Raw genomic sequence first — 138,367 nt, forward strand, 5'->3', positions numbered from 1 at the left:
AGTTCATTGCATTCTGTAAATCATGTATGCATGTTGTAATTGAGAACAGTGATGCTTGTAGGCTGTCAATCAACCACATACCCGTCTATCTCCTTGTTGTTCTGGATGGGTTTAAAGGATATGCAGCATATCATTTGGTTTTGAAGTAACACATCGTCCCTTTAATTCCTTTATTTCCCTCCCTCCCTGGTTAATATTGCCCCCTGCTGGAAAACAACTGGCATCTTTTAGCGCAGGACTTTGAATACTGTGGTTTCATCTAAATCCGGGGCCGTATCAAACTATCAGGTAATCTGAACTTTGTTTGGTCCAAAAGAACTGCTCATCGCCATTTGCCAGACTCCAGGGGACATCATCAACAAGCTTATTTTGCTCTATTTATTAACATATAAAAAATACATTATCAATATATTCACGTGTAGCAGGAGAAATTGTTACATTTTGACTTTAAAAAGATGTTCATTGTACTTTCCCTTTCAAACAGCTTTCAGGTTTGGATGAAGATTAAAGGAAGAAGTCACAAAGATAAATGAGAAGTCAGCTTCTGATCAATTTAATGGGAGATTCAAAATCCACCTCTTTTAACTCTGGCAGCTTTGTATTATTTATTTCAAGGCACCAGAGTTAAAGTTCATGTGCCATTGTCACATTTACCAACTCAGTCAAATAGGAAGCTCTTCTCATTGTCAAAAGTGTTGATCAAATCATTTGCACCCTGCAAGTTGAAGTACGTAAGTATCCAGAGCACAAAGTACAACTTTAACAGGACTGATGCAGAAAAAAATGCATAAGAACAGTATTTTAGAAGTATACACTTCATCAATTAAATTTTAAAAACTGTATCCACTATATCCACTATAAGAGCAGCTGAACCTTTATGTTCTTTCTTGTTCTCACTGTTAAGTTGTTGTTGGAAGCGTGAACCAACAATTTATTTAATCTGAAAAGTGACCATTTAAGCTGTGAAGTGAACGTATGTGGTTACATATACAAGTTTTGGCTCTACAATGTTGTGCAGTAGAAATGTGAAGGAGCATTTGCATCATTTCCAGCATCAGTGTATCTGTCAGGAAAAAAGCTTTACTAAGGTCTAGCTTCTCCTTCTGCCCCGGACTATGGAACCGAGCCCAGACCACCCCGGCTAAGAAAGGAAAAGAGGATGCAACGCACCTCTCGTCATTCATGTTTTCTGCTGTTTAAAATGTCCTCAGTACCACTGTCATGGCATAGACAGTATGTCTGAGAAGGGAAAAAGCAATGGTGCCAGCAAATGAAAGTCTTGGGTGTGCATAAACCGCAGGGCTTTATTATTAAAGTGCTGAATATTCATTCCCCAGGACGCAGCGTGAGCAAATTAAAAGCGCTGACCTCCTCTGGTGGATTGATTGATATCTGTCAAAAGTGTGAAAGCAGCGGATGGAGCCGAGATTCACCTGACGATGTTTAAAGCACAAACCTCTGGAACGTCGACATACATTCAGTGTTATGACTTTTTAGGATATATTTTGTCACTTTGACACAATTTCCAGCTTTGGTTTGAAAAAGTAAAGTTTCTAATGTTACAACTCTGTGTTGAACAAAGGCTGAGAATCCTGACCTAGATGTGTGTTAGTGCATGATTTGTGTTATAATTGAAAGCTGGTTAGGGATGCATTAATTAGTCAAGGGTTCTTTCCTCCTCTGCCATTTGCAGCCATTATGAGCAGTGCCTACACAAAGCTCTCCATGTAATTGATATTGTGAACAAAGATCATAAAATCTAGCTAAATCAAATAAAAAATAGTTAATTGGCCGACTTATTACATTCCAGAGTCCATTATGAAGAATTATATTATATCCCTTTTCTCAGGGAGGTAATTGAATTTCTAATAGAACATTTAGTTTTTGAAATGACCTTTTTCAATTAAAGCTCTTTAATTGAAACTGTATCTTTTCAATCACTGGATGCCATTTAATTAAACTATATGAAATTTATACAGAGGACGCTCTGCTTCTCAAAGTGTATTTTGACAATTTTAGAATACTTGTGCCTCTGGCAAACTTACATGTGACAAAATAATATTCACATCCAACTCGTCATTAAATTGGTAATTGCAGTACAATAGGGATGTTACAGTAAATCTCTACATCTCAATATATTTATTTATACAGTGATTCTATTGTAGGTCTATCAAACATGTAGACTTTATCAGAAGATTAAAGGCAGGAAGAATTTTGCTTGGGTTTATGAAGATGTGAACGTCATCTCTTTTGAATCTGAAGCTAAGGGGAAGACGGAAGTGACCTGAAGCAACAATAACAGTTGCAATATAAATGATGTTGAACACTAATTAACTGAACCATAATATAAAAGGATGAAATAATGAGTCTGTCAGACAACAGGACGAGAATCCAAAGGGCACAAAAAGCACAGAGCAGTTAAACAACACAGTTTAAGAAGTGATTGTTAAAAAGTCTGCAGTGAAATGATTTTGTGATGAGTAGTCAGGGATCATTGATAACCAACACACCAAAACAGTAGTCCAATTAAAGGCATGCACTACTTTCTTATTTTCCAGCTGTTCAGACATGTCCTTGGCTGAAAGACGTATGTTTCTACCACACTGGACACAGTCAAATATCACAGCCATATGGTGAGAAATGTTTGGATGGTTTATGAAAGGAAGACAAACAAAACCCGTGTTTTTCATGAATAGATTCAATATGGTTCATCTACAATAATCCTTTGCCTTTAGCCTAATATTTGGCGTTTGGTTGTCAACACAATAGGCGTTAACATATTTGTGTGAGATGAACAAGGGAGGGAGAAATCCATCAATCACATCATCGGACTGTGCACACACTGTTGCCCTGAAATGCTTTTGTGTCACCTTTTGGGGCTCGCACTGAGACGCTCCGTCCCTGTCTGCTCTCTTTCCTGCAGCAGCTGCCAACCCCCACCTGCACTCCCCCACCCCCCCACCCCCCTCGCCTTCCCTCCTCCTTCTCGCTTTTTTCCCCAACCCCCTCAAAATCACCTTTTCTTTTCGAATCAAGTTCAACATCTGGAGGAGGAACAAGTCCCCGAAACTGCTTTTGTTCTCTGCGTCACATAGGATTCCAGACGGGCTGAGGCAGGACCAAGGGCAGCTGCAGTGATTCGTCCTAAATAGGGTGCATTCAGTTGCAGTGACTTTTACAGCTTCTCTCTCTCTCAGGATTATCTACATTCACATCGAATTCCGAGCCGTTGGATGTATTGTGTTTTGGAATCTTTGTCATCTCATTAAATCATTTTGGTCCACACTCCCCTGACAAATACAGCAAATGCCTAACTAAAAGGAGAAATTTGGACAGCATAGAGTTCCTAATGATGTAGGTGCCGTATTCCAGAGGCACGTACAAACCCCCAATAAAAACCACAACAGTCGGGCCCACATTGGATGATGTCAACTTGAGGCCTCAAGTCAGCTGTGAGCCGTGCAGATCTGTGACAGTATCTGACCAAAAGGGACCAATAACTACGAGAGGAAAAGCCATCAGGGTGGCTGACTGGGGTTGTTTGTTCCCAGTGTGTATCACCCCTCAGAACGGAGGATGCCTTTACATGCAATGTGACAAGACTTCCTCTATTCTTAACTTCTGCCTGTGTGGCTGCTGGGGGGGGGGGGGAGCAGGGTTGGGGCACGGCGGGGAGGAGGGGTGGGGGGGGGTGCCTGACGGAGGTTCGTCTGACACAGCCTCAGCCTCTCCGCTCCATGACCATGTGCCTGCAAGACAGCACACAGCCATCTGCTGGATCCCCTCCCTCCCCCCACCATCACCTCACCCCAGACCCCCCCCCCCAGAGCCCCATCCGGATGCTGCTCAAACCACTGACAGACGCAACAAGCTAATTAACAGATTGACTGTGCTGATTACACATGCATAGAAGTGTGGCGGGAGATTTCTATTTGGGGCTCTGCGCACCACTTCCTCTCCATTAAAGGCAAATGTAGCATGTAAAGCTGTGTGATCTTCTTTTACACCCCTCCGTGACGCTGATCCACAATGACACTCGACAGACAGCTGGAATGGCTGAGGGCCGTGCGACTTCCGAGGGTCTGCGAGAAAGAGACACGCCGCGAGCCCCTGCAAGCCGAGTGAGAAATGAGTTGTGCGGGGCGCCGGGGGGGGGGGGGGGGGATGCTACACTGTAGATAACACCCACGATCCATAACATGTGGGTCTACTTTCTCGGTCAATTATGAGATGAGCAGCAATAGGACTACAAAGGCAACAACAAGCCTTCGGTATGGAACGCCCGCACAGCACAGCCCAGATTTCCCTTTGATACCAAAGTCAGGTGCACAACGGCGCTTTTCAAAAGTTGCATTGAGCCCCAGAGGAGGAACACAACGGTTATCAAATATATTCTCCTGAAACTAAAATGGCAGTGTTATTTTGAGAAATCTTCCCCAGCATTTTGCACATTTACTTCAAACCCTCAAGGGGAACAAACCAGTGTGGGTTTTATATTGCTAAACTATAAAATGCATCATGTTGAACTGCACCTCCTAAAATAGCTTCCAAAAGCAATCACAAGCTACATGCACTACAACTGCAAACTTACAGTTTCTACAAAACTGCACATTTTGGCAGAGTTGTGCAACTTGTAAACACAACAATGGCCACTTAGGCCATGGTCGATGTTGCGGTTGGTCACATGGACGTGCTAACGCCCCGAGCAGACCCACAGCAACACTAGCATTCATTAGGAATCAGGTTTCCGTTTTTTTATTTATCCTAATTGAATTGGTTTATACAGGAAGCTGGAGCAATGTAGCTTCGGAGCAGGGGTAAGCAGGGGATTCTTTTTTCCGCTTTTCTCCAAACTTTGTGATAACGTCAAGCTTACTAACTCCAATGCAGATTTACATTGGCAGACTTGAGAGTGGGGTACATTTTCACACAAAAGCTTCAGAAGGGAGACTTCTATTTGAACGTGGTGCAGTCAGGATGATCCTGAGTATCTTTCCCGTGCAGTAAGTGTACCACTAACCAGACTACAGATTCAGTCCTGCAGTACCAACACGCTGCCTGTGTTTTCTCAGCTAATGAATGCAAACGCTTAGCAGAGCAGCAGAAAACATCTGCGGGGGTAATATTAATGTACTTGTCTTACGGGAATAGCAGGAGCGTCTCCTTTCCTTTTTCTCTGCTTTATTATGTTTGTTTAATTAAAAAGAGTGTGTTTGGGAAATGAGCTGCGGTGGACCCCCTCTGAGGTGGATCCCACCAGGAAGTGATGGGCTGGTGATATTTAGAAGCAGAAGCTGGCTGAGATGGTTTAGTCGTCATTGGGTTTTTTTTTTAAATCTCTGTACACAAGAATATTCTGTACTGTCCCATCCAACGATTTAATTCTATAACTACAGTTTGACTTTCCTTTACTTTTTCCGACATTCTATACTAAGACCTTTTAAACGAAGAAGGTTTCATTTTTCCTTTTTTTGTTGCACTACACTATCATATTTTATGGACATTTTTCTAATGACTTTTTCCTTCATAATTTACATATATGTTTTTTCAATCTGTTATAATATAACTTTTTTGCACACACTGCACAAAACAGATGTTGAACCAAATGAGCTAATTTGACACACACATGCCTTTGTAGTAATTGACTTACTCAACTTTGCAATAATAAATATATAATTTATACAACACTATTTCTGTATATTTGTAAGTATGATGATCCCTATAGTGGGTAGTGTCCACAGAAGGCTTACGCATGAAATCCACCAACTTCCCCCATAGGTTACTAGTTCGAACCATGTGATAAGCGGTCATTTGGTTTCATTTATTGAGTTGAATTATGTGCAGCTCAACAGATTCATGATCTGTTTGGAGACCGAAAACAAGGAAAACTAATTATGAACAATAATCACTTCACTTCAGTTTATAAAGGTCACATGTTACCTATTTGCCTGCACATAACTGCTTGCTTTAAACACAAGCCGACTCAAACACAAAAGAATTGTACAATACCAAACAATACAATAAAACAGTAACAAGAATCACCGAAGATTACAACACAAGCATAAACCATATGTTTTTTATATTGTTGTGGGTTCTAAAATTGATATTTACAGCTGTGTGTGACCAGTATGCAGTTTTTCCTTCTCAATTCATCGGACAAAGGATAAACAACAAAAGAAATGAAAACTTTCCTTTTATTCTAAAACAAAAAAAGAAACACAGCTCTTTTTTCAGATTGTTTTCATGAAAAAATTGGAATGCTCTTGTTATTTTCCTTGAAATTTAAAATCAATACTGAATATTTGACATTTGACCCAGACACTCCCTAAACAATAAGTGTACTACTCTTGAATCACACAAAGCGATGAGAACGGACCAAGGGATTTATGTAAAAAAAAAAGGTTTAATAACACATTTTCAACATGACAACATGCTGCTTTAAAATAATCCTGCAGTAACTGGAGGATGTGTGGAGGAGAAGGAGTGCGGCTGCATTAGAACATCGCCCGAGGCACATTTTAAATTCATGCCTCACAGTCCTTCATCATTAATAGGAGCGAGGTATCAGATAAGCTCATCTCCTCCCTAACAATAACATGAGTAAACAGGACTTCCTTTGGCAAGAATCAGCTTCTAGTTTCTACATACTCTAGGCTTTCAGAATCCAATTCTCTCCAATGCTCGACATAATTGAGCAGATAGTGGACATGGAGCGTTTTTAAAATTTTCAGTATATTCCAGTGACGGGTTTGTAGAACACGAGCACACTTGAATCGCTGTTCTAATTGCTTTTCAACAGCGGTAACAAAGGAGTCATTTAGACCACATACAATAGCATTCTCTGCTGGCCTGCCCTAGTTCCTCCAGAAAGAAACTTTTAATTCAAAGTGCTGTGTAGATTAATTTTCTGATATGTTAAACATTGTTCTGCATACTAATTGACACCATTTTTTATTGTGCAAAGTCTTTTCACGGAGGCGTAATTAAAAGGGTTGGCGGGGCTTTTATGGAACATGTTAGAACAGAAATTAGCCAATTACCATTTCTGTTTGAGGGGTGAAATGACCGTCACTGTGCTTGGCACTCCTTTATGTGGCCCACTTAATGGTTTATATATTTAGTATTCCAAGCCAATAGAGAGAACCAGAGAGCGAATTTAAGAGGCAATATATTGGTCCTCAAAAGAGAATTTATGTCAAATACAACTGCACAAACTATTATTTTCAGAGGGCAGCATTTGTTTCTCTGTGTGCTGTAGAGGAAATAAAATCCATGACCGTATTCATTATTTAATCATCACCAATATCTTTAAATAGACTGTGGACTCTTGGTGGAGTGACTTCGCCCCCTTGTGGTGAAGGTTCATACAGCATGTGGAGGGAGCCGTCCTTTTCCTCATGTCCAGACTCAATTCATACAGAGAACTGGGAAAATCCTGAATGAATAGACGTTCTCAAGTGTTTTGGAATCACTATTGAAACGTCAAATGTCACCCTCTAATGATTAGACTGAAGTCACACTGCGTTTTATTGTTTGTTGTTGGCTTTGTTCCAATGGAAAGCAAGATGTTGTAAGGCTCTGAAGAACCTTTATATCACAATAAGGAACCAGTTTCTTCACACAGGCAAAAAATAGTTCATTTAGTTGTTTTGATTTCAATATATATTTTTTGGAATCACTCAAAAAAATAAAAAAAGCCAAGAAGGGGGGGGGGGGGGGGGGAACCCTGCATACATCAGTACAGAACATACAGATGGCTTAAATACACAGGGGATGTGATTGGACACAGGTGGAAACAATCATGGACACTGCAGACAATCACAGGGGAAGACAGGCCAAGGCAGGAAGTGAAGTTAACCCAGGAACACGAGAGACATGAAACTACAAAATAAAACAGGAAGTAAACCCAAACCGTGAAAATCATTTACTGTACATTACTGCAGTGTTTTCATCCCACTGATTCAAAGGAGGCAGAATACAATACCTTTATCTGAACAACGTGGTTCTACATCAAGGTCTCTGCCTTCCAGGCCTGTAACTAATGTTCAAGATCATGTCAGTCACGTGACAGATGTTATTCGGTATGGTGGGTTTGTTTCGTGCTGAGAGAACAAAACAATGTGCGATATTTCAAACAGACCGACACCAGACAAAGATCCCGTGGCTCATCACTTGAATAACAACAGAAGAAATGACAAGTTATTGCTAAATTAAACTGGAAGCCGAGCATCAAAATATGTACACGTTTCAGGGTCCAGTGCACAATATTGCATCCAATAACAAGCTGGTATCTATCAGAGGTGTGGACTCGAGTCAGACTCGAGTCATGAATTTGATGACTTGAGACTCGACTCGACAAAACGTACAAAGACTTGCAACTCGACTTGGACTTGAACACCGATGACTCGTGACTTGACTTGGACTCGAGCCTTTTGACTCGAGAAGACTTGCTACTTCCCATGAAAACTGGGGGAAAACATTTTCACACCACCGCGCCGCATCTGCATCTGTCAAAGAAATGTGCGCCACCTGTATGCAGAGAGCGCTGCCTGCACGACATCCAATCACTGCAGTCCATTTGACCGTATCAACGAGACAGCTCGTTCATGGTTACAGAAATCGGGTAGCCTATGCAACTATTTATTATATATAAAACATTAGATGGACAATTCTTCAAATAAAACATCTAGCAAAGTTCTGACTTCAGAACACCATATGACTGCACGCCTCTCTTCATCAGATCTCACAATGTGTGTTTCAAAATATTAAAAGTCTGTCCATCAACATGCTCCATAACATTTGCACCTGCTTACATTTTTGTCCTACACATCTCACACTAATGAAGACCCAATAACTGAGGAGACAGGCATTCCCCGAGTAAACCAGAACAAGTAGAACAATTTCTCCTGCAACCCTACTACAAATCAGCCACTAGATGTCCCCGTAGGACCTCAAATCTACGTTTCACCGGCATCATCAGCATTCTGCATATGGATGCGTTTAGTTTTACATAGGATGTATCTGTGGATACAGCTCTGTGAAGAGCATGTGATCCGTAGCGTCTGTGTTTCCATGCTGATCCGAGCCCGCAGTAGGCCGTGTCCCTCGGGGACTTCAGGCTCTTTAGGCCTGAACCCAGACCCACCACTGCTTGAGTTGGATCAAACTCACAGACATTGACCCCTTTGGAACAATGTCTGTGAAACGCTACGGGAGCTCCTGCAAAAGGGTCAGCAGCTGCAGCGAGGCCTCGGATCAACAACAAAAACAAAAAGCCAAGGACACAACACGGCTTGCTGTGGGTCTGCGTCTCCCTGTGAGTGTTTTTCCTGTGACTAAAAGATGTGGCCGACAGAAAGTGGGTGTTTATTCCAGGTGTCACTTGATCTGCAGCTCATTCCTTGCTGTTTTTCCTGTACACATGCAGTTATTATGGGGGGGGGGGGGCTTTCCCAGGTACAGTCATTGCCTCGGTGCCTTTGAGCCTGAGACTGTCTCCCTCTATGTGAGCTGCCCCCACTCAGCAAAGCGCCATGGCACACCGACTCCACTACACCAGGGCCGACCGGGGAGAGGCCACGCAGACATGTTGTTAATAGAAAGCGTCGAGGTGTCAGCATGACTGCTGTGTTATGCTGATCATGCATTTACATCTATGAATTCACTCAGAGTCCAGCTGTTCTAATGGACAAACGTGCAGGTATTGAACGCTGCAGAACTTTCTTTTTTTTTTCTTTGAAGGTTGTGATTCCTTCGGGCCTGTTTTCTGGTACTTTTACACAACCTAATGTAATGGGATAATCTTACGGGCCTCACACTGGCGTACTGGAGTGCTTTTAGTTTACAGGCTGTTGGGCGTCGGCGCGTCTTGCTTTTATGAGGAGGTCTCTTTCCTTCACTGCGTGCATGTTTCATTCCACAGCAAAAGGGATGCGTACATTTGTTGGGTGGTTTATTCTGGAGACATGTAATGTCAAAGTAATGAGAGAAATAGGAGGATGGCCTTGTAAAGAGAGGCTTTAATAATTATATCACAAGCAACCTCATTTTGAATTTTTTACATAAATATATACATTTTTGTTGTTTTAGGACCACTGCTACTGAACTGTAATATTTGTCTCTGACCATATCTAAATGTATATCCTTTATAGCCTCCTCTTTGAAAATATTATATAAAGATATACGTTTGGGAGATTTCAAAGAGGGAAGTCAAATTGAAAAGTAAAATATCCAATGAATTCAGTGGTGTTTACATTCCAAGTATTTAGTAGTGGTAAAGTTTTATAATCATAACTCAGTTGAATTACAAAGGCCTTGTGTTGTTCTCAGACATTTGATTCACTATTGTGTTGCTGTACAGAGTCACGAGACATACCTTGAAGATCATTTGCTTTTGATAAAGACTTTCTGCTGCCATGACGATGAATCCAACCCAAGGCTCATTGTTGTTCAACCAGATCCAAACGGACAGACTTGTTTCAGCAGAGCAGCTAATCGGCTTAGTGTCACGAAGGACCAGATCTCAGCCAAGTTTTCCTGAGTTTATGTTACAGCAAATATCTGATCTTGTTACTAAACCGAAATGAACTGTACATTTACTCTACTCTGAGGTACATGTACTTTAAGTATTTTTGTTCTATCATATTTAAAAAGTATAGTTTATTTTATTATATTAAATACAAAGACAATGATCAATTTATGATGCATTATTGCGGGATTCGAGAACTTAATCTGAGTAGGTTACTCCATTAATGTAATCCAATACTCATCCGCTTAATATTTGAAATGTTACATTGAATAAGTAGTTGAGTGTTTTACTCAATTTTTCTACCTGTCTGCCAGTGGAACTCATCTGTAACTTTTGAGGATAAATTGTTCTGATAAGACTTGTGCGTAACTTGATCATCGGTGATGTTTAATCACTGTAATCCGCTTTGATTTCCAGTTATTGATTACATCAGCTTTTACCACACTTTACATAATGTTGATGAAAAGCCAAGCGAGATCTAAAAGATTCTCTGCCTCCTGCCTTTCTTATTCGCTGCAGTGATTGAGCGACTCGCGTATCTGCGCGTCAGGCCCCCGTCACGTGCCGGCTTCAGCCAATCAGGGGCGGCGCAGCAGCAGCAGCAGCAGCAGTATAAATCAGACGTGGAAGCGGAGGTGAAGCAGGAATGAAAGACAATAGAAACCTTCACAAAGAAGACGCTTCCAGAGGCTTTTATAGTTTTTTGATATTTTCCTTTACTTAACAGACAAGGTAAGAGCTTTTCAACGGTTCAACATGTGCGGACATCCTGCTTCTGGATTTGGTCTTAGAAGGATAATTGATTTCTTCATGAGTGCTGCTTTTACTTTCCTTTCGTTTCTCCATCTTATGCCATCGCTTCGGTTGTTGACTTTACACTAATATTAAACGTATATAATGAAACGTTGTGTCAATGTTGTTTAATAGTTTGTTTAGTGACTTTTAGTAGCTTAAATAGAAGGTCGCAGATCATTAGAAGAGTTGTGGCTATTTCACTGATGGTGCTGTTGTTGAGTGATTCATGTTCCCTTTCCCGTGTCAGCAAAAAATAAGTTGAACCTTTACTTTGTCCGGTTGTGCACATTTTCCCAATGTATGAATCGTATAGTGCATCCACTGTGGGAGGCTCACAATCTGTCCTCTGTCCCTCGGCAGGTTTTGGTCAGCAAAATGGCCACCTCAACCAGTTCTAAACTGAACAAAGCTGTTAAGCAACAGTACATGGAGCTCCCTCAGGGGGATAAGGTCCAAGCCATGTACATCTGGATCGACGGATCTGGAGAGGGACTGCGCTGCAAGACCAGAACTTTGGATTCTGAACCCAAGACAATTGAGGGTAAGATCCACAGGTCCACGTGCGCCCCGTGCGCTGAAACGTGGTGTTTTTCAGACTTTGGAGTACATGATTGATTCCAGGTGTTGTTTTTGTTGTTGTTATTTGATCTGCGACAGAGCTTCCTGAGTGGAACTTTGATGGCTCCAGCACGTACCAGTCCGAGGGCTCCAACAGCGACATGTACCTGATCCCTGCCGCCATGTTCAGGGACCCGTTCAGAAAAGACCCCAACAAGCTGGTGCTCTGTGAGGTGCTCAAGTACAACCACAAGCCTGCAGGTAAAGCCGATATAAGCCGGTTCGGAAAGTGGTCCCAAGTTAAGCCGGCTTGAATTTCAGCAAGTCCCTGCCGTCATTCCAACAGAGACCAATCTGCGGCACACCTGTAAACAGATCATGAGCCTGGTGGAGAAAAACCACCCGTGGTTCGGCATGGAGCAGGAGTACACCATCCTGGGCACGGATGGACATCCCTTCGGCTGGCCCTGCAACGGCTTCCCTGGTCCACAAGGTGAACGCCGGCTCTCTAGTTTGTCTTGTAGTGCCTCGTTAAGGCCATGTGACTTTTAATATTCTGTTTTCCTCCGCCTGATTAGGGCCTTATTACTGCGGCGTTGGAGCGGACAAGGCGTACGGACGCGACATCGTGGAGGCCCATTACCGGGCTTGCATGTACGCGGGGGTTGACATCTGTGGCACCAATGCGGAAGTCATGCCAGCTCAGGTATTGCCCCCTTTGTCTTATTTGTTGTCTGGTTGTGTAGAACCAATTCAGGAGCAGTCGATAACGCAGTCTCTGTTGGGTTTCAGTGGGAGTTCCAGGTCGGGCCAAGTGAAGGTATCCACATGGGGGATCATCTGTGGGTTGCTCGCTTCATCCTCCACAGAGTGTGTGAGGATTTCGGCGTGGTGGTCTCCTTTGACCCCAAACCGATCACTGGGAACTGGAACGGCGCGGGCTGCCACACAAACTTCAGCACCAAGGAGATGCGAGAGGAAGGCGGACTGAAGTAAAAATCATTTTCCATCTGCTTCAGGGTTATGAAACAGGGTCATGTGGTACAGGGTCATGAGAGTCTTACTTCCTTCACAGAATCATTGAGGAGTCGATCGAGAGGCTGGCCAAGAGACACATGTACCACATCCGGGCCTACGACCCCAAAGGCGGGCTGGACAACGCCAGGCGCCTCACCGGCCGCCACGAGACCTCCAGCATCGACGAGTTCTCGGCTGGCGTGGCCAATCGGGGCGCCAGCATTCGGATCCCTCGCTCGGTAGGGCAGGACAAGAAGGGCTACTTCGAGGACCGCCGACCAGCCGCCAACTGCGACCCTTACAGCGTCACAGAGGCTCTGGTGCGCACGTGTTTACTCAAAGAACAGGGGGAGGAGCCCACAGGTCCGGGCAACTGACCAGTTCTATAGTATCATTTCCAGTACTGTATCTAGCCATGTGTCTTTTTACCAGACTCTATGGAGGGATGTTTATCTGTCTCAATGTTTGACTTGGCAGGTGAAATAATAATCAGGTATACCTGCATTCAGATGTATGCAGCAAGTCTTAATCTCTAACACAAAAACTGCCAAAAGGTTTTGTTGTAGCCGAGATCATAGAATGACACAACTGTAATGTGAGCTAATGAAACCTTGTCTTTAAATGCAGGAGGGATTTTCTGCAGATCTTGTAACTCTGACCAAAAAGATCCTATTGGCATTTTAATGCTTTTTAGCAGTCTTCTGTCATAATGGTGGTTATATCATGTTGTGTAATGTCAAAATTAAGCTAATCTACTTTTCTATGGTTTTAAAAGTATAATCCAAATACCTATTTTCATGTGTCATTGTTAAAAGAAATTATTGACTAATCCTGCTTGTATCCTTTTTAGCCTCATTTTTAATTCAACACGCCGCCACATGCTGACTGTCAGCTGATTTAAATCTCAGAAATGTGACCAGCGTTAAGGGAAAATGTGCAACAAACAAACAAACAGTGATTAGTTGTGCGTGGGAACATTTGCATCTTCCCTTTTATGCTAAAGCGACCAGTGGAAACCTTCATTACAAAAAGTCAATATGACGTCGCAGCTTTTCAAAAGGGTTGACGGGATCATCGTGAGCTGTGACGGTGTTGACAACCTGCAGCGAGCGTAAAGACTTTGGTTGTCTGTCGCAAGTCAACGCAGACATAATGGGTGAGCTGTCCCTCTGCTCTCACGTTTTGTCACAAACCTCAATAACATACACACCAGTTCTTAAAATATACCACGAAAGTAAAGACAGGGAGGAGAGGTCCTCTGCCTGAACACCTGGAAAACTGCATCTTATTTGCTCCTACTTTTTGTTACAAAGAAAATGATAATATAAAGCAATATGAACTAGATCATTAATACTTGAATTAAATGCTAATATGTAATTTTATGATTGATTTGTGTTTTTTGACTAAATGTAAAGGTGCTACATTTGCAATACAAAGTAATAATATAGCAAGAACTTTTTGCAATGTCTCAAGTCACTCTCCCAATGCGTGTGTTGTAGTCGCAGTTAGAACGGTCCCCAACTCTCACAGCTGTGGTCTCATATTCATCAGTAAACATTAACAGTATCACGTGTATTACGTTGTGTATGAAGAGACAAACTAAATCTGATGAGTGACCAACACAAGAGCAGCGCTCATTTTTTTATCAATAAAATACACTATCATTCTAGTGTAAAAACTCAAAAGTATTCAAACTAAAGCTTGTTGAAGTTGGACTCAAATCTCTCTTGACTGGGATTATTAGAAGATCAATACTGAATGTAAATCTATCGATCAGTCACAATGTACGATTACATTGAATCATAAAAGACACTATATAGTGTAGTAGTTCTAGGAAGAGCGCTAGGTTTTCTTCTTGAATTCGCGTGGAAGCCTCGAAACTGGAGTCAGCTGCGTGCAGCGCCATTTTCCACAGGAATGTACTGTATATGGCAGCATTCTGAGAACTCACCTAATTCGATTTGTCTCGCAGTCTACTGCCAAATGAAAACATGCTTAAGCCACAGTGCGTTGGCCTCCTTCAATCCCGTACACAAGCTCAGTTCAGAAAATGTTACAACCCACGAGGGCCTCTTGGAAACATGGGACATTCAGTCAGGGGCTCAACAGTCTCTTTCAGTACAAAGTAAGATGTGGAGTCACTTTTACTGTTAACAAACTATTGATTGAGCCCATCAGACTGCAGTGAAACCTGGGGAGGTTGACATTCTGCATGGGAAGCCTTTTCTTACGTGTGCTTGTTTTGTGTTGGACATTCACTGTTGCACAACCTATTGACATGTTGCCATTGTATTAGAAATGGAGCCCCTCTTCAGTGCATCCCACGTTATCCAGCCCCATTGTGTGCTGTCTGTGTACTGATATACCTTTATATTTCAGATAAGATAACCTAGGGTGATTTAAACAAACACATCATCCTGTGAAAAAAGCCATTATGCCCGTGGCCTCGTTTCCATGGCAGCTGCGGCCTAACTCAATTTTGTGAGGAGAAGAGAGGTGGGGGTGGGGCTCCATACCAGGCTATTGCATAACAACAGGCAGTTCAAGAGTATGTAAAGTACACAGAACAAAAAGACACAAACTGCCACCGTTGGCTCTTTTTAAAGCCGGTAAGACAATTATCTATTCTCACTTGACCCTTTTCATCACACAACACAGAACACAAGAGGCACCTGAACTGCAATTCAATCAGAGACTCAAGACTTAATTTGGTATCTTAAGTCCAAACAGCAAATGAAGCACCATTAGATTAGCTCTAATCTCGTCACATGTATGCAGTCTCTTTGGAGGCCATACAGCCCCATGGCTATCACTGACCCCTCCCCCTAACCCTCCCACTCAGCCTTTGCTTTGCGGCGATGGGTTTCATGACAGCAGTGAAAACTGGCGCAGCCGAGTTGACCCGATGATCGTAAACTTGAGCAGCTGTGAAAGCAGAGCGGCACAGTGAGACGCAGGGATTAGAGGGCCCTGGACGCAGCGGTTCAACTGGCACAAGGCACAAGTCTGATTAGAGCAGCGCCGACTGTCATTATTAAATCTGACCTCCAAGATCGTATCTGTGACTATTATCATTGAATGCAGTTACTGTATCTTTGGACGGATAATGGGACCGAACAATGTTCAGTTTGGGTTACATCCAAATTCAGCACAGAAAACCTCAGTGGTGCTGGGACAAGGAGCTTCCTTGTGTGCCTGTGTGCGTGTCCTATTATGGCCGGCATCCACCACAGCTGACCCGGTGAAAAGAAGCACGTGAGTGTGCGACAGGCCTGATTACAAGCCCAGTGCTACAGAGTACGCTCAACTCCACTGAACACCGTTGCTCCCGAAAGAAGTCGTAGACATGGGTCAAAGATTCACCTGCTCTTTTACGACCTGACACTTCTGAAAACCCTGACTGTTTTTTTTGTCTCTCATCCAGTTTTTGTGACCTCTCCGGTGTCAGGTTCTCTTCTTTTTTTCATGTGTTGCAACATGTGTCTGCTACTCAAGAGCAGTTTTTTCTGGTAGGTTTCAAGGCGCATTTTTTCATGATTTCATCACAAACAGGTTTTTGACGTGCGTGACCAAATAAAGCAGTGACCTCCTCTCATAAGCATTGGTCTCTCTTCCTCAGTTTATCTAGAAGTAACAACACAAAATCCATTCACAAACGCCATTGTGTACAATTGTTTGGTTTTAAGCAAAAAGTTACCCTCGGCGAGTTGTTTTGAGGATCTATTTGGACTTTCATTCTGGAGCGTTTCTTTCACCAGTCCTCTCGTTGTGAGTCCTCCTCCCCCGCTGCCTTGGCCTTCGGGAACCGTAAAGGCAGCACCCCCCATTCTCCAGCTACAGAGATAATGGCATTTCACAAAGGTCACACCAGTAAGCAAAGGGTGAGCAGGTTCTAGACATGGACATGGGCCAGATGTGTGTAGGCTACCATCAGCAGTTCTGGGAAGATGTGCCTTTTGAAGTTCTTTGAAGGAAGAAAACAACGTTTGTGTGAGGCTCTACACATTGTCCCAAGAGAAAACAAGCCTGGGACAAAAGGACAAAGGAGACTCATTTTTGGCTTAAAACCAACCAAGATTCACTGAAGACGGAATAACTGGAGGCTTCTTTTGGTTTTACAGACATTTGGCAGTTTGGATGTAGTCCAGTTGTAAGGGTTGTATGTTTGTAATGCTAGTTAACGGCCCTCGTTTTCCACTTTCCAAAACGTAGGAGACCTATTAGAATAAAAGGCGTAGTGAGAATGAAACACAGACAGATTATAAAAGACCCTGGTTACACCCTGCGCTTTGTGTGATCCAATCACAAGTGGACAGTGCTAAGTGAATCAGGAGGATGCATCATGAGGGACCATAGGGAACTGTTGGCTACACCCCAGGAGACGGCTAGCACAGCTTAGCATAGGGGGTTCATAGAGGTATTTTGAGTGGGGGGAGAAACGGTCACCTTGGTTCAAATTGATCAAACTCCACCTTCTCATCTGACCAAGAGAGCAAATCAGAGGTGTGTTCCTTTAAAGTTGCCCTTCCTCCTTTTATCTGTTGGGTGTTATGGCACCATTTCCCCCTCTAGGTTTGTTAGACATGAGTGCTCTGCAACTTACTGTAAGCCTTTAATGATACCATATCCAATGCTTCAACTGTTACCATCAAGTACTTTTCCAATGCCAGATTGAAGAAACAAGTGGAAATATTGTCTCATGCGTGTTCATACTTGCCCCTAGTGCTATTGGCCTGAATCTAAACACAGTTTAGCACAGTTACAATAGAGCCGAGGAGAAAACCTTAAGGTGTCCAACAGCCTTTTTAAAACACAAATGGTGGGTGAATTTAATAGCCTCAAGTTGCACTGAATTTACAATCACCATTGTGACGATCTATGTCATGGACTTTGTAGAATCAGAATCTACAGCCATTATTTCTTGATCTTCCACAGTTTAGGAAAGAAGGAAAGACAGAAGTTATAAGAGAAAGCAACAAGGGGGCGCTTTATATCCATCGACTAGTGTTCTAAAACACTGACAACCTCCCAGAGAGAAAAATATAAAACATCACTGATCTGATACTTTTTTTTACTGGCATAATCTTCTGCAGTGCTTTGGGAAGCGTCTTATACTTATTCTTTTAGATAAATGCATTTAGTGCATAGCTTGTTTTACATATCATATGATATACAGAGCAAGTCATTATTGACACACAAAGGAAATCAATCCATGAGCAATTATATTTGTGCAATGATACAAAATAAACAAAATACGTAATTAAAAAGTCCAAAAGGAAAGATGAGCTAAAAAACAAATCTATATAGAAGAATGTAGTGTGCAACAACAGCATTGAGGTGGGTTGTGTATATGGTACTACTTATGCAACTGGAATCATAGCAAAGCAAAACCAACCATTTCCAGAGCCAGAAAGCGTGGGTTCTGTGGAACAAATCCGGTATGTTCTCAATAAAGGAGCGCTCCTCCATCCCAGCGTGAAATCCAAGAACCCCCTCCTCCAGCATGACTGTGCACTTTTTCTGTGCAGTGTGCCAGTGGGTTGAGTCCTGTATATGGCAGTGTAAAATTAATCCATGTCCAACTTTGTAGCAAAACGTATTTAAACTACTCAGACGTCTCAGATTGAAATCAAGGAATACGAGTATTTTTGTTATCCCCCAGTAACCACACAACCATCAAATGAGGAATGACCCCAATACAAAGATCACAGTGAGTCATTTTAAAGACCAATGGCAGCAGGGAAAATAGTTCCCACAGATTAGATTAGTCCTACTCAGTCAGTCAGGATGAACAGAAATACTATATTTTCAAATCAATGGACAGTATTTGTTTAAAGCTTAGACCTCAAATTCAGCCTAAGAAAGCATGTGTTTGTCCTCCTTTAATGTTCTTTGAAGCCACCATCGCGGAAAACAAGAAGAAACACAAACACCGAGTAAACCAACAAACCACAATCTTTTTAATCCCAGCAGGGAGTTCCTGGGTGATGCTCCTCATGCTGCTTGTTGGTACAGCTTCAGCATCCGGGCTCATTCACTGCGTCACTAAAAAACACACTTGCGTAACATCCATCGCAGCTTTGTTGTGACAGCTTCCAGTTGACGATCACAAAGACGCAGGAGTCATGTGCATTTCAACTCCCTCTGACCAACTTCATTTCACTTATTGTCCTTTTGGTTCTGCACTAAAAGGTAGGCTACCAAGTGGATTTAGATGTGTGGATGTGAAACTCTTGGCACGTTGCATTGTAAACACACATGCACGATAGCACAGTCATGTGACAAATAAAGTATGAAAGAATTATTAAGGTGTTAACTAACTGTATTACAAAGCTCAGTGTAAATTTCACAAACTTACAACTGTGCTGTTTGTTTTTCCTTTTTGGACATATTTCAGAACACAGCCATGAACTAACCTGAAGGACGATGTTGAATACTCCTGAAAGCATGGAGGATATATCGGTGGATGGTGTTATTGTGTGGGAAAGTACGCAGGAGGGAGTATGCAGAGATTAAAACTTGATATGTGTGGACGAATAAGGTGCATCACGGCTTTGTGAAGGTTATTTGGTAAGTGTCAAATTTCAGTCTGCTCTCCTGGGAAAATACACGAGGACCAGCACAGTCCAACTAATCATGACAAGTCTCACGAGAACCGCTCAATTACTTAAGACATGCGAGCTGCCCGTGTGTCTCTACAGGGCCTGTCTGATTGGAACACAAGGGACTTACGGACATGGGCGAACCGGTGATCAACTGTGGAATTCAGGGAAGGAAACATTAGTAGGAAACCTATAAGGAAGCAAAGACTTCTGAAAACTGATGACACATAACAACAACAATAGTTGCACTTAAGGCAAGGCGAGGCACCTTTATTTGGATAGCACATTTCAACAACAAGGCAATTCAAGGTGCTTCACATAAAACTAATGAAACCAATAAAACAAAAGGCAAAAGGCAAATAAATTCAAGAGCATTGATTGAAACCCCAAAAACTGACATTAAAACAATAAAGAAGCTTAAAAAAGAATGAAAGTTTCAGTGCAGTGTATGAATCCCTAAATCTGATTAATTTAAAGGCGGCCGCAAATAGAAAAGTCTTCAGTGTTAATTTGAAGCAGCTGAGTCTCAGCAGACTTAATATTGATAAGTGCATGCCGAGTAACTGCATGCTCCTCGCCCAAAGAAACATTTTGTCAGTTTTTGTCAAAGATGCTGTCAGTTATCTACTGACAAAATAACAACTATTTATCATCTTGAGAGCTGAACACGTCGAACCAAATTATAACCGTTTCCCCGCTTTTCTTCAAAATCATAAATTGGACACATAATAAAACAGAGAAAGAGGGGAACGGTTCCCGGTACACATCCACCTTCTTCTTTTCAAATGCTAAATTAAGAACATTCTGTTCCATGCAATCAGTACACATTGCTACAATGAAGAAAACGCTGTCTTAATATGAGGATTTTGTTTTGCGTGGAGCCTGTGATTTTCCACAGTGTGGCTCGTGCGTTCGTTGAACAGCAGGCAAACAGCGCCACGCGCAGGCGACCGCGGGGAAGCGCGTCGGCTTAAAATAAGAACGAGCGCGTGGTGAAAAGCTGTCATACTGAATTTCAGATTCTCTGAAAATGTAAACGAAGACGGTAAACGCGAGTGGCAAATGTAGTAATGTAATATATGTTGCATACATGATATGTGTTTCAATTGGCTCAAATTAATGAAGGCACGCGAGACCTTGTATCTCAATAGCTCATTAAAAGATCAAAGCGTCCTCAACCGACTACGGCGACTAAAGGGAAACTTATTCTGCTGCATTTTAGGAAAATGCAATGTAAAGTGTCCTAAAAGTGAACCAAAGTTCGGTGTGCGTATCTCCGCGAGTCCTTCCCCACAGGCTATGCGCAGAGAGGCGCCAAACCCAGTCCGTGGACGGTAAGCTGAGCTGGAGACATGGCTGCTGTTGCTGACCAGCAGGAAAGATGCTGACCAAGTCCCAGAGACGGCTGCTGCCAAAGCTCCGCCCGTTAACACCAGCGCCCGAACATCCTGACCCGGGTCTAAGATATCCTCGTGGCATCTCCTCAGCCGGACCTGCTCGGAAGGAGACGGAGTAGAATGCCTTCAAATATTGAGGACGACTTTCTGAGGGAATATAATGGAGTTGATGGAGAAACATATGTTAGAAGTTTGTCAATACTGTGAGATGTAAGGCCATGTGAAGGATTTACCCAAGACCATCTGCAGCCGCAGAGTAAGTAGCAAGAAGGCCAGTGTGGTAATAGCTATTCTATGAAGGAAGCTTTGATGTGATCATTTATTTAAGAAAAGTAAATGATGATGAAGCTCTGAAGGTTTGGATGAGGATAGTGAGAACCTGCTCTGTGTATTTGATTTTCCAGGTCTTTCTAAGGAGGCTTTTTGTCCAAAACTCCCCAAATCATGGAGATGGTTTAATGGCATGATTTATAGTGACCATGGCAGACGAAATCTCCCCACTGATGCTCGACAGGCCAGTTGTTGAGAAGAGAAGTAATAGAAAACTCCAAGAAAGGACTTCTGTCACTTCTTCTCTCCCGGAGGGACAGCTCTTAATGAATCCTCAGCATGCGAAGGCTGACTCTTCATTTGGCGGTATTTGTGGTACGAACTCACTTCCAGAGAGCTGTGAAGCTGGAATCCTTTATGTATATCCTCAGACACCAAACTGGTCTCTAGTGGAGAAGTTTGCTGAACTTTCACCGACAGAATTAACAGGATTCGAAGATGAGATCGACAGCAGTCGAGGATCGTCACAATGCACCAAACATATTGAGATCAATAAAGTGCGCCGAGCTAATGAGGCACTCTTGGATGCTGTGCAAAAAAAGGAAAGTAACTGCCTCAAGAGCCATACGACACAAAGCAATGCCACGGTCAAACAGAGGGCATCAAAACTCAAGGAGCTCAATGTTGAGGAATATTCTCCGGGTGGTGTCGGGAATAATGCCAAAAAGAAGGAGGTGCCCAGTCTTTTTGTCAAAAAATTACATAAACAGCGCCAAGATGACAAAATCCCTCGACTTTTGGTCGCGATGAAAAAACGCAATGAAGTCGACAAAGAGCACCGGCCCTTCAAGTGCACCCACTGCAACTGGGCTTTTAAGAAGCTCTGCAACCTGCAAAGTCACCTGCAAACGCACACCGGCCTCAAGCCACACGTGTGCGACATATGTGGCAAGGCTTACTCCCATCAGGGCACACTGCAGCAGCACAAACGCCTCCACACGGGAGAAAGACCGTACCACTGCCCTTTCTGCGTCAAGACCTACATCTGGTCCTCGGATTACCGCAAGCATATCCGCACACACACAGGTGAAAAGCCCTACGCCTGTGACACCTGTGGGAAGGAATTCATCCGCTCCTCTGACCTGCGGAAGCATGAGCGGAACATGCACACCAATGACAAGCCCTTCCCATGCACGCACTGTGGCAAGACCTTCAATAAGCCCCTCTCCCTGAAGCGCCATGAGAGGAAGCACCTGGGAGAGAGGCCTTTCTCCTGCCCTGACTGTGGCAAAACCTTCGCTCTGGCCAGCCGAATGGCCGAGCACCAGAAGGTCCACGCTGGGGTTCGTCCGTACGTCTGCCCGGTGTGCTCCAAGCGCTTCACCAAGTCGTCCAACTTGACCGAGCACGAGGCCATTCACAGCGGCGCGCGGCCCCACAAGTGCGCGGAGTGCGGCGTGGCGTTTGCCATGGCATCTCGCCTCGTGCGTCACCAGTACGTCCACAGTAAGGCGAAACCCCACAATTGCACGGGATGCAGCAAGAACTTTAGTCATCTTGCCACATTGAAGCTCCACCAGGAGCAAACGTGTGCTGGAAGGATCTTTGTCTGCGTGGAGTGTGACAAGTCTTTCCAATGTGCCACAAAGCTTGCACAGCACGTGCTGAGCCACAGGGACACCGATGTCTGAGTCAGTTTAAAGACAAGTACACTACTCACCAACTGGAACCATTCAAAGGGACAGGGCACCAGTTTTATTTATGTCATGGTATGCTTTGTGAGTTGGTCACTCGCACACACTCTGACCCCATGGTGCTGGGTTCCCATGGGAACGTTCTGACATGAATATTGCCACCAGCATCGACACTGGAGCTGTCAGCATGGTGTGACATGAAAGTGGTTACTGGGATATCAGACCCTTTGTAGAGTGAGCATATCATTGTCGATAGTTATTAATAATTAGTTCATACTAATCTCACAACATTTCCCATTTGGATGTAGAAAATGCAGGAAGTGTGATGTGATAAATGGTGCTTGTGCCATGGTAGCATGACTGTGTCATTCTGAATCTTGTTGCTAAGGTGGGACATGCTGACTAAATTCAAGTAAGGGTGGAACTGAGTGTTGCTTTTCACTCCCTCATGTGGATATTATGGACACACAGAGATTCATATACCATATTCATATCCTTTAGTAACATGCTCGAACCATCAGTGCCATTCACAGACAAAAGCTTCATCAATATTTACTTATTCTCAAGTGCAGGCTGTTTTTATTGCCTGGTGAGTAGCAGGTTCTTTGGACTAACGCGGCCATAAGGCGGTCCTACCTCCTGGGACACATAGGTGTGAGCACATTGATGCGTTTTAATGGTTAAGGGAAGTTCTGTACAATCAGTCAGTACATAATATCGTCAGGGTGTTGTATTTATTAGTTGGTTTGGGAGTATAGCTAGTTCCATGATGAGCTTTACATGTGTGTAGTATACATTTTAGTGTGCATGGAGTGCCAGGTAAAGCAATGGCTCTTTTGATCATATTGCCGTGCGCAACATGTTGGTCTTTTAACCTTGAGCATATAGGAGCTCTATATCTAAAAAAAAAAAGAAGCATTTCACACTTAATTAAGTTATTTGGAAAGATTCATCTTAATCAACGGTTTATTATTATTAATCATTTCAAAATAATTTCATTAACTTTTATTTTTTACTAATAATAATGTTGCCCTCTGGAAGTCAAGGGATTTATGCCACAATAAAGTTAACACATATTGGAAAATGACTGGACCGGTAATGGAACTTTCTGCAACAAGCCGGTGACTCTAGTCAGGGTTGCACTTTGCACAGACATTTTGTGGATGCCACTGGGTAAGGATCTTTCATAAAGCTATCCATTCTAAATGCGTTTATGGTCTGACACACTATTTGGCAGGCGGTGAGCGTCACCTTGCCACTGTGCCCCAGCCACGCTGGGCCACATGCACACTGATCGTAAAAGAAGACCGCACCTGCCGTGTAGTTACTTGCTCTACATTAAGTGAGAGGCCCAGTTTGTAATCCCAGATATTTCTTGGCAAGATATTTTTATTTAATGTGGCAGGCAAAAATTGCTCTGTAATTAATTCATTGCTTGTGCTGGACAGAGGTACGAAAAGGCAAAGACAAATACTGTAATACATTAAGCACAAAGCCATGTGACAGAAGTTAAAAAGTGACGGTAATAATAGCAAATTACTGTGTTTTATATACATTCAAAGAAGCCTACAATAGCTTTGTCATCATACAGCGATTTATAAAATAGAGCTATTAATAAAGCTTGTTTTCAAATGAAGGCATATTAACAGTTTAAATCCAATAAGTGAATCCTGGCTGGCTGTGTCAGGGGTCTAGGCCATGTTAGGGGCTGGCCTGGAGGTCTTTCCAAATCCGCCCATCCACCTCGCACCACGTGGTATCAAACCTTCTCGGCAGCATCACCACTCAAAGTTATACACAGTTTAAAGAGGGTTAACATAATTTGATAACGTTCAGACTACCAGCATTGACCTGCCTTGCAAAATCAGGCTTAATCTGTTTGGATGGCTCCAGTGAAGCTAATAAACAACCTCGCCGTCGGATTACATCTCAGTTCACACCTCACTTATGTCTAAATGTGTTTATAATTGTTGAATAATTCTGTACCGTGGATGTACATGTGATCATAAAAAGATGATGGATGGATGGATTTACACTGCTAAATATAACTTGGATTTGGCAAATTCCCCTGCAGCACGTAGCCTGGCAGTCCTGGTCAAATCTCTTGTACATAAATGGTTATTGGGGTCAATTAGGATATCCCGTCCCCCGATTATGTCCGGCATCTACTGGTAATTTCCCCGCTGTCAGCTTTTAGAGAGGACAGTTGCAATATGAGTTACCATGCCGGTCCATCCAGAGTATTTCTGTATTTAATATGCAACATGATGGTGAGCAAAGCTGTGGGGGGTTGAAAGGACATCCTTTAAAAATAAATGTGCACGGGTTTATATAATGGATATTATTGATCTTCATCCAAGCTCAGCTGAAGCTCTCATTGGACACAAAGGCACTGTGAATGACAGCTGGTCCGACATCCCCAAATCCTACAAGTACAAAAGGTTTCAAAATGACTATGTGAGTACTTAAATACGGTGCAGATAAATAGATCTTTAAGTAACTTAATTGACCTCAGATTGAAGTTACTGGTGTGGACAAGGCTGCTACCCCAGCTGCTGGCCTAGGAAGGAGATATATATATATTTATAACTCATTTGCATAGCTCAATGTAGGTAAATGTCATACATATAAGGATTGTATTTTGTCTAAACACTGATCATTTTGTAAGTCACCTGCTTTTCTTGAGAAGGGGTTGATCCCAGCGGAGGGCGGCTGAGATGAAAACATGGCAGGCGGGGGAGGAGGAGAGAAGCCAGTAGTTGGTGGTAGCTCCTGACGAAACATGCACAAATATACATCTAAGATCTCCAATTGAAACTGAGCAGCATAAGGTTTGTCTATTCGACTCTCACCATCGGAGCCGGGCTCCTCTGCTCTGAACTCTCCTCTGGAACATCTCTGGGCTTCGACTTGAACCAGCCGCTGAACCATCCTGCTTTGGTGCTCTGCAGTGAACCCAGACAGAGTGAGACCCATGTCCAATAAAAGTCTCACTGACTCTTTAAAAACTCTGACCCACCTGTTGAGGAGGCTCGCTGGTCGGCTCGGATCCTTCGAAACCTTGCTGCTCGCTCTGCTGGCATTGCCCCTGCTGACTGATGTTCACCTCAAGCATCTGAACCCCCATCTTCAGAGGAGATACGGACGGTCATCTAGGTAACTTTTTGGAAACAATTTAACAATACTCTCCACGTTTTAAAATAATGTCACAACATTGACATAAATCCAGGAAAGGATCGCATTTGTAACAGCAAACCAGGAGGGGGGGCCATCTTTGTGTTACAGGCTTTTTCCTCTCTAAGGATACTAAAATGATGACTCACTGTGCCTGCGCCAGAGGACGGCCCAGCACCTGCAGAAGAAATTAAATCCAAACATATCAAAAAGGCAATTTAGCATACATACGAATGGAAAAAGTAGTGATGCCACATTTAGATTCTCACCCTGTGCTACTGATGGCTGATTACTTAGAGGACAATGTGGCGGGGCGGCTCTGACTTCAGCACTATCTGTGTTATGATAACTGAAGGCCTGGCACGCAGTCACTGTGGGTGCTGGGGGGGAATAAACCAGCGGCACTGGCATTGGAGAATTGGCGTGTGGCCTAGACAAGCAACAGGGAGAGGACAGTGACATAATGGTCTGTCAGCAATGGATAAAAGTTTTGCTCGACGTCGCTGATAGACGTGCATAAAGACAAGGCTTCACATTTGGCTCCAGTCCTCAGCTCTGCCATCGTTCCACGACAACACGTTCATTTCCTCAGTGATTCCTTCAACTAGATGCTCAGGGCTCGCTCGATCCCCAGGGCCACTGTAGTATAGGAGTTCTGGCTCTGGACTCTGGATGTCACGGTTCAGGGCATCCAATTGCGATTCTGTGGAGTAATCGAAATCAACATTTTGAAATGTCATTTGAGTATTAGCAAATATACAAGACATCAAGTGCAACAAATATGCTCTGTCATAGACACATAGCGGCATCATTTGAAGTAATGAGGGGGAATAATTACCTAAGGACATTGCGTTATGCTCAGGGGCCAAAGCACTTCCCTCAGGAGGGGACTGTGATGTTTCAGCACAGTCGTAACTCCCGGTCTGGGAAAACAATGAAAGAAAATGATCACATGGTTTTACTGTCGACAAGACAAATGAGAGTTAGCCACAAAAAAGCTTTGAGAAAAACAACACTAGCATACTAGCATGCTAACAATGACACAGCTTACATGCTGATGTTTAGCAGGTATAATGCTTGCCGCGCACCAGGCACTGGCAGAGTACATGTAGCATTAGGCAAAGGCATCTTGTGAACACCACATATATGTGTCTTAAAGTGCCAACCATGACCCCCCTCTCCTGAATTGTTGTTATTCCATCCCTCTAGTTTGCATGTACAAGCAATGTGCTGAAATTAAAAGCTGTGAGGTCAAAAGAAAAGAATTGATTTCAAATGATATGCCCTAAATACGTATCAACTAGCCCCAGGTCAATTCCTGGTTAAACTGGGCAGGAGGAAGCTCACCTGTAAAGCGTGGTGCCTGGCACGCAGCTGTGTCAGCCAGTCGGGTTCCTGCCCGGCTCCGCTGAGGCCTGCTTCACTGAACTGACCCTCGGAGTGTCTCAGCCTGTCTGACAGCTGCAGGAGAACCAACACATTCACCTCCATGTACAACTCAATTGATGCACATTGATTCTATTTGATTGAAGAACTCAAATGTATGAGCCATAATGTGTGGGAATGTTTAGGAGGATGTGAGAATACCTTGATGACCTCTCCAGTGAGCACAAGGAAAGGTTCCCTCTGCCTGAGGATCGCCTGTCCCACCACCTCGCAGTAATGAAAGGCCTGCGATGCAAGGCCGCAGTCCAGCAGTCGACTCGCATACAGGAACTTATACACCTGACCACAATGCCGTAATGCTCAACATCATATTTGAATAAATCCTACCACAAATAAGAATTGAATTATTAATTTTAAAAAAACAATGAGATCTGGTGTAGATGGGAATTACCTGAAAGGATGGCAGCAAAAAGCATTTGCCCCCAAGTGTCTGGCAGTATTCATACAATTCAGTGCATTGAATGGCAAGGTTCGTGGCAAAGTACTCAAAGGATTGCCTGAAGGAGAGGAGACGAGATGACACAGCCGACACCATCTCAGCAAACACATTAGTTTAACAAAAACATAAGAAGACTAAACTAGGAGCATTGAAAGACTTGCTGACAGATAATGAATGAAGAAATGACAGGTAAATGTCCTATGGGAGCAGCTCACCTGTGGCTGCTGCCCAGAAGCACCAGTCTATCCGCCTTCTGCATGAAGCCCCCGAACGGCACGCCGGCTGTCAGGTAGCACACATGGGCGGCATGTACGAGGCCTTTGGAGGCTGCGCGGGGAAGAGCAACACAAAGCAACAGGCTCGTATATCTGAGCAGAGACGACATTAGAACTTGTCAGGTGGTCGGTCCGTACCGAGTGTGTCCCCCATGGTGACGATGGCCCTCTGTTGGATGGCAGGATCTCCTGTTTCGTTGGAAAGCATGACAGCCAGATGAGGCCTCCAGTTTCCCCACTTTTCATTTCCACAGCTCTAAGCACAGAGCACATTGCACATGGCTCTTGTCAGCTAAATCAGCGACTGATGTCTTGCGAGTACAATAACCGCAACTGTGACAATGTGCTCAGAGGTAATGGCCTGGATGTTTTACCATGGATACCACAGGGATTCTCCCAGTCAGCAGTTGGAAGAGGGTTTGGAGGGGATCACTGGCCGTTAGCTGGCCTGTAAACCTGCCAAAAGAGCCGTTTGTCTCAATGCACACCTTCACAAATGTTATGGGTTCGAGAGCATTGCTGCTTCTGCTCTGCGCCGAAGTGACACACCATGCTGATGTCAATCACAAACAGAAAATCTGCCCGCCCCCAGGCATTCCTCTAGGCATTCCTCTAGTGTTGTTGTAAGGCATTCTGCGGTTACCAAAATAGTTGGTAAAACTGGATTGGGTTACTTGAGAAATAGTTCACAGAAAGCTTAAGTTTACTGGTAAAGGTCAATGATTTCTTCTTAATGTCAATGTCAATCACGATTAATCATGTCTGGATGATGAATGGAGTTTCCACCTGTTACCTGATCTACAAATGCAAGTGAGAAATAGCACTGAAAAACCAACTTAAGGTCATAATAAGGTCTCTTACAAAAACCGGTAATTACCCTTCACCGATTCTAAATAAAGGGAATTATTTTTGGACGCAGGGGTGTGAAAAGCCATGGGACGTGTTGTACACAGCTGGTATGTCCTGACATGCCTATGTTTAGCTGGTATGATGTTTGCCGTGTTTTAGTTAGCTTTTGCTAATCAGCGCTAAAAGCAAAGTGCAATTGAGTAACACAGAGATGTCCGTTTTTTTGTTTTTGGACATAAACCTGATCCGGATGTAAAGTCAAGGGGTCACCAAAGTTTTTACAATTCCTCTTGAAGGAAACACAAATGCCTCTATCGCATTTCAGGGCAATACATCAAGAGCTGTTTAGACATAAAACAACAAATGTCAACTTCACGGTGGCTTGACTTGAAAAAGTCAAGGGGCTACCAAAATAATAATGACTCATCCGATGGGGACTATAAATGCAGAGAAATTGCATATTGTTTTACGGCACCCTTGTTTTAAAAATGATCTGATAACTTTTTGAAAGTAATGGGACCAAATGGATCAAATTCTGATTCGAGTAACAAGAAGTTGACTGTTTTTACAGGTGCTTAATTTCCATTGTGTATGGGAAAAAGAAAGTGTGCGTCATGTGACAAGGAAATTAGAATCCTCTGTTCGACACCTTTGGCAAAATGCTTCACGGCAGAGCTGTGTTTGGAGGCTTGGCATAAAAACACAGTAAACTACATCAGACAGAAAACCATGTAACTGCAGCACACTCAACCTGTTTGAAGCAGATCATAATTATGTAGTCGGACGGAGCATTTCTTCACCAATCAGCGCTTGAGTAGAGTTGGACACACATTTCTTGTAGCTGTCGTGGCTCAGTTGACTTTGCTTTCTCACCTGTTCAGCACGTTGGTGTAGGACCTGTTGTCCATTTTGCTGGCGAGGAAGAGGGCGTGCCCCCACAGGCCGCTGCTCATAGCTGACTCCAAGGCCTCCTGCAAACCACATTGTCACAAATAAAGGGGCAACACTTTATAACACAGTAGGACATCTAAGGCAACGTTGTATGAAGGAGAAATGCAAAGCTTTTGGACAAATCAGATACAGTGTGTTTCCTGTCTGATCAGCATTTCCAGCATTGCACACAGAAATTAAGGGCTCACCCTCCAGTTTCATCCAGGAAATCTCTGTTAGCCCTGTGAGGTAACCGCTGTTTACACATTTAATGCTGATTGCACATGAAAAACTGCTTTCACATGTAACGCGGTTTGCACCATTAGCTGCGGGCTACCTGCTAAGCTGTCCCCATTTACGGAGAAACAGAGAGATCCTCCTTGCGGCACTGGCAAGCAATGGCAACTAAGTGGCACCATGTGGCACCTAGTGGCACGCAGTGGCACGTCAGTCGCAAAACAAGGCAAGCGAGTGGCAATTGCCAGTAATTCATTGGCAAGTCCGGAGCGAGCGTCTCAAAAACGGGCGTTGACGTTAATACGTTTTTTTAATTAATTTTTATTTATTTGAGACAAGTGAGCGCTCGTTTTTCTAGAGATGGGGCTATTTTTAGCTCTGTGGCAACTCTGTGGCTTTTGTGGCAAAGCAGTGGCTTTTGTGAGAGCCAGTTTGTAGACAATAGATATGCTCTGAATTATGTAGTTATTACCTTTAATCTGTGTGGATTGTTATTGAGGCTCCGTTAAGAACCTGAATTTTATCGGAGTGGAACGTTATTACATTGTGGTATTTGCATTGTTACTTAAGGGAAGGAATTAAATAAGTAACATTTGATAAATAACCTTCTTCCTCCCAGCCAGCAGCAGTTGAGTGTAGCTCTGCAGGGCCTTCCCAGAGTTCTCGGAGCTGAAGTTGCTCCAGCTTCCCGTGAGCAGGTCATCTCCTGTGCGAGGCGGCGCTGCAGCACTTGCTCCCTCACTGAAGTCGATGAGCGTGGGAGCGTCTGACTCCCAGCTTCCATCTGAATGTGAGCCTTGCATCAGCAGCTCTGCGATATCCGAGCCGACTATTTGCTGAAACAATGTAAATTGTAAAAAAAAGACACAGAGATTTGTTGTTTTGATGTTAAGACAAATATGTCCACATACATCAACAAGTCATGATCCACGTACTCCATTCTGTCTGCAGAGTAGGATGAGTAGATTCCACAGGAGGGCAGCAGAGCTTTTATCGTGCAGCGTGTCGCCGCTCATGCAGGCGCCTGCCCTCTGGTGGGCAAACTCCAGAGCATCCACTTTGTGCAGATCCTCCCTGCAAACACATGCGACAGACAAACATTACACTTTAAATCTAATCTCTTAATCTCTCACAAAAAGACAAAATAATATATTTTAGATGGGACTTTGTGAAAAATATATTGTAATGGCGATACCTGGTTAAGGGCCCCGGGAAGTTTCTCATCTCCTGCTGATCCTGTGTCTCACCCAGAATTACCTGTGCAGGCAAGAAGACCAGAAAAGCTCTTCTTCGAGAATACCGAGCTAGGGGTAAACAAAAGACAATTTAAAAAATGTTTGTACCAAATGCTGGTGTTGCACCTACTTCCAGACTGTGGATTTCCAGCTGGCTGATGTTCTCCTGTGTGGACAAGCCCGGAGTGACCCGAATCAGCTGGCCTGCTGGGCCGAAGCTCACAACCACGTGAGGAATGGAGTACTTGAGAGGAGCAGACATCTGGTGCATCGGCCCGTGCTCTGGGGAGATGTGAAGCACAGGAGAACATGCGTCACGTCGGACCCTGAGTGGAGTGGGGGAAGGGGGGGATGGGGGGCGGGGGAACTGCACGCTCACCTGCTTCAGGTGTGTGGACTGAGTCGCTGTGCTCAGCTCCGTTGATGTACTGACTCAGCTCGCAGCTGCTGGAGGACAGCCCTGAGTTTTTGGAACTTTCTAATGTCCCCGGGTAGTGCGAGGACACCTCTTCATTGTCTCTGGAGGGAGTCTCCTCGTAAGGGTTCAGGTAAGGCTGGGAGTTGCCTCGGCCTTGGTTGTACCTGAAAGAATGAAGGCAACAGGTTTAGAAGGAAACGTTTCTTCAGTTTTCTACTTTCAATCGCTACTCAGCTGCACAGACATTTTAAATTCACGTTTAAATTCTTGTTACTAACACTAAGTAGCAGCTCTTTGTTTGAAGGATAAAAAAACGTCTAGCAGTCAGATAGACTCTGGATGGTTGTTTTTTCCGCGGATTCACATGAAGCTGTCGCTGCTTTTTTGTAATTTAGTTTAAATTCCACCCATGAATTTTAAGGCAAGAAAGGCCCCAAATCAATTGCTCATTTGTTGACTTTTGTTGCACAATATCTTGCTCCCTGCAGGTATCGGGACCCTCTGAGCAGCGTCGAACGGGGGTGGGGGTGGGGGGGTTGCAGATCGTAACAGACAGAGATCTCCTGTGGGTTTTGGCCCTTTTAGGCTACTCGTTCTGACGTAATAAAAAAACACAAAAGCGTCTATTTAAAGGTGCTTATACACTAAAATCAATAGATTGCTCTAAATGCAACACACTGCCCGCGAAAATAAAAAGCATTGTATACTTACTCTATATACTATACTCTACTACCATTGCAAACCTGGATTTGTTTTTCCCTCCTTGTGTATTTTTTTATATACAATATTGATCGTAAAATCTGCTACTTTGTTGAGAAAAATAACATACAAAACAAGTATTATTAATTTTGATTGATATAACATTATAATATAAGTAATTGTATAACTGACAACGTATGGATAGAACAAACTTAGTTGTGGTGCAAAAAAGAACAGCAATGGTTTGAAATAAACCAAATTCACTAACTTTTTCCTAGCAGTTAAAGTGAAAGAAAGGGAGTCTTTGAGCTCACCTGTGCTCGTCAGTGTAGGAGCTCCCTGAGTGCTCATGGCCGTATGTAACGTCGGGATAAGGGGTTGTTCTGGAGGAGTCCTGGGGCCCCCACAGTCCAGCATCTTAGTGAGAACAAGTACCATCTCATTTGTTTTAGCCGAGCCATGAGAGTGCTGCTAATGAGAACTTGACCTCCCACAGAGTTGTATCACTGTACCTTGTCGTCCACGTTGTCCTCTATAGTAGTCATGGTCATAGTAACTGTAGTTAGGGTCTCTGTAGTCCCAGTGGCTGTACGGCGGATAGTCATACCCATGCCTAGAAATAAGGAGCCTCTGGTTTCATCAGTGCGACCATTCATTTTCTCTCTAAAGAGAGAGTGACATTCTGCTAACACAGATCTACAGAGCTTCCTTCTGACTTCCTGTAACTAGTCTCATGGTGACAGGTGAGTATCACAGCATGCACTAAACAACAAGAAGGAAAGCGTGCCCTCAACCCAATGAATGATGCAACATAGATTTCTGCACCACCCCACTCTTGCAAATGAAATTTTCCTCATAGGCACAGTTAATTTGTTTGTTATAGCCAAATCCATATAACAGAAATCTGTGTGAGATGGCATCATGCCCATTTATATATGCACTTTAATTCAACCAATTTTATTGAGCTGCATGCACAGTTCCGTAATTGTGCCTACCTGGACTGAGGTCTCTGGGGCTCCGGGCGGCCGTAGCCATAAGGATACTGCTGTGCGTTGTGAGGGTACTGCTCCGGTCTGGCCGGAGGACTGGTGAAGTGAGCCCTGTACCGGGCATCCACTTGAGCCCAGTGCCTGTCCCCCTCTCTGGGGTTCAGCTGTGGGTATCTCTGGTCCCTGTCCTGCTGAGAATACCTGTAGTCCTCTCTCTCTTTATTCCTGTAAGGGTCGGGCCGGGGCTGACCTCTGTGATCCATGATGACCCCTTCACACAAGTTCCGCCTCCCTCGACACCTGCGAGTGAATAAAAGTAAAACCCACACAGTGAGAAGTTGTGTTTAGGCGCTCACTGCTCACACACACGCCAGATGAAGTCAAAGTACATCCACCACTGCCACATCATTTCACAGGAAACTCTCGGCATGATAAACAGGTCTGCATGATAACGAGGGGATAAAGTTCACCCACTGCACGGTGCTGTGACTGCACCGGAAAGAGTGCTCAGGATGATGGTCCAATGGGAGAGGGTTCAAACTTACCAATGGACCCTTCAGAATCATACCATCCAGGACAAGAATGGTGCTTCATCCCCGCTCCACATGCTTTGTGAGTGTGTTCGGGGAGCTGAGAGTGAACAGTGGAGAACACCCTGAGCCCTTTGACAGCTGCAGCCCCGCAGGGTTGGAAAAGAGGAAGTCACGTCCATCTCCAGGATGAGTCCAACAAAAGACAATGATTTCAGTCCATTCTGTGTAACGTCCCACAGACTACGCGTGTCCTCGGATTGGGGAAGAAGGGGGGGGGGGGGGGGGGGGGGGGTACCGTGGAACTTTGAAGCGGGTGAGTGCTGCCACGTTGCCGGTAGAGAAAATGCAGCGTACCGCCGAAGACGGTTACTTGGGGTTGGGATTGAGCTGGTCTCCGGTCAGTTTTAGAGATTACTTTCCGGTTTTGTGCGCACCATGAAACTGACTTCTGGTCAGCGCGTAGTGTTTCGTAGCTGGACGTTTATACCAGATTCCCACCAGAGGCGCTGTGACCCCTTGCTGCAGTCATCCGCTGTCCCTTTATTGATGTCCGTTTTTTCAAACTGTGAATAAACAGATGTGCACTATTCTATTATTGTACTGTAACTACAGTACAGACAAAGAAAGAAGCCTGAAATGCATTTGAATGTATAAGCCATACATAGAGATCCGGCACATTCTGTTCGTCACGCTGCTCTGTGCTACTTTACTCTGGATCACATTTCAAATTGTCACAAGATCTCTGGAAATAAAAGTAACGTTGTGAATCATTTTTTTAAAAAGTGCATTCAATATGAAAATGCAAAACCAGAAGGCCACGTAACTTGTAAAAGCTCCCTTGTGGTGTCTTTGTGTGTGCTGTTGGATTAGAGACATCAAATGTAATCTGTTTGAAATCAGAGCTACTTTCCTCAGTGAAGCAGTTTACGGTCACGGCCACAAGGCGTCGCTCCGTTCACAAAGGGGTCTGTCCACGTGACCACCGGGACTGGTTTATGCAGATGAGCAGCGGGGATAGTGGACCTCAGTACTAGAGGCGCGCCACTCAGTCGCCGGGCTCACAGTCTCTGCACGCACTACGAGTCGCTCGCGCTTTGCTCTGGATATTATACAGCACCCACCCGCTCGGATGTGCAATATGACTTTTGAAGAAACCAGTGGCGATAATTCATCAGAAAGGTCAGCTCCCGTTGGTTTAACCTCTCGCACTCTTTTTTGCGTTCCCATCGCTTTCCCCTTGGTTCCGTCTTTTTTTTTCTCATGTGAACCTCATCTCACGGACACATTGTCTTTTACCGGGACAGTTTAAGTGAGGTTTCTCTCACACGGACACCGGGACTGTCCCGGTAACGTTGTCGTTTCTTACCTTCAAAGTGATGCTATGCTAACGCTCGCGCTCACGTTATCTCCGCGTTAAACCCGCACCTTGTTCTTATATGTCTCTGCGCGTGTTCATCAATGCGTAACCCGGCACAGTCCGTTCTGTTCAAGCTTTAACGTTCCGTGTCTGCCTCCTCCTCAGGATGGAGTCGGTGGCTGAAGCCCTGGAGGAGGTCCTGAGCTCCGCGGTGCCTCAGGGTTGCACCACAGTCGGCGTCTACGAGGCTGCAAAGTCCCTGAATGCGTGAGTTACGAACGGGACGCGGTTGGTTAAGTCATCCCACGTGCGACTTGTTTTCTCACAACTCTTTTCTCTTTGTCCTGTTTTTCAGGGACCCAGACAATGTGGTTTTGTGTCTGCTGGCCACGGACGATGAGGAGGACGTGGCTCTGCAGATTCATTTCACCTTGATCCAGGCTTTCTGCTGCGAGAATGACATCAACATCCTGCGGGTGAGCAACATGCAGCGTCTGGCAGAGATACTGGGAGGAGGAAAAGCTGGAGGGGAGCCCATGGACCTGCATTGTGTCCTAGTTACCGTAAGTGTCTCACTCATGTCCGCTCCCCTGCTGTGTGCATCACAATGGGGAAAAGGCAGAGCTGCTTTGACCTTGCTGCGTTATATTTTTAGCACGTAGTTCAGTGTCAGTGCTGCCCGGGAACTGTTGCAATGTTTTTGCAACTTAGAATTATTTCAGTCTGTTTGCACATTACTGCAGTCTGCAGACGTTAACACGCTTTGTCCCTTTCTTGTGCAGAACCCCCAGTCGTCGCTGTTGAAGGACCCGGCGCTGAGCAAAGTGACCAGATTCTGCAGAGAAAGCCGCTGTCTGGATCAGTGGGTGCCCGTCATCAACCTGCCCGACCGATGAAACTGCTTGGATTATTAATGTACTGTGTGCAATGGGGAAAAGGCAACTGCACAAGGCCTGTGTTAGTGTCTGTGTTGGACTCCTTTTGGAAATGCGAGAAAGACAGAAAGACGGGAGGGGCAGGGGGGGAAAAAAAGGACTCAAGGAAGCAAAACGTTACAACAAGTCAGGGTGAACTTGTGGGCCAAGGAAGAGTGACTCAGCATTCTGGGCTGCAGGATTTCCAACTTATGACTGCACCCTTTTCTGCGGAGAAAGAATCCTTTCCGGGAAACTGAATCTTGTGAGCAGACACGCACACGTGCTGGTGAGCACAGGCGCAGGACTGGGAGTCTCAGCTGACAAGACTCCCCAAAGATCAGACCATGCTGGAGCGGACCGGTCGCTCATGAAAATTTGACCAAATCCAAGCATTTCTTAAAAAGCACATTTATTTAATTATATTTAAGACGGGTCACTTTGATATATCAAAAGGGAAAGTTTTTTCACAGTTAACTATTATTATTTTAAGGGCAACGCAATGTTTAGACTTGTCCACTAACTTATGTTGTTGTGAATCATTCATTTAATGAATTATATTTATTGTTCATGGAATTCTGCCTTGTTACGTTGAATGAAATAAACAACAGTTCACAGGGTGGTTATGCTTCCATGATTTCCATGTACTTTAGATTTAGTGTGCTTGCAGGAAGTCACAGGGTGTCCTGGGGAACACTGTGTGCCTCTTGCGTGTACAGCTTGCTCTTATACGCGCTGCCCCAGTCTGCGTCAATTTGTGTCCTGCAAAGTATTTACTCTGCACATTACACACCCTTTCTGCATTTTTCATCTTTTGAACCAAGAGGGAGGTCATGTTTTGGTTGATTGTACATACAGTTCTGTGCTGCAGTCAATGGTGGAAGAAGTGCTCAGTCTTTTTAATTGGCTTCATTATTAATGAGTTACACCACACATTACAACACATAATTCTATATGCAGCAATGTGCACACATACACATATTAATTTGATACACTCAAACCTAAGTTGTAGTAGTGGAACAAAAAGGGGAGTATTTGCCTCTGAGATGTAGTGAAGTAGAGGTATAATGTATCCCAAAAGTATTATAGTAATTGAGTTAATGTATTTCGATTCTGAGAACTTGCAGTAGGGAGGAGATTTTTTTAAATCAGCTTTGCTCCTGCTGGGAAACTGGTGAAATTTGACCTTTTGCATATATTAACGATGTAGTTACATTGAGGGGGGGTGAATCCCTATTGTAGTAGGAATCTGAGCGGGATTTGGCTCATTATAACTGCTCATTCTTCACAGCCTTCTGCAGCTTTGCAATGTGAGCCACATTTTCTGCTGAGCGGATTAAAAATAGCAGAGGCAAGAAGGAAAAATCAAACATATCGGAGACCCGTTTCACACAGTGCATGAAGAGAAAACCAGAAATTCTTGTGCACAGAGTAGGGAGGGACAAAGCCTTCTACACAGTGGAGTAACAAAACAATGCATGCATGAGTCAGGGCTATTCAGGTCTCCATTGCTAGAGCTGTACAGTGCTTTAGCTTCACGGCAAAAATAGCCCCTGTGAATAGAGGCCTTCCCCCTGACCACTGACAATAGTGGCACTTGTAATTATGAGGCAGCATGCGCAGAGAGGCCGACCTGACGCAGAGGTGTCAGCTCGGGTATAGTAAGAGCACAACCATTGTCTCTGGCGGACTGCACATGGGGAGTTTGTCAAATGCAAGACTGAGCGGCCCGAGGGCTGGTGTTAAATTGACCGAGGCTGCAGTTTGCAAATGTGATCAAATGTGCACAGCCGACCAACCGGCTGATCTGCAACCCACTGCATTAATAAGAGTCCCAGAGTCTGTGGCGGAACTGATTTCTTTCAATGACACTGACGTTTTGCTGCTGTCTTCCTTTAAGGAAGTTGGAGACCAGCCAAACTGGAACAAGCTTAAGCGTGGCATTTAAATTTTCTCCTTGGAACATGAAAGAATAATACCATAAATACAAAAGCAGGGTGTGTCTGAGTGCAAATGATGATTGCAAGAAAGAATTTCTTCCTGTCACAGTAGAAGGGGGGGGGGCACTAAAAGTAGGTGAGATGCATGAGATACTGAGTTTAACAGCTTTTCCCGGAGCTCCTGCGCTGCACAGGTAACACAATCTCTGCTACAAAGCCATCGCTATCCAGCATCTGACCCCAGCAAAGGGTAACGTCAATGTGGGCCAACAAATATGGCCTGACCTAATTGTGGGTGTAACATCACACCTGAGGACACTGGTGAAGGGAAGCGAGGGCTGCTGTGAGCTGTTATTGCACAACAGACTGCACAGGGCTAGAACCTTCACTGAGAAATTAGAGCAAACGAGAATGTTTTTGTGCTCCTGACCTGATATTGGGGACACTCGTCCTGTTTGAACATGGCAACCTGTAAATCCAACAAAGGAGGGGAAAAGACTATTCAACGACCAGCGCAAATCATTTCCAAGTAGTTATAGCTGAATAGGTATTGGAGTTGTGATGAACTTCAGATTGTCGGTGGACTTTTAGCTCTGTTTTGGTCTCCACCCAAGATACACAAATGCTACAATGCTAGCCAGCTAGTCGCTAATTTGAGCATGTTGTGCACAGTCATTTTTTTAAAGCTGTTTAAGAAATGGAGCACAGGGCGGTAAGAGTGAACCAAATAAAGAGAGTTGTGTCTCTCAAAAAGGAAGAGAACTTCACCGCTTAGAACTTTATGGATTTGTCACTACAAGTGACCACTTTCAAGGTATACATATAGGTTTACTATTGTTGAAACATTTAAAAATATTGATTTGTGATAGGAAAAATGGCTATTTACCAATCAAAAATAATACATGCATACAGTACTTGGTACACAAAATACACTTTTTTAAGACCTAAAGCCACTAGTTCATAGTCACAAGCAAAAATCATCTGATCATTAGTCAAATTTCTTTTTAAAGTTTAGTTTTTAAAAAAAAAATAACATTTCATAACAGCAAGTCAAGGCTGAGGTTTGACGGAATGACTACAATTCTATCAAGTATACATTAAACAGCTAAAGCAAGCACATACCGTGGTTCATAGACATATTGCGTAACAATATATATGGTTAAAGTTAATTAACCTTCTTAGTTAATTTATCCTAGATTCTGGATGTACACTTTAAGTGAACTCTTTGTCCCAGCATGGCAAAAGCAATCCTCAATATCATAAAAATAACAATCCAATTGACGTTTTAAGTGAATGGTTTGTCTCTGGAAAGTTTGAATTTGTAAGGACAATTTGATTGCTCTGTCTGTGTTTACAGGATGAATGAGAACAAAGTAATGGCCAATTTTGAATAACTAGCATGGTTGTGACTAGATGACAAAAATAAAGCAGGAGCTGTTCATCAGAGGACCTCCGCTCTTTCCTCTTTGCTTTCATGTGACGGACGGCTCGGTTTGAGCGTCCGCCGACAGGATATCATTACCTCGGGTACTCGTTATCAGCAGCACATAACCTACAACATCTCTTTCAGGAAGCAAGCCTGATGTAACTAAGACGTGACAGCTTAAAGCCTCAATCTGATTGGACCAATGGTTGAGGGGGTTTGTTTGTGTGCGCTGTAAAAATGGGGGAGTCTGGAATCCATGGCACAGATCCTCTCAGGCTTCAGATTCAAAGTCCTGCTTGTTCTTTGGTGTAACTGCCTTTTTTTGCCAGGAACAAATCTTGGAATTGTAGGTTTCTGTAAACCACTGAATACGTCGAATGTCCCATTTATTTTGCATGTGTTTGGGCGTTGTTCTATTTGTAAAAAGTCAGCTGGAGATAGTTCACACAGTAGTTTTGTTACAGTTGTTACATGACGTTGTTTTGTTATAATTTCAAAACAAACCATGATTTTTTTATTTAACCATAAAAAAGTAGTTTTGTTTATGCTAAACAATCATGTCACAATGTTGACCATGTGGCATCGTGCGTTTTCTGCGAGCGGCATTCAAGGTTGACATTCATTTTTTTTACTTCAGAAATGTTGACTCGTATTCCTGTGGTTTGCATGAAAGTACAATTCCTCAAAGAATTCTGCTGACAGGGTTGGTAACACTGGCCTTTAGATGAGTATTACTTCTATGTATTTTCCACATGAGAATCGAAAAGAAAAGGAGGCAAGAGTTGAGGTGTGGCTCTACAAAACCGTGCATGGCTTCTTGTCCTTGAAAGGGTTTTCAGAGGCGCCGAGGCCCATGAGCAGCGGGTCGTTCTTGGCATGTTCCCCGCAGTAGCGCATCAGGTCCGATGAAGCCTTGGACACCTACGGAAAAAAAAAGTGTACCACACACTCAGAAGTAGGAGCAGGGCGCCGAGAGCAGCGTGAGTGACTGTGAATATAAAGGCACCTTTATCCTCTCGATGCCGGCCTCGATCCTCAGCTGCTGCACCATCCGCCTGGCGTGAGCTATGCGACTGGCATTGTGCATTTTAGAGGGCATTGCAGCCTTTGGACAGCTCGGACCTGTGCTAGAACAACATCAAAACGACACAGTTACTCTACATGCATGAATTAGTGTATTGAGGTGCAGTGTAATTAATGTATTCAAATGAATATATCACCAAAATGTCCCCTTTGGATGAAAGAAGCACAAAGGTCATGCAACTGAGACTGTCACTGTCTTTACACAAAAAGGCATCTGCACCTAAGTTATCTTACCAACAGTGGATTTTCTTGTTGGTTTCTTATTGGCTACTAATTACCCCATTAGGATATAAAAATCTGTTTTTACCAGTTGGGCCTAGGTCAATGGCACACATAGGAGATCTGGGTAAAGTTATAATTGGAACATGCCTGACAGTAACAAGATATTTATGTCCATCGGACTGTGAACTTTGTGAAAAGTGTTGTCAGGGATAATGTTCAGCTCCCGCTGAACAGCTTGAATAAGAGCCTTGGTTGATTTGGAAGAGTTGTGTAATGTAAATAGTTATGGGCCCAAGAATGCACCCCTGTGGAACTCCATAACCGATAGCAAAGGAGCGGAATTTAGCCATACCGGCCTCAGTTTCATACTGTTTGGGACATGAAACCTATAGACTGCAGTTTGGTAAAAAGTATCTTATGTTTGACATCATCCAAAGTTTTTAAGAGATCAATCACAGACGCACAATTGTTATTCAGTGATGAGACGTAAACTGCAGGCAAAAACCAAATTTCTACAGCTGATGATATATTCATTGAGTAGATAAGAGCACATGGTTATGAGTTATAGTTCATTTTTTTCTAACCCCTCTAACCCTGCGTAAGGATAAAACTGTGGCACTTTTCAACAGAATTCTTTCATCTATATTTGCTAGTTAAATGTATAACAACATAAGAGTCCATACAGCCATGTTAGAAGTTTTGGGATGGATTTTTGCACACTTTGAGCTAAATACTAACATCCGCATGCAAACATGCTTACAGTGACAATAATACCATGTTGATTTATGGCAAATAAAGTTTACCATTGTCACCAAATAATTAAAAGAATACTCGCTTATTATCCCTGAAGACAAAGTAAAGCTGACCATACGAATATTGGTATTGGAAACCAATTGCACTAACAAAATTTGAAATGATCGTAGGAGATGAAAAGTTAGAGCATCACCAAATTCCTGTGAGGGACACTTTGTACCAATTATTTTGAAATTTAACAGTGTAAGTGAAAACTTGAGCAACTGGCGATGCTAGAGGAAAAGTAAGGAAATCACTTACATCCATCAGGATTCATCCTCTGGGAGTCGTATATCTGATCAACATTTCCAGGCTTGATCTAAATGTTGAACTGACTGACCGACGGACATTGCCACTAAAAGGAATCACAGCTGTTTCTTCAATGATTGAGCAACTTTGCACAATGTTGCAAAGATGATAGGCAGAGATGTTTCCTTTTCCTGCACAGATGTCTATGGATGTGCAACTTACCAGAAGCGTCAGACAGTTGACTTTATCTGTGATTAACTCATTGTGCGTAAAAGCTGTATGGCTCAACCTACTATTGTTTCACAATTCTAACTTCCAGCAAACAATGGTTTGCTTTCAATGGCTCCTTACATCACTCCCTGAACCACTTGAATTGGAAGCTGTTCTGTTGCAAATGTCACCCTTTATGCAAGCTGTTGTGCAAAACAAGAAAGCAGCTAAAACCGTCTGTTTCTTTTCATATTTCTGCAAAAATATAATTTAATAAAAGAAACTAGGACACAGGAACTGATTCTAATGCAAGAAGAACACTATGTGTTCAATATAAAGTGGAACACAGTACATAATGCTGTTAAGCAATAAAGCAGAAGTTCTCTTTGTACCCAGCAATTGCTCAGGGATGATAACTTGTTCCTGGAATAAGAGAATTAACAAAGCAAAGCAGAAAGTGGCTCTGTGGGACAGAAAAACCCAATATTTGAGATGTCGTGTGTCCATGTGAAACGGACTGCAGATGAAACATGGACTACAGAGGGGAGACGGGACCATGCACCCCCCCTCCCCCTCCCACCATCCTACCCACTCCTTTCCGCTTCCTGCACAGGAAGCAGTATCGCCAGATACCCTCTAAAGTATAAATGATTGAATATGGGGAGGAGGCCTTAAAAATAGAAGCTACACACAGGGGCCTGTAATAAAAAGAATGGCTGCCGGGGGACTGTTAAAGCTTTCCGAAAGAACACATGACATTGAAACCTCAATTGTACTCTTGGTCTATGCAAGCTGAGTCCATTGTTTTGTCTTTCTTGACCTGTGCACTCATTGTTCCAGGGGACCTGACGCTCTAAGTCCTGGCTCTCTTGTCAACACAGCTGTAGTTTTCATATTCGAGCCCCTCAGCTGCAGTGGCGAGGCGTTGTTCGACACAAGGAATGGGAGAGCAGGGAGCTGCTCCCCCCGCCTCTCCCCCATGTCTGCAGGGCTTGGTGTGACGCCAGAGCCTACTTCAGAGCACTAAGCATTTCTTGGTAGCTGTAAAAAACGTCAACGACTGTTCTGTTGAACTGCTTCAGGATTTTTTTGTTGTACTATTGCATTGAAAGTGACACTAATGCATACTTAAACTTCGACATTGTCTTTGATTTCTATGTCTTTATTTTCAAGTGTCCTTCTTCAACTTGTCACTTTGTTTGCATACAATATATATACATAAGCAAACAGAGCGATAGAGCGGGTATGGCTGTGTACACAATACAACTGCATTGCATATGAGGAAAGTCACGCAATATTAGAGCAAGTGTGGCTTTTTACCAGTGAAATAATGCTGTCCTAAATTGGCATGTACATGTGTGTGTGTGTGTGTGTGTGTGTGTGTGTGTGCAAATTTCACAAGAATTGATGGACGCAAATAGTACAGAAAGGTGAACAATAGAAATAAAGATGACTATGTGGTGACAACTGTGTCGCACAACATCTACAAGACAAAGTCAACACAATGTCATTTGAAATGATGACCTCAATGCCATTTTATTTTACATTGGAATCTATACCTCAGTGAAACTGATGCATGAGTGAAACAAGTCCTGGATGGAATGTACTACTTTAGGGTATGTAAATATTTGTATCGTGAGTCTTTAAATTCCTCCAAGCAAAAGAATGTCTGCAATGTTTTAGCTGTTTCTGTGCACGTCTGCCTCCAGCGTGTATGTGTGGTAAATGTAAGCACGTGGCACACTCACAGCTTTTTGGAAAATGTGTTGCAACTGCTCCCGCAATAATTATACAGTACCAGAATAACATATGGACACAGTTTCTCATTCAATTCAATGTTCAAACTTTTGACTGGGACTGTACTGCCTCAAATCAGACTAAAACCAACAGCAAGACACGACTAAATGTGCATTTGTGTAATGAACAGTGGGAGAGTCCTCAAACGCATGCAAAGCTGAGGGGTATTTGTACGCGTAGTTTTCTATTCCTCTGGAAATAAAAAAAATGAAATAATTGAGCGAAATCAGTGGATTGACAGAAAACGTTTGTGCGACTAAAGGTACAATCTCAAAGATCTCCTTTTGGTTCCCTTTGGCAGCCATGGCAACAGCAGAGAGAGGCTTTGGATATCACTTCATCGCTTTCAACAGATGGTCACAAAGGATGGTGGAATTGGTCCATCCACTGCAGAACCTCATATAAGCTTTGGCTTAACAATAGAATGTATTTTGTACGGAGCCAGGACTGAGCAGGAAACAATCCAGCGAAAAAACATTGAAAAGTACATGTGGGCTTTATAGTAAGGTTTTACAGCTGACTGGAAAAAAGTCAGTGTGTTCTACTATTATTACCTTTCCTATCTCCCTAAATAGAAACATAAACTTGAACAATTCTTTGCATTATCTACATTTTTCTGTGTCATAAAGCGGAATACAAACCAACGTAGGTGCGTTCCGCTCACAGATTACAGAGGTGTTATTCGGTGTCTGATAAACAGAAGGCAGCCAGAGCGCTGCGGCCTAAATGATTAGCTATCAGCTGTCCGGTTCCAAAAATGTTGGTCCATGGGATACTGAGCAGCTCCATTATCTGCCTGTTACACGGCTAAACTGCCTGGCAACAACACCGGCAGGGCTCCACGGCCCGCGCCTCTGCATTAAGCCCAGAGGCTTCAGCACATGTCGGAGGCACGGTGACAATGCAGACAGGGGATCAAGTGTTGTGCCCCACTCACCGCGGCCCTTTGGCATCCAGGGGAACTCAGTGCAGAGCTTTCACAAGTTTAACTGCGCCCTCATGAGCGCTAATCTCAGACAGCCCGATGCTATCTGGGAGCCAGACTGCCCAGCCAGGCGTGCACAGGAAAGAGACAGAGGCCTCCCCAAAAGAGAAACAAACAGGCGGAGACAACTGTGTGATTCACGCTACGCACACATTCCAATCTGCAGGGAACATCGATTATCGAGGCGTCGCGGGTGCCGTTCGACAGGCTTTGAAGGTCTGCTGAGTGAAGACGCCCGACTGGAAAAGCCACCCGGGAGACGTGGGTGTTTGCGCCGCCGACCCAACCAGGAGACGAGGGTTCCAAGGCGTTGAGTCACAGGCTTTGAGTTTCCCCCTGCACGCTGCCGCGGCACGCAACACCTTCCGCCGAGGGTGAGGTCAGCCGGGGGGGGGCAACAGATCCTCACTCCGGGTTTCTGTCGCCCTGTCTTTCCCGCCCACCTTGGCCCCATGTGCGGGGAAACAGGTTCCTTCGGGCGCCTGTTAGTGTGTGTGTGTGAGTGTGTGTTTGTATGTGTTTGGTGGTAAATCCTGCAGACAGAGGCAGCCGTTTGAAAAGTTCAAAGGTCTGAGCAGTTTGCTTCAGATTCCCTGAGAAATATCTTCATATATCTTCACACAAACGCACGCACACACACACCCTGCAGAGCGGTACAGTGAATAGGAGCCATGGATTAGGGTCCTCTTTGAAGTTTTCCTCTAATGTGTTTGAAAGTCAATGGAAGACAAGTAGTCAAAACGCCCTGATCCAGGTGCACTCTCTTCTACCACACGTCACATCATGCATGTGCACACGGTTCTGCTTTGATCGCTTTCCAAAAGCTGCAGACTGCAGCGAGGAGAAGTAAAAAGATGACAAACAAATAAAACACCCCACAATGTCTGGAGCTAAATGTGGACGGGCCAATGCACGGCAACATGCACACCTACAGCTGCTGTTATTTAACAGAGAGGCGCTGTCACACACATGCATGTGGTTGGTGTTAACATGCAAACCTGTGGCGTGCAGAATACTCACTTTGAAATGTCACAACAAAGAATTGGATGCCAGACATGAAATGTGTAACACAGACTCATGTAGAAGGATTTGAGACTGTTCCTTTTGCTCTTTGCTTCAGGATTAAAGGCTAGGCTTCATAACCATAGCATAGTGCCAGGTGTGTTTAGAAAAAAACACAAAATAAGGTGGATTAAGATTACATTTAAGTTTTGGAATTCAAGCAGAGTATTCTGTCCAGCAAAATCTATTAATATCTCAGTGAGATCACCGTGTAAACTTCACTCACTCGTGAAGCCGTTGTACACAACGCCACGCTGCTGGATTTCCACTGCACAGTTATAGACTCAACTGATTTGTTGTTGCCATGTAGTTTTGTCAATTCTTTATGGCACAGCAGACGGTGGGCCCTCAGCACAGGTGGGGTTCTACCTGCGCGGAGGGTGTCATAGTTGTAGAGCAGTCGGACACCCTGCTGTACTACTGTGGTCCGGTCATAGAGCAGGAGGGGAAGCAGGGTGATGGTTATGAATTGTTAGCTAGAACCAGGATGGGCACCTTGCCTGATGGTGGACATCAGTGTGTGAATGGGGGGGGGGGGGGGTGAGGACTTGTAGTTTTAAAGCGCTTTTGAGTGTTAGGACTGGACTGGAACACAAGTAAAGATCCATTTGCCATTTCACATCGTGGAAGTGACGTCATATTAAATAGCCTCGACATCATCTTCAACGCAAAGAAATGTGTGTTCTCTTGCTGGATCCTTTTAATCAGCCTGCAGACGGAGGAGCATCTCTACCTACCTGATTACTGTAAACTAAGCTCTGCATGCTTTTGCGGGCTTCCAATCATTTTACATCTGAGTTCAGGGAATTTTTAAAAAATTGTGGCCACTATTGATTGTAGTCTATTTTGTGCAGGATGTTGCACAATAATACTAACAAAATTAGCTCCAAACTAGCTGGTTTAAAGGGATTTCGGCATGTATAAGGTCCTTTACAGGTGAACAATTGAGCTATTTGTAGACCCTCGGTCAACATATATATCTCAGCCTTTTTCAATTGCAGTTATCCTCACTCAGGTTTTAGAAACCCCTAATATCTGCTGTCAGCGCTATAAATCCTCTGAAGACAAAAAAAACATCTCAGCCCCAGTGGAACGGCGCACCCGGCACCCAGAAAGGGGCCCGGGGGTACAGCTGAGTGCAGCAGTTAATGGACCTTTAGTCAGCCCTGTCTGCTCACTGATGCGACGCCGTGCGAGCCGCCTGTCTTCACCTTATCTTTGTGTCCGCAGTCTCTCAGAGACAATAGAGCCACACACAGCGGCTGCACGGACGGAGAGCTCCAGACTTTTGTGGTTTGGTGAAAAAGTCGCAAACTTGATCCTGCATTGTGTCTGCTACAAGGTGAGGGATTGTGTGTTGCAGTGTGCGATATCTTTATGTGCACGGTGGGCCAAACCTCTATTTCCTGTTGAGTGGGAGATTTTCTATGCCGTTGGTATCTCTGCACAAATGCACCGAGCTGTCTCCACCCTGACATGGGAGAAAAACTCCCACCAACAGTAAAAAATTCCCGCTCTGTGCATTCGCTGAAATCCCCCGAGGAGGGGGAGGAAAAGAGCCCACACTCTTCCACCAATACTTCCTGCAGCCCGGGCCAGTCCTGGATCTGCACGGGTCTCCCCGACAACTGAGCTTTGTCTAGACAGAAACCAATGCTCCACTCACCAGATAGGAATTCAGTAAAACCCACAGCTCTCCATTCTCACACCACCTTTAGCCTGCCGCTCTCACATGGCACCAAACAACAAGGCACGGCTCTTATTGTGTCAATAATCCAACATTTACCCTCCAGCACCAGCCTGCTATTCGTGAAAGTAAGAGATATTGGTGCATTTTGCCAAACAAAGTGTGATGTGTGCATTATAATCGGCCCTTTTTTTTACTTCTTAATGTGAATGTCAAACAAAGGGTGTCGAAACTGGCTTTAACTGCTACACAAGCTGATCAAGTTCAGCTTGCCTAATATCAAGTTTCAAAACTTGCAATGTGGGATGCAAAGCCTGCGAGGTGAAGGGCATGAGCTGAAGGTAAAGTCAGGCAAAGGTTGTTTTCGTCACGTTTTGGTCATCGCACCAGCAGCTCTTCCTCACAAGTGTTAAGGTTGCACACAGAGCTACTATCACCTTTCCCCCACTTCCCCACGAGCCTAACACACAAACACACACACATACACACACAGGCATCATTTTACATGCGTGCTAAGGTTTCTTTGAGTTCCGTCTTTTATGGATTCTGCCTGTCTGGGAAGGTTTATTCATCAAGGTATACTGTATTTGGTGTAAAATATTTGCAATGTTTGGTAACTTCTCAGTGCCAAAACACTGTTTTAAAGGCATATTATTCTTCATGCAAGGCTGTAGTAGGTGTGATGACAACTATACCCGTACTAATCTATGGCGACTTATACTTTGAGTAAAGTATTCTTGCAAGGTCTTTGCCTAAATCTGAGGAGTTATTCCATTTTCTATCCTTATTTCTAGAAAAAGAAAGAAAAAAAACCATAAACCATCTAACGTGTGACTGGATAAAAGAATGAATGAACTTTCTCGGCGCTTGGGAAGAATCCGATGTATCACGTGGGGCGCTGCATTCCAGTGTCTATATTTAGATTAGTTGAACGCTTGCAAGACTCTTATATAACAAACATGAATTGAATTGAGTGAAAAGCATCCACAGCTGGTGCACGGCAGATCGACTGGAGGAGCAAATGCTGCAACGACACCCAGTGAGACGTGGAATCTATGGATAAGGAAAGTGCTCTTGCACATGCCCCACGCTGAGGGACGGTGCTGGTAGGTGATAGGCAGGCCTCGTCACTGCTGCCTGCTGATTGCTTATCATGATGGACAAAAGACGGAGAGAGAAGCAGAATAAGGGGAGGGCTGGGAAAAGAAAAATACAGCCTCTTGACCTCAGTAATTGGAATGAGTTTCCCACCTCCCACCCTCTCCTTGCTGTGAACTTTGGAGCACCCCAGAGCTGAGTGAGCAATATGCTGCACATAATGAGCCGCCACCGGGGAGGCGCAGGACAGGGGTAAAGGACGTAAGGGCTGCCGCGGTGGACACCGAGCACCGAGTGTCCTTTTAGGGAGTCTCCACGTGTGGTCTCTTGTGATCTCCCGTTTGGGAGGCCACCCTTTCATGAGCATGCAGTCTGCAGGCGTATTCGTAAATCTGCCCTTTGTACCTACACGTTAGTCACAGAGAGTTTGCATAGAAAGTGAGATGCAGGCAAATGAAACAGGTATTATTAACAGGGAAAGAATGCCAAACATCCACCTCACCCGGCTCTGCACAAGGTTCACTGCAGGCAGAGTTCACGTTTTCATAGCGTGCACGTGGGAAAGGTTCACGTGTTCTCCGATTGCTTTGAGATGGTATTTGGAAAATGCCTGCGTTTCACAATTGCAGCAGGTATGAAGTTTTGCAGCATCCCAACTGTGATTTAGTTTGTTTGCATTTTGCTGTAATTTGCATTTTAAACTTATCTTAGCTGTGATCGTATCTCACTGGAAGTTTGTCTACCAAAAAATGTAATAAATACTTTAATGCGGGGTCAATAAATTGAGTTGGGCACTTCCCTATCTCTCATCTGTCCAATGAGGAAAAGAAATGCACCGGCTTATAACCATGTAGTATTTGCATATGATGTTGTTGGTTTAGTGAAGGAAAATTTTGAATGCGAGTCATACATTGAACGAGTTCCCATAGCATTATTTTTTAACAGCTGAGGCAAATAGATTGTTGACCTGCTGTATGCACCACCTTGTTCACCAGCTAGTCATTCTATTTTTCTTCCGCCGGGAGGAAAACAGGCTGGTGAGAGTCAACCTTAACCGAATAGTTGCTGCAAGCTCCATAAAGCCTACATTTGGGGGATAATTCTCTGTAGAATAATCACATCATTGTCCGATTGTTTCCATATTGCAACTTGATAGGTTGTTGTATAAATACAGTACAGTAGATAGATATGTGTGAATGTTTTCAAAGAGAGAAGAGAACCTCAAACTACATCGTTCCATGGTCATAGGGACCAGATGGAGTATGGAGTAAGTTTTCTCGAGGCATTTGTGCGTGTGTGCTCAGTGTTGACCACTGTGCACAGACTGATTCCATCTTTAACCGGGTGTGGCATCGTGGCTGGCTAAAAGCTAAGTGTATTTATCGTCTAGTGCAGACGCTCAACAAGTGAGGCCCAACAAAGTGGAACAGAAATGTGCTTGTCTTATAAAAAGGACTGCAGGCAAAACAGCAATCACGAGAGCAGGGTTTAACAATGAAAACCAAACAGACCCCCTTTTGAATGGGCTCCGTCACGTTACAGCCAATCATTGAGTGCGTGGGAACATTTACGCCGTCATGAGGTCACAAAGATCTACCCTGGTCTGCTCCCTAAAACAGCACCCCTGTGTTGTTTGGAATGTTAACCTGCTCATTAGCCGAGATGAGCAACTCCTCTTCCAAAGCCCGGGTTGCATCACCTGAGTCGATGGTGACCTACGCGACATCACTTTGACCCTCCTCTGGTGCAGAGAGTTCAAATGACGACAGAGCCAATTCCAGCCGTGCGTTTTGGAGCTTCATAACGCCGTATTCATTCAAAGCAGCGAGCCAGGATCTCACAGGGAAAGTATGCAAGCGCCGGTTGCGGTGGTTTGTTTTCAGAACAGAGTAACTCCAATGGAACGCGGGCTGCAATGGCCAGCAGTGCACCGCCCCGCTTCGCCCCCTAATGAACATCAATCAAAGGCGCATTCTCACAGCGGCACAGACCTCCGAGTGTATACTTTCATGGCAACGCAATTAAAAACAACTTATTTCTGGACTGGAAAATATTTCCTTTGCCACTGTCTGGTGGAGGAAAATGTCTGGGAGGAGAAAAAAAAAAATCAAAGCAGGAAAGAGCGGCTTGTGGAAAAGAATCCCAGGCATGTGACTGGTGGCTGGGCAGATTTTCAGTGCAGGGTGACATCCCGGACTGCTGCATGGTCGTCCTCTCCAAACTGCCAGGCCCTGGTGTTTGTTAACTGGAATCCAACATTCCCTGCACGGCTCCCGCGGCAAACATCACAGTGGCTGGGATGTTTTGTCTTGCAGACACGTGGGCCATAGCACAGGAGCGTCTGGACGTGGACACAGCGGCAGATAAAGCAGCCAGTGTTTATTGTCTAGACCCTGCAGCCACGAGCGCAGAGGGCGGTGGGAGGGAGACATGCTGTCGCTGTGCAGAAGTGCACTTTCCTCCAGAGGGACCTACAATGCATCGACATGTAGAATGACAGGCACCAGGGCGATGTAGGATCGCAGATAGAAAAGAGCCAATGGTATTTGGAATTGTAGAAAAAAGGTTCTGTGCCCTTGTTAATGGCTTTTGAAGCGTGAATGCATTTGGCAAAAAGAGGACATCAGACATCAGTTTGGCTATAAACAGACAGCCTTAAACGTTTTGTAGTCTTATTTAAACATGTGTCGCAAAGACGTTCCTTCAAAATGATTTACAGAAGTATTTTAAAGACACTATGCATGTAATGAGCCGACGTTGTGACACACTCAATGGCACGTGCCAATCTCTCGCTAAAGTCATGGTGAGGAAATGCATTGAGCAGGCAGTTGTGTGGAACCTATCCACGCACGAGGGATCTGCAGTGTCCTGGATGTCGAGCGGGCTGATAACATGTCAAAAGGAGGGAAAAGAAGGGAAAACAGGGAAAAGGAAGGGGGGGGGGTGGTAATTACACATTTAACCCTGCAGCAATAATTCATTCACACTAATGGTTTTGTGGAGGCACAATGCTGACCGGGGGTGGACTCTGATTTCTTCACACGGGAAATGTTCCTGTGCTAATAAACTACATAATACTGCCTTTTTTCAAAGTATTAATCCAAAGCATATGGTTTACACTGTAAATATTTTTCACGGTGAACAAGGGAAGGAGTGTAATTCGGGGGCTGCTGGTGCTGCACACGGGTAGAACTTGTCCTTCTTAGAAGCCGACATGTGTCCGCATTACAGCTGTGGAGATATGGACGCTAATCTCAAGAGCTATCCACATGCATCCAGGGCACTTCAGAGGCCACCCACGGCACACCGTGGAATTAGAGGTGCACATACATAAATAACATTAAGGACGTAAACCTCTGGAAGTCTGAGATTTATTTTTACAAGCAACAAAGGGTACATGGCAGACCCTGAGAACAGAAGAAAGCGTCTCAGGACAGCACACACGGTAGGAAAAACACACTCGGTTCTGTTTCTTGCAGATCAAAGAGGGCTTTTTTTTCTTCTTCCCTTTCTTCCGCTCCCTTGAAAGAATTGAAGCGGGACATGTGTGGCATGAGGGAAACAATCAGTTTCACGTGCAGACTTATGAGCTGTTTCCATCCATCAGTACAGAGCCCACCAGCTGGCTCGCCGGTCAGGGATGCAAGTCATCAGACTCAGTTGATCAAATGAGCATTAACCGCACTGCTTCCTGCACGGGGAAGAGCCACTCCCGCCTCTGCCTTCAGCTAACCAACATGTGTAGGAGTGTGTATATGCCCGGGGGGACGGAGAGGGGGGCTGTTGAGGAAGCGGATGAGGTGCAACCGAGCAGAAGGAAAGACGATGCCCATATATGAGCAGATGCTTATGAAACAGGATGGAGTGCATGCCTCAAAGAGGCCTGGGACCTCCCTTGGGTGCGACAATGGGGCAGTAAATTTGTAAACCTCCTCCTACTCGAATAAACACACACCCCCGAAAGCTCAAGTTTCACCAAGCCCAAAACTTTGATTCAACCTGCGACTTAAGCACACATCCTCCCCCGAGCGGTTATTGTCACGATGAGGAACAGTCAGGTGTCGGGAAGATGAACTCTGGGCTACTGACAGGTGAGCGCAGAGCGGGTTTCGGTTTCTGCCAGCAGATGTCTGACAGCCAATCAGCACACAGACATTCAGCAAGTCTCACGTTACATCATAATAGATGCAAACAAGTATACCTTGTTCTAATTCCAAAAGGTGTCTCTGGGCAGATTATTTTTTTATTGACCTCAGATTGTTTTAAACATTTTTCCATATCCCAACATTGAGTTAAGTAACTGACTGACTAACATGTGGCATATTCGCATGATAATTCCTACCATCATAGATCTACCATCCGGTAATGGCAGAATGTCCCTATTAATGGCATGGCACGCTATTAATCAGCACATGTACAGTTGTTTAAAACCCAATGCAGCATCGGGCCGTTGTGCTTTAAGCAAACATGTGAGGAGCGTACATGCGATGGCTCTTCACAAGAGTTGGATTACTCATTTATCTGCAGTGCTCTGACCAGAAATGGACAAGGAAGGACCTTTTGGATGAAACGTCAAAGTTTGAGCAAACGGCTTTGGTAAAGGGTCATCCTAAACCCTGGGGAGTGGAGGCTGATACTGCCACCGTGTGGAGGAAACGTATGATCACAGAACACTGGAGGGGGAGTGACCTTTGAACCTTATAGACCAATAGGAAGGATCATTTAAAAAAATAGTTGAAGACAATAACTATTGGATAACTTCTTGTAGGTTAACATTAAAAAGGAAAAGGTCCTTTCTAAGGCATTATCTAAAGCCACTCTATGCGAGAACTCCACTTCCATATAATTGGGGGATAAATGTGATACGAACTGGAACAATAAAATTGAATGCAGCAAAGAGATTTTTTATCCAGCGCAGCAATCCAGGGAAACACATTTACACATTTACTACCTGATAAATACCCACAACCTCCAAATGTAACACCTGGAGGGCCTTTTAATATTGTATCTACCATTCTGGGGTGGACTTTAAATCCAAACTCCATTTATTTTTACTTCAACTCTGCTTAATGCTTCATTATCTATTACATGAAAGCTGCTTGACATCCTCCTGGATCAATTCTCTTCAAATGTGTTTAAATACATTTCACCTCTCATCTCATTTACAGCGGGGCAACTCTTAAATACTCAAATATACATACATTTCATGTCACTAGTTTTTCATTTGTTGTGTCCACACACAAATATATCCCTGCTTTTTTCTCTCTTATCCACATAGATGTTTTTAGATGCTTTACAGATTATAAAGCCTCAAATTTGTCATATTGGGATGTAAATATATTTTTTGAAATGACTGAACATGCCATGAAAACAGCCACCCTCCTCCAATACACCGGATGTATTTACCTTCCAGTGTTACTGAGAGCACTTGCAATGTCAAGAATCTAAAAAGGCTGCTCACTCTCATTTGCAACGTCTGCTGTTGACCACCAGAGGGGCAGGTGCTGCCTCGCTGACTGGACACATTAATAATGGAGGGAGTGGTGTAGCAATGTTTGTAACCTGAGGCCTCCCAGCTGCAGTGAAGGCCGGGGGACGCTGGGGGGAAACCGTCAGGTCAAACGGGTGCTGCTCCACTGACGGAGACACTGACCTGTGTGGGGAAAGATCTCAGGTGACACGTGTTGGGGGGTTCCAGCATAAATCTGCAACGAAAAGAGCATGCTAAAATTACTAAACTCATCAGAAAGACTTCTTGTATAAAATATGCACTATGGTGAACACCAATAGATATATTTCTCTATATATAGATACATATCTATACTATTGATCTATCATCGATGTATATAACACAGGGAGTAACTGTTGACCCATTAAACGAACAGTCAGCAGTTTGTTATTGTACAATGCTGACACCAAGGATGTGATACTACACGCTTTGTTACCCGTTGCTAAGCAACCTCTCAGTTCCTTCTCGAGTGTATGATTTGCTGTCCACTTTCAGTGCAGCGTGGGGGAGAGAAAAATAGAAGGCGACATGAAAGGCTTACTTAACAAATCTTTGCTGTGCGACACGCACACTTCCCACGACTTCACCAATGAAACTAATAATAACTAAGAATAAAGGTTTATATACATTTATTTATGTTTAAATTCAATTTTACAGTATCCGGTTGAAAAAATACGTAAGCATCCAGTTAATGACAACAAACATTTTCATCCTGCACTACCCGGACTCATATGTGTAGCTTATCATAAAGTAAAGATCATTTTATTTTATGACTGGGGAGGAGCAACAGCAGCTTTTTCTGACACCCTGTCAAAAAATGTAATGCCTAACTTTAGAATCCATACGGTTAATGTTCACTTAATCACAAAGGGAGTGATTCTGAAATCATTACTGTCGAACAAATATCTGCCAAACCCCATTACCACCTGTGGAGTACACCTGGTAAGGTATAATAGCAATAAAGCAAAACTAATGAAGCTAGATCAAACAACATAATGTCTGATAAACTGAGATACGCTGTGTTTTAAAAAATGGGACCAATGCTTATGCACAAGGCAATATGCAGTTCTCAAGTAAGTAACACAAATATCTCACTTAATATGCTGTCGGTTGAAGGAGTCACGAGTGAAATCTCTGATCAGAGTAACTCTTATGACTCTTACTCAATCTGGGCTCCCTTTTATTGCCACTGACTTAAAAGAATCGAGATGTTTTTTATTTAATGATCTGATATTGGTGACTCACTCATGGGGAGGACTTCACTGGGTCTGTACGGGCCTAAAGGTACAATGACTGGGAATTGTACCTTTTTGTTGAACCCTAAATGCGGATTAAAGACACAACTGGGACACAGGGTCATAGGGTTCATGATGAAACCCTGAAAAAAGCAGTTACTGCATTGTGTAAATGTCCACTTCCACCCCCCCATCACGGTGACGCAGGCCGGCTGGTGTCAGGGCCGGAGGCTCCGCTGTGCTGACTCCACGCGCCGGGCCGAAGCTCTTTGTGACCACAGCGGTGACGCACAGACGAGCTCCCCGGAGGCCGAGCGTGGAATTTGAGTAGAGGGACACGAGTGTGTGTGTGTGTGTGTGTGAGAGAGAGAGAGAGAGAGAGAGAGAGAGAGAGAGAGAGAGAGAGGAGCACTTTCATGAGATTACACTGGCGCTAAGGTCCACACACCAGTGGCTGTGGTGTAACCAGGCAACACAGCCCCCCCCCCCAAAAAAAAACACGTCAGCATCACAAACCCACTCAAGTGGAATCCCACTTAACCACCTGAAGCCCTGTGCCACTGAGAAGTCAAATAATGCAAATAATAAAGCGCTCAAACAGCAGCTGTCACAGATAGAACACCTTTGGGGGGTGTAGAATAGTTTAGTAGTTTTGTAATAGGCGTTCACATGTTTTAGTTTGCCCTCTGAGAAATGAATGCTCTCTAAATGTTATGGTAGGTTTATTTTAATAGTGAGAGACAGAATATCTCAAATGGAAACCCGGAAAACCAAATCCTATAAAAGTTGTGAAGTGAGTTGTATTTGATTGAGTGAACTACGTATTTAATGCTTTAGAAAAACCCAACTTAGTGGTAGAGATTGGGTTGGCGAGCAGAGGTTGGCCATTTCTTGTAGCTGGTCACCAGCTTTGGCTCATCTCACAGAGGGTTTTGCTCCACTACTCGATGCATATCCTCTCCAAATCCTTCAGTTTTTGAGGCTGTTGCTTGGCAACTCGAAGCGTCGGCTCCCTCCACAGATTTCCGGTGGTATTAAGTCCTGGAGTCTGACTTTGCGAATCCACGACCTTAGTGGTCCCTTCTGTCTCCAGATCATTAACCAGTTCTGGGCTGATCCCTCACCTTTCCCATGACGATTGATAATTATCAGTAGCGATTGTAGGTCATTTCAGATTTCTTACATTTCCAAATAATGGCACCAACAGTTGCCTCCTTCTCACCAAGCTGAGGTTCTGTGGACGGGTGTCTTGCGATTGAGTACTTTCTTAAAATCACAGTTACAAATCCATCCTGGCGTCTGGGGGATTAAATGCGTTATTCACACAATGAAATGCAAATCAAGTTATTGTGGTTTTTCAGTGGGTAAACTAGAAAATTCGACAAGGGATCAAATAATAATAAATAATAAAATTTCCTCCAGTTTGCCTGCAGACATAGTTTCTAGGAAGTGTTTCCATGCAAGACATTTACTGAATAAAATGTTAAAATAAGAAACTTACAGTGAACAGTGTGACCAAGTGTCCAAGTGTGACTTAAACGATTGACCCCCTCCAGATTTGACATGGGGACATTGAAGTTCAAGGAAGGAAGCTTTTCAATGTGGTGAATAACCCATTTGTGTTTTTTTATATTTAATTATTTGACTTTATATGCGCACCTGTCACTTCATCTGCATGAAAAACGCCAGATGAGCAACCGGTGATTGAACGGATTATGACATGCCCAACATTTAAATCTGAAATACTCTCCACATCCCATCTTTACGGTGCTGACACTCACCTGGCCTCTCGGGTGCGCTTTCGGTAGGTGTTTTGTTAGGGTTTTCAAACACGAGCCATGAAGCAATGCGAGTGGAGCTCCTTTTATTATTTAGATTTAAAAACAAAAAGAAATCCCTCGAGTTGTGTCAAGTTGAATGTTTCACGAACGGAAGATGGACATGTTTCGCCGTCGGTGACAGGAGAAAAGGAGAGCCATCTGCTGCCGCCTTGTTTGTCTGGGACGCGTCTCTCCTGAAGGAGACGTAACAGCGCCCCCTGCTGCTGCCTCTGGTTACTGGTGCCTACCACCGCACACGTGCCTGCACACAACTGCACATCTGGTTCATTTTACTAAGGGAATATCAGTATAATCATATTTAAAAATGAGGTATTCTATGGTTTGCATATGAACATGAATTGCATTGTAAATTGGTGTGCTAGCACAACATGTTGTACAAAGTCTGTATCAATGTAGTCATGTGATAGAAAATGAGTTAACAGTATGAATCAGGAACATTTATTACCAAAATATGTTAGACATACAAGGAATTTGACATGGCAGTTGGTGCATAATATTGGACAGTAAGACAATGGGCAACAAAACAATTAACAGTGCATGAAAAATAGCATCTTCAATGTACAGATTTGAACTCGACAGTATAAAATCAAGGCTACGGACACAAAGGATAAAAAGGAGATTGAATTAAAAATAAAAAGTGCCCTAGCAAACAGATAAGTGTATGTGAAAGTAACTTGCTCCTCTAATAATCTAATCTAAAAACATCTGCCATCCTAGAAGTTTAACTTTCCCTACAAACTACGTTTAAGATGTTTTACTGCTACTTATCCAAGACGTGTCTACAGTATAGTCCTAAACGTTGCAGATGCAACGACAGTAGTCACATGAAATGAAGGAGTTGTTTTTCGGTGGTTATTGCTGCGCCACCTTCCCAGTGATCCTGTAGGCCTCCGTCGGCCCCTGCTCTCCGCAGGTCGGCTCGGCCTCGTGGCTGTCTGGCTTCTCCAGCACATCTGGGAATAGTAAAGCTTTGAGCATCGCATATGACTACTGAGTAAATGTCTTGTTTCTTCATTAGAGAACTACGGAAGCCATAGAAGTCAAATCAGAAAAGATATTGAACCATTATTAAATGATGTAAATAGTTAATGACTTAATGGGTGAAATAAAAGACAAATATTGCCATTATAATTGCTTAAAGTTTCTTAAATAAAAAAGAATATATACAGTAAGAGTCAAAGGTTTGGACACATGTGTCCGAACCTTTGACTGGTCCTGTGATGTGTAGCAGGGTGGTTCGGGGCGTGTTGTTGTTGTAATACTCATCCCGGCCACAGGTGGTTAAGGTGCCCGACTCCCTGCGTGTCAAACAGGACTACAATACCTCACGGTTTATCCAGGTACGCTTTTCCATGCACAAAATGTTCATAGACTATGTACTGGTAAAGAATGTCTTAATACTTTTGGCTGTGTATTTTAGCGCGAATCTGCCATTTTGGGAATATTAGTCCTATTATAACATAAAGTAGCAGTGTATGTTAAAATATAAGCCAGAAAAACATGAAAGGAAACCATTTAGAACAGACATCTGAAAAATAAAAGAAAATCTCTATATTGGTTTTGCTAAGTTGCCTCTCTGGGCTTCCGTATCATTCCACCCACAAAGTTAAAATGTTACAAACCTGTTTGTTGACTATCGCCTGACTTTTCTCTGCTGCGCTTGTGGGAGGGCGCATAGAGGAAGATGATGGTGAAAACATACAGGTTCCACATGCCATAGATCCCTGTGAGAAAAGCACTGTGGACTTCAAACGTGTAGTTTCCCCAGTGCCAGTGACCCTCACTGACCTGGTGAAGAACATGTGGAATAATTGTTAATAAAAAAATAAGTTATAGACCTGTGTTGCTTATTAGAGGGTTGAGACTTACTTGATTTAATATAAAGAAGATGACCGTCATGGCAGCACACGTTAGAGTCACCAGCATCAAAAACTTGAACCTGAAGATTATTCCCTGCCAGAACCGGTGAGAGATGGAAAACCTTCCACAACATTATTTGGTTTATTGTGATTCAAATGGGATTTTGTATTTAAATCCAAACAAACCTTATAACGCAATTTCCGGGCCTTTGGCATCGCAGGAAGCTGCTGCATTTTCCCTCCGATGTTCCTGAACACGCAACGCACCATGCCACACAGGGACAGGAAGTACAGGCAGAGAGAAAGCCCTGCCACCACAATGAAGGTAATCTGAGAGGACAGTCAAGGAAACAAGGCCTAGGTTCTAATCAAGCAGAACTCTTCTGAAGCCCCGCTGGTACCTGAAGGATACGGCCAGCTTCATCCCACTTTCAGATGCCCAGACACTGTAGAAAGGGTTGGTCAAATGAACCCCCCTTTTCAAAGAAATAAAGCACATTAATATCTGGGGTGAGAACACAATAAAGCTCATCAAAAGCAGCCCCGTGCCTACCTGTCACTCAGGTCAAATACGAGGAGAAGAGCGGAGCCGAAAATCACCAGTCCGACCTGCCACCAGTACGCCGAGAGACGGTTCCTCCGGGTTTGGTCCTACGGGATTTGGTGTTGAAATAAAAAAAAAAAATGTGCACAACTGGAAATGGAAGCGCGGTGGAAGTACAGCAGAGAGAAAGGAGAAGGCGCTGACCATGAGGTGTTCGCCGCAGAAGATGACCCAGAAACAGAAGAGCGTGGAGTAGAAGACGCCCTGCTGGGCATCTTCCAAGAGCAGCATCCACGTCCACTCAAAGGCCAGGGAGAGCCACTCAGCCGGCACGTTCAGGATCGTCATGGCGATGCCCAGAGCAAAAATAACCCTGTACCACACAGACGCATGCTATGACGGCTCGCATCCTTCCGCGGGCGGAGTATTGACCCGGTTCTGCCAGGCCGAACATGCACTTAAGAACGAGCACTTTTCTTTTCCCACCGCAGGTCGAGTGCAGCCGAGTCTGCACTCAGAGTTCTTAGAAGCGACTCATCAGATAAGTACATAAATTGTTCATTTAAGAATATAGCTTCACATTTATACTCACGTTATTCAAATGATTTAAGTAAAAAAAAAAACATAAAATAAAAAAAACACTTCCAATTTATTCCTTCCTTTTACGCTCAAATATAAATTCTATTCCCGTCACAGTAGTTTGGATGAGAAATACAATCACCCTCTTTTTTTTTTTGGGCTCTTACTTTTCCAAAAGCACTGGCGGCCTCGCCATGAGGCTGATCCTGTGCCAGTACCAAGCGGTCGCCACAAGTATCCAGGGACTGAACACAGTCTTCATGCTGATCCACACTTTGGTGAAGCCCCCATTCTGGTGGATGCCCTGAGAGAAGAGGAACACTAAAAAGTGCTTGAATGATTCGCACTCAAATGGAAACGCGCCATGGAAGCTGAAGCGGACGAATCAAACTCACCACTATGTGGATGTCCTTGATTTCTCCGATCCCCACATTCACCGTGTCATTCACCGGCAGGCGGAGGTTGAACAGAAAATACTTGTGGGCCACACTTCCCAGTTCCATGAATGGAATGGGGTCGCAGTGATAAAAGCGGCCCTCGTTTTCATAGGTCTGCAAGAGCAGGCACTGTTACAGGTCACCGGGCGGGGACGTTCACATTCCCACTAAACGTATTCAAACGCAGTCATGCGTGTTTACCTTCGCGACCGCAAGCGTGCACCTGAGGGGCCTCCGCTCCACCGCGTGAAACTTGGCGCTCCACTCGGACGTCAGGTCGTCCCTGTAGGCCAAGCCGACGTCGATGGTGATGACGACGCCGTCTTCTGCGCGGGCGAAGATTCAGCGGGTCAGAAACGCGCAGCGAGAGCTCGTTGGGAACGCGAGAGTAACGCACTGCTCTCACCGATCGGGTTGATCATCTTGAAGGCGACGTCGACCTGCAGCACGGCCAGCATGTATTGAAACCAGGGGCTCATCTCCGCGTGCGGGAGAGGCACGTGCACGGCGAAAACAATGTCGTTGGCATCCAGCGTTTTGGCCAGAGGCTCGTCGAAGCTGTGGATCTGCTGGCACCGGTTCGATCCCCACGGCGCCAGCCAGCCACGCGTCCGTTGGCGGTTAATGCACTTGGTGGCTAAGTAGCGAACGGCACTGGTGGGACTGGGAGCTACGGCAAAAGAGGGACACTCTTGTCAAGAGACGCGTGGCTGGAGTTACGTCCCGTTGAGGGCGGACGGACAAAAGCTTCAACATATTTAGTCGGGCAGCTCGGGGGCAGGCGGCTGGTACCAAAGGATCGCTGCTGAGCTTACAGCACACATTGCTTTCTAGAAACAGTAGTTATATAAATATGGTAAAAAAAAAATAGATATCTGCGTACTTACCAATCAGCGCTCCGACCATGATGGCAACAACTTGCAAAACAAGAACGAATAAAACCAAGACAACCAATTTCTTAGTGCTCATGTTCTCTATGATTGCTCCTGACATTTTCAGAGGATCTGAGGAAAAGAGACTTGCCCGAGTTCCCGATCGGCCCGGAGCTCCCACACATCTGCCTCTCCCAAGAGACACAAATCATCTTCCAGCTAGTGTAGGGAGGAGGGGGGCGGAGGGGGCTGGGGGAGTAACAGTCATGTGTCTGGATACAGACCAATACAACTTTAAGATGGTTTCTAATGACATCACAAAAAGACATCACAGTGGTCTATAAAATATGATTCCTTTATTGCTTAAAGAATACAACTTCGCAGCATGGGCGAGTGAATGTGTGCATCACCACTGAGGATTGACCACAGTCACGATGCGAATGTTGGATACTTCACCCGCAGAGAGGGGATTCAACAAATTCAGTCTGGATATCAAAGCATCTTACAAAGTCGAATAATCCTTAATGTTGTTTAGACTGACACTGAGTCAGCGACGAGAATCACCTCAGCACCTAAAAAAACACCAACTCTGGGCTGTTAGTCGCTCCTCTATCTTTGGTTCTATGAGACAAAAATATAGTTATCTGAAACGTGTGTCTAATTAGCAATACTGCGGGTGGCTGAAGATGGAAACAAAATGCAACGTAAATCATTTGAATGAGCTAAAATTAACCAAAATGTCCAATTTTTTTTCTACTTAACAAAAAATATTCCTATATTCACAAGCCCTCAAATTATTCTCTGTTGAACAAATGCATCAAGTGAGGGGTAGAGAAAATCCTTTCTGTAAAAGTGACCATCAAACCACGAGAAAAGAGAAATGCACTGCTCTGAAAATATCCTAAAGCAGTTCTCCTAAACCACCAATGAGTGATCGAGTACAACGGACTACGCTATCTGGTGCCGTACTTGTTGCAATATTCAAAACTCACTGACATATCCCGGGCAATGGCTGCCCTCAGTCTCCACAACACATCCAGCAATCTAAAAATCACTCACAACACACTATGAAGCCATAACAGGAGAGCATCTGGGAAACCTCTGCAGCATATCAAGCCAAATCATGCTCAGGTTCTGATGCCTGAACAAGAGGCTGTCTTCAAGTCCCCAGTCAGGGTCTCTTATCAGTGTCCATTCCAATGTACATGATGCCAGGATACACTGATGTCTACGGGTGCTCAAACACGCCTCATGTCTCTGCCGATGACCGCACTGAGGGATTTGTGTGCAAGCGCTGTCCCAGGGGCAGGGGGAGGGCAGGTGGGGTCAGGACGAGGGAAGTTTGCGTCCTATGCATCACATGTCTTCCTCTTCGTCTTCATCCTGAGAGGAACCAGCCTGCTGGGCGGCGCTGGCGGATGCAGCTGCCATCTGTGCCTGTTGGGCGGCCTGCTGCATCTGTAGCCACTCTTGCTGGGCGAGCTCCGCCTGCTGCTGCCGCGCCTGCAGGGGCACGGTCAAACCAGAACAGAGACGTGACATGTGAGAACGCGGATAGAAGGCTCCTTAGCCACATTACGAAGGGTCGGGATTGCAAGATCGGGTGTGGGCTTAGAGCATGGGGTGATATATCAGTATTTTTGACTCAAAGATGTTCAGACATGAGGAAAAGTGATTACAATGAGGATTTTAGCAATTACTGAGGCTGAAATACACAATGCATTAGACGTCTTGGACTAGACGGATGTATTGATGATAAAAGAACCACTGCAAGTTCACAAGAGCAGTTGTAGAGATAGTGGTGCATTAATAACATGCATATTACATTTATATCACAGCAAGATTAAAAGGATTAATATGTCATTGCCATATTTCTCCATATTTGCAGCAAAATAGAGGGAAACCACTACAGACTTTGTGCAATAACGAGAAGATAGAGTTCACTGGAAAGTTTTTAAGCTGCGCTATGCATAAATGTGTAAACAAAACAATGTTCAAATCAGTAAACAGATATTCCACTTCTCACAAACCATATACGCAGACAAAGCCAGGCACCCAGACACAGCATCAGCACACACAATTGTAAGATTCGTATTTTGGGATCATACCTTGGCAAATAATTCCTGTTGTTGCCTGAGGAGCTCTTCTTCTGGGATGCCCAGGTTCTCCAGGCGAGAGCTGGCCTTCCTCCTCTTCAGAGCGACCGTTTTACACTCCTGCAGGACGTCTTTCACCTCCGTGATGTACGACGCGAACCCCAGGCTCTCGAGAGCTGCGCCGTGAAAAACACAAAGAGGCGAACGCGAAATAATTACACGGGTGGGTCAAACGTGTCATCGTCAAACACAGCTGGCTGCAGTGCGGGGACGGAGCCCCACGCGGGGCCCGGACTCACCGTTGATGACATGCTCGGGAGATATGGTCTTCTTGTCGGACTTGTTGCATATTTCATTGGCTTCGGAGGATATGAGGTGGATGAACTCCGTGCAGCAGTTCACCACCAGCTCCCTGGCGTCGTTCGCCACTCGCACGTTGGGGAGAGTCTCTTTGATCATCTTGTTGATGGCTGCTCTGGGGATGGTGAGGTCGTCGTCGTTTCCAGAGGAAGAAGCCATCGTGGCAGGCGAATGGTCACGAGAAGGAAAGCTCCGGCTCTTGGCTGGGTGGTGAAACACGTTAGCGAACGATGAGCGAACCTACTTCGAGTGATTTAAATGTCATCAAGAAATAAGACGTTTCCTCAAACTAAAGCCGGTTGGGCAACTCGCTCCGTATGCTAATAGCGCATTCTACGTGTCCAAACAAACTGGGCTGTTATGTTTAGACCTCCGCTGTTACACAGACTTACAGAAAATCAAAAAGGTAAAAAAACAAAAATACAATAAGGATAGAAACACGTTAATACCGGGGATGAAATGTGCTTAGCTGGCTAGCTACCAAGCTAGCTTAGTAGCCGTGGTCCCTGTCGCAAGTAAGCCACAACCCAGAAGACAAGTGAAAGCGGAGTCTGGGAGCATGGCTAAAGCTAAGCTAACAATGAACTGCCACCGTCATGTGAAACTAAATCTTTAGAGACGACAAGCTGAATGAAGTTGCCACAACGCTGAAATGTACTCTTCTTCCGGTCGACTACCTGAACCGAACATGTCAAAAGATCCCACAGATATCGCCAGTTCATTAACAACTTTGCATTTTTTAGTAGCATTAGCATCAATTTGTGCGGAAATGACGTTGGCCAGAGACCCGGATGCTTCTTCTTCTTTGTGGTTTTACGGCAGTCGGCGCCCATTACTCCCACCCGCAGGTTTTATGTGGCTCTTCGGAGATGCACCTCGTCTGGGAAGTAGACGAGAACAGGTGGCAGCAGCAGGAGGGCGTTCTTACAAAAGTCATGTAGAAAGGTGCTCTGCTGGGTTCAAAGATTAAACAGGAAGTCACAGAAACAGGTACTTCCTGTCTGATCTGTTGACTACTGACCGCAAAGCATTAGGCCTACATAGAGCTTGCTGGTGGTTTTGGAAGTTGCAGAGCAAAGGTTTACTTCCACCTGATGTTCAGTTAGATAATTAACGCACATTTTCTATTATGTATTGTTATTGTCTATTGCTTTCTGCCTACAAACCAAGACTATCTCTACAAGACATAAACACATAAACGTATGTAAACATTTTACATAAAACAGTGTCACAAACCCAAATACACACAAAGCTTTTCTTTAAAAAAAGGTCTAAATATAAACATCACTTCTCAACGGGGCCGTGTAACCATCTAAACCCCTCATCTCATGCACTGACTTTGCTTACAACTGACATAAACTCACCTAAAGGATTATTAGGAACACCATACTAATACTGTGTTTGACCCCCTTTCGCCTTCAGAACTGCCTTAATTCTACGTGGCATTGATTCAACAAGGTGCTGAAAGCATTCTTTATAAATGTTGGCCCATATTGATAGGATTGCATCTTACAGTTGATGGAGATTTGTGGGATGCACATCCAGGGCACGAAGCTCCCGTTCCACCACATCCCAAAGATGCTCTATTGGGTTGAGATCTGATGACTGTGGGGGCCATTTCAGTACAGTGAACTCATTGTCATCTTCAAGAAACCAATTTGAAATGATCGGAGCTTTGTGACATGGTGCATTATCCTGCTGGAAGTAGCCATCAGAGGATGGGTACATGGCGGCCATAAAGGGATGCCCATGGTCATAAACAATGCTCAGGTAGGCCGTGGTATTTAAACGATGCCCAATTGGCACTAAGGGGCCTAAAGTGTGCCAAGAACCCCGCCCCCCCCCCCCCCCCCCCCACACCATTACACCACCACCAGCAGCCTGCACAGTGGTCACAAGTCATGATGGATCCATGTTCTCATTCTGTTTACGCCAAATTCAGACTCTAGAAAACAGAAATCTAGACTCATCAGACCAGGCAACATTTTTGCAGTCTTCAACTGTCCAATTTTGGTGAGCTCTTGCAAATTGTAGCCTCTTTTTCCTATTTGTAGTGGAGATGAGTGGTACCCGGTGGGGTCTTCTGCTGTTGTAGCCCATCCGGCTCAAGGTTGTGCGTGTTGTGGCTTCACAAATGCTTTGCTGCACACCTCGGTTGTAACGAGTGGTGATTTCAGTCAAAGTTGCTCTTCTATCAGCTTGAATCAGTCGGCCCATTCTCCTCTGACCTCTAGCATCAACAAGGCATTTTCGCCTACAGGACTGCCGCATACTGGATGTTTTTCCATTTTCACACCATTCAAACCCTAGAAATGGTTGTGCGTGAAAATCCCAGTAACTGAGCAGATAGTGAAATCCTCAGACCGGCCCGTCTGGCACCAACAACCATGCCACGCTCAAAATTGCTTAAATCACCTTTCTTTCCCATTCTGACATTCAGTTTGGAGTTCAGGAGATGGTCTGACCAGGAACACACCCCTAAATGCATTGAAGCAACTGCCATGTGATTGTTTGATTAGATTGAATTCAATTGAATTCATTTTATTTTGTATAACCCCAAATCGCAAATTACAAATTTGCCTCAGAGGGCTTTACAGTCTGTACACATGCAACATCCTCTGTCCCGAAACCCTCACATCGGCACAGGAAAAACTCCCCAAAATATGAAAAAACCCTTCAATGGGGAAAAACGGAAGAAACCTTAGGGAGAACGTCAAGAGGAGGGATCCCTCTCCCGGGATGGACAGACAGCAATGGGTGTCATGTGTAGAGTGTAAGAGCCATTTTTGTTTTTGTTTGTTTGTTAGCCCCACCCCCGGGAGGTGGTGTTTCAATTAGGTCACAATGGCTATATAATCAGGGGGATTACTGGGCACAGGTGTTGGAAGTGAAATAGTTTTTCAACCGTGAACGATTGGCGTGAACTTGGACAGGAACGTGAACGAGAACGTGAGGACAGACTTTCATGAGACCAAGCTGTATGTATGTATGTATGTATGTATGTATGTATGTATGTATGTATGTATGTATGTATGTAGAAGAATAAAATAAAGGACAGTAAAGGAGTATGGGAGACTCGTGGAGTCTATCCCAGCCAACTTTGGGCGAAAGACAGGGTACACCCTGGATCGGTCACCAGCCAGGGCAACACAGAGACAAACAACCATTCACACTCACATCTACAGGTAATTTAGAGTTCCCAATCAACCTAATCCCCAGAGCATGTCTTTGGACTGTGGGAGGAAGCCGGAGTACCCGGAGAGAACCCACGCAGACACGGGGAGAATCCACACAGAAAAGCGCACAGAGATGAATATAGTCAGCCTGAACTATATATTATACCCGTAAGCACCTGCAAGATGATCAAAATGGGGGGGGGGGGGGGGTAGTTTTTAAATGCCCTCTCGTTCGGCTTCTGTGACATTGCTGCCTGAAGCAGAAGGTGAATGTTGAAGATGGCACACCTCGGCTGCCCTCTAGTGTTTAGTTTGAGGAAGTGTTCTTCTGGTGTGTTGTCTTCTCCATTTTCAAAAGCTGTGAAGAAAAACTTATTGAAGCGGTTCTCATTGAACATAGTACTGTTACATACTGTACAGTACTGTTTCTTACTGAAGGACTGAGCACAGATGTCCTTCTGGTAGCTCTCAGTCACAGGCTGTAGATTGATGATGTGATATTTGAGCCTCTTCTCCTCTGTCTCCTCTCACAGGGAGGAGATGATCTGCAGCATCCTGGTGATCTTCATCCTGACCTGTGTCTGTGGTCAGTTCACTCCTCTTTCTCCTCAGCATTTATAGTGAATGTGACACAGATCTGGTATGAGGCAGAGGAGAAGCACAACATCTCACTGGAATGGATGTTCCCCACCAGCACGGACTACTCTCCCAACTCCCTCCATATCTACTGTGAGATGCTAACAGAGATGGGGACTCGAGTTTGAGACTCGGACTTGAGTGCGACTCGAGTCGCACACACAGTGACTTCGGACTCGACTTGAGAATCGTCCTCGAAAGACTTCGGACTCGACTCGGACTCGAGCTTTGGGACTTGTGAGCATCTCTGGATGCTAACTGATGTGGGACCCTCAGTCCTGTTTCACCTATATGAAGGTGTTGAGGTCCCAGAGGCTCAAGATAAACGCTTTGCAGGACGAGTCAGATAAATACCCCTTTATCTTTACATTAATAACACAGATTTGTTGGGTGTCTTTGCAGCAATGAAGGATCGGCCCGAACCTGAGACAACAAAGTGATACGAGTATGAGAAGGATCGGTCTTTACTGTGCACTGGGACTGACAGCAGCTCTACTGGGTGGTTGTTTTTCTATCTCATGTGCAACAAAAGATTTGTGATCAGCAGAACATACGATACGTCGTCGTTAAATTCATCTCAGTGTCTGACTTCTGACATCACAGTATGAATGTATGTTATGTACGTGTGTATTGTGTGTTGTGTATGTGTACAAGAAACAATTTAACAATGTATCAAGAATGATCAACGAATAAATGAAAAGTAAGAATTAAAAATATAAAATACATTATTACCAGGCAGATAATCAAGATCAATCTTAAATCATCCCAAAGTAATAAAACAAGTGTGCACATGTTTAGCTGCTGTAGCTGGTTGTATATACATGTTAGAAATAGACCTGTAGAGTTTTGGGGAGAAACGATTTAGCTAATTTAAATCATAACACAAACTAATTTGTACCATCAAGAAGAGAATGGAAAAAGCTCACAGAATATAATGTAATTGATACTCTTAAATGTGAAGATCTTTTCAGAAAATGTAGATCACAAACATTAAAAACAGACCATAGAAGAAAAGTAGGCATCACCATGCCTGATGGCAAGACCTACAAAGGAACTGTGTGTGCCATTGCAGGTGACAACTTAGGTTCACACTGCATCGCAGGATTCCTTGAAAACTTCAGCAAGAGCTTGTACTTCTGTAGATATTGTGAGATTGATCCTAACACGTTTGTAGCAGATCCTCTTGTTAAGGGTACGGTGGCCGAGAAGGTTCAGACAAATACAAAAGCAACAACACAACCGCAAATGCCACAACGCAACACGAACGCCACAACACAAAATACAAAAGGCACATCACAACTGCAAATGCCACAACACAACACGAACGCCGCAACACGAAAATACAAAAGCCACATCACAACCGCAAATGCCACAACGCAACACGAACGCCGCAACGCAACGCGAAAGCGAAAACGGAAGTAGCTGCCCACGGGAGCGAGCGTATTTTGGAGGAACGCCCACGGGAGCGAGCGTATTTTGGAGGAACGGAGCTGGAGGATGGCAGATCGTTCAAGAAGTAAGTGAAACATGATTCCTTACTTTAACTGTAGCCGCAAGGAATCATGTTTCACTTACTTCTTAAACAATCTGGCATCTTCCAGCTCCGTTGTTACGTGCCGACTGGTTTTTGAACCTACTGGTTTGGCTACGCGTTTAGATGTTATTAAGAGAGTAATCCTACTTGGGCAATGTGCTAGAAAACCTGACAGAACTATGTATTTCACGCTACGCCACCAAAAACCAGTTGTCTTGGCTCACCCTGAACCAAAAGATGTTCTTGCCACTGACGATTTGCAATTTCATGATAAGTAGTGAAATCAGTAGCGGCATTTGACAGCTCGGTTGGCCGACGGCGTAGCGCCGCCGTCTTATAAAGTTTTGCTATTTTGCTCGACTGCGAGTTCGAATCCAGGTTGTGGCGATCTTTTAATAAACGTATGTTCTTTTATTTATTTCTTTATACGTAGCAGTGATGTAGTGCTCACTTATACAATCATAACCGCTGCATTGGATATGGGATACATTTTGAACATTTTCAGAAATATGTTTGCGACTGTGTGACGGATCAGGTGACCGAGGCAGACAACATCTGCCGCTGTCGGGGCAAAACAAACACGCACGCGTAGCCAAACCAGTAGGTTCAAAAACCCAGTCGGCACGTAACACCGGAGCTGGAGGATGCCAGATCGTTTAAGAAGTAAGTGAAACATGATTCCTTGCGGCTACAGTTAAAGTAAGGAATCATGTTTCACTTACTTCTTAAACGATCTGGCATCCTCCAGCTCCGTTCCTCCAAAATACGCTCGCTCCCGTGGGCGTTCCTCCAAAATACGCTCGCTCCTGTGGGCAGCTACTTCCGTTTTCGCTTTCGCGTTGCGTTGCGGCGTTCGTGTTGCGTTGTGGCATTTGCGGTTGTGATGTGGCTTTTGTATTTTCGTGTTGCGGCGTTCGTGTTGTGTTGTGGCGTTTGCGGTTGTGTTGTTGCTTTTGTATTTGTCTGAACCTTCTCGGCCACCGTATAAGGGCCAAGATCGCACACTGAGAAGTCATATTAGGAACATGTCTAGACTCGAAATGTAGCTCTCAAATTCCAGTCCGTTTTCAACGAGTTGACTTATTTTCATGTATGCCAACCTTCGGTTACCTCCCTGCCTTGGACATGACCTATTTGAGGGCATTGTTTCCTTTGATCTGGCAATCTACATTAGACATCTTGTCATGGTGGAGAAACATTTCACTTATCGCATAACTCGGTTCAAATAGCTTGGTAGTGATGCAGGAAATAAACCCTTTTTTTCCCTACTCGTGCTTGACTGAAGTAATATGCATATAACAATGTTTGCTTTTTGATTTATTATGACACTTTAGTGCATTTTCTTTGCCGTCCGTAGTGCTCAATGAAGGTATTGTGGCTGCCATCTTGCCATTCTGTTGACAAAAAGCAGCAACCTTGGACACATCGACAATTAACTGGAATTGCGGCGACAATCTTTTTCTTGGTAGCTTAGCAGCACTCGTTCTTTTTCATGAGCTAAAGATTGTGTAGATGCCAGACTGTGGAGTGGAAATCATTTTCTAAAAGACTTTTCGTGGTTCACCTTCCGGCCTACGATGCACATTCCTCCAGTCAGGAAGTCAGTGGTGCGTGGGAAATAGCATTTTTTTTGTGTCATGATCAGATGACCATGAATAACCAAGTCGAGGTATTCATTTGGTTTAGATTATATACAATCTTTTTTTTAATTTTGTGTCGTAAATATGTTTATGTATATGTATATGTTAGTGTGTATGTATATCTATATGTTAATGTGTGTATGTATGTGTGTATTTATATGTATATATGTATTTTTGTGTATATCTATATGTTAATGTGTGTATGTATGTGTGTATTTATATGTATATATGTATTTTTGTGTATATCTAGATGTTAATGTGTGTATGTATGTGTGTATTTATATGTTAATGTGTGTATTTATATTTATTTATGTACGTTAGTGTGACTTTGTGTTTATCTCTATGTTTGTTTGTATATATATGTATGTGTATGTTGTAGTGCATGTAATGTTATCCATATGTTTGTGCGTGTGGTGCGTTCTTGTTCGATTATCTGAGCCACTGGTGATTTCTGAGCTGCTCCAGCGTTGGACGATTTATGGGATACTTTTTTAGGCACATCTGGAGGAAGTCGTCGCAGTCTGGAGAGAGAAGGAGAAGAAAGATAAGGACCATCATCCGAATTTGAAATAAAAGGAGTAGATTTGTGTCTCTCAAAATGTTTGTGTATGATGTTCTTACCTTTGGACATCCCTTTGGGGAGAGACTGACCACTCGTAAAGAACCTGATCGTGTCGAACTCATTCTTTTCCTCGTGCAGGGCATCAAACAGCACTGCTCCGATCTGAAACACTGTGGTGGGTTCTGCTGTGTACCCCCATAGAGTGTAAATCTCTGGGGGGGGCACAGTACCTAGAACACACAGACATCATGAAAAAAGTAAGGAGGAGAAGCTAAAATGTAAAAGTCACAGACGGGTGGGAGAAGAACACAAGCAATCTTACCGAAATACCTCCAGCGTCTCAGTCTCCCCTCGTCGTAACAGCTCATACCAAAGTCGATGAGGAGAACTCGCGGGACGTCAGAGCATGTCTGAATCAGCATGTTCTCTGTCTTTATGTCACGGTGGAAAATGTCCTTTCTCTTTAGATCGAGTGCCACATCGACCAGCTGCCTCAGTATGATCTGACGGACAAAAAGTGAGAGACGAGGGGTCAGAAGAGGACGGGTCGACGCACTTTCATCGCTGTGACTGAGCTGATCACAGCGGCTCACCTTGACTTCTTCTTCCGTCATGGAGACTCCTTCCGCTCTGAGGTAGCTCCAGAAACTCTTAGCGTGGATCGGCCTCTCCATCACCAGCACCAGCTCCCTCTCCATCTGATACCAGTCCAGCAGGGATGCGTATGGCGATGTCCCCTCTGACTCGGCCGACAGCTTCAACATGATGGCGACCTCTATGGAGATTGTGTTCCCGTTGTTGTCCTGTAACGCCGCGCCACAGTTGAGGATTAGAGAGATTCCTCTGTGATACATTCACAAACGAACATAGAACATTTTAACAGCAGCTCACTCACCTCATGTGTGAACCAGACGTTTTCATTTGGGATGTGTTTAATGGCAACCTACGAGATAGAAACAATACTTTTGTTAGAGAGTGTTTGCGTGTGTGTGTGTGTTGGGGAACTTGTGTGCAACGCTTACAGGGAGGTTGTCGGCTCTGCGGTGGCCGGCAAACACGGATCCAGATCCTCCTTGACCAATGTGATCCAGTTCCTTATATTTGGCTTCAAACTCTTCTGCAGACACAAACATGTTGTTTTAATACATTAGTGAGGGAGAGCGACTATATGTCACCTAAACTCTACCCATCCTACGATGGTAATACCAATTTGAATTTGACACTGAATGTGATAAAGCCTAAAACTACTGACGTTGTTTGGTGGGCTCCTCCTCAATGTTCTCAACGTCCTTAGTGACCTGTCTCCTCTTCCTACTCGGTCCTTCCTCATCATCGGCAACCTTCCTCTTGTCTCCTCTCTGCCAAACAACCTTCACAGTGGTGTTGCAGCTTCCTACAGATGAGCAAAAAACCACAGCATGGTCAGTTTGTTGACAGTCCCAACACCAACGTGGACAGAAAACCCCTCAAACCAAACAACAACATTTTGCCTGTTTTCCTTTGATTGGCCTCACCTGGAAAACTAATTATTACAAGTGTCGGAAATTGATTTCAATCATCCAAATAGCCTTGAGACAATTTGCATAATAATGTGGAGCGCGGCGTATTTAGATAAATACACCAAGACCCCAGCTGATGTAAAAGACCAGAGCCCATCTCCCACCACAGTCTGAAGCCCGTGTTCAGTGAACTGATGATGGGAAGCATCTCCAGCAGCTGTTTCACACAATCGGCTTACCAGTGACTGCAGAGGTGGACGCCGAATCCTTTCTGTGTTTTGTCTTTGCTCGAGTCCTGATGGTGTGCTCCTCCTCAACGTCCTTAGTGACCAGTCTCCTCTTCCTCCTCGGTCCTCCCTCAGCAGAGTCGATCTTTCTCTTGTCTCCTCGCTTGCAAACGACCTCCACAGCGGTGTTGCAGCTTCCTACAGATGAGCAACAAAACAGAGCATGGTCAGTTTGGTGACAGTCACAACACCAACGTGGACAGAAAACCCCTCAAACCAAACAACAAAACGGTGTCTTTTCTGATCAGCTGAAACTTCTTTAAGTGAATATTTTATAATTTCTAGCAGATCCTCCAAAAAAGAACGCTGGCTCAATAATGGAAAACATACCCCAACAACTCTGCAGTTTCACACAATCAGCTTACCAGTGACTGGGGAGGTGGACGCTGAATCCCTTCTGAGTTTTGTCTTTGCCGTGCGTTTTTTGGATAGTAGGACTTCATCCGAGCTCGTATTTTCATCTACAGATGAGAAAAACAGAAAAAAACATGGATTTTGTAGTAAACTAAAGTCACCAACTGCATTGAAACGGTTTTATTTTATCCTTTCACGGCTCAGACTCAAAAGAAACAGTAAGAAAAATGCCCAAACAGTATTTCAAGGTAGCCACTCTCAATTAGAGCCTTCTCCCCCCTAACAAGTTCAATAAATCATCAACACCAGTTAACGCAGACATCTGTCTGGATTCCTTACTTACCTCCAGCTTTTACACTGAAAAGAACATCCATCGTGGCCTTTTTGCAATAACAATTTGGGCTCGACCAGAAGTTCTGTGCTTGTGCAGGTACCAAGTCTTGCAACTAACTGACTGAATTTGCCAGAGTGTGTTCTCATGTGTGGAGAACAGAACATGGAACATGGAACATGGAAGGTGGTGGAACGTTCTTTCCCCAAGGTTGTGTCTCTGGGATTACAGTGAGGCGTTGTAGAATATGCAAATGACCATTTAGAGTGAATGTGTGATTGGTCGTAGAAAGTAGGCTTATTGCAGCCACCAATACTGATAACATGTGAGATTTTATCAGTATTGAGATGAAAATATATTATTTTTTGGCACAGGTGGCACATGGCACAGGTTGCTCAGTGCCATTTAGGTTTACAGCCCCTATAAACTATTTTCGGTAACACTTTACTTGAATGACTGTTCATAAGACTGACATAACATTGTCATAACCATGACATGACAGCTGTCATAAATATCAATGAATACTTATGACAGTTGTTGTTAAGTGGCATTCGGTAAGTTATGTCACTTTTGATGCAAAGGTGACATTGTTTGAGATGTCCTTGATATGACAACTTGACATAAACCAAGACAACAAAACCATAGTCAAAAACATGTCATAGCAGACCTAACTGTCAAACTTAAGAAAAACGTTTGGTTCATATCTTAGAGCGACATTAAACCGTCCTATATGCATGGTTTTGACACTCACTGTCACAAAACCATTACAATTGTGTCATCAATGTTGTCCTTTTCTTAAAGATGTCATTAAGTGTAACTACACTGCCAAATGACTTTACAACAGTGTCACGACTGTTTTCTTTTAAATCCAGTAAAGTGGAACAATTAAATTCTTCAATTAAGATGTCATTATATGTATCTACATAGTCAAACTAGTTTATAATCAGACAAGGCAAAAATTCAGGCAGTGATTGTTTATCAGGTGCTTCCCCAGGGGATTTTTTGGTAGTGGTACATGGTTGTTGTTATGATGGAATGATGGGAAACCAGGAGCGAGATGCGGTAAAGAGTCTTTTAATGGTCAAAAGGAAAAACAGTCCTCAATAATGAATAAACTCAAAGTCCTCTGGCGTTGGCCGGAAACATAACAAAAGCAGACAGGGGAAATCAGGAACTTAGGGGCATAAGGATTACTCCCGTGAGGACAGCGTTCGGGGATCCCGGGGTGCTCCCTACCAGCCGGATCCAGCAGAGAGGTGAAAGCAGATGAGCTGCCGGGGGAGCGCGCCGGTCGGGCACTCTGTGGAAAGGCACAGTCACAAATCGCGGACGGTGAAAGTGCAGGGCAAGACAGGACGAGACGAGTGCTGACGCGTGTGCCTACATTCATGGAATAATCCGACAACAAGACGAGACTAGAGGGAGGGAATAAGAAGCAGGCAAAATCAGGTGGAAGTGGTTTCAGGTGAGACAATGATGAGGACGAGAGGGGAATCAGCTGTGAGGGGTAATGAGGGGAGAGAGAGAGCAAGGGCAGGGGGTGTTTGCCTGAGAGTGCCACAAGAGGGAGACAGGGGACGAAGAGGGAAGAGGAAGCCAGGGGCATGACAGTACCCCCCTCTCAATGAGCGCCCCCAGGCGCTCCTTGAGACAGTTGGCGAGTCCGGAGGAAGTCATCGATGAGTGCGGGATGGACGTCCCGGGAGGGGGTCCAACTCCTCTCCTCTGGGCCGTACCCCTCCCAGTCGATGAGATATTGATGGCCGCGACCCCGGCGGCGCATATCAAGAATACGGCGAACCCTGTAGGCAGGAGCATCTTCGACAAGACTAGGCGATCGAACAGGACGAGGGGGGGGGCGAATGGCGGGCTTGATACAGGAGACATGAAACACAGGGTGGACACGGCGGAACTTAGGCGGGAGGCGAAGCTTCACCGCGACTGGGTTAATGACCTCAGTGATACGGAACGGTCCTATGAAGCGGTTCGATAGTTTCCGTGACTCCGACCGGAGGGGTAAGTTAGAGGTGGATAACCAAACCCTCTGGCCGCGTGCGTAACGCGGGCTCTTAATTCTGCGTCGGTTGGCTGCGGCTGACATGCGTCTACCTGCTCGACAAAGGGCTGATCGCACTCTCTTCCAGGTGCGTTTGCAACGGCTGATAAAGGCCTGCGCGGACGGAACGTTGGAATCTGAGTCTTGGGACGTAAACAGCGGAGGTTGGTAGCCAAGGCAGCAGTGGAAGGGCGAGAGACCGGTACCCGCGGTGGGAAGAGAGTTGTGGGCGTATTCGGCCCAGGATAGTTGTTGCGACCATGACGAGGGGTTCTGATGGGTGAGGCTGCGAAGGATGCGGGCGACGATCTGATTGGTGCGCTCAGCCTGGCCGTTAGTCTGGGGGTGGAACCCGGACGACAGACTAGCGGATGCCCCAATAAGGCGGCAGAACTCCTTCCAGAATTGGGAAGAGAACTGGGGACCCCTATCCGAAACGATATCAGTGGGCAGACCGTGTAACCTAAAAACATTATCAACCACGATCTGGGCGGTCTCCTTGGCGGAGGGGAGTTTAGCGAGCGGAACGAAATGGGCTGACTTAGAGAAGCGATCGACCACAGTAAGGATTACGGTGTTGCCTGCCGAGGGCGGAAGCCCGGTGATAAAGTCGAGAGCTAAATGGGACCAAGGGCGGGTGGGGATGGGTAACGGACGGAGCAGGCCGGCTGGGGGGGAATTGCCGGCCTTGGTCTGCGCGCACGTGGCACAGGAGGCAGTAAACCGACGTGTATCTTGTTCCATGGAGGGCCACCAGAAACGCTGACGAACTACCGCGAGGGTGCCCCGAACGCCGGGGTGGGCAGCTAATTTAGAGCAGTGTCCCCACTGTAGGACCGCCCGGCGCGTTGACACGGGGACAAACAGGAGTCCCTTAGGGCAGTTCTGGGGGGCTACGGTTCGCGAAAGGGCACGCTTAACCAGCTTCTCAATGCCCCAGACGACCATGCCGACCACACGACCCGGGGGGACAATCTCCTCCGGAGTGTTCGGGGGGGAGGAGTCAAAAAGACGAGACAGCGCGTCCGGCTTGATGTTCTTAGACCCCGGGCGATACGAGATGGTGAAGTTAAAACGCGTAAAAAACAGAGCCCAGCGGGCTTGGCGCGCGTTGAGTCTCTTGGCTTTCCGGATGTACTCTAAGTTTCGATGGTCCGTCCATACGATAAAGGGTACGTGGGCTCCCTCCAGCCATTGTCGCCACTCGCCTAATGCCAGACGGATGGCAAGTAGTTCGCGGTTTCCGACGTCGTAATTACGCTCAGCGGGGGATAGGCGGTGGGAAAAAAACGCGCAGGGGTGTATCTTACCATCAGTAACGGAGCGCTGGGAAAGTATAGCCCCGACACCCACCTCTGACGCGTCGACCTCCACTATAAACTGCTTGGTGCAGTCAGGAGTGAGGAGGATGGGCGCGGTAGTGAAAAGGCCCCTAAGGACGTCAAACGCCTTCTGCGCGGGCTCTGACCACCTGAAACGGGACTTGACTGAGGTTAGCACGGTGAGGGGGGCGGCGACTTGGCTGAAGCCTCTTATAAAGCGGCGGTAAAAGTTGGCAAACCCGAGAAAACGTTGTAGCGCGACACGGGAGTCTGGTACGGGCCAGTCAGCGACGGCTTGAACCTTGGCCGGGTCCATACTGATCCCCTCGGCCGAGATGACCGAACCCAGAAACGTGACGGAGGAGGCGTGGAAAGAACATTTCTCGGCTTTGACATAGAGTCTGTTCTCTAGAAGGCGCTGGAGAACACGACGAACCTGTTGGACGTGCACCTGGAGCGATGGTGAAAAGATCAAAATGTCGTCGAGGTAGACAAAGACGAAGATGTTAAGCATGTCCCGCAGGACGTCATTGATTAGAGCTTGAAAAACCGCGGGGGCGTTTACTAAGCCGAAAGGGAGCACCCGGTATTCGAAATGTCCGAGGGGGGTGTTAAACGCAGTCTTCCACTCGTCCCCCTCCCTTATACGCACAAGGTGGTAGGCGTTGCGTAAATCAAGCTTGGTGAAAAATCTAGCTCCCTGCAAGACCTCAAACGCAGACGACATCAGTGGCAGGGGGTAACGGTTCTTGACAGTGATGTCGTTTAGGCCTCGATAGTCTATGCAGGGACGCAGCGAGCCGTCCTTCTTCTTAACAAAGAAGAAACCGGCCCCTGCCGGGGACGCGGAGGGAACAATGGTGCCGGCGTCGAGAGAGTCGGACAGGTACCTCTCTAGCGCTTCGCGTTCGGGAGCGGATAAGGAGAATAGTCTACCCCGCGGGGGCGTTGTGCCCGGGAGAAGGTCTATACTACAGTCATACCGGCGGTGAGGGGGGAGAGAAGTGGCCCGGGAACGGCTGAACACCTCCCGCAAGTCATGATACTCCTCCGGTACTCCTGACAGATCACCTGGCTCCTCCTGAAAAACAGTAGCAGAAGAGACAGGGGGCACGGCAGAGGACAGACAATCAACATGACACGACAGTTTCCACGAGATTACAGAGCCGTTAGCCCAGTTAATCTGGGGGTTATGAAGGACTAGCCATGGGTGGCCTAATACCACCGGAGTATAGGGGGAACGGAAAATCAGGAAGTCTATAGTCTTTCTATGATTTCCTGAAACAGTGAGAGTGAGTGGTAGGGTCTTTCTCTGCACCATGGGAAGGGAGCTACCATCAAGAGCGAACACGGGGGTGGGGTCATGCAGGTCTGCGAGGGGAATACCTTGTTCTAGAGCCCAAGTCTCGTCAATGAAGTTCCCCTCTGCTCCTGAGTCAACCAATGCGGCGCAGGAGGCAGATGATCCCAGCCACTGGAGATGTACTGGAAGAGAGGTGCAGGACTTAGAAGGGGAGGACCCGGATGTAGCGCTCGTCAGCAACCCTCCGCCTACTGACGAGCGGTGGCTTTTACTGGGCACTTTGAGGCAAAATGGCCAGCCGCAGCACAGTACATGCACAGGCGGTTCATAATCCTGCGCTGTCGTTCTTGTGGAGATATACGGAGCCCCCCCAGCTGCATTGGCTCAGGATCAGCAGGAGATGGTTGCGGAGGGGGTGCTCCTGCAGAGGCCGGAAGTGGCGGAAGGTCCATCCTGCGGGTCCTCCGTCGTGTCTCGAAACGCCTCTCTATGCGGAGAGCCAAATCGACGAGGGCATTGAGGGCATCGGGGACCTCACGGGCAAGGATCTCATCCTTGAGCTCAGGGTTAAGGCCCTCGAGGAAACGGGCGACGAGGGCCGTCTCGTTCCAACCACTAGTGGTGGCCAGGGTGCGGAATTCAATAGAGAAGTCCGTGACAGATCTTCCTCCTTGGCGCAGCGTCGATAGGAGGCGGGATGCTTCATCTCCGTGTGCAGACCGGTCGAAAACTCTGATCATCTCTCCCTTGAAGAGGGAAAACTCAGACATGCAGTCTGCCTCTACCTCCCAGTTAGCCACCGCCCACTCTCTTGCGCGCCCGTCGAGAAGGGAAATAACGTAGGCCACTCTGGACCTCTCCCTGGCATAAGTGGACGGCTGGAGAGAAAAAACAACCTCGCATTGGGTGAGGAAAGCTCGACACTGTCTTGGCTCACCCGAGTAGCAAGGCGGGTTGTTAATTCGCGGCTCAGATGAGGTGCGCGCCCCGGTCGACCCAGTAGCCTCGAGGCGATGGAGGTGGAACTGCTGGGTGAGGTCCAAGATCTGGGCGGTCAGGGAGTCTATGGTCCGTCTCGCGGAAGATAGGTCCTCTTCGTGTTTGCCCAAGAGGGCTCCCTGAAGTTCGACGGCCTGGTGGAGAGGATTGCCACTCGCCTGGTCCATCTTCTGGTCGGATTATTCTGTTATGATGGAATGATGGGAAACCAGGAGCGAGATGCGGTAAAGAGTCTTTTAATGGTCAAAAGGAAAAACAGTCCTCAATAATGAATAAACTCAAAGTCCTCTGGCGTTGGCCGGAAACATAACAAAAGCAGACAGGGGAAATCAGGAACTTAGGGGCATAAGGATTACTCCCGTGAGGACAGCGTTCGGGGATCCCGGGGTGCTCCCTACCAGCCGGATCCAGCAGAGAGGTGAAAGCAGATGAGCTGCCGGGGGAGCGCGCCGGTCGGGCACTCTGTGGAAAGGCACAGTCACAAATCGCGGACGGTGAAAGTGCAGGGCAAGACAGGACGAGACGAGTGCTGACGCGTGTGCCTACATTCATGGAATAATCCGACAACAAGACGAGACTAGAGGGAGGGAATAAGAAGCAGGCAAAATCAGGTGGAAGTGGTTTCAGGTGAGACAATGATGAGGACGAGAGGGGAATCAGCTGTGAGGGGTAATGAGGGGAGAGAGAGAGCAAGGGCAGGGGGTGTTTGCCTGAGAGTGCCACAAGAGGGAGACAGGGGACGAAGAGGGAAGAGGAAGCCAGGGGCATGACAGTTGTGTACTTTTTAAATAACCATAACGTGCTCAATTTTCAACTGATTTTTAAACTCTTTGGTTTCTTATAAAGTAAGAGATGTAGTTAGGACACATACAGACTATGAATAGTTATGTTAAAAAAAAAATTGATCAATGTTCAACAACCCGGACCACCCTCTTCACCATCTACTGCAGCAACAGCGGAGCACCTCCTCCAACAGGTTGATCCAGCGCCGCTGTCACAAGGACAAATACAGGAAAACATTCCTGCCAACTGCAAATAGATTGTACAACAAAACACTGGCTAAATCCTTGTTTATATAACCACTGCACTACTGTCTTATTTAATATCAAGGAACTACTGTCTTTTTTGTTTGTTTTTCTTTAATTTAATTTCATGCATATTCCACCCCACTGTACATACTCCTCACTTTCACTTTAATTTAATATATTCTGCTATTTTATTTTACTTTACTATGTATATGTTGTCATTCTCATTTTATTTACTGTACTTCTGCTATTGCACACAAATTTCCCCCTAAAGATAAGAAAAAAAGAACAATCGCAGTTTTCTTCCAGGAGATCAGCAAACGTTTATTGCCATAATATGTCAGACATACATGGAAATTGACTTGGCGGTTTGTGCATGACAGAAGACAGTACAAAGAAGACAGAGATGGAGTGTTGGTCTTAGAACTTGCAGTACATTTTGGGTGGAGGTGCATGTTCTCACCATGCCTGCAAAGGTTCTTTCCTGCTACTGAATGATTGTCTGTCTATATGTCAGCCCTGTGATTGGAAACCAATCCAGGGGGCCATCTGGTGGGAGCCTCGGCCCGATGCTAGCTGGGATTGACTGCTAAAACTCCTGAGGGTGTGCTTTTGTCTGTATTCTTGATCCGTTGAGTGGCAGGTGATTGGATGGGGCTGATTAGAAGAAGTGGAGCCTAGCTGGTTCTCTTATTTAAACTCAACTTAAGTTAATTCACAAAATTATCTTAAAGCTAATGTTACTTTTTGCACATAAGAGGGTAGTGTATGATATGTGCAGAGAGAGTTAACACGTCACAATTCAGCTGGAGGACATACGGTAACAACCCTTATTGTATTAATAATGCTGTGGCAAGTTAGGCTTTTTGAGCCGTAATGAATATGTTATTTGTTCCATTTGATAGATGTCCCATACCTTTTGGATCCATGTATCGTATGTAGGGGGATTGTATGTGTTATTTTCAAATAATTTGTGCAGCCCCGAAGTAGTACTTCAAGTTCGAGAGTTTAAGGCCCCCATTTAGCTTGGACAACTGTAAGGTTTTGAGAGGCGAGATGAGAGATTGTGAACGGCACTTTGGACTTTTCTGTGGGGAAGGCTGAGGGCAATTGTTCGTAGTGCATTTCACAGTTCACGATAAAGGATTTGCATTCCCCAGACTCACCGGAGAACTTCTCGGATGTGGCAAGGCGAAGAGCCTGGCCGTGGGGAGCTGGAACTGGTGGTGCTTCGGCAGCAGTCGGACTGAAAAAGAAATCATAATGCCCCTCTGGTATTGTTCAGGGGGCCGGGCCAAATGTGGAGGCGGGCCGTATCCGACCCGCGGGCCTTAGTTTGGGGACCACTGTCACTGATAAATGAAAATCTTATCATGAACTAAAATGTTAAGTTGGTTCTAAATTAATAAAAGTAATAAAAAACTTTCACCAACACACATTTCATGACTATGAAGGATTACAAACCTACATAGAATGCCTTGTCTCCTTATAGTATTTACTAATTGTAATTATAAGCATCACAGCATTTCATAATTATTTGTACAGTCTAGTATTGTAATTAGGACTGTTGATGTTTTATGATTGTTTTTTTTTTAATTAACTAATTAATTGCACATTTTGAAATTCATTGATCACAATTCACGAATGTTGTTGGTACAATGTTGTTTGAAATGAATGTTTGTTTTTCTTCTAAAGACTAAATCTTACAAGAGTTATCACTTTAATTGTTAATTGTATTTTAAACACAACTACATACATTTGATCATCTTTGAGGCAGAATTCCACCGCGTGGAACATGTTGAACATTTTGCGCTAGCGACTCTTCGTGCAGTCCTCGTGCCCTCCACTGCACAGTTCTCCGCTGTATGTTGCACTGGTTTGTTTTACTTCCAACGCAGAAAGCGCTCTGCATCTTGAGCTACTGTCTTGCTTGCTTGTTGCTTGTCTACTGCAGCTAGATAGTTTCTGCGGTCAAATTTGTTTACTTCCGTCAATTATACAAGGCCTAATTAACTGCGTTCTAATAGTTTATCGCATAAATCTCGGCCACATTAATTGCATGTTTATGTTGACAGTCCAAATTGCAATACTTTTTTTAAAGGAAGATAAAAAAGTAATACATTATAAACGTTTTATAATGCAGTATCGAGTGGTAAAACTTCTGTTTAACAGGCCCTGATCAAATTCATTCATTCATTCATTTTCTACCACTGTCGACAGTATTGAAACGATATAGTCATGCCTGTAATGGAAAGACTCTGTTGGTCCGGATCCGGACTAGGGTCCACCAGTTAGTGACCTTTGACCTACACACTGCTGCTTGTCGTGTTATTCGGCATAGATTCAAGCGACCAGTGTCCGCCACCACATTAAATTATATTTAGCCAAAGCAAAGAACAAAGTGGGATTCAAGGGTCTCCATCCCTAATTATCTTGGATTCCAAATCGTGTCCAGACTGTCACACAGCGCTGTAGACAGCGTTCATAAATGCTGCAATTTCATTGGCTGTCACCAGGAAACTCGACACCCTGCATGTTGATGATGTTCAATATTGTCTCTCTTTTGGACTGAAACAACTTTTGAGCTTATTGTTGACTGACATGGAACAGGACAAGGTGGAAACTGGATTTCTGATTTCAGCTGAAAAACGGAACTTTTCTTTCTCCGGTAAGAACTATTAATGCGATACAGACACCAAGGATACTGGGCATGCCAATTTATTTGCGATTATCGCTTGTGTTTAGAAAACAGAGGTAAACTGGTTAATTACTTGTAAATACACCCCAGACGTTATACAAGGCTCATGCTAGTGATTTTAGTCTGGTTTCAGTAACGTTAAATATAGTGTTGCTAACTCGCATTCGCTAACTAACTCATAGCTAGAAACACTCATCTAGGCTGCTAACGTGTGCAAACGTGCTAACGTGCTAACGTGGGTTAGCTAACTCTTGTTAGCTAGAAACACAACTTCAGCTCCGGGACGGTTTGCTACATTTTAAACCGTTAAATGTACCAAATTGTTATCAATATTAGTTTGATAGAGAGTCATAATGAACCAATTCATTTCTGAATCTGTGGTAATATAAAGATTAACTTAAATAGAACTGGTATGGAAAACATGATGGATTAAAAAAAAATGAAATGATTTTCTAAGTCCATGATATGAACTACATCTATAGCAACAGTTTGTATTCAGAATAATGTAATAATAATGTATGACACTTCATCAAACATTGTAAAAATAATGTTATAAAATATTCAAAAAAATACTAATTATATGCAAAAAATTCTGATGAAACCTTTAAAAATTATGTATGCACAGTTTGATTTGGTTGCTGGGTGTATGTTTACCTCCTGTCAGCTGATTTTAATTGATTTAAAAGTGATTTTTAGATGATCTGAACTACCTCCATGGCAACACTTGTTGTTATTTATAATTATGTGCATTAATATTACAGATTGTCATGTATGTATCAGGCAGTTTTTGAACCATGTTGCTTGGTAGCTGGATGTGTTTGTTTACTTCCTGTCAGCTGATACTATTTTATAAAACCAACCAGTAGACATTTGGAATGAAGGAATGTTGGTGTCTAAAATTTTTTTTACTATTCTATTTTCTTTTGTCATGAAGTTTTGCTATATTGCTCTCTGATTTAACTTAAGTAAATTATCTAAATGCTTCTCTGTATATAATTAATTTATAATTCAATGATGAAAAGATCATAAACTACTATGAATACACTGTCATGAAGTCGGCACAACTTAACAGTATACAAAATATATTACAGTTTTTCTTCATTTTGGCCCATTCTTCTCATCACTTCTCCCTCTTTGACCTCCTTCCACAGTAACTCAATCATGCCTGAGGTGGCACTCACCATACAACCTCACGGCGGTCCCGACCCGGGCCCCGAGGAGCAGGAGCAGCTGCCGTACCCGGATCTGGCCTCGGTGGTCTTGGGCTGCTTCAAACAAACATCAAGACCCCGTAATTGGTGTCTGAAAGTGGCCTGTGGCCCATATCCTTTGTTACTGCTGGTAGTTCAACCTTTGTCTGACACCCGGTAGGCCAAAATATGTGTCAGAAATAACACATGCTTGGGTGGATATACCATCATGTATGTTTTAGAGCATTAGGCTACGCTCACCTGTTGCTTTTAAGACATTGTTTAACACTGTTTATTTGGGCCGTTGTTAGTCCCAGGTCTTTCTCATACGTAGATACATTTTACCAATAGATGAACATGTATGAGTTTTGACCTTAACCTCTGCCTCCACATGGTTGCGGTATGTGTCCATACTTGTGATCCTCCTCGACTGCGTGAGTCTGGGCATTTACGTGCCCGGTGAGCAGAGGAGCTTCCAGCTCAAGGTTGGATTGACACTTGGACTCCTTTATGTTTAAAATACAATTAAAATGTCTCCATCTTTTGTGTTAGTGAAACAACACACCACATATTTTAGTCTTGCCAAATCCAAGTGGCTGATGACAACTTAGAATGTTTATTTTATACGCTCCATACCTCCCCTCTGTAGCCAGTTTAGTTAGGATTAGCATTGTTGTTTTGACTTTGTTTAACAGGGATTTATTATTTCTTTTGTTATGGGTCCTCAGCTTTTGGATTCTATTGTAGTGGTATTTTTCGTGTCTGAGATGTTAAGCAAAATGTTCGCCATGGGATTGTATGGCTACAAAGGAAGTTACCTCAGCAACCCATGGAACAGGTTGGACCTACTCATCAACTTAGGAGAGTGAGTATCCCACCATGTCTTTCACTCTGCTTTCCCCTTCGTCTGCTGATGGAAAACATCCAAACCACTGTCCTTTAGGGACGCAGTGGTGGTCCTCTGCAGACTGTGTGCCAGGCGGGGTACATGTTGAGATGGAAGTAGCCTAGCTGCTACTAATATATCAGTACTAGTTTCAAGAATGAGTTTTTCTTATTATCCGCTGTTAGCTTATTTATGAGCAGAATGGTTTCATATCAAGTATTAGAATGTGTGTACATTTACATTTTGTGCATATTGCAACATAAAAAAAACCTCTCTCCCTTTTTCTGTCCCCTCAGGTTTCTTGACTTCTTTATGGATTACCTCGGCCTCCACCTACAAGTCTCTCAAGTGCTCGGGCCGCTGCGACTGATCAGCAGAGTAGCGAGTAAGTCCACGTCCTCAAATGGTGGTTTTGTCCAGTGTTTCCCACATAAACCTCCAGTAAGAGTATTATGGAGCCGTGTTAACATTTCAAGCTTTTCACCTGACTCTTTTGTTGTGGATTAAATCGATAATCCTCCCAAGCAGGCTGTTTCTTTACAATTGTCTATTTTTATTACATTTAAGAAATATCTGTGTGAAAACTGCACTTTAAGACAACCTTTGAATTCAAATATTTTATTTCTCCAACAAGAATATTTCTTGTGCACAACAAAAGGAGACGGATCCAATAATTCCTTCATAATAATAGTAATAAAATGTAAAATACACACTTCATCTCTGTAGCTCTTTTGTCACTGGTCCGAAAGCATCTTAAAGAAGGTTGATTCGGAAGTATTAAGGAGTATGCAGAATTGCATTTTTGTGACAAAGTTTGAGTCCAAAATAAATACTCACAGCGTCTTTTGTCTTCATCCTGGCAGGTATGCGTGACATTGTGTCAGCGCTCCTGATCATCTTCCCCATGCTGGCTAACGTGCTCTGCCTCTACATGTTTGTCGTGCACATCTTCGGGGTGATAGGGGTCCAGCTGTGGGCGGGGCGTCTGCACAACCGCTGCTTCCTTGGTGAAGACCCCATTGCGTAAGGATGCTACTGCTTCTGTTCTTCCAGTCGTTCTCTCCGACCCCACTTCAGTTATCAAATTATCTTTTTGTTGATCTATTGACTTTGGTAGTCTGGTCTATAGATTTTATTAAATTATCATCATTAGAATAATTATTCTTTGAACACCAAAATACACGTGTGTGTATAATATTTAAAAAATGCTGAAAAAAGATACTAACTCAAAGTTATGTTTTAAAAGAGCATCAGATAAGAACAAGACTACAATCCATTTCCCAACAAATCCCAGGCTTTAGAACATTTTGCATGATTTTGATTTATCTTCCAAATAATTGTCTCTGTTGTATATGTGTCACTAAACTATTCTTCTCTCCACTCTACGTCATTCCATTCCTCACACCAGGATGTACAACGTCTCCTTGAGCCCGTACTACGTCACCAAGTACGGTGAGTTCCAATCGTTCCTCTGTTCCCCCGAAGACACGAGCGGCCAGCACTGCGGCGAGGTGCCGCCCTACAGACAAAACCACCAAACCTGCTCCTTGGCCCCGCCGAGTGTATTTGGCCTCACGGGGGCCGGCACTAACGCCTGCATCAACTGGAACGTGCTCTACAACGTCTGTCGGCCCGGGGCCCAGAACCCCAACAACGGGGCCACCAACTTTGATAACATCGCCTACGCCTGGATAAGCATATTCCAGGTATGGGCTGTCCATAATCCATCCATCCATCCATCCATCTATCAGTATAACAATGCATCCTCTCGTCCATTTTATCCATCTATGTGACTCAGTGGTTGTTGTTTTATTCATTTGTCCTCTTTGTCTCTACCTGCAGGTTGTCACACTGGAAGGATGGTCAAACATCATGTTTTATGTCATGAACGTGCATTCCTTCTGGACTTTACTCTTTTTCATATTCGTTGCCATCGTGAGTATCCACTCTTAACAACCGTGGCATTTGACCTTGTTCCTTTATATTTATGTCTTATTCCATACGGGTTCGTTTTGGCTGTTCTGGGTTGCTACATTCTTTGTATTCCTTCAAATAAACAGGCCTTCTGTAAACTTTAGATTTGAACTGTATTCTATGTTGAGCAGCAAACTGGGTCCTAACAATTGTTTTGCATGTAGTAATGTTAAAAAACAGAACGCTGTGTATATGTATACAGAGGATAAACTCTCATAGTACCAAAAAACCAAACTTGTTGTGGTTCCAGATGGGCTCCTTCATCATGATGAACGTGTGCGCCGTCGTCATCGCCACTCAGTTCTCAGACAACCTGGAGCACTTGAGGATACAGCAAACCAGGAGGGAGGATAGCGCCGTGTTGGTCAAATGGCTCCGCTCCAAGTGGAACGGCTGCCTGGCGGTCATCAGACGGCGTGCATCCAACAGGTCGGTCACTGTCTCCAGCCCGAAAGTCATTTGAAACACGTTGGTGGTATTTCTGGTAACCTGCAGTTGATAATTCTGGATGACTTTCTTTCTTACTCACTTTTGTTGAACGCGACAGGGTGCGCCGCCATGACGACGACAGCAGGACTGACGACTTAGCGGTGAGACTTTTTGGCAACCTTCTGCACCGCAAACCAGCAGCAGCATTGGTCCCTCGCTAACCAGGGGGTACTCACCTGCGGCGTGTCATCTCTTTAGGTCGGGGGTCACATTTGGGGACAGCTCAGGACGAGACTGGAGAAAGTTGTCAAAAGTAAAATCTTCAACCGGCTGATCATGTTCGCTGTTCTCCTCAGCATTCTCACCCTGGCCATTGAGCATCATAATCAGGTGAGAGGAGAAAAGACTCTGGCCGCTCTCTTTTAGATGATCTTAGTGGAAAGTGATGGGAAAATAAAACATGATTCATCAGGTTTAAAGAATGTATCCTTGTTGGTGAGACCCAGCCTGAGAAAGCTTAAACAGCTCAAAATCCAGAAGTATATGTACTCCTTCATTTATCTTTCCCTCCTTGAATTCCCTTCCTCTCTTCATCATTCCTCACTCCACCTTCTCTCCATCCTCTTCTCCTGCAGCCAAACGTGTTGACCACCATTTTGCACATCAGTGACCTCACCTTCACCGTGATCTTTGTGGTGGCGATGCTCTTGAAGCTGATGGCGCTCAAGTGGGCGTACTTTGAGGACCGAAACAACTTGTTTGACTTTTTCATTGTCATCATCAGGTAAAATTATCTCTTTGGACTGCACCTTTTTTCTCCTATGTTGGCCATCGTTGATATTCAATGTTCTATTCTGATGATCAAAGCGTGTTGAGCAAAAAACGTTTCCAGTGTCAGCAAAAGTCCAGTCCAACTTTATTCATATAGAACTGTGGAACCAAAGTGCTGTTTAATAAGTGATCACATCTCATGATGATAGCATAAAGCAATGCTCTCCTCTGATGTCTTACCAAGTTACGCCGCATTGTGTTTGCTTGTGTTTTCTAGTGTTTGGGAGACGATAACAAAAGCAGACAGCAGGTTGTCGGTCCTCCGAGCTTTCCGCCTGCTGAGGTTTGGGAGGCTGCTCCACTACCTTCCTTACCTAAGGACACAGCTGCTGGTGCTGAAGAAGGCCATGGAGGAGGCCGCTTCGCTCTGCATGCTCATCCTTTTTGTCATCTTTGTTTTTAGGCATGTGCACGCTCTGATCCTTTCTGCCTCATGTGTCTGCTTGGAGACGTGTGGCCGCCACCCACCCAATGAACACATTCTAGTGACTGTCACCCCCCTTTTTTTCCTGTTCCCCTGCAGTCTTGTGGGCATGCATCTTTTCGGTCATGGGTTAGACACCCGGAAAAGAATCAATGACAGAAAGAACTTTGACACGCTGCTCTGGTCCATGGTCACCGTGTTCCAGGTCGGTTCTTCTGACGACCTGATTTTGTCTTTCACCGCCATGAATTTCTGTGCCTCAAACTGCAGATCTCTTTGTTTGATCCAGATTCTGACGGAGGAGAACTGGAACAGGGTGATGTACGCCATCATGGCGGCCTCCTCTCCGTGGGCCTTCATCTACTTTGTTGCAGTCATCGTGACGGGAAAGCACGTCCTTCTCAACATCCTCGTGGGTATTATCCTTAAGGGCTTCCAAGACAGGGTGAGGACCGCTTGCTTCTCCAAGAGCTTAAGCCTAGTTTATGGTTTGGCGTTTTCAGAAAAACACAAGGACACGCACAAGCAAGAGCCCCTTGTGTGCATTTTTTCCTGACTAGCGTCAAAAACTACGTAAGCCTCACGCAGACTGCAAGGCTTTGATTCGTCTGCTAACTACATCCTTTCTGGAGTTTCATATTTCAGGTTTCATAGCATAGCAATATTTTTGAAGGGAGAATGAATCAGATTGAAGATCTTTTGTCGGAAGAAATATGGAAATATGACCACTTATACAACCCGTCATTGGCAGACTATAAGGACGAGCAAACGTCGGTTTGCCGGTCTAGGGGCGCACAAAGTTGTGGAGGAAATTACGGGACAAATATTTGCATGAAAAAAAGGCGGGAGCAGCAGTGGCGATGCAGGGGGCAAAAAAAGTCTCTGCTTTTTATGTATCCTTATTGTGGTTGGGCCCAGAAAATAAATAAATAAACAAACAAACCAACGACTTTCACACACAAAGACGTCATTCTCTAAGTCGTCTTCGACAAAAATCATTACTCCACCTAGTGTTCGGGGGGCGAATTGCTTTGCAACACGCGCAACCCTTTTAGAACCATGAATTGAAATTCCATCGACACTACCTTCGCATAAACACGCAGCTGCAGTTGCAGAACCATGCACCAGCCTTTACACCCGATGTGGCTTTTAGGTGTAGCACACTCGCATACTTTCCATCCACACCCATGCCAGGGTCTTGTTTCCTATTTTTTTTTCAGCGAACACTTAGCGAGAACCATGCCTGCGTGATCTCTTCTTCCACCCTGGAGGACGGTTCTGCAAACAGCAATGCGGAAAACGTGAGTTCCTCACAGCGATAACACGGCCTTTGTTTCATTACCTTTGAGCTTTCTGCTCATGCTTTGGACATGAGGCTTTAAAGTGTAGCAAACTGGCATACTTTACATTGACACCCATGCCATGTTATTGATTTTTTTTTTCTCCAGCGAACACTTGGCAAGAACCGTGCCTCTGTGACCTCTTCCCCGACCCCTGAGGACGGCTCTGCAGATGCAAACGGCGATGAGGAAAACGTGAGTTCCTGACAACAACTACGGTCTCATTGCCTTAATTCTAAGCAGCACCTTTTTAAGCTAATGATTTGGACATGAGATACGAGGCACCTGATCCGTGATCATTCGCAACCACAGAGATCTCAGAACCGAAACCAGAGGGCGCTGCGCTGGTGCAAAAAGCGCGAAGAGTGGTCATTCTACGTGTTGTCTCCCCAGAACAAGTACGTCTCACACGCACACACTCATGAACAGACACAAAGCAGAACTTCACCATCAATCTCTTCATTTGGCACTTGTTGTGTCCGAGGTGTGTGGCGTCTACAGTTATGTTTCCTGACTGGAGATGTACAAGTCCTGTATGGATGCCGGGCTAACATCAATGATTTCCTGTTTGTGTGTGTGTTTAGGTTCCGCCTCTTTTGCAAGACGGTGATGTCTCACGATTTGTTCGAATACACAGTTCTGCTCTTCATTCTCCTAAACTGTATCACCATTGCAATGGAGAGGCCTGGAATAGAGCCTGGAAGCAAGGTGAGGGCCCTGCAGAGTGTGGAGACACACACACACACACACACACACACACACACACACACCCCTAGTATAGACACATGCTCACACTCGCACACATATCAAATGTATAATAAAGCATGGGGATCAATGCGATTAAATATTTTAATGAAGTTTACGCAACTTTGTTGGTCTTTCAGTTTGTTTCAATAAACAAAGTTTTCCCCCAAAACAAAACCCCCGCTAGCTGCACTCAGTTAGATCAAATAGAATGAGTTGGTAACTTAAGATCTCAAACAGAAACCGCTATGCTAAGCTAGCTGCTACGCTACATTCATCTCAACATCTAACGTTACGCTGCGTGGCACACAGTCTGCAGAGGACCACCACTGTGTCCCTAAAAGACCGTGGTTTGAAAACGTCCTGACTAAATGTGGGGACATTGTTGGCACTTCAAACACAGCCGTTATATGAAGGTGAGTAAAGAGCAAAGGGCATGAGAACAGCAGGAAGAGTTGCTAGTTCTACATGTTCCACCAGCCGGAATTCTGCCTCCAAGATGATCAAATGTGTGTAGTTTTGTGTTTAAAAGAATAGAATCAAACAATAGTTAACATGGCCTGTGTCTAAAATAAACGCTTTCTAACGTGATTACTCATTACTTGTAAGATTTAGTCTTTAGAAGAAAAACAAACCTTTAATCACGATTAATGGATTTCAAAATGTGCGATTCATTTCTTTTATTTTTTTTAAACATTGACAACCCTAATTACATGTAATAAAAATACAAGCAATATTTCACTGTGCCGTTTAGGAGCGTATGTTCCTGAACATCTCTGGTCACGTCTTCTCTGCAGTCTTCTTGGTAGAGATGCTTTTTAAGGTAAGAGCTTTAGTCACAGGGAAATTTAATTGAACTAAAATGTTAAGTTGGTTCTAAATAATAAAAGTACATTGTGGCTTCTTTTCACCAACACTTCATGTGGTATATGATGCATTACAAACCTACTTAAAAGGCTTTGTCTGCTTTTAGTATTTACTAATTGTAATTATGAGCATCACAGCATTTCATGAGGATTTGTAAGGTCTAGTGCTGTAACTTTCTGCTCACTTACTGTCTGTGACAACAGGTCCTGACCCTCGGCTTGTTCTTTGGGAGCGAGAGCTACTGCCGCTCCGCCTGGAATGTCATGGACGGGTCGCTGGTGGTCGCCTCCTTGGTCGACATCGTCGTCTTGCTGACCCCTGCAAGCCACAGCAAAATGCTGGGCATTTTCAAAGTGCTGCGCCTGCTGCGCACACTTCGCCCGCTGCGGTACGCCAATTTTGTTGTTGTTGTTGTTGTTGGTGTGCGTCTACACAGTGAAGATGTTGGTTGTTTGTGACGGTGAGCATCTAACAAACATCCTTCTGCTTGTGGGGCCCTCAGGGTGGTCAAGCGTGCCCCGAAACTGAAGCTGGCGGTGGAGGCTTTGATCACCGCCCTCAAGCCCGTCGGGAACATCTTGCTTGTTTGCTGCGCCTTCATCTTTTTCTACGCCATCCTCGGCTTGCAGGTAACGCGGGACGCACACGAGGCTCTGTTGTGTGAGTGTGATGGAGTTCAGAAGAGAACAGCACAGCAGGGGAAAAAAGCAACACAACTCTGTCCTCTTCTCACACTGCAGTTGTTCAAGGGGAAGTTCTACACCTGTAGAGGCGAGTACATCGAGGACATCACCAACAAGACGGACTGTCTGTCGGCCAACTACCGCTGGGTGCAAAAGGATTTCAACTTTGACAGCTTGCCGCAGGTACGGAAAATCGCTTGAAAAAATATATAGACATCAAGTGGCCTCACTCTAAAGACGTTTTTAGTGAAATGTCTTTTCAAGTTGATAAAAAAAAAAGAATCATATTCAGCTAGCTGAATCAAAATTTAATATAAGGACCAGGAGTGTCTTCCATTCAGGCTCTGATGTCGTTGTTCGTGATGTACTCCAAGGATGGCTGGGTGAGCCTCATGTACGACGGACTGGACGCCGTCGGAGTCGACCAACAGGTATGCGATTGATGTTCTCACACTGACACGGTGTCAGTGAAATTACAAACTGACGTGTCTTTCCTCCTCCTCCTCCTCCTCCCCCTCAGCCCGTGGTCAACCACAACGAATGGATGCTCGTTTTCTTCATCTCCTTCATGATCGTGAGCTTCTTCTTGCTCGACATGTTCATCGGTGTGATGGTGGACACCTTCCGCAACTGCCAGAAGCAACAGAAACTGAAACTGGCTGAGGAGGCGAGAAACCGCTCGCAGCCTGGCGCCGGTGAGGAGCGTAGTGATAGAAAGGGATCGCAGCATCTCCCTTTCCCGTGTGTGACCAACTGAACATCTGCATTTGTGCGTGCGAAGGCCCGATTGTTCCCGAGGTGCCCGAGGAGACGCCGTACCAAGCGTCCTACTCCCGCTGGCGTCTGTCCATCCACACCCTGTGCACCAGCAAGCAGCTGGACCTCTTCATGGCCGTCCTGATCTTCCTCAGTGTTTTGGTTATGGCCGTCGAGCACTACCAACAACCTCTGGTGAATGCACACACACACACACACACACCAGATACAGTCACGGGCCACAGCGAGAATGAGTCTAACATGGAGTCTGCGTGTGTCCTTGTGTTCAGTACATCAAGAGGCTTACAGATTACACCCACTACGTGTTCACCTCCATCCTGGTGATTGAAGTCCTGCTGAAGCTCGTGGCGTTTGGCGGGCTGAGGTTCCTGCGAAACAGGTGGCGCACTTCAACCGGGGGGAGGTCTCTGTTTGCTTGTTTCAGTCAGTGTTTCACGTCTTCTCGCGTTTATGTTTAGTTGGAACCTCATGGACCTTGTGGTCGTCTTGGTTTCCATCATGAGCATCGTTTTAAACGTGATGAGGGTGTCACGGCATCTTCCCATAAATCCCACCATCCTGAGAGTCTTCAGAGTGCTGAGGCTGGCTCAAGGTACGCACGCACACTTTTTAAAAGAATAGCTGTGTGTGTTTTGAATTCATGTGCACAACGTTATTCATGACCACCACCGTCTCTCTTTAGTCCTGAAGGCCAAACGGATTCGTGTCCTGCTGACAACGATCATCAAAACGCTGTCGCAGGTAAACGCTTGATATATCAACGTAGAGTGAGAATGAATGCATCCATCTGTGGCCTGCTTCTCTTTCATTTGTGCTGGTGTTGAGGAAGTGGCTTGCGTGACGCACATAACGGCCCCATTGGCTCAGAACTAACGGCCTCCATGCTGTAGCTTTTGTCGCGCCTGGTGCATCTATCTCTTATTTTTTATTCCAGGTTGGAAACATTTGTCTCCTCTTCTTGTTCTTCTTTTCCATCTACGCAACGCTGGGAGTGGAGTTCTTTGGCCATCTAGGTCAGTCACACTGCCAGCAGAACAAACGCATGCACGAAGACTCACAGCGAAGGATCACGGTCCCAGAGCTCACCCCCAAAGCCTATTGTTGCCAGGGAAACCAAGAAAGCACATAGCTAAACAGGGCAGGCTAGTGAGCGTAGTAACTATATCAGAAACACTGCAGGGTGGTTGGCCAATATTGTCTGAGCTCATCCTGATGGTGGGTTAGGGTTAGGATCTACTCTCATCCTGCGCCATAGATATGTTGAAAAAGTGTAGAAGTCAGCGTCTGAATCACACGTGTTTTTTTTTTCTCAGAATGCGAGGACGACCTGTGCCTCGGATTAAACGAGCACGTCAACTTCAAGCACTTCGGCATGGCCCTGTTCACCCTCTTCCTGGTGTGCACCGGGGACAACTGGAGCGTGATTATGATGGTATGTACACACACACACACGCGCACGCATCAGCACCGGACGTAAACTGGCCAGTTTTTTGAAGGTGATCCACTTCCTGGAGCAAATGAGAGCGATGAATGATGTTCATCTCTGTTAACTTTCTGGTTGGACCGATTGGTAAAGTCACCACGGCAACCAAACGGTCCAGATTTCCTCGTCTGTGGGGAGTTCCTCTTCCCTCTCTGAACCTCTCTCTGCTCCTCTGAAGGACACCTTGAAGCAGTGCCGTCGTGGAGAGTGTGCAGACTACCTCATGTGGGTATCTCCGCTATACTTCATCGCCTTTGTGGTCATCGCCCAGTTCGTGCTCGCCAACCTTGTTGTGGCCGTCATCGTGCAAGCTATGGAGGACAGCAACAAGGTAAAGGTAATGTTTAGCTCAAGGAAGCTTTCATTTTCTTAAAAAATGTCACTTAAAGAGCTTTGTGATGATTGTAGGCAAAATAAATACAAGCATGTTTATTTCTCTTGTTGGTTGAAAAAATCCGTTGAAGAAAGGACCCCACGAAAACTGTTGATCTCATACGGTGGATTAGAGAAATTTAGATTTGTTGAAACAAAATTTACAAACATGTAAAAAAGATGCCAAAAATCCCCCCAAAAATGAAACAAGCCAAATTAGATATCTGCCTTTCAGATTTAAATACCAATATTTGCATATTATTAGAGAGATTGACTCTGTATTCAAATGACCTTTCTGTTGTGTCCCCCCCCCCCAAGGAAGAAGCGTCTGGAGTGTCTGCGGCTAATCAAGTTGTCTCAGGAACTTCTGATCCAGTTCGTTAATTTTAACCCTACACGGTTCCATGTGGTTTTAAAAGTATAAGCATTTCAATGTTTTAAGAATGTGTTTTATGTCTGAGGGTTCTTTTGAAGCAGTTGTTCTATTCCAAAAGAACGATTTATTGATTTAACTGCTATTTCTATCTTCTAAGAAGTGATATATTTCTACACCTGTTTTTTAGCCACTCGGTTTCTTTGAAAGCAGTTGTTTTATTCTAATAGAAGAAATTCTTGATTTAACTGCTATTTTAATGTTTCAAAAATGTGTATATATTTCCTTATGTATTTTTATGTCTAATGTTCCTTTGGAAAGCAGTTGTTCTCTTCTAAAAGAACGATTTATTGATTTATCTGCCATTTCAATGTTTTAAGGATTTGTACATATTTCTTCATTAATTTTTATGTCTGAGGGTTCTTTTGAAGCAGTTGTTCTATTCCAATAGAACGATTTATTGATTTAACTGCTATTTCTATCTTCTAAGAAGTGATATATTTCTACACCTGTTTTTTAGCCACTCGGTTTCTTTGAAAGCAGTTGTTTTATTCTAATAGAAGAAATTCTTGATTTAACTGCTATTTTAATGTTTCAAAAATGTGTATATATTTCCTTATGTATTTTTATGTCTAATGTTCCTTTGGAAAGCAGTTGTTCTCTTCTAAAAGAACGATTTATTGATTTATCTGCCATTTCAATGTTTTAAGGATTTGTACATATTTCTTCATTATTTTTTATGTCTGATGGTTCTTTTGAAGCAGTTGTTCTATTCCAAAAGAACGATTTATTGATTTAACTGCTATTTCTATCTTCTAAGAAGTGATATATGTATATATTTCTGTTTTTCAGCCACTTGGTTCCTTTGAAATCAGTTGTTTTATTGTAATAGAAAAATTCTTGATTTAACTGCTATTTTAATGTTTAAAAAATGTGTATATATTTCTTCATGTATCTGTATGTGTAATGTTCTTTTTGAAAGCAGTTGTTCTATTCTTAAAGAACGATTTATTGATATATCTGCTATTTTACCGTTTAATAATTGTTATATCTATGATTTTATTTCTGATGGTTCTATTGAAAGCAGTGTTTTTATTCCTATATAACATTTTATTGATTTAACTGCTATTTCTTTGTTTTAAGATTTGTTTTTCCCATTGCTGCTTTCCTTGCAAACTTGTTTGAGTTTGTTGGCGCTTAAGGAGTGACGTATATATTTCGTTATGTATTTTTGTATTGTTATAATAAAATGTAGAAACATTTAAACTAAAGACAGGTCAAATTTCCCATTTGAAGAAAACCTTGTGCTATTAAACCCTCCCTACATCTGATCATCTTGAGTGCATGTTGAACTAGCGACTCTTCCTGCAGTTTTATCAAAGTTTTAACTGCGCTAAAATATTCTATTGCATCAATCCCGGCCTCATTAATCGTACAGATTGACGTTAAGCCCTAGCTTTTAGTAATTTCTCTGTATTTCGGTTTATTTTGTAAAAAGAAAAACTGTTTCAACATTTTCTATTACAAAAAAATAATAGAAAAGTTATTTCTCAATGAAAGGTTCTAGTAAATCAATATTCATTAATATAGGTAAATGAGTAACTATGGAAACTAAATAGGAAAACAAACACAAAAATTAATAATGCTGAGGACGAAGCGTTCCCAAGTCAGTGGTCGTTAACCGTGTGGAGCACCCACAGGAATGCCGCTTTGCAAACTTTATCTTTGACATTATCATGGTCTTAGGCCTTTTATGTCAACATATAATCAGAAACTTCTTATGTACCATCAAAAATTAAAGCCAAAATACCATACATGAGACAATTTCCTTCAATATCTCAATCACCAGACTACATTTTGTCATTTTCAGATTAGATTGAAAAGGAAACAATCAATACTTTCATGACCATTCCACAGGCTATGACAGCACTACACACCACTCCGACGCCTACAGTTACTTATTTCACTACTCCCAGCAATTCTGTATATTTGATGAAGGCAAACTGGATCTTATTATCTATATCATTACAACATTACTCCAAACATTGATGTGACTTAAGTCCTAAAGAAAGTGAAGTAAAAATGTACAGACCTTTGTCAGATTTGGAGCTGAAGGGAAAGCTGTTTGGTTTCTTGATTGGCACGTGCAGTCATCACAGCTAATTAGATCCACCTGAGGTGGCTCTCCTCCTTATAACCTCCTAGTGTTTCCAACAGTTTGAATTAAGTAGAGTGCGGCCACTTCGTGGAAAAAGCCACCATGCCAACCAAAATAAGTTGTTGACGTGCGGCTCTCCAAATTCAAAAACAAAGGGAAAGCTCCAACAGTAGGTTGTTGAATTTTGACTGTCTTATGTATTAATACCTGACAACGCATCTCGACCTCTGGCAGAAACTGCGAGAGAAAAGGCATCTCTGTGGGTGAAGCTCCTCAAAGCACACAAGGAAAGTTTCCTGAAGAGAAGAAACATCTCGCTGTCGTCTCTCCAGGACGAGGAGGCCGCTTACAAGGATGCTGCTTTTGCCTCTCATTCAAGTGGCGCTTCTATCCATCGAGGATATCGTTGGAGACGTGAACTCCGACAGCAGGGAGTCTCAAACTCTGATGTCAGGCAGCCAGGTGAGCTATTGGGGAGCCTTTTTAAAATGTTTGTGTAAAGTGCGTCACATGATGCAACTGTCTCTCGGCTGGTGGAGCTGATGAGCCACGAGGAGCTCAGTGTCATGGTACTGTGCTTAAGGGTCATTCAACTCTGACCTTGAGCATGTGACACCAACAGATCGTTGCTGCCTTTAGTTCTGTGTGTTGTGATTTCTAGAGACTCTGCACATGTTGTCTGAGAAGCACATTTGCCTTGTAGGTTTTCCTCAAAGCTTGTTGATAGGCCAGAATATTTAACTGGCCCTTCACAACTTAACTTTTTTTTTTTTTTTTTATACTTTACTGCGTTCGATCAGAAACTTGGTAAGTGGCTCAGACGTGCAGACCCAGGTGGCAATTAATGCTGGAGTTTTAAAAGTCCTACCTCAACTGATGAGGCACCCGAAGGCCAGTACGCAAAGGGAGGCGGCGTGGGCATTGTCCAACATCGCTGCTGGGCCTAGTAGACAAATCCAACAGCTCATCACCTGCGGTCTGCTCCCTGTACGTGTGGAACAGCTCACAAATGTAAGCAGTCACAATCTTTTTATTTTCTCTTCCATATTGGGCATGTTAAACCTACTGTAGTGGTACTTAAAAAGAAGCAAGGACTACTTTCGTAGCTGTTAATGGACAACAAATGTTATGAAAGTATTCTTTTTTCTTTTTCTTTTTTTTTCTCTTGAAGGGAGACTTCAAAACTCAAAGGGAGGCAGTGTGGGCAGTGACAAATTTCACCAGTGGAGGCACTGTGGAGCATGTGGTCAATCTGCGATCATTGACCTGTTGCGGGGCAAATATCCAAAAGTCATTCTGGTCATACTAGAGGCAATCAACAACATTTTCCTGGTGAGGGTATGGGAAAAACTCATTCTTGCACTATATTGTAAAACTTGCAGTACTCAAACGGGCAGATGCAATCAGTTTCAGTTTGTACATGACTACAGGCAGCAGAGGAGCTTGGCGAGACGCAGAAACTGGCCTGCATTGCGATGCTGCAGAACTATGACAATGATATGGTGTACCAGGCTGCTCATGCCCTCATAGAAAAGTACTTTGGAGATGCAAGTCTATGACTAATTATTTAAGAGCGCACACTTTATACATAGATTCACACCCAAGTAACTTGAACAAAACTTTGCATTGCGCTTATGCCATATCGGAGGACAAGGGCCCTGGTGTAAACTGCAGGTTTAACACCATTGATTATTTTCTTGCATTATAGGGAGAAGTTGTGGGTGTCAAGGTCGACAGTACAGAGGACTCATTTGTATATATGACATCTGAACCTCAGGGAACCTTTGAATTGTAAACCAGGTGGTTGTCTTTCATGTTTTAAAGTGAATAAATAAAGATTGAAATGGGTCTCTTTGCCGTTTATTAACTTTCCTAACCCATGACAAGTGAAGATAAAAATGGGCCAATAGGTGGAAAACTCACTTAACCATTTTTCCTTCTAGCCCTTTATGGAAAAAATAACTATCCAGCCATCAGTCTTTACACTGAATGATTAAAGATGGCATCAATAACATGTCAAACCTGAAAGTGACTTGCATTTGCCTCCGAGCTTGTAGAAAGGGTCTAGTATATTGCGACTTTGGAATCTGACCACACACCTTGTTTCTGGCCTTTTGAGCTACACGCTGATATTTTCTTCCTTGGCTCTGTTACACACTGTGCTATGACGCTGTCCTGCATTGTAGACTTGAGGGTGCAGTAAGTTGTACCCCATTCAATATGTTCAAATCTTGTATTCAATTTGCAGAAAGTTGTTTTTTTTTTTTTTGCAGCAAGAGATCTTTATACAACGATGCAGCTAATGGATATTTTTTTTACGAGGTAACTCGTGAGAGCGCGACTTGCAGGCAACCAATCTGGCTTTTGGCGAACTTGATATAGTGAGAAGTTGGAGACTGCAATGTGAGGAACTCCAGCACGGACCACTGCCTTACCAGTAGTTTCCTGCCGCGTGGCCACCTGCGGCTTATGTACTCTTTATTTTGTTCTAAATTTAGGGGGTGCAGCTCTGGAAATGACCTGTGGCATTACCTACGGCATTTAAATTAACACCCATTTCCTACTCACACTAACACTATTTTAATGATACACTTGTGAATCTCTCAGGAAAACTAGACATTCTCAATGGTTGTCAACCATCTATCAATGTTTTTAAAATTTAGATTTGGGGTATAATAGTCACAAGAAAAGAGCTTTAATCCATTTTGACTAGTGTACACAGCATTTCACTTGAAGGTATTTCAAATGAGCCTGGCTGTAGCCAGTCAAACATGGCTGTCACTAATGAAATGAAGGCATTGATATCTTTCTTTTCACTATCACTTAAACGTTTCATCTAGAAGTCTGATAACTTTTCACCCTTTTCAGCATAAAGCGAGGTTTCTGAGAACATTTTACATTTGAGAACTTGTTTTGAGTTTCAACAGTAAGAAGTATGTGAAAATCTGTTAAAAATGGATATGTGTAAAATCGAAACAGTTTAATTCGGGTCCTCGCTACGACTAGTCTTAGAGGAACCTATTGTATTTCAAGTAATTATTATTCTCACAAACCGCGAGCCTTTTTGGGGCCTTTATCGTATTCAAAAAGTTGTTAAATTTGGCATGGATATCTGGACAGTTAAAAAATTTGGGTCTCACATTTGTGAATAAAGAAATGTCTCTATAGCGCCCTCTAGAAATTTAAAAAAGACCACACTAGGCCAGTTTCCACCCCTGATGTCCGATCAACTTGAAAGTTGGCACACAGGTCCTCTTCGACATGCTCTACAACAAGTCAATCATGGTATGCAAATGCACCTAACTAGATTTTCCGCCACTTTGAATTTAGTGAAAAACACATTTTTGGCAATTTCTCCTAAACGCTGAGTTTGTCACGCAACCTTCGGTGGATCATTATTAGGTCAATGTGCCCTTGATTTATCAGAATGGTGCTGATAACTCATTGTTTTGATGAGATATGGGCTAATTAACTTCGCAAGGGGTTTAATGTGGTTTAATCTGCCAGATTTCTAACTTCCAAATGACTTGGCCTGCCCTCACCAAAATTATAGCATGTGTAAACATTGAAGCCCTGAACACACCCTAATTTTCATAATTTCTGAAGAATAGGGAGCGCTATAATTAATGGTTGAAAACCATAAAACAACCATTTTTGAGAAAGACCGAACTCCTCCCAGGGATTCAACCCGATTCTTTTCATAATCGCGCAGTGTGATCCTGAGACTTTAGGCTCTAAATGTTGCATTTTGCCGGAAGAATTTCCAAACTATGTGTGTAGGGAGCATTTTCAAAAAAACACCATGCGCCACGGACGTTGAAGTTTTTTTAACTCGACCATACTTTATCTAATCTGCTCCATATTTCTCATATAGCATGAACGTCTCACCCTTTAAACATCCATATGATCATTTCTGACCTGTTTTATGGTTTTAAGAAGATATTACGGTTAATGAACTTTGCAAGGTGTGTGGCTTAATCTGGCAAGATTTATAACTAGCCTGCCCTCACAAAAATTGCAGGATGTGTAAACATTGAACTCCTGAACACACCTTAATTGTTTCATAATTTTTGAAGATTAGAGGGCGCTGAATTTAATCATTAAAGATGTTCCTTTTTGGCCTATTTTCATTATTTCTTAGAGTTGTAAAAGACCAATCTCCTTCCAGGGATTAAACCTGATTCTTTTCAAATCCACGCAGTGTGTTCTTGAGACCTTGGGCTGTAAAAATTGCATTTTCCTGGAAGAAATATTAAACTATGTGCGTAGGGAGCAATTTACAAAAAACGCCTTTTGAATGAATTCGAAGGAAGTTGGGTCATCTATTTTATTTTGAGAGGCTTGGGATGGAACATCAGAATGTCCTGGTTATCCCTAAGTGTCACCTTGGGGATGTGTACTATCAACCTAAAGTGGAATGGTCATGAAAGTATTGATTGTTTCTGTCACGGTTTGGTCTCTCTTCCTGTTTTAGTTTGAAGTTTCATGTTCCTTGTGGTCTTGGGTTAACTTCACTTCCTGCCTTGTCCTGTGATTGCCTGAGTGTTTCCACCTGTGTCCAATCACCTGCACCTCCCTTGTGTATTTAAGCCCTGTGTGTCTGTTGTCCCTTGTCGCGTCATTGTCTAACGTCAGTCATTGTTGGTGCACGTTCTTTTGGCTTCTGTTAGTTTTTTGTGTTGAATAAAAAGCACATTCCGGAAAACTGAATCCTGCATTTGAGTCCTGCCTGCCTTCTTCGACCTGCACCAGCTCGACCCATCTGACAGAATGACGCGACCACCGAAGGACTCAGCAGGGTTCGACGTTAAGGACCCGTTTTGGGAAGTCCTCAGCGCACGCTGGGAGCAGATGATGGAGCTGGCCGCCCACATCCAGGGCTTGTACGACACCATCGCCCCAGGACCCCCGTCTCCGCCTGTTCCGGCCCCGGGGCGCCCGTCGGCGCCCGTTCCTGCCCCGAGAGCCTCGTCAGCGCCCGTTCCGGCCCCGATAACCACGCCCCCGGCCCCAGCCCCGCGGCGCCTGACCATGACCCCTCCCTCCCACCCTCTTGGGACCGCCTGGAAGTCGGTCCTTGAAGGGGGGGTGGGGTCAGGGGTTGGGCCGGAGCCCCCCGCCTCGACGACGACTGAGCCGCACAGCTCGGCGCCCCCCGCCACGACGACGCCCGAGCCGCACAGCTCGGCGCCCCCCGCCACGACGACGCCGGAGCCGCACAGCTCGGCGCCCCCCGCCTCGACGACGCCGGAGCCGCACAGCTCGGCGCCCCCCGCCACGACGACGCCCGAGCCGCACAGCTCGGCGCCCCCCGCCACGACGACGCCAGAGCCGCACAGCTCGGCGCCCCCCGCCACGACGACGCCCGGCCACCGCCCCGCCAGACCCCCCCAGACCCTGAGGCCCGGCCGCCGCCCCGCCAGACCCCCCCAGACCCTGAGGCCCGGCCGCCGCCCCGCCAGACCCCCCGAGACCCTGAGGCCCGGCCGCCGCCCCGCCAGACCCCCCGAGACCCTGAGGCCCGGCCGCCGTTCCGGCCGCCCCCCCGAGACCCTGAGGCCCGGCCGCCGTTCCGGCCGCCCCCCCCGAAGGACCCGACACATGGCCGCCATCACCCGGAGTTCCCCGCGCGGTCCAGGATCGTCGGCTCCCCACCCTCCCTCCCCTTGTCTGATTTTCTCCGGTTCTGCTCCCCTTTAGGACCGTCTGGAATTCGGTCCTTGAGGGGGGGGTTCTGTCACGGTTTGGTCTCTCTTCCTGTTTTAGTTTGAAGTTTCATGTTCCTTGTGGTCTTGGGTTAACTTCACTTCCTGCCTTGTCCTGTGATTGCCTGAGTGTTTCCACCTGTGTCCAATCACCTGCACCTCCCTTGTGTATTTAAGCCCTGTGTGTCTGTTGTCCCTTGTCGCGTCATTGTCTAACGTCAGTCATTGTTGGTGCACGTTCTTTTGGCTTCTGTTAGTTTTTTGTGTTGAATAAAAAGCACATTCCGGAAAACTGAATCCTGCATTTGAGTCCTGCCTGCCTTCTTCGACCTGCACCAGCTCGACCCATCTGACAGTTTCCTTTTAAATCTAATCTGAAAATGACAAAATGAAGTCTGGGGATTGAGATATTGAAGGAAATTGTCTCATGTATGGTATTCTGAGAGGCTTTAATTTTTAATGGTATATCAGAAGCTCCTGGTTATATGTTGACATAAAAGGCCTAAGACCATGATAATGTCAAAGATAAAGTTTGCAAAGCGGCATTCCTGTGGGTGCTCCACACGGTTAACGACCACTGACTTGGGAACGCTTCGTCCGACGGCCGCAGGGTTCCTCGGACGCCTTTGTAACCGTCCGAGCAGTGCCCCGACGTGCAAGGAGTAGCGAGGACCCGTCCAACGCGGATCGCAGCTTTAATTATTTATTTTATTATATGCTGCATGAGTTTTTAAATGCCCTCTCGTTCGGGTTCTGTGACATTGCTGCCTGAAGCAGAAGGTGAATGTTGAAGATGGCACACCTCGGCTGCCCTCTAGTGTTTAGTTTGAGGAAGAGTTCTTCTGGTGTGTTGTCTTCTCCATTTTCAAAAGCTGTGAAGAAAAACTTATTGAAGCGGTTCTCATTGAACATAGTACTGTTACATACTGTACAGTACTGTTTCTTACTGAAGGACTGAGCACAGACGTCCTTCTGGTAGCTCTGTCACAGGCTGCACACGTCCTGCTTGGCTTTTATTCTCCATTTGTGTTTAAGCGGAGTTTAAAAAATACTCATTCCCACAGACTTGCATTGGAAAAGAAATGTTTGTATGTCAGCAGATAATTGTAAGAACATTTCTTGGACATCAGATTCTCTTTTCACTTACTTCCACTACAGAAATGGGATTTCTCTCTTTTCTTTTAGAACATTTAGAATGAAGGAATACATTAGAGTAAGTTTCGACGGTGTGATAACACCACCTTCATGTTCCAGGAGGCTTTCTCATTCAGAATGGAGATGAGGTTATTATAGAGCAATACAAACTTGGCATAGACGACATCTGTAATTCTATACCACCACAAAGGAAAAGAGAACAAAATACATACTGTGACAACACGCCAGGTGGAGCAACACACATTAAACACACATCAAGGGGAAACTGTATGTATTGTAAAAACACACGGCGAATGATAAAAATATAAAACCATGCACAGAAATGCCCCCCTCCCCAGTGTTTGGAGAATCTCTGAGGGTAGCTCAGCGGTATGGCAATGAGATATTTAACAGACACACCGGGGGAGGAAGAAAGGAGACCGATGCTGAGGAGCAAATACAAAGCTCTCTGCCGAAATAAGGGGGGGGATCACAGGGTTGTTTAAACCTCACACGGAACATCGGGAGAATCCACCCTTCAACGAGACGCCCAAGAAAATCCCAAACTGGAAACGTCTTTGGTCTGTCCTGAAAGGGTTTGACAGAACCAACGCACAAACATGAAGTCAGGGCTTAATAATCTCTTTTCAACTAGTCGAGCGACAGCAAAACTATGAAAAGCAGAAGGGTTCTAGAAGCCGAGGTTTCCTCGAGCCATGCTGTAGCCCAGTTTGTTCTGGTTCCCGAGGAAAGACATGAGGCCCACGTAGGCATCGGTGTGGATCGGCTGCTTTAGGACCAGGACGCCGTTGGCCTTCCCAGGAAACGGCTTCATGGCGTGGGCTTTCTGCGCCGCCTCTTTGATCCGCTCTTGAAAGTTCTCAATCTGGGGGGCGGGGGGTGGAAAGATGGAGAATTCCAATGAGAAAACACTGAGTTACTGAAGGGGTTCAGGTTGAACTTTCTAAATAGTGAATGGCATGCCTTAACTGAACTACGTCTGATTTCATTCCGTTTCGATGGATTGTTTTGTCATGCTGTGTTGTCAATAGATGTGACTGGTTCTTGTGAGTTCATTAAATTGATTTGATTATATGTATTGGCTGTTAATGATGCAGCATCTGCAATTAGTGTATTTGTAGGTTTTGAGCTTTGTGTAACATTTGATATGATTTTAAATGTTACAGTGTAATGTGAAAATGAGGTGTTTACCCCCAACAAATAAAAACCTGTGATTGTGGCAGGTTTAATCCTTTTAAAGAGGGATTTAAGCCTCTTTTATCATGTACAACATAAGTAATCGTTTCAAGCACCATTGCATTAGATCGTTGGCTTTGTTTCAAGGTAAGCAGAGAAAAACAAACTAAAATCAAGTGCTCCTCAGTCAGCAGGTCCCGGGTTTCCAGCAGTGCTGCATTTGTGTGTGATGGAGGGCAAAATTGGCATGAATTACATTACATGTCATTTAGCTGACGCTTTTATCCAAAGCGACTTACATTGCATTTTTAACCCATGGCTTACATTTTGCCCGGGGAGCAAGGGGTTGGGTGTCTTGCTCAGGGACCCTTCAACATGAGAGGAGGAGCAGCGGGGGTTCGAATGGCCAACCTTGCGGTTCCCGGCGCACCCTCTCTACTCCATGAACTACATGTGAGTCACCGAGGGGGGAGGGGGGGGTCGTGTTGCCCGTAATGATCAGAGCTGCTCACGCATCAATGGGGTCAAACACAAACTATTCCATTTGACCTGGAGGAACTGGTCATGTTGTTAGACAAGGGCAAAACATCTAGAAGTCTGTGAGAAAATGACTCTACTTCTCACTTCATTTATTACCTCAATACAAGTTCATTTGTAAACTGTGGTCCTTTGAGAGCCAAACAGACCAAGCAGAGTATGCTTTAGTGCGGGCTGTCACCTCCTCGTCCGGTCTGTGTTTTCCTCTTACAACTTGTCACTGTGTGTTTTTACCTCATGAAGGTTATTTGTAACCTCTTCGGTCGCCTAAAAATGTCTCATTCTGTGTTTACCACCAAGATGGTGACGGCCCAAATACCCAACTCAAGGCTGCCATACCGTGGGTGACGTCCAAGTGAGCCTCTTACATACAATCTATAAACGGGTCGGTGTCAATTAATGGTCTCCGTGAACTGAGACCTTTAAATAACTCAAACTCACATGGCACATGGCAGCGAACGTGCCGCTGACACTCCTCACGGGGTGGTTGATGAAGGTGATGAAGGGGAAGTCAATGGCGAAGGGGTTCCACCTGGAGGTAAAGGAGGGCTCCCTCTGCCGATCCCAGAAGAGCCGCAGCCCCTCCCCCTCCCTCCTGGACACACCAAGACACAGAAGAGCGTCAAAGATATTTATGCTGCAGAATTAAATTACCCCATAATATTACTAACAAGTCCTTGTTTTTTTTTGTTTTCCATTCCATTTTCCATTGATGTCATTGTATCTCTGTCAGTTGAATATATTTGCACAAATCTTCTGTGACGTTGGCGGGTTGGTCGACCTTTCACGACACAGTCAAACAATATCATTTGCATTTGCAGTTTGCATTGCCTGGCTCGCACTGTGACTGTGAATAATTACATTTCACTAGGACAACCAAATGATAAATCTGCTCTACATATTTTTCATATGCAAAAAAAAATAAAATGTTGCTGATGGAAACCAATGGCCAAAAAAACCATGTTGCAAAATGGTTTCCAATGGCAACGTTGCAAAGGCGGCCAACCAGACCTGTTGGGTCCATGCTAACATGCAAGAACAATGGAAGAAATGGCACTAATCTACCCTTGGGGCAAACACTTAATATGAGTTGAGGTAGTCTACTACTCATATTAAAGTAAATACCCCAGGCTGTAAGGACAAAATGCCCCAGGGTCACATGTTCCCTCAGCCCGGTAAAACCTCAGAAGACTGAGAGAACAGCAAAGACCGCTGAACCCTCTCCGATCGCGTGTTTGAAATGATGACAACATTCATCCACATGCTGTTTACCCATCAAGTGTGAGCGAGACTGTGGGGAATACAGCACATTTGTTATAGTTCAAAAAGGTACAGAGTCACACTGAGTACAAACACATCTGCTTTTAGAGCCAGATAGAGCTGTGCAATAGATCCATTTCTGTTATGTATTTGAGATATAGGAATAGGAATATAGGAATTCTGCCTTGATTTTATTTAGTACAGAACAGCCACCTCTTCCCTCAGTGCTTCTCTAAAGTATGACTGTAATATTGCAATTTCCTAAAATGAATAGTTCACTGAATGTATATCCCAAACCTCCTAAAAGTTATAACAAACACACACAATGTTTTGGTGGTTTTGTGAAGGAATTAGACAAATATCTAACTTATTTATAATCAACCTACTGGTTTGCATCCAAAAAGGAAGGTTAATAAATCAGTGCGATGCCAATTTCCCCAAAGGCGCTCTGATATTTTTAATGATCTGTCACATATTTGACCACGTACTCTGCACAAGTGCACTTCCTGCCAACACCCGAGGCAAACACTATTTACACATGTGCTATCCAAATGACGACAGAGGCCTCCTTCAAGGCAGGTGTTGTGCAGGGAGAAAACAGGCCAACAGGACCAAGTTATTCACACGCTGTAACAAGGTATCTGTACAAAGGCTCAGTTATGCACAACGTCACCAAAACAAGACTTACAAACACCTCAAAAGAGGGTCAAACGGAAGAAGGGCCCCTCCTACCAACCACACACTCAATCCATACTATTACACAACCATACAAAACGCACACACGCTGCATTCTGAGCTCAAAGGCAAGTGACGAGATATTCCTCCCTGGGATGCCTTCTGCGTTTGGGACTCGGAAGTCAACACACAAACATCAAAGCCAGCTCCAGTGGTGGCACAGCGTCACACAGCAAACAGGCGCGTTGGGTCCGATGGCTCAGCAGAGTTCTTCAGCCTGGTTCGTCGGCCATTCATACACAAATGCAAAGACCTCAGAGGGACTAACCAGGGGGCGGAGTGATGACTGGGGAAAAAAAAAAAAGTGTAGCTCGCTTGCTATACACAACTTCCCCACATGTCTTGAAAAGACATTTGCATTATTCATGGTGAAGCTTGTGCGACGCTCCGAAGCCTAAAACATACAGCCACGCTGCTGTGGATGTCACGATGCAAAAAGGCTGTGATATCGTAGCTGCAGGCTGTTGGCAAACCCGCTTCCAACCCGAACAGCAGAGTCCACCAGCTGAAAAACGCTGCAAGGTGTTTGAATTAAGAGCAGCGAGCCCAAAACACATTATACGCCTATTGGAGAAAATTCAAGTGTGTATTTGCATATTTTTGTGCAATTTATGCCGTAGACATTCCATTTATGAAAGTGCCGTTGAGGTGAATCAAACATATTCAAATCATTGAAGGAAGCAGGAGGCATGTGACTTCCTCCTTGGTGCTGATGGTGAAGAGTTTGAAATAATTTCAATAGTTTGAAATAAAATGTAAAAATCAGAAAACATTTGTTGCCACGTATTTTATGGATACAGAAAATTGTCCTGATGATTGATGCGCTCGATATAAGAATAAAATGGGATAATAAAATAGAATGGAATAAAATAAGCCAAGCAAAAATGTACAATATAAACAAATAAGATAAGTACGTTAACACACGTATGTATGTGCATATACTGTATATCCATGGTGAGAAACCACTGTGCAAATATGTACGGTAGTCAACAAAAGAGACAACCAGTTTTTGAATTACACATATGTTTGTCCATTTAAAATATCGTTTTTCATGATTCATATGCTGGATGCTTGGTGGTTATTGTCGCTGTGGTTTTGGAGAGATTTGTCTGACAGAAATGATCCGTATATCAGCAGCCTTTCCTTTGTTAGCTTCTTGCTTTGCTGAGGAAGTAAACATAAGCCCTGGACTCATTTGCATATCATATTTAATAACTTATTGGAGTCAAGTGAATATCGTAGCCAGGACTCTGTCGAACGATATGAGGCCTTCATATATTTGTCCGTGATGAGTACACAATGTTCCTGTTCAAAGCTGGTTCTGCTCGGTTGGAAACCCAAATGGCTGAAGCTCGACAGTATGGCTGAAGTGCAACAGTAGTAGAGATAAATAATCTATTGTCCCTTAGAAAGCTTAATTAGGAGAAAAAGGAGATGAGAACAGTGCTGGGATCGTTTCCAATACATTTATATCAATATATAAACTTTCAACACCAGCAACCCCCAGTAGGGCTTCCTTCAACCTCCACACTAAACTTTTTCAGACAGAAGTAAAAACAGGTTGATGACGTGCTGGATAAATAGTTTGGAGAGGAGGCGCTTTCTTCGTCATGGGTGCACCTGGAGATTCAGCACTAAAAGTACAGACGTTCCCTCAACGATATCTATTGGCACCATTGTTGTTTCTGAGATGCTGATGGAGCTAGGTGGGGAAACGGACGCCAAATAACACGCTGCACTTTGTTCTCCAGCTGGTGGCCTGGGAGCATTAAGGGGTCAAGCGTTCACAAACCTGCTCTTGGGCTCACTTTATTATATATAAAAGTATTACAAATCCACACATACCCTTGGAAAGTGGAAAACGCCTCTACAACTGTCGCACACTGAGATCAAGAGGTCAGATGACAACTGTCGGCTGCAGATGTCTTTTTTACCCGTCCTCTTGATAAAAATAAAACCGCGATAGAAACCTCAGGAGTACCAGGCAAGCATCATCACCACTAGTGATGGAACAACGGTCATTGCATTTCTGTCTGAGCAAAAATGGATCATGTACCGGAGAGGTGTCGCTTCGCAGTTCAGCCAAGTAAAGCTAAACCGTGTTTGCTCTCTACTGACCAGCAGGGGGCGACTCCTCTGTTTGCAAAAACAAATCTGATAATTTCAGTACAGCATGAGGCTAATTTACTAAGTTATGGTCCATTAAGAGTCAAATAGATCATTAAGCGGAGTATGCTTTGGGGCGGGCTTACTGTGATTGACAGGCAGCAACTATTACCAGCGCTGTATACACAGTCTTAAGGTTACTCATCCAGTAAGCAAATTTCTCAAATATGGTAATTTGCTCCTAAAACTAGTCCGGACATCTAATTAGGCTACTTTCGTCAGCATGAAATATTGATATATCACACACTATAATGTAGTTGTAGGCGCATATGTGATATTTTTATATCAAACAAAGATTTAGAAATAAGTTTACAGCTGCGACAGAGATACCTGGGCTATGGGTCGGCCGATATCGAGTGCTTATCTGATGCCTGTGTCAAATTAAAATATCTGGTCTGCCTGTCTGTGAAACCAAAGACTTGTCAAAAGTTTAAAAAAAGGAAAGCACCATTGCAGAAAGATGTTCAACACCTGACTTTTTCCTCACATTGATGTTGGGATGAGCAAAGTCTGTCATCACAGCAGGGGGGAGGAATCCGTCACATACACTTTACTGTAGATCACTTTTCTGCCAAAAATAAGACCGAATGACCCAGACCAATGAAAGGCGCCGCTTCCTGAGGGAGTGGCAGAGAAGAAGGAGAAGGAGGGAGAAGGCAGGCCAGATGAAGACAGAGCAGTGCCAGTCTAGCCGTCTCTTTGCTGTTGCACTCCCACGAGCGCTATGTATAATTCAGCGTAATGTGCAGAAATAAAGCCCCCAATTCAGGCCGCGTTCTTCTAAGCTTTTCACAGCGCATTGAGTTTTATTCATCAAATTACTTTTAGTTGGTTTGGCATCCCCCGAGCCGTCTTTAAAAGGTTTGGATGAAAGGACTACATTAATTGTGCCCCTAATCAGTTAGGCGACAGCTCCAAGTGACAGCTTTGCACTCCTTACCCTCGCCGGTTTCAGGCCGTTCCGTGTGACCCCCCCCCCCCCCCCCCCCCATTGCCAATTGTCTGTGCAAATCCCTCCCCCTCACGGTGTGGCTTCCTGATGTTGGCCTCAGCGCCGTGTCACTGACAGCCCTGATCACCGCCCACGCTGGCAAGCAAGTCATGCACACTTCAACCTTTGAAATACCTAGAAAAGGCGCCATGTTGCGTCGCTTCCTCCAAGAAAGTACACAACGCTCGAGAGCAAACTAGGCATGTGTGTCATTAATAAACAATGGCTAATCGGGTGCTAGATTGCTGGATTTGTGCTGGTTACTATTTCCCAGCACAAATCAAAATAACTTTGAAAGCTGCAGGTGTCTGGATAGAAGGTGCAGGTGTCTGGACTGAAGGTGTAGGTGTCTGGACTGAAGGTGCAGGTGTCTGGATAGAAGGTGCAGGTGTCTGGACTGAAGGTGTAAGTGTCTGGATAGAAGGTGTAGGTGTCTGGATAGAAGGTGTAGGTGTCTGGATAGAAGGTGCAGGTGTCTGGACTGAAGGTGTAGGTGTCTGGACTGAAGGTGTAGGTGTCTGGACTGAAGGTGTAGGTGTCTGGATAGAAGGTGTAGGTGTCTGGATAGAAGGTGCAGGTGTCTGGACTGAAGGTGTAGGTGTCTGGATAGAAGGTGCAGGTGTCTGGATAGAAGGTGCAGGTGTCTGGACTGAAGGTGTAGGTGTCTGGACTGAAGGTGTAGGTGTCTGGATAGAAGGTGTAGGTGTCTGGACTGAAGGTGCAGGTGTCTGGATAGAAGCTGCAGGTGTCTGGATAGAAGGTGTAGGTGTCTGGATAGAAGGTGTAGGTGTCTTGATAGAAGGTGTAGATTGACTGTAACGACTTACTGAAGCAGTGAGTGCTTGGGGAAGCTGAATGGACCGTGGGAGATGCGGTCTATAATGTTCAATGGGATCCTCAGGATATGATCACAATTGAACATGACGAAGTTGTACTTGAAGACCAGCAGAGAGTTGTCCGTGATGAGGACGAGGCGCTCTTTTTCATTGTTCCAGTGATCCACCCTGAAGAGAGAGAGAACGTGTTAGAATCTGTTCTTGATACCTACATTTTTTATCTGCTTTCATTTTCTCAATGTAAACTACACCATACAGCACATTTCTAAACATCCAATGAGAAAAAGCTGTCAGATCAAAGCCTCAATCCCTGTTAAATCCTTACGTCTTTATGTATAAAGTTTGTAACAAGAATAAACACCAAATGGCCGCTTAATTAGTTACAGCAGATTTAAGCCGATTAACTGCACGGTTTCCACACTTTGTAGCTTTTTTTTCCCAGCCAAAAGACACATTTTTGTGTTATCCCAGTCCCCCCAATTTAAGGGTCGGGACCCACTAGTGGATCATACAATTTTCATAATGTATATTTGACTATTTTTGTATTACGTTTAGTTCTGATGTTGGTAGGGGAGACCCCAACTAAGGATGCGTAGAATGTAGTCGGGCCTATGGTGGATGTTTTCTTGCTGGAAAAGAAGACAAAAGTATTTGCAGCCTTTGCAACAGGCTCCTTAGATCGAACTGTAAATCACCGTAACCGTAAAACATCAAACCCCTTGATCTTAGTATAGTGCAGGAGGTTATCTGAAGTCAACTCATAAACATGTATAACATGTTAATTATGAACTGTAAAAGCCCATGGCAAAGATTGTACAATATGCACGCAGGCATTTCTAAGTTTTTACAAAAAACAAAGGAAAGAAAAGAATAAGCTAATAACCAAAAACAAGTTCAAAGCAAACAAACTTAGTCTGTTTTTGTTATGGCATCAACATGTGCTCAAAGATGTCAGTGTTATCAATTAGAATCACAAAAAGCAGGATATCGCACACACACACACTCATTTCATGGTGCCATGGATTATCTTCCTACGGCCCACTGAGCCGGGCTCATGTGGCCGAATGAACACTCGATTACTGATGGCAGCCGCGGGCCAAAAGAAAGACGGTTCACTGAGCAGCCGCGGCACCAAGGGAAAGGTGTGGGAGACGAGCTATGAATGAGCTAATGAGCTCACGTGGTACGGAGGTGTTAGAGATGCACCATCATGCTGAGAGAACAACACGCAGGGAGGAGCTGGACTCAGGACATAGAACCACCAACTGCATTTGGAAGTCACAAATGGAGTATTTCAGGCTCGGAGAAGGCAGAAACAACTGGGAACTAAATGCAATGGAGAAGCACTAATCGATTAAAAAAAAAAAAGAACCATCTCAGCATTAAAAGCACATGCATTTAGCTCTGAGGAAATTATGCAGCAGCTCCACAGAATTACCATTTAATGCAGTCTGTGTCGCCAGACATTCTACAGCTGCGTCCGCAGGACGGCAACAGCGGGCCCGACCGTAGGACGAGTTTACGAGTGTTGGACAGAGCTGAATAAATGGAATGCATTATTAATTCTTGCACAGCCTTTAAAATGTTTCCTGAAAGCTTGTACGGTGAACCTGACGTCTGACAAGTGCACTTTTAAATGTATTGTAGTCATGTCATTTTGCGTGTTGGAGACATTTAGTTCACTAACTTCGCATTGACTTGTGAGATCATGAACATTGGTATTCAGCTAAATTATGGATTATGGATGTCTCTGTCTGATCACGCTGAGCCAATATCAGCCTGTAATGTAGTATATCATGTGTAGAACTTAAGAGTCTTGCTCCATGGGCCAGCGGTGATTTGTACATTAAACTGTGCATTTTTAGTCTCATCACTGTTGTCAGGTGATAACCCAGTCACTCATATTAAGGAAGATTTTGACAGTTCAACAAAAACCCATTTTTGGTATTACAGAGTGCTGTTCTGCTGATCCGAGGTTTGACATCTCATCCGGCGTTGGGTCACCCCAAACTTCCCTTTCCTGGCCACTTCTACCCATTCTGACTGGAGGATCCCAAGTCGTTTCACAGCCAGTGTTGAGATATAATCTCTCCACCTAGTTCACTCCACCAATGCCTAGAAAACCTCCCTAGGGAGGCGCCGAGGGATTCTTACCAGATGCCAAAACCACCTCAACGGGCTCCTTTCCATGCAAAGGGGCAGCGGCTCTACGTCTAAGGGACACGCCAGCCACCCTCCCAAGGAAACCCATTTCGTCCACTTGTACCCGTGACGTAGTCCTTTCGGTCATTCGGCCTACCCGGAGTAGACAATCCATCTGTCTCCTGCCAAGAACCATGGCCTTAGATTAAGAGGTGCTGATCCTCATCCCGAGCACTTCGTATTCGGCTGCGAACTGCTCCCTTGAGAGAATGGGTTCACATGCAAAAAAGGCCATTGGGACTACACAGTGACCACGTAACACAGTGGAAACGGCTCCGACTTACTGCCACGAACACAGGTCTCACTTTAGGTGTACAGGGATTGGATGGCCCCACAACGTGACCCCGTTGCTTATTACTCCTGCAGCACCTCATACAATAACTCTCGGGGGACCCTGTCATGCACCTTCTCCAGGTCCACAAAACAAATCTAGACTGGGGGAACATACTCCCAGGCCCCCTCCATAAACCTTGCCAGAGTTAAGAGCTGCTACATTGTTCCACGACCAGGACCAAATCTGTGTTGTTATCTTCAATCAATTAACTTCTCCATACATTTGATTAGGTATGATTTTGTACACAGGAAAAATGGCAGAAACTCACTCTGCCATCAGCCAAACACTGTGAAGGCTGCCGTCGACTTCTTCCACCAGAGCTGTCACGTCTTTGATGGCCTGTTCCAGTGTGCCAGGCTGAGGAGACAGAAAGGCCCGGTGTCATTCTCTAGTTTTTCATTGTGACAACCACAATGTGTGACAGAAAGCTTAAGGGTGATCTTTGAGGCAGACAAACAGCTGGGACTGGTACCCCAACCAAATGTCAGCGTGTCTGTGTGTAAAAACAAAATGACAATAAACAAAAAACATGAAGCTTCCGCACAACAAAATGACTGCAAATGAAGAACGCTGTGCGTGCAGCTTCCACGTTAGAAGACACAAGAGAAGCTTCTGCACATAATACACTTGACATCCAAATTTCTGCTTTCCCATGAAACTCAGACTGTCATTTCTATAGCATGACATTCTATCCTTCCACTTTTTATTATTTCAATGGCAGGTTGAAAACATTAGGAGTTCATACTGAGGGCTTTCTTACAGCAACTTTACCAGGGACGGATTCCTATAGCAAGCCAATCCAGATTTGAACCTATATACAGGTTAACATTTTGCATCATCTGTTCAAAAACACGTAATTAAAAAAAAATATTGCACTATTCACCGAAAATATAGTAAGTGTCCCTAAGAGCATTATGTTGCACTTTTGCGCTAAACCATATTAAAACCAGTACATTACCAGTTTCAAACACACTACCAGGCCTAACTGATGCTAACATTAGCCAAATCCATGAAGTAGTACAACTTGAAGTAACAGGTTTGAATACTGTGTTTCATTAAATGAATGCATTGCAAAGTAGTTTAGGGACTTACACACAAGAACAGGCCTATTAAGCCAACTCAAGTACTTACTTCCCTTGAGTCTCCCAACATAGAAGTCACTTTGGATAAAAGTTTCATGTAAGACATGTAATGTAACTCTGGTACAATACATTTGCTAGACATGCATGTTAGATGTTATAGTACCTATAAACAAATAGACATTGAATAAATACAACGCTAGTAATAAGGACAGATGTCAAATGTAGTATGGCCTACTGCCGCAGTATATGAAGCTAATGTAAAGTATACTCTAAATACGAGCAACATCATACAAATAAAACAAAAGAGCCACGTTAGTTAGAGTTCTACAACTGTATAAATACCAATAATTAATTAAATTAATTAAAAGTACAGTTTCTTTAACATATAGGCAGCACAAACTTCCCCGTTGTCAGGTGGAAAAGTGAAAGTTTTTACCCTCAGCACGAAGAATTTCCTCATCTTAAAATGATGCAGAGAGGGCTCCACGGAGTTGTCACTCTGCGGGGGGCGGGTCGCTCCGACCTCCGCTGCCCGCTCCTCCGGGCCCTCGGACGGCTCTGTGTCCTCCGTGGGGGGAGGCTGCTCCGTGTGCCCCGGGTCCTCCGTGGGGGGAGGCTGCTCCGTGTGCCCCGGGTCCTCCGTGGGGGGAGGCTGCTCCGTGTGCCCCGGGTCCTCCGTAGGGGGAGGCGGCTCCGTGTGTCCCTGGTCCTCCGTGGGGGGAGGCTGCTGCGGGTCCTCCGTGGGGGGAGGCGGCTCCGTGTGCCCCGGGTGGGCGGCTGTAGAGCCCAGCGGAGGCTGCTGCTCCTCTTCGCCGGGCTGCGTTCTCTTCTCATCGGCTGCTGCCATGGCGTGGCTTCTAAAAGACAACTGTCAGGATGGGCAACACTTGTTAGAGATATTTAGACCAAGTTAAAACAGGTTAAAGTAAGTCACGCAGATATCGACTGCGCTGCCTGGAGGCCTTTGTCACGTTTTAAATCTTTGCCTGTTGCCGTCACGTTGGCGGCACAACTTCCCTCGTATGGAAACTCGGTCACACTCCTGTTGACGTTCACGTTGCCTACGTTACATCCTTTTGAGTGAAGTTAAAGTTACGTTCAGGGGACAAATGGGACTTACTTGGCGCTGGTGATCTGTGGCGGAAAGTGAACAATCTGGATAGAGACGCAACGCAGGTGAATGAACTTCCTTGTTCCGACTGTAACGTGTGTTGTTAGGGGCGTGCACGGCGGCAGGATGCCTCACACTCGGTCCTTCCTACTACTTCGATTAATGGTGTAATAAGCCCGGGTGCACGAGCGGCACCGGTACCAATCTATGAATAGGCCCGATAATGCTGCTCCACGCGGACTGAAGGGAGATCAGTTTGTGAAGCCTATGAATGTTGTGAGTGTAGGTCAGGGGTTTTGATCCATGCACACCTTTGTTACTCCACCTGCCTGACCAGATCTACCTGTTGAGGATGCAACGTATCCACAACTACAAATCCTCCTGTGAATAAGTTGGTGTGACCACGTTCAATTTGATACATTTTTCCATAAAAAAGTCACCAATTCGCTTATTTGCTTGAGTATAAAAACGAGGTTCTTTATAAGTTACATTCCAAGCAGCACCTTATGATTACTTGCATGAAGGGAACTTCCTTCCACGAATACTGAATTAAATGAGGAAAATAGCCATATTGTTTTATCCTAGAGAAAATCTTATTTTACCAAACCAAAGCTGGCAGAAGTCAGCATCCGGGTAGTGTAAAAGTGAAACAAGCCAGCTCAAACCATGCTAAAGTGTTTGAAGCGGATGCTCTTATTGTCCTAGTCATGCCACTGTGTGGGTTTGTTTCCTGTTTTATTTTGTAGTTTCCTGCTTCTCAGGGGCCTGGGTGCTATGAAGGGCCTTGGTGTCCCCATCAGAGTCCCAATCATCCTGAAAATGGAGCAGAATAAGGAATTGAGGTTGTATTAGAAATGGCTAAACATTTACACACTTCAGTACAATGATAAGTTTCTTTAAACATGTTTCCTTCATTTTATATCATTGTTTTTCATTGGATGTACGTGATTTTGTCCGTGATGTGGCGAGAAGACCTGCTCTTCCTCAACGCCAGTTTAGGGCAAATTGAAATATTTCCTTTTATACCTAACAAGAATTATAAAACATAATGTTCTTCCTGATGTTAGTGAGTTGTTCTTCCGGCCTGCGGGCCGACAGAACTGCTCCGGCCTTTGAAAACGCAGCGCTGTTACTAAATCTACCAGAATGAGAGAAGTCGTTTGGCTGAATTCTTCCAGACGTCCCAAACCGGGCTTCACATTTTTTCAACACGTTTGTTCGATGCACTCGTTCGTTCTTTCTTTCCTGTTGCTAACTGAAGGTCCATCATATAACTGAAGGTCCACCATATGCAAAATGACACCCTGTCATTTTCATGTTTTATGAAAATGAATAGATTATTTTCACAAGATAGAAAACCTTTTAGTGTCTCTCCTTTATAAAAAGTACTAAATGGTATTGTTTGAAAGTTTGACTAAATATCTTAGTTCCACTTTATTTTCTAAATCAAATATAACAATCACAGATTTCCGAGGGAAAAAAATAGTTTGCCATTAACCAAAATCTATTTCTGATAAATGGACTAAATATCTTTTAAAAAAATGACATTTTTTAATTCCTATATAATTACAACATTCATTCATAAAAGTGCAGGAGCTCGACCAACATGCAACACCAACAGCTCAAAACCTACTTTTTTAGAATGAATGTATTCATTCACATGCAAGGAATGAACATTTAATGGTATGTTAGTCATTATGAAACACTGTAAGATACCGTTAAAAATCCACTGTAAATTTACAGCAATTCAAACGTGAATCGACCATTTAGGTTTAGAATAACTGGTGTCAAGAACCATTAACAACTAGACAACATTTAAAAAAAACTCCATAACATTCATGGGACATTTAGCTAACGTTTTTTCTTCCTTAAATATTTGTCAATGAAATTCACAATCCAACTGTGACAGTGACATAATGAAGCCATCGGGGGTTCAACCAGATCCCCGAAGGCAAATGAGTATTTTCTTCCCACGAATCAGTCTGCGTGGAGGCTAATACTGTGAGGCAACTCCTTCCACATCTCAGTCAGGGAGTTTCAAACTTCTAAAACCAAAGCCAGTTGTAATCTCCAGCCGTCAAAGAAGTGTATAAAAGTATTTCACAAGGCGTTTTCTTTTCTGCCCGCTTGCTCAGTGACTCCCACGGACTGCAAACTTCTGCAAAATTCTTCAAGCACTTTGGCCTTGTGGGAATGGCCAGTAGCATTTAAGTCCACATTTGATAAAGTTTTTTTTTCCTGCTGTCATGTTATTCCTTCTTTCAGTCCAGAGCATGTTTGCTTTTTTAAATTTTTAAATTAGGACTTTTCTAAGAAGTACCGGAGCAAGAAGCTGGAATGTTTGTAAAAAGAAAAATCTCCAAGAAACCTGTAAATCCCTTTTGTCGTGCTGTCAGCTGTCAGTCCAGCAGCTCCCCTGTGTTTTTGTTCACTTTGCCTGTGTTTAACCCTGTCTGTCAGCAAGGAGGTGTGGACATGTTCATCCTGGGAGGGTGCTGACGGCCATCAGCCATCAGGGGGCTGCCCTACACCAACCTGGGTCTTCCTGCCATTCGTCGGCAGGTCGTTCCGTCGTCAGAGTTATGCATTCGGGCCATCTGGTAACTCCTGTGGATTAGACGCTGGTTTTTATTGCCCTGGTGTACCGGGATCCCTACCTGACTGCTGGCTGGCTCTCCGAGGTCATTACCCCCCACCAGACTCAACCGTGTCCACCTTTTTTTGTGCGTGAATAAAGACGTTATCTCCCAGGAAACCTCACCCATGAGTCCTGTGTGCTGCGCTTGGGTCCACGTCCATTTACCTGGTCATATCACCCGTCCTTTATTCAATACAGTGATAACATCTGAACAACTGAAGAGCCCAGCATAATAGAATCACAGACCTGGTGGCAGTTTTATGGAAGTATCATCTCAGCATGACTGCATCGTAATATTGGATATCTGCTACCCGCTTGGTGTAAACTGTTGAACTTGGAAACCCTTTTGACCTGTGATGCATCACATCATTTGGAGGAGCAAGGATACAAATAATCCATGTTCTTGTATCTAGGCCACGTGAATCAACACTACAAAGCTGGAAATGCTCACTGTTGCCCAGCTGTGAGCCGTTCAGTTGCTACTGTACATTTATTTCCATGGGTTCATACATTCTCTCCAGGCAGTTTTTTTGGTGTTGTCACATACGTATTTATCACCAATGGAATTTACCATGAATTAATAATAGGTTAAATAATAGATATATTTTCTGTGCATGTTTTCATTTAAATGGAACCGCATGATTGCATGGTGAGTCTCTTTGTAGACACCAGTAACTTATCACCCTTCATAAGTGCACATTAGCCAGTCTCAGTTGTTTTTATAGTTGTAGTATGCAATGTTATATATTTTATGTTTGTCACGGTTACTGATGCCGGAGTACGGGAGAACCCAAATGCACGACTCGTACACGATGGACAAGACAGGAGGGTTTTAATCAAGGTTCAGGCAGGGTCAAAACGGGGAGATCCGTCAGGAGGCAAACAAGTTCAGAGGGGCAGGCAGGTAATCCGTAGACGAGGACAGGCAGGGTCAGAATCAGGAGGGCACACAGACAGGCAGACAAATCCAAAACGGGGCAGGCAGGTGAATCGGGGTCGAGGAACAGGCAAGGTCGGAATCGAGAAAAACAGGATGGCTTCGGGAAACGCTGGAAAACTTGGTAGAACACACAAGACAATCTGGCAGTGAGCAACAGAATGTGACTGGCTTAAATAGTGAGTGACTGACGAGGGAAGGCACCACAGGTGAGGGTGAGGAGAACCAGGTGCAGGAAATCAGGTGACGAGGTGGGAGGATCTGAAATGACAGGAGAGTTAGTGAACATGCAGTGGAGATGAATAGCCTATGATGTGAACACCCAGTGAAGATGAAAAATAAACTATGATGTGGACGTATGTGTGACAATGTTATAACATGCGTGACAACATAGCTACCCTAAACAAAAGACAACTACTTTCAGCAGACTTTCTCTCAACACATTTACAACCATCGTTATGTACCGGAGAGTAACTTTGGTCTTACACAGGACACAAACTGCAGGCCCGTGTCAGCTCTTTGTGGACTTAACAGAATGTTTAATTACAGGCGATCCACAGACTAATTCATTTGTCTTGTGCATTAAAAGCTCTCTCTTTATCCAAATGCTTAAAGTATCTGAAACGTAAACTGTTTTTGTATTCATTGCTGTGTCAGTGGCTCTATGCTCTCCTCTATTGGTGAGTGGAACTCAATGGACTTTTTTTAAAGCTCCATGGGAACTAGATTTGGGCCCTGCACTTTAGAATGAGACACAGGAAGCATTTCTTGACTCATCCTTCATTGTTAAAATGCAAATCTCATGCCATGTTTTTCATCAGTATGAGTAACTTATCCGGTCTGTTTCGGTCTGAATAATAATGTCGCTCCATACCATAAGCGCATAACGAATCTGTGGTGGTGGGGTGTGATTAGCTCAGCTGCAGGGGGGGGAGGAGAGCTGGGAGGAGGGGTGCAGGGAACGGTGCCGGCAGGTAATGAGCACAGCTGGGATGTATCAACTAATTGTCCCCCTGTGCTTAAAACCAGTAAACAGATCTGGAGAGGGGGGACCGGAGACTCTGGAGCACGCACGAGCAAACGACGAGTGAACGGCGAGCAAACGACGAGTGAACGACGAGTGTGCGAGGAGTGTGCGACCTCGAAGCACTGCGAGCAAATAAAGAAACTTATATTCGAGCTGCCAGTGTCCGCGTGTTACTCCGCACGTCTGCCACAGTGGCGCCCAACTAGCGGATGGAACCCAGCGATCACCACGCGGAGGGGATGGCGCAGCCGGCGGTCGCGCTCGGGCGGATGCTGGGCGAAATTGCCGCGATGCAGCGGGAGCAAGCGGAGGCCAACCGGCACTTTATGGGGGCGCTCCAGGCCCAGGCGGACCGGCAGACCCAGGTGCTGGAGCAGTTGGCGGCCCGGCCAGGTGCGGCGCCGCCGGCGGCGGCTCCCTCGGCCTACGCGGGGGTGGTGCTGCACAGAATGACGCCGGCAGACGAGGTGCAGTCCTACCTCGAAATGTTCGAGGCGATGGCGGGGGCGTGCGGGTGGCCGGCGGACGAGTGGGCGATCCGCCTACTGCCGCTGCTGTCCGGGGAGGCGCAGACGGCGGCGCTTGGTCTGCCACCGGGGGCGCGGCACAACTACGACGGGGTGAAGAGGGCCATCGTTGACCGGCTGGGGCTCTCCCCCGAGGACCACCGGAGGCGCTTCCGGGAGGCGAAGCTGGGGCCGGGGGACCGCCCGTTTGCCTTCGCCCAGCAGCTCAAGGACGCGGCCAACAGGTGGCTGCAGCCGGAGGGCGCGGGCGGAGCACCGGCGGTGGTGGAGAAGGTGGTGGTGGAGCAGTTCCTGCAGGGCCTGCCGCCACGGACCTCGTCGTGGGTCCGCTACCACCGCCCGGCGACGCTGGAGGCGGCTGTCACCCTAGCAGAGGACCACCTGGCGGCTCACCCCGGCGGACGGGGCGACGGCGGACGCCCGCCCGCGTCACCACCCCCAGTCCCCACGCCGCGAAGGAGGACCCAGCAGCCGGCCGCGGCGTGGCCCCTGCCGACGCCGCGATCACCAGCCCGGACCAGGGGGGGCGACCGTGGGGAACCGACCGGACCCGGCACTCTTCCCGACCCACCGAGAGCGCCTCAACCGCCAGGGCAGGAGTGTTGGAGGTGCGGGCAGCCCGGGCACTACCGGCGGGAGTGCCCCCTGATGGAGGTGGGCCAGACGGTGAGGGTTGCCGGACCTCCAACACCCTCCCCCGGCCCGGGAGCGACGTACTGCGTTCCGGTAAGGATCCAGGGGGGTACATACCAGGCGATGGTGGATTCGGGCTGCACGCAGTCCATGATCCACCAGAGGCTGGTTCGACCCGGGGCATTGGTGGAGGCATCGCGGGTATGTATTAAGTGTGTGCATGGGGATATTCACGACTACCCAGTGGTACCGGTAGAGATTAGGTGTGGGGGTAAAAAGCATAAGATTAAGGTTGCGGTTAGCTCCCGCCTTACGCACCCCCTAATCTTGGGGACAGACTGGGCAGGGTTTCATAAGTTAGCGGGGCAGTGCGCGGGGGTGCGGTCACGAGCAGCAGGGACATGCGGGATGTGTGCGGTGCTCAGTGGTGACGCGAGGTTATCCGACACTGCAGAGAGGGACGGGGAACCGACGGAGCCTCCCACGGAGACTCCGCGGGCTCCCGAATTACGCTCCATGGAAGATTTTCCACTGGAACAGTCTCGTGATGATACTCTACGCTCGGCCTTCGACCAGGTGATACGTATTGATGGTCACATGGTGCGCCCTGACACCGCATTATCATACCCGCACTTTTCATTGATCAGGGACAGGTTATACAGAGTGAGTCGTGACACTCGTACAGGTCAGGAGAACACCCAGTTAGTAATACCAAAAAGCCGTCGGGAAATAATTTTCCAGGCGGCTCACTATAACCCGATGGCGGGCCACATGGGTAGTGACAAAACTATGGACCGGATAACGGCCCGATTTTACTGGCCAGGCATTTGGGCGGATGTGCGCCGATGGTGCGCGTCCTGCCCGCAGTGTCAGCTAGTGAACCAGCCGGCCATTCCGAGAGCGCCGCTGCGACCGCTCCCGTTGATGGAGGTGCCGTTCGAGCGCTTAGGTATGGACCTTATCGGGCCGTTTCACCGGAGTGCACGGGGATATCGCTTTGTGCTAGTTCTGGTGGATTACGCAACGCGATATCCCGAGGCAGTGCCATTGCGCAACATCTCCGCGAGGAGTGTTGCGCAGGCACTGTTTCAGGTCATCTCCCGCGTTGGAATCCCGAAAGAGATTCTAACGGACCAGGGCACCTCGTTCATGTCACGTACACTGCGGGAACTTTACGAATTACTGGGAGTTAAGTCTATTCGGACCAGCGTCTATCACCCCCAGACCGACGGGCTGGTGGAGCGGCTGAACAAAACCTTAAAATCCATGATTCGTAAGTTCATTCACGACGATGAACGTCATTGGGATAAATGGCTTGATCCTCTGTTGTTTGCAGTGCGGGAGGTGCCTCAGGCCTCCACGGGATTTTCTCCCTTTGAGCTGCTGTTTGGCAGGAAACCCCGGGGGGTGCTCGACCTGCTTAAAGAACACTGGGAGGAGGGTCCGAGCCCCGGTAAGAACGAGATTCAATACGTCCTGGACCTGCGAGCCAAACTCCACACACTGGGTGAGTTGTCACGTGAGAATTTGCTCGAGGCCCAGGAGCGTCAACAACGGCTGTACAACAGAGGAGCAAAGCTGAGACAATTTACACCGGGAGAAAAAGTTCTTGTATTGCTTCCTTCCTCCAGCTCAAAACTCCTCGCCAGGTGGCAAGGGCCCTTCGAGGTCACACGGCGGGTGGGGGACGTCGACTATGAGGTGGTGCGATCTGACAGGGGCGGAGCTACACAGATCTACCACCTCAACCTCCTCAAACAATGGAGAGAGGCGGAGTCCGTTTCGCTGGTGTCCGCAGTAGCTGAGAGAGAGGAGCTGGGGCCCGAGGTTTCTAAGTCCACCGATCCGACCCGGCTCCACTTCGAGGCCCATCTCTCTGCGGCCCAGAAAACGGACTTAGCCCAGTTGCAAAGTCAGTTTAATGATGTGTTCTCTCTCCTGCCAGGTCGCACGGACCTCATAGCGCACCACATTGAGACGTCCCCGGGCGTGACAGTGCGAACACGGCCCTACCGGTTACCTGAACACAAGAGAAAAGTGGTTCAGCGGGAATTAGCGGCGATGCTGGAGATGGGGGTAATAGAGGAGTCCAACAGCGCCTGGTGCAGCCCCATCGTCTTGGTCGCTAAGAAGGATGGGTCTGTGCGGTTCTGTGTGGACTATCGCAGGGTGAATGACGTGTCACGTTTCGATGCCTACCCGATGCCCCGGGTCGACGAACTCCTGGACCGACTGGGCACCGCACGTTTTTTTACGACACTGGATTTAACCAAGGGCTACTGGCAGATTCCCTTGTCACCAGAGTCCAAGGAAAAGACGGCCTTCTCCACTCCGTTTGGGTTATACCAATTCGCCATGCTTCCCTTTGGGTTGTTCGGGGCCCCGGCCACCTTCCAACGCCTCATGGACCGGGTGCTTCGCCCGCATGCTGCATATGCTGCCGCCTACCTGGATGATGTGATCATACACAGCACCACCTGGGCGGAGCATGTGCGGCAGGTGGGCGCGGTGCTGGAATCCCTGAGGCAGGCCGGGCTCACCGCCAACCCGGGGAAGTGTGCAGTTGGGCGGAGGGAGGTACGGTATCTGGGGTACCACTTGGGGGGCGGGCAGGTGCGCCCTCAGGTAGACAAGACCGCGGCTATTGCGGCCTGCCCGCGCCCTAAGACAAAAAAAGAGGTGAGGCAGTTCCTGGGGCTGGCCGGGTACTACAGGAGGTTCATCCCGGGCTTTGCGGAACTGACCAGCCCCTTGACTGACCTGACCCGGAAAGGTGCCCCAGATCCGGTCCAGTGGACCGAGCGGTGCCAGTGGGCGGTTGAGGGGGTAAAACAGGCTCTCTGCGGGGAACCTCTCCTCCATACACCTGACTTTTCTCTCCCTTTTGTCTTGCAGACTGATGCGTCGAGCAGAGGGCTGGGGGCCGTTTTGTCCCAGCAGGTGCAGGGGGTGGACCGCCCAGTCCTCTACATCAGAGGCCAGGTACAGCACCGTGGAAAAGGAGTGCCTGGCCATCCGGTGGGCGGTCGACTCCCTGCGGTACTACCTCCTGGGACGCTCATTCACCCTCTGCTCGGATCACGCCCCGCTGCAGTGGCTCCACCGCATGAAGGATACCAACGCCCGGATCACTCGGTGGTATCTAGCTTTACAGCCTTTTAACTTCAAGGTGATCCATAGGCCCGGGACGCAGATGGTCGTGGCCGACTTCCTCTCCCGCCCTCCAGAGAAGGAGGAGGGGGGGGGGGGGGGGGGGGGAGTTGGTTCGGCCGGACGGCTCCCCGGCCTAAGTCGGGCGGTGGGGGTATGTGGTGGTGGGGTGTGATTAGCTCAGCTGCAGGGGGGGGAGGAGAGCTGGGAGGAGGGGTGCAGGGAACGGTGCCGGCAGGTAATGAGCACAGCTGGGATGTATCAACTAATTGTCCCCCTGTGCTTAAAACCAGTAAACAGATCTGGAGAGGGGGGACCGGAGACTCTGGAGCACGCACGAGCAAACGACGAGTGAACGGCGAGCAAACGACGAGTGAACGACGAGTGTGCGAGGAGTGTGCGACCTCGAAGCACTGCGAGCAAATAAAGAAACTTATATTCGAGCTGCCAGTGTCCGCGTGTTACTCCGCACGTCTGCCACAGAATCAAAATGATATTTCTCCATGTTGAGCCTGTTGTACACTTGTGGAACCCAAGCGTGAGTTGGTTGAATGTGGGTTGGAGCGTCCACTGCGAGATGACATCCGTTGACAACTCAAAACATACACACAAACATGTCCGGGGCTTCAAGCAATGTCCCTACTGGATGGAAGTAATTCAATGATGTCCTAGCACGTCTATCCATGTCGCAGAAAGGCCTGATTGAACTCTCCCGAGACATCACACGGGATCAGCAGATGTTGCCTTGACCTCTGCGACCCCGTAAGTTCCACAGTCATGATCGATGTGCGCGCAGTGGCCTGCTGAGGCGGAGCCACACTGGCAGCTTCTTTTTCCCTGCTTAGCCTGTGAGTAATGCTGGGACCTGAGCGCGGGGGCCGGGCAACGGGGGTTCATTAACTCTGCTGAAGCCTAATGAGCTGGAAAACTCCTAACCTTCAACGATTTCGTTCAGCAAAAGCCCCAATTTTCTGTGATGGCAAATGGCTTGAGTCTAGGTTAAGGTCTTCTTTCATTTATTTTCACAGCAGATAACGGAAAAACACGCTGAAATGAAAGAAATGTATCGTTGTCACAGCAGCCGAACGAGTCACACTGGTTGGATATTATTGCAAAGCATGCATAACAGGAAGATAATATATCACACTAGTAGACCAGCATTAAGGAAAGTTTCCCTGAAATATATATTTAGAAAACAATTTAGCCATTCTCGTGGTTTTTCCCATGAAGTTAACTTTTGCATTTCACTTGAACAACAGTTAATTCTGCCAGACAGCAATGTGCATCTCGGGACCCGTGTGTGTTGTCTTGTGAGGACAACGATGTGGCGTGGGAGAGCTGCACATACCGACCGTGAGCTGACCGCAGTGTTTACCGCCCAGAGGCTCCTCTTCCAGATGAGTGCAGACAACTGTTGGTCTTGACCTTGGCCGTTAGGGCCAGCGGACCCGGACCTGACCTGTCAGCTTTTGCTTCACGGGGACGTTTCAGTTCAGGGATAGAAAGTTTCAGGGGAGCCTGCTTGGTGCCCGGTGAGCCTGAAAGTGATAGTACACATGTAAATCAGTGTGACGGGGATGTCATTTCTCAAAGACAAAAGGGTCGAGGCCCTGACCCTCGACGTCCAGGTTGGGCACACAGTCTCACATGAATGGTTGGTTCACATTTGGGGTTAAAAGATGTAGAACTACAGCTGTGTGCCAAATCAAAAAGCACATATGTTTTAAAGTCTGTAAGAAAAAGATAACTTTTTAACAGTTGGGTATGTTTTTCTAGTTAAAGGAATAGATTGACATTTTGCAAAATGCACTTATTTTGTTATTTCCTGTCAATTGAAGAGATACTGCTCTCTGTTAGGGATGAAGTTACAATGAGAAGATGTTTATTTTTAGCATACAATGGCAAAATACACTAGCTCCTCTAGTTAAGGTCGCAGTAAGTCCATGGTGATGACAAGACTACAGGATGTCACTCCAAACAGCTATTTGGCGTCAAAAAATAGAAACAGCGAGGGACGCCCTGTATAAGATCCTGAGGCCGGGGGCGAGCGGTTGTCTTTGCGGCGCCAACTGAAAACATGGACGGACGAGCCGGCAAAAAAAAGACACTCTGCTGCATTAGAAAAAGTCCCGTTTAAAAAAAAAAAAATCCCATGCAACGGCCCGTGACCCACCAGTTGAGAACCACTGATTTAGAAGATAACATTCAAATATTGTGAGAGTTAGCACAACAAACCAATTGTCAACCATCCAAACTAGCCGCTCTGTCAACTTAATAAAATCAAATAGTTATGACACAATTGATTAAGTTTATTAAAGGAAATAACTACACATTGTCCGTACAGTATCTTTTTAGTCTCAGTTGATAAGAATTCAGCCTTTTAATAAACTTCCCAAAGGTCACAATGTCAACTGCCAGGTATGCAAAGGTCTTAAACATGGGCCTCACAGCGAATGTGGTAGTTATCCATCATTAAAACATTGTGCACAAAAGTTTGGGAGAGTGAGTTAACCCAGCCACGGCTTGTGCTGTTGCACGGCAGGATAAACAAACAGTGCATTGTATTTCCATTATATAAGTTCACAGTTTAAATTGACACTCAGTGCTGTATTGTTCAAAAGTCTGTAGAAAAGCACTGAGAAGGAGACATTAAAGTATTTCCAAAGATCCAGAGGCTGAAACGGACCGAAAGTGCCCCACATTAAAGCAAGCAAAGTGTTGTTTCCCCCACAGGTCGAAACCACAAGGGATTCTTAAAAGTTCAGTTGTGGTGTAAATATCACAAAGAGCTGAGAGCTGTTTGAGTGTGCTTCAGCTCTTTAGTTTAGTCCTGGAGGTGGGGGGGGGGGCACAATTTGGCCACCAAGGGGCAGTGTTGTTCCAGCGACGACACGACAACAGCAGCAGGGCATGAGGAAAGGGACCAGAGGAAGCAAATCCATGTTCGACATATGTGATTACAACTTGTTTTACATATATTGGCACACTGTATATGTCTTGCTTAACGTGACGGGGAATATGACATGAGTAATGTAGATCCTGTCCATTTAACTTTTGCTGTTGCAAAAAAAAACAACTTTCATGTCTATATGCCTTTGTCTTCTTTCTCCCCTCTCTTGGCATCCTGATTCTGTCTCCTCATTCTCACGTCACCTCTGACTGTAAAGCAGACAAGGCCCCCTGGCAGATGTCATTCCCAATCTAAGCTGTCACCGCGGACACACTGGCTGCTGCTTCCACTCGGGCCTGTCCGCTCAATAAGAGATCACTCACACCAATCAGATTTCGCGTAATTTGTTGCAAATTGTGATGTTTTTCTGACTCACCCGAGGATCACGTTGGCCTTGAGCTGCGAGTGCCACTGAAAAGTAGCCAGGAAATGATTGCTTTGATATGTTGTGCTAACAGGAGGAGGATGAAAGCCAAATCAGAGCTGATGAATTAAGGGTGGCAAGAAACACATTTATTCTTAAATGCTGCCTTTGAGCAAGGCAGTTTATTTTGGGCCTCATCGGTGTCCTGTCATGCTCATTTGGAGTTACGTAACCTCAGCAAACTGTCGATTTGAAATAATTAGGATTTCATTTCCTCACAACTGAATTATTGAACTTGAGTGAGTCGTTGTTTCCCTGAAACATACAACCTCTGCAGCCATGACCCGGAGGAGGGAAGGTTTTATAACAGAGGGTTTTGCTCACAAACTGCCCCCCCCCACCCCCCCACTTCCAGGTGCTAAGGGGTCACCAGCATGTTAGTGAACTCCTTGGGGAGCGTACAGTCACTCCTGCAAAAGCCCACTATGCAAAGTGCCAACTCTTCCTCTAAGCATCATTGACATTTTTCACCGGATCTTTAAAGTAAAAACTTGAGTTGAATGCCAAAAGGAGCCGTGGTGTGCTTTTGTTTAGTTTGCCTCCGGTGGGCCTGAGGTGAAACAGCCATTCAGGAATTGCTGCAGACAATGCTCCACCTCTGTTTAGCAGAAATTCAGAGATTTGTCATGCAATGCCTGTAGGAATACAGTGCATTTTCTGCTCTGCTGCAACATCGCGTTCTGCTCCACTGACATTCTCTTGCTCCGCTTGTTGGGGCAGTGCACAGCCTCATGTGATTTATTTAGCTTGATTGCAGAGATGTGCAGCATTTCGCTGCATCTCCCACCATCATTAACAGTGAATAATCCGGAAACAGGCCTGCCTAATTGACTTTTTATTGTTCATTCCCTTTCCCGCGTAAATGAAATGGGTTTTTTTCTGCACGGCTCCGTTTCTAGAGCCAACATGTGTCACTTTAGGCGTTGTTTAGTTGCCAAACTTTTGTGTGCAATTGTGGAACATTAATCCGGTACGAGGTGCAATGTGAGGATGTTGTCTCTGGTACGCCTCCGTCACATCATCGCCCACAGTGTCACTTCTGACGGAGGAGAAGGCAGCAAACACTTTTCAACTGCTTTCTCTGGGAATCAAAGGCAAAATGAGAGAGAAGACCCAGAAAATGAGGAGGAATTACAACAAGGTAGCCACGCGAGGTTCCCGGGACGTGGAGATGATGAAACAGGAGCCCACTTTAGAACAGAGAGCCCTACAAATCTTAAAAAGTCCCCAGTTTATCAAAGCCGATCCAGGAGGCGAAGCACAATCCCCCCCACGCCCCAGCCTCAGTCATTTCATGCCCTCACGCAGCTTTTTATCTCCAGAGGGAGGAGAACTTTGAAACCGGATAAATAGTTCACCCCATTTACCGGCAAGCCGAATGCCTTCATTTCCCCTGAATATTTGTTCAGTACAGCCGGGGGACGTTTCATCCAGAATTTGTGCCTTTGCTTGTTTGTAGAAAGCGGTGCTCAATGGCTACTAAAAATAGCTCCATTGACCCACTTATTATTAGGACTCCCTGGCATTGTTGAAAGGGCTAGATCAGATCACACAAGACCTTTTAATAGAAACATGCAGTCATCCTCTTTTCAGTATAATCTTGAGGTCACGGTGACATCACCCGCAGCGTGTTTTTCTGTTATTCAAATCCTCGGTTAGGCCCGTCTCTAGTTTCTGCCGGCACGCATCCCTGTGATCTCCCCACCCTCAATGGTCTGTTAGAGCATGGACACGGCTGCCCTGAAGTAAACATTATTGAACAGCAGCTGTCATCGGGCTGTGGATTACTGTAAAAATGAATTTGTATGGCCTGGTTGATCAGAATATTAGTGGCTCACTGGGGTGAAATCAGGGCTCTATCAAAGTGATTCTCCACTGCGGTTACTATAGGTTACAAGGAAAGAGCCAAACTGCTTGTATGCTGCTCTTTTGTATTTATTCTCACAATAACAGTAATTATTCTGCACACCTCAACCACCCCGAGTCAATTGTAACACGTATAGTCGAATTTTAATGTGAGCGTAACATATTAGTAGTTGCAAAAAAGAGAAATTGTTTAAAGAAGATGCGCCAAACCAAAGGGTGTACAACAATGTATAACATTAAAATATAATGCTATGTTAGTTGAGTTAAAAATAAAAATAATATAGACTATGTAGACTATTTTCATTGCGAAATGGAGATATTTGGACCATGCCGATGTCAATGAGGGGAACATGAGGTGGCCTGACAGGGATATGGCTTTGGGGGGCACTGACCTGCAGCGACCCGCAGGGATACGTGTGAGCCATTTGGTGGACTAATTTGAGGCTGAGAAAAGGTCCCGAGCAGCGCAGAGCCGTGAATGACAAGCATCCAGGATAGTATGCTGACTTTTCTGCTTGATTTACTGAGAATGCTTCCCGAGTAAGGTGATAAATGAGCAGCAACAAAAGGCAGCTTAATGACAAAACGTACAGTTTGTACAGTTAGGACAAAAATCCTACTTTTCTTAATAACAACAGAAAATATCTCCTCCCCTCTCCACAAACGCTGCGGTACATGTAAGTTGTTTTTACAGCTGAATCCACATGACTATGAATGGTTCTGCAGTAATAAAGGCATTCTGAACTACACATTTTCTCCAAAGTGAGCTGCAAGTCATCTAATGGAAGCAGTGATAAGTGTAAAATCCTGGACAACTCCCCTGACACCCTCTTGTAGATCTGAATCCAGACAGCGTGCTCTGAAGTGCTGCACTTTCATGGGAGAGAGAAAAAAAAAAGACGCCTGCTCCTATGGCAACAGAAAATCAGTTAAATGAAGACAAACAGGAGGCCTCTGAACCTCCACCTACGCACGCACTAAAAAACACAACCTTCCTTTCACAAATCCATCAATGTGGTAGCTTTGTAGACTCGCTGAATGCTAATGGCTCGTAGCATGCAGCGCTTAAATAGGTCACGACTGGGAATAATTGTATTAACTGCTGTAAATAGGAATAAACAGTGGAACGTGAAGAGCAGTAATGGCTCGTCGTGATCTATTCTGAGGCTTTCTCAGAAAATGGCGAAGTCCCGAGGGAGGCACTCCCTGTCACAATTTGGCTTTTTGTATAAAACTGCCATCTACCTAATTATGAACAGAGAGACAAACAAAACGTAGAAAATAACCTAATACTATTCCTCCGTACATTTTCTTCAATGGTGCTCGGTTACATCTGAATGACGCAGATGAAATAACCTATTATTCCACTATAACTTACGTATCAGAATGCATTTAACAGTGATGCAGTGGTCTGTAATTGGAGTGGAAGATAACATTTAGTTATATTTAGTGGGAACAGCGCTGAGACACACAGCCAAGAACAAGCCGTGCTCTGAGCGGCCCACAAATATGTGCAGCCGAGGCTCTTAAAGTGAAAACAGCAGGAAATTGATCAACTCTTCCAAAAGGCCAAAAGTTAACCCAGCTGGTCAGATGCCCAAAATGAAATCCTGTTTGCAGACTCGCTCTGGGGAAATATCATCATGGCCTCTGGTCCTCTGGTATCAGACGCGTTCCTATTAAACATTCGACTCTTCACGTCCTGCATCCGTCTCAAAGAAACCCCTCTGCCTCGGCAGCAGCATTTACTCGACAGCAGATTTGTGGTGTTTTCTGGTCAAGTTACTCTCGTCTCTCCGGCTGACGGGAGCAAGGTATTCTTTAAATGTTTGAACAGATGGCTCCAAAGAAGTCTGGGTGTAAAAATATCAAACACGTGCGAGAGGCTCGAGAGCTCAGAATGCCATCTATTCTTCATCCCTTATCTCCTCTGAGATCCCGGCCTGGGGGCTGATGGTTTTTGTTGAGGCGCATGTACCCTCGGCAGGAAAACAACAGCAAAATGGTAATATGTGTCATTTTGAGGTTGTCTACGGAATGGAAGCACTCCGCTGTGAGCACGGCTGTAGATGCAAATCACAACTTCAAAAGCCTCTCGTCTCCAAATGTCCCATATTGCACATGATAATTCTCCACTGAGAGTAAGACGGCAGTAGGGTTCACTGACATAGTTAACCTTTTAATGGTGCATTCCAGAATATTTTATAATTAGAAATATTTTTGATTTCTTTTCTCCTTTGGACACCAAGTGAATGGTTTTTGAAGTTATGCTTCCAGGGTCTCTAAAGGAACCTCATGGATCTCACCTGAGTGTGGTGGGCCTGATAACTAGTTGTAGGTTGGAGTGTTAGCAGACATTTAGCTCAAAGAACCTCCGGGGCCCGCCGGCCATTTCTCCTTCAGAAAGAACCAAATAATTGTAATAGTAAATAATAGTAAATATTCCAAACATTTCCAAGACGGGTTTCCTAGAAGGAAACCACCTGAAAAGCTCTGAGGGGTAAATGAAAGGGTTACAATGTCTAATTCTGCATGAAGACTCTACTGCACCACCGGCGGGCCGTGGACACATTACTGACGGCGCTCTAGGACCCGACGTCACTCTGCCTCATATCCGAAATCATCAGGCCAAACTCTGCCCTGGAGAAGGAAAAAAAAAGACATTTGACAGAAACAAAAACACAGATCTCTCCAGTTTTCTCAATGTACGCCTGAGGAATAAACGCGAGATGAAGACACAGTGTGAAGGGGGACATGTATAAAACATGAGCGGATTGGGCGAGCGAGGGAGAGAGGACTAAATAGGAAGCGAATGTCTGATTTATGACCCACCGGAACCTTTGAACCGGACGGATTCCGCTGCTACAGTGTATTTGTTCATGCTATCTTGTTTTAGTTGTACATTGCAACCAGTATGTTTGGAATGTACAACTAAAGGGTGACACTGTACATTAGCCCATTCAGTGTGAGGTGAACCTTCCCCTCACACGGCAGGGCCTCAATGAACGCCTTTTTCCCATTAACTCCTTCTGTGAGCAGCAGGCCGAACATTATTCGCATTGTTTGATTCCCACGTCTTTGCCCCTCAGAGGATGTGAGATGAGAGAGCTGACGGCTACACAGGAAAACACATTACTATTTCAGCTTCCGTGCGGCTCTACAACCATTTTTGGAGTCATCCCTTACTCCTGCTCTTAATTCTTAATGATTTCTTCAAATGCAATAGCCGGCACGACTGGCACTCTGCGCCCTCGGAAGGTACCGCGTTTCTGACATGTAAACCCGTGAATGAGGTTTCCAGCATGCAGACCTGAACCGCAGACTAGATCTCCAGAAGGACTGAGGACCATTTTCTGGTGGGACGGAGGGCATGTGAAACACGCGTGGCCAGAGAGGGAACACGGAGTGTTCAAGATCATAGAAGTGGGCGAAGGCAGGGCGTCTTTTTGATGTCAAATTCAATAGAGCCTGCCGAGTGTGGAATAAAGGCATCAAGATGCCATCGCACAACGACAAACACGCTACATGGCAAAAAAAACAGTAATCACAAGTTACGGCTCCTACCACCAAAAGACAATGGGTTTTCTTCCATTGAATTTGGGCTTATTACATAAGCTCTGTGGCAATCAGGCGTTTACGATACAGACTCTGACTCTGATTGGCCAATCGTCAGTTCCTCCCTGCGGTTTCCCCCCTGAGACACCCGAGTTTGATATCCCGAAGCGGTGCTACCGGGTCGAGTGCGCCGGTTCCAAGTTGTGCAGCCAGGCAAAGTTGTGTAAAAGACTTCAGAACAGATGTACAGAGCTGGGCTTCCACGTGAGAGGTTATGATTCAAAGAACAGTTGGATAACCGTCAGCCGGCAAAAACATCTTCACTGTAATTACCTTGAATAAGGGAAGTCAAAGAACGACAGGTTGCTAGGAGACTGCTGCAGGGAGACCAAGAAAGGCATTAAGGCTGACCTTTGGTCAAAAAATGTAAATGGTGCATCACGTTGTTCATGGATCAGGGTTTTCTTTAGAAGTATACTGTATATAAATCAGTTATTTATTGCTTGATGCAAATTTGAACAGAATAAGAAGATGCATCAAGTTATTTCCCCAGGTTAGTGTTTGGTTCTACCATCCGTTCCTCCACTCATTCTTTCCATGACCATGAGGGAATAATCAACACCTCACACATGTGTTAACATGCATTGTCTTCAAGGTCCACAAAATTCAGAAATTCTGAAAGACACACTGGCCCGCTGCTGCAGGCCATGGAAAGGTCATCATAGCCTTACCATCCAGCTGTCCCGTGTGTGTGCCGTTTCAGCTCAAACACGAATCCCTCACATGCCGAGAGACGCAGTGTGAAAGTCCGGTCACATCGTGGACAAGAGTGTATTCAGATCAGGTCCATCATCCATCCTGCCGACCTCGGTAAGAGAGCGAGTGCCACTGGGGCCCCGGGGGGGGGGGGGGGGGTTTGGTGTGAGAAGAACGGGGGTAAACTACACCTCACACTCGCAGATGGATTTCTCTTGGATTGATGACAAACCAGACAAATGGGATTTACCGTTTCAGAAGGTAGCTTTGAAGGTGTGAGGGTGTCAGTTTGCTACTTGTAAATATTTCAAAAGGCCTATATTCAGGTCACTGACGAGGCAAAAACTATAACACTTTCCTCGGCCTGCGTTGAGTTGATGGGTCATTTAACAGATATGACATTAGGAGTTCCACTGAGACAATACAAATCAGCTGACAGGATTCAAGAGCTGGATTTGGACGGAGTTTGCCTATTTGCACTGTGTGTTTGGCAACAAGCTAACAGCTACCAACGGGACTATGAAAATACAGACGTCTGCCACGCTGAGAGGGGTAGCTACTCCTTTTTTAATTTCACATTTACACACTATTGTATTGCGAATAGAGAAATTAGACTTGAAGTCAGTGACTATATTCGGTTTGGCCATGAACTTTACTTATTACCTAATAGTCACAATTTCACATTATGTCACATATAAATTTATATCAAACATAGTAATGGATTAATTAAATAAGAATTTTATACATATCTATATTAAAATAGTCTTGCACTTGGTAAGAAGTCATTTATAACCAACAGTATCACTTGGAGCAGCGACAATGTGATGTCTTCAGAAATCCAGGAGGGCAAACAGGTTGTTCACTGAGGTGTGGCGCATTTACAGTCGCTACACTGGAGACGTAATCAATACGGTTGATTACGCTTTGAAACCCAGTGGGACAAGGAGAAAAAAGAAGACACTCGATACCCCTCATCGAAAGAAACAAAGACAATTGTTTTAATTCATATATCAAAGCTTGATTTCTTTTTTGTTTGGCAATACACAGCTATGATCAGTTTAAAAAGTGAAATCCAACATTGTGTGTGCGAAAATAAACATAGTGTGTATTGCTACTTAAGCACATACGTAAGCGCCTCAGACACTTATGGGTCCCTGCTCTAAGGTTTGAAAGTTTTGAGGTGGGGAAGGGACGTGAAGCTGTGTAAGGCATTGTATTGTGACTCCAATTTCATGGCAATTCATCCAGAAGCTGTTGAGAAATTTCACTTACAACTACAAATTTCAAACTTACAGCGACATTAGAGGCAGAAAAACATCACAGGTATTAGGATTCATCATTTGGGACAACTTCATCTTCTATTTGTTGAGACACTTCAGTGAGCTGATTCAGGGATTCCATTTAATTGTCAAGCAAATTTTGTACAAACTTTTGAAATGGCCCAAAATATGTTCATTAGATGCCTTCCACCATACACTCGGCTAAGCTTGGTCACAAGTTAGCAGTTTAGGCCACGCACGGCTGCAATCTGCCAGTAAACAAAGTAGAAGAACCAAAAACAAAATAACTCTGACCATCTGTGATAGAAAATTGCAGCGAGAACTATTTGACACAAGCATTCACACGTTATGGGGCGTCATGGGTTTAATCAGTTCATCGCTCCCTCTCTCTGAATTTATTCAGCAGTACCATCATCCAATTAAGTTTTCAACTAAGGTAGAAAAAAATCCCATAAAGCGAGCGTAGAGACAACAAGTCGAAGCTGTTAAAGCTACAAAGCTTTTCTAAAGAAGTACTTCACACCTTGCGTACCGGGTGAGACGCTTTACATCCTCAACAGAGCTGAGGTGCACAAGTTCAGGGCTCTCAAGTCTCTTCTCCAGTAATTCGGAGAGTTGGATTAGTGTGAAGTGCCTGGGCAGCACAGCGATGGGGGGGGGGACGACACACTGAATGTGAATAATTTATCACTGATGTTTCCACTGGCTTTGTTCTAGGTCCAAGGGATCCGGGTTTTAAGTTTTAATAGCGTTTGTGGCTGGAATTATTGTGTGATCAGATCATTCTCTGTCCTGGGATTAAACTTTCCTTCTTTTTTTTTGTAGCAATGTGAAAAAACCCACAGAAGTGTCTCTGGTACTTCCATGGCTACGCACTCGTCAAAGCTGTTAAATCGTTCACTGATTTAAACATTTACTTAAGTAAAAGTTCACATTATTGAGCCTACTGGAAACAGCAGATGGATCCACTAAGACATTTAGTTACACTTGTTAATTCTTAATCTGTCTTGCTCTGCTCTGTGTGCAGAGAGGACAGTAAGATCTCCAAGGCTAATCCACCCTGCACAGCTTTTGTGTAGGTTATACATTTAAATCCATCCAAATGAAACAGACACTGCTGAGGGAGGAAAACGTTTCATCAG

General features: G+C 45.1%; 10 protein-coding genes and 1 long non-coding RNA gene across 16 annotated transcripts; 5 read left to right on the forward strand and 6 right to left on the reverse strand.

Annotated features, from left to right (window-relative positions):
• The first annotated feature begins 11,129 nt into the window (after nt 1-11,129).
• glulb (glutamate-ammonia ligase (glutamine synthase) b) lies at nt 11,130-13,728 on the forward strand. The gene is made up of 7 exons (XM_037470112.2): nt 11,130-11,260; nt 11,684-11,864; nt 11,981-12,142; nt 12,228-12,374; nt 12,460-12,587; nt 12,674-12,873; nt 12,957-13,728. The coding sequence occupies exons 2-7, from the start codon at nt 11,699-11,701 to the stop codon at nt 13,273-13,275; spliced, it is 1,122 nt and encodes a 373-aa protein (XP_037326009.1). The 5' UTR covers nt 11,130-11,260; nt 11,684-11,698; the 3' UTR covers nt 13,276-13,728.
• Nucleotides 13,729-20,599: 6,871 nt separating this feature from the next.
• Nucleotides 20,600-23,215, forward strand: znf648 (zinc finger protein 648). Its single transcript, XM_037468935.2, has 2 exons — nt 20,600-21,153; nt 21,302-23,215. Exon 2 carries the CDS (start codon nt 21,377-21,379, stop codon nt 22,856-22,858), a length of 1,482 nt encoding a protein of 493 aa, XP_037324832.2. The 5' UTR covers nt 20,600-21,153; nt 21,302-21,376; the 3' UTR covers nt 22,859-23,215.
• A 1,933-nt stretch (nt 23,216-25,148) lies between these two features.
• On the reverse strand, nt 25,149-34,358 carry sec16b (SEC16 homolog B, endoplasmic reticulum export factor). 3 transcript variants are annotated; one of them, XM_037468932.2, is made up of 25 exons: nt 34,098-34,358; nt 33,559-33,852; nt 33,076-33,176; nt 32,878-32,980; nt 31,826-32,028; nt 31,577-31,728; nt 31,407-31,468; nt 31,147-31,285; nt 30,817-31,047; nt 29,918-30,015; nt 28,570-28,651; nt 28,334-28,451; nt 28,136-28,247; nt 27,873-27,978; nt 27,623-27,760; nt 27,383-27,496; nt 26,874-26,958; nt 26,570-26,738; nt 26,305-26,465; nt 26,185-26,213; nt 25,881-25,988; nt 25,714-25,806; nt 25,534-25,630; nt 25,372-25,421; nt 25,149-25,287 (listed from the first exon to the last, which is right to left on the reverse strand). In XM_037468932.2, the coding sequence occupies exons 2-24, from the start codon at nt 33,813-33,815 to the stop codon at nt 25,405-25,407; spliced, it is 2,775 nt and encodes a 924-aa protein (XP_037324829.2). In that variant the 5' UTR covers nt 33,816-33,852; nt 34,098-34,358; the 3' UTR covers nt 25,149-25,287; nt 25,372-25,404. The 3 variants fall into 3 exon arrangements, with proteins under 3 accessions (XP_037324829.2, XP_037324828.2, XP_062419320.1); XM_037468931.2 differs by having other exon boundaries at nt 25,534-25,633; nt 34,098-34,357; XM_062563336.1 differs by lacking the exon at nt 34,098-34,358 and having other exon boundaries at nt 25,534-25,633; nt 33,559-34,015.
• A 772-nt stretch (nt 34,359-35,130) lies between these two features.
• Nucleotides 35,131-36,978, forward strand: gadd45ab (growth arrest and DNA-damage-inducible, alpha, b). The gene is made up of 4 exons (XM_037468936.2): nt 35,131-35,264; nt 35,608-35,709; nt 35,798-36,005; nt 36,225-36,978. The coding sequence occupies exons 1-4, from the start codon at nt 35,215-35,217 to the stop codon at nt 36,336-36,338; spliced, it is 474 nt and encodes a 157-aa protein (XP_037324833.1). The 5' UTR covers nt 35,131-35,214; the 3' UTR covers nt 36,339-36,978.
• Nucleotides 36,979-38,084: 1,106 nt separating this feature from the next.
• gng12b (guanine nucleotide binding protein (G protein), gamma 12b) lies at nt 38,085-57,780 on the reverse strand. 2 transcript variants are annotated; one of them, XM_037468939.2, is made up of 4 exons: nt 57,433-57,780; nt 54,561-54,612; nt 40,729-40,844; nt 38,085-40,643 (listed from the first exon to the last, which is right to left on the reverse strand). In XM_037468939.2, the coding sequence occupies exons 3-4, from the start codon at nt 40,819-40,821 to the stop codon at nt 40,518-40,520; spliced, it is 219 nt and encodes a 72-aa protein (XP_037324836.1). In that variant the 5' UTR covers nt 40,822-40,844; nt 54,561-54,612; nt 57,433-57,780; the 3' UTR covers nt 38,085-40,517. The 2 variants fall into 2 exon arrangements, with proteins under 2 accessions (XP_037324836.1, XP_037324835.1); XM_037468938.2 differs by having other exon boundaries at nt 40,729-40,849.
• A 134-nt stretch (nt 57,781-57,914) lies between these two features.
• LOC119216268 (protein wntless homolog) lies at nt 57,915-61,982 on the reverse strand. The gene is made up of 12 exons (XM_037468934.2): nt 61,799-61,982; nt 61,318-61,581; nt 61,113-61,237; nt 60,870-61,025; nt 60,642-60,778; nt 60,100-60,268; nt 59,905-60,002; nt 59,764-59,827; nt 59,538-59,681; nt 59,362-59,445; nt 59,115-59,280; nt 57,915-58,445 (listed from the first exon to the last, which is right to left on the reverse strand). The coding sequence occupies exons 1-12, from the start codon at nt 61,902-61,904 to the stop codon at nt 58,345-58,347; spliced, it is 1,614 nt and encodes a 537-aa protein (XP_037324831.2). The 5' UTR covers nt 61,905-61,982; the 3' UTR covers nt 57,915-58,344.
• A 140-nt stretch (nt 61,983-62,122) lies between these two features.
• On the reverse strand, nt 62,123-65,169 carry dr1 (down-regulator of transcription 1). 3 transcript variants are annotated; one of them, XM_037470350.2, is made up of 4 exons: nt 65,027-65,169; nt 64,179-64,442; nt 63,892-64,055; nt 62,123-63,286 (listed from the first exon to the last, which is right to left on the reverse strand). In XM_037470350.2, exons 1-4 carry the CDS (start codon nt 65,070-65,072, stop codon nt 63,140-63,142), a joined length of 621 nt encoding a protein of 206 aa, XP_037326247.1. In that variant the 5' UTR covers nt 65,073-65,169; the 3' UTR covers nt 62,123-63,139. The 3 variants fall into 3 exon arrangements, with proteins under 3 accessions (XP_037326247.1, XP_037326248.1, XP_037326249.1); XM_037470351.2 differs by having other exon boundaries at nt 64,917-65,037; XM_037470352.2 differs by lacking the exon at nt 65,027-65,169 and adding an exon at nt 64,689-65,015.
• A 6,292-nt stretch (nt 65,170-71,461) lies between these two features.
• LOC119216617 (serine/threonine-protein kinase pim-1-like) lies at nt 71,462-74,301 on the reverse strand. The gene is made up of 9 exons (XM_062563484.1): nt 74,271-74,301; nt 73,526-73,711; nt 73,040-73,180; nt 72,810-72,904; nt 72,683-72,730; nt 72,381-72,590; nt 72,110-72,290; nt 71,847-72,017; nt 71,462-71,746 (listed from the first exon to the last, which is right to left on the reverse strand). The coding sequence occupies exons 1-9, from the start codon at nt 74,299-74,301 to the stop codon at nt 71,655-71,657; spliced, it is 1,155 nt and encodes a 384-aa protein (XP_062419468.1). The 3' UTR covers nt 71,462-71,654.
• Nucleotides 74,302-84,822: 10,521 nt separating this feature from the next.
• Nucleotides 84,823-95,777, forward strand: LOC119216619 (voltage-dependent T-type calcium channel subunit alpha-1I-like). Its single transcript, XM_062563485.1, has 29 exons — nt 84,823-84,952; nt 86,601-86,760; nt 87,146-87,443; nt 87,580-87,672; nt 87,962-88,140; nt 88,259-88,301; nt 88,399-88,530; nt 88,776-88,924; nt 89,189-89,374; nt 89,495-89,600; nt 89,685-89,840; nt 90,616-90,696; nt 90,844-90,930; nt 91,048-91,133; nt 91,320-91,443; nt 92,234-92,302; nt 92,550-92,734; nt 92,849-92,975; nt 93,087-93,212; nt 93,371-93,460; nt 93,550-93,736; nt 93,835-93,980; nt 94,076-94,185; nt 94,265-94,398; nt 94,489-94,547; nt 94,741-94,819; nt 95,120-95,238; nt 95,468-95,620; nt 95,754-95,777. Exons 1-29 carry the CDS (start codon nt 84,823-84,825, stop codon nt 95,775-95,777), a joined length of 3,618 nt encoding a protein of 1,205 aa, XP_062419469.1.
• An 8,217-nt stretch (nt 95,778-103,994) lies between these two features.
• Nucleotides 103,995-117,896, reverse strand: tprg1 (tumor protein p63 regulated 1). The gene is made up of 6 exons (XM_037468610.2): nt 117,492-117,896; nt 116,808-117,239; nt 115,558-115,646; nt 112,745-112,921; nt 107,207-107,360; nt 103,995-105,917 (listed from the first exon to the last, which is right to left on the reverse strand). Exons 2-6 carry the CDS (start codon nt 117,216-117,218, stop codon nt 105,723-105,725), a joined length of 1,026 nt encoding a protein of 341 aa, XP_037324507.2. The 5' UTR covers nt 117,219-117,239; nt 117,492-117,896; the 3' UTR covers nt 103,995-105,722.
• Nucleotides 117,247-120,287, forward strand: LOC119216149 (uncharacterized). Its single transcript, XR_005120096.2, has 3 exons — nt 117,247-117,547; nt 118,229-118,324; nt 119,943-120,287. It is a non-coding gene; the product is annotated as an uncharacterized LOC119216149 (long non-coding RNA).
• The last annotated feature ends 18,080 nt before the right edge of the window (nt 120,288-138,367 follow it).

This window comes from Pungitius pungitius, chromosome 7 (assembly GCF_949316345.1).
Source record: "Pungitius pungitius chromosome 7, fPunPun2.1, whole genome shotgun sequence".
Taxonomy (NCBI): domain Eukaryota; kingdom Metazoa; phylum Chordata; class Actinopteri; order Perciformes; family Gasterosteidae; genus Pungitius; species Pungitius pungitius.

Bases quoted from the DNA above. Each gene is read 5' to 3' on its own strand.
- glulb (XM_037470112.2), top strand. From the start codon at position 11,699: ATGGCCACCTCAACCAGTTCTAAACTGAACAAAGCTGTTAAGCAACAG. The intron at 12,375-12,459 runs GTGAACGCCGGC...CCGCCTGATTAG, and splicing joins CGGCTTCCCTGGTCCACAAG to GGCCTTATTACTGCGGCGTT. The intron at 12,874-12,956 runs GTAAAAATCATT...CTTCCTTCACAG, and splicing joins CGAGAGGAAGGCGGACTGAA to AATCATTGAGGAGTCGATCG.
- znf648 (XM_037468935.2), top strand. From the start codon at position 21,377: ATGGCAGACGAAATCTCCCCACTGATGCTCGACAGGCCAGTTGTTGAG.
- sec16b (XM_037468931.2), bottom strand. From the start codon at position 33,815: ATGGATCACAGAGGTCAGCCCCGGCCCGACCCTTACAGGAATAAAGAG. The intron at 31,286-31,406 runs GTATCGCCATTA...ATGTGTTTGCAG, and splicing joins TTCCCGGGGCCCTTAACCAG to GGAGGATCTGCACAAAGTGG. The intron at 27,497-27,622 runs GTATTCTCACAT...GTTCTCCTGCAG, and splicing joins TCACTGGAGAGGTCATCAAG to CTGTCAGACAGGCTGAGACA.
- gadd45ab (XM_037468936.2), top strand. From the start codon at position 35,215: ATGTGCAATATGACTTTTGAAGAAACCAGTGGCGATAATTCATCAGAA. The intron at 35,710-35,797 runs GTGAGTTACGAA...CCTGTTTTTCAG, and splicing joins GCTGCAAAGTCCCTGAATGC to GGACCCAGACAATGTGGTTT. The intron at 36,006-36,224 runs GTAAGTGTCTCA...TTTCTTGTGCAG, and splicing joins TGCATTGTGTCCTAGTTACC to AACCCCCAGTCGTCGCTGTT.
- gng12b (XM_037468939.2), bottom strand. From the start codon at position 40,821: ATGCCCTCTAAAATGCACAATGCCAGTCGCATAGCTCACGCCAGGCGG. The intron at 40,644-40,728 runs GTGCCTTTATAT...TTTTTTCCGTAG, and splicing joins CCGGCATCGAGAGGATAAAG to GTGTCCAAGGCTTCATCGGA.
- LOC119216268 (XM_037468934.2), bottom strand. From the start codon at position 61,904: ATGTCAGGAGCAATCATAGAGAACATGAGCACTAAGAAATTGGTTGTC. The intron at 61,582-61,798 runs GTAAGTACGCAG...CTTTTGCCGTAG, and splicing joins CATGGTCGGAGCGCTGATTG to CTCCCAGTCCCACCAGTGCC. The intron at 58,446-59,114 runs GTTTGTAACATT...TACTATTCCCAG, and splicing joins AGGCGATAGTCAACAAACAG to ATGTGCTGGAGAAGCCAGAC.
- dr1 (XM_037470350.2), bottom strand. From the start codon at position 65,072: ATGGGCGCCGACTGCCGTAAAACCACAAAGAAGAAGAAGCATCCGG. The intron at 64,443-65,026 runs GTCTCTGGCCAA...TTCACCACCCAG, and splicing joins AAAGAAGAAGAAGCATCCGG to CCAAGAGCCGGAGCTTTCCT. The intron at 63,287-63,891 runs GTATGATCCCAA...GTGCCCCTGCAG, and splicing joins AACAGGAATTATTTGCCAAG to GCGCGGCAGCAGCAGGCGGA.
- LOC119216617 (XM_062563484.1), bottom strand. From the start codon at position 74,301: ATGGATGTTCTTTTCAGTGTAAAAGCTGGAG. The intron at 73,181-73,525 runs GTAAGCCGATTG...GCTCATCTGTAG, and splicing joins GTCCACCTCTGCAGTCACTG to GAAGCTGCAACACCACTGTG. The intron at 72,018-72,109 runs GTAAGATTGCTT...TGTGTGTTCTAG, and splicing joins GAGACGCTGGAGGTATTTCG to GTACTGTGCCCCCCCCAGAG.
- LOC119216619 (XM_062563485.1), top strand. From the start codon at position 84,823: ATGCCTGAGGTGGCACTCACCATACAACCTCACGGCGGTCCCGACCCG. The intron at 91,444-92,233 runs GTGAGGGCCCTG...TGTGCCGTTTAG, and splicing joins GAATAGAGCCTGGAAGCAAG to GAGCGTATGTTCCTGAACAT. The intron at 93,213-93,370 runs GTACGGAAAATC...TCTTCCATTCAG, and splicing joins ACTTTGACAGCTTGCCGCAG to GCTCTGATGTCGTTGTTCGT.
- tprg1 (XM_037468610.2), bottom strand. From the start codon at position 117,218: ATGGCAGCAGCCGATGAGAAGAGAACGCAGCCCGGCGAAGAGGAGCAG. The intron at 107,361-112,744 runs GTAAGTCGTTAC...TGGTGTGTCCAG, and splicing joins CCCAAGCACTCACTGCTTCA to GAGGGAGGGGGAGGGGCTGC. The intron at 105,918-107,206 runs GTGAGTTTGAGT...CCCGCCCCCCAG, and splicing joins CGTTCGCTGCCATGTGCCAT to ATTGAGAACTTTCAAGAGCG.